Source organism: Zingiber officinale, chromosome 7A (genome assembly GCF_018446385.1).
Source record: "Zingiber officinale cultivar Zhangliang chromosome 7A, Zo_v1.1, whole genome shotgun sequence".
NCBI lineage: Eukaryota > Viridiplantae > Streptophyta > Magnoliopsida > Zingiberales > Zingiberaceae > Zingiber > Zingiber officinale.
Window position 1 is genome coordinate 108,429,744 of NC_055998.1, and position 144,179 is coordinate 108,573,922.

General features: G+C 38.4%; 2 protein-coding genes and 1 long non-coding RNA gene across 4 annotated transcripts; all 3 read right to left on the reverse strand.

The window, feature by feature from the left end:
• Nucleotides 1-9,169: 9,169 nt before the first annotated feature.
• On the reverse strand, nt 9,170-10,258 carry LOC122000361. The gene is made up of 4 exons (XR_006117103.1): nt 9,687-10,258; nt 9,523-9,608; nt 9,303-9,403; nt 9,170-9,234 (listed from the first exon to the last, which is right to left on the reverse strand). It is a non-coding gene; the product is annotated as an uncharacterized LOC122000361 (long non-coding RNA).
• Nucleotides 10,259-47,156: 36,898 nt separating this feature from the next.
• On the reverse strand, nt 47,157-74,782 carry LOC122001972 (rab escort protein 1-like). Of its 2 annotated transcripts, XM_042556963.1 has the most exons (9): nt 73,942-74,782; nt 73,612-73,734; nt 59,886-59,985; nt 59,599-59,637; nt 50,942-51,170; nt 50,742-50,817; nt 50,349-50,547; nt 47,885-47,965; nt 47,157-47,586 (listed from the first exon to the last, which is right to left on the reverse strand). In XM_042556963.1, exons 1-9 carry the CDS (start codon nt 74,697-74,699, stop codon nt 47,491-47,493), a joined length of 1,701 nt encoding a protein of 566 aa, XP_042412897.1. In that variant the 5' UTR covers nt 74,700-74,782; the 3' UTR covers nt 47,157-47,490. The 2 variants fall into 2 exon arrangements, with proteins under 2 accessions (XP_042412897.1, XP_042412898.1); XM_042556964.1 differs by lacking the exons at nt 47,157-47,586; nt 47,885-47,965 and having other exon boundaries at nt 50,411-50,547; nt 50,663-50,817.
• A 31,899-nt stretch (nt 74,783-106,681) lies between these two features.
• LOC121999598 lies at nt 106,682-109,031 on the reverse strand. The gene is made up of 2 exons (XM_042554256.1): nt 107,690-109,031; nt 106,682-107,190 (listed from the first exon to the last, which is right to left on the reverse strand). The coding sequence occupies exons 1-2, from the start codon at nt 109,029-109,031 to the stop codon at nt 106,682-106,684; spliced, it is 1,851 nt and encodes a 616-aa protein (XP_042410190.1).
• Between the last annotated feature and the right edge of the window lie 35,148 nt (nt 109,032-144,179).

Here is a 144,179-nt window from a genome sequence, read left to right on the forward strand (position 1 = left end):
TTAATAATAAAATTCAACGAATCCTCTTACACCAGATTGGGGAATTTTTGAATCGATACGGTTGATGGGCATGTTCTAGTATATTGATGATTTAGATCTTCAGCAAAATGAATTGAAAATTTGTCTATCAATTGGCCCAATCGAATGAGGTTCATTTGGCTGAGAAAAAAGGTTTTGGTCAACTAGCATAGTCGACTCTGCACTAATCAATCAACTACTGGTGGTAGGATTAATTGGCTGATGCTACATTGTTCGATTCAAATGCAATCAAAGATGAAAGGTTTAACGACAAGATTTGGATATGATTGTCATGCTCCGGAGGAGTCCCTGTCCGAAGAAATTTCGGCAGCATCTCCCCTGTACGGCGGACAATCTGAAATTTTCTACATTGCCCTCTGGGCCACATATTGTAACGACTCAATTTTCCCTATTTCGAGTTCCAAATGTCCATAAAAATATTTAGAAATGTTTTTAAAATATTCTAGAGATTTTTAGAGTATTTTTATGTAATTTTTGGAATTCGTTTGGTATTTTTATTAAGAGGAAGAAATTAAAAAAAAAAAGAGAAGAAATATGTTGAAACCAGGTTTTGAACCCACAACCTCGACCCGAGCCGAACCACAGCCGAAACAAGCCCAAGCAGCTGAGCTACACGATTTTTGTTAACCTTATATGGAGCGAAATATATATATACAGTAGTTGGAACGTTTGAAATAAATTGGAGAAAAAGGGGCGCGGCTGAGAATCGAAGCACAGACCTGTGGCTTCGAGCAAAACCCAACGGACCAACTACGCCAGCGGTCAGTGTTAATCAGATATGCAGCGACAAATATATAAGCTATAGTTAGTAATAGGAAACCTAGTTTTAAAAAGACCTAAATTTTCTTCCCGAGCCCTAAACCTCTCCTCTTCTCACGCGACGGCGCGACTTCTTTTCGGGCAGAACCGCAGCAACTTTGGAGCTTCTCTCCGGCGGCCGGCGAAGGCTTCTTCCGGCGAATCTTGCGGATCCGAGCTCTCCTCGTCAAGGAGAACACGCGGAAAGGAAGGGATCACCGAGATCTTCACCTTCTCCGAACCCTAGAAGCTTTAGAGTTCTCTTTTCCGGTTGTAAGTCCAAGAACAGCGATGTGAGTTGCTTCTCACCTGCAGTAGGAGTTGTTCCGCGATTTCGCTTTTCTTCTTTGTTTTCTCGCTGAGCAAGAACAGCCCTAGATTCAGTGGTTCCGAGCTTCGATTTGTTTTCATGGTTTTCGGATTTTTGGTTGTAGAGAAACATGATGTTATAGATCTTGGAATAGATTTAAGATTTTGCTTGCTCTGTTGCTAATCTGTTGAAGCATGTTTAGGGTTTAGAACAACTTTTTCTTTAACTTCATATTTGCATGCAAGAACAATTTTGTATAGGGCTGATAACAGTCATAGCCAATTACCTCAAGCCAAAGTGTGCAGTTCTAGTACCCTTTTAGTTACTGCCGTGCATGAATAGCCCTCATCTTAAGCCTACTGTTTAGATCTTGGGCAGCAACTTAGTTTTGATTTCTTCTTGTTGTTTTAATGAACATGAACAGCCCTTATATTTAGCATTTCAGTTTGCTTGGATTTCCTTACTAGCTTGTCAAGCAGAGAACAGAATTGTTTCCAGGTTCTAATCATAACCATGTGCTTAGTTGAAAATTAGTATTCCAGGAAATACCCTAGATTATTCAGATGATATGCTCATAGTATGCAAATTTTAGTGCTTTATTATTAGATATACATGAGCAGATTTTCTAGATTTCATTGCATGCCTGGTAGTTGAATTTGTTTTACTTTCACAGCATGCTTAAGTCCTCATTACTACTTGCTTAGTTGGGATATTTCACAGTTTGATCTTCTATAGCATTTCTAAGCATTTCTTAAGTTGCATGCTTAGCTTTACTTTCACAGCAGGTTTAAGATGATTTATTTCCCCTTTGCCATTAGATGTGCATGGTGATACTTTCTAGTCTCTTTTGCTATTAGAATATCTTGAGCATGCAATTATTAGTTTCTTTGCTATTACATAAGCATGAGTTTCTGTCTTTAAGAACTATAAGCAAGAAATACTAAGGTCTAGATTTGATTTCAATTCCAGAAGGTTGAATATCAAAAGCGCACACAAAGTGTTTGCTTAAATGCCAAGTAAGGGCAAGTATAAAGAAGTTATAGTTAAAAAGAAAGTATTTTACTTTTAATGACATGTACCGGACACGAGGTCCAGGACACAAGGTCCATTGGGTGGGCTCCTAGATCGCCTAGAAGTACCTTAGTAGTTTCGGGATTAGCTATCTCGACTCTTACTAAGGATGCACGCAAATTGGTACAATGTCGGGCCCAAAAGAAGTTTATTATTATTTTGAAGTATTAAAGTATAAGTTTTGAAACAAATGAAACAAGTTTCAAATATGTTTAGAATTAGAAAGATTAGTTTCTTGTTATTTGAAGCATGCAGTAGTAGTTTTATTTGTTTCTTGCTACTAGATTATTCAACATGTTTAGCTTTACATGTTTAGTAGTTTTACATGTTTAGTAGTTTTACATGTTTAGTAGCTTTACATGTTTAATATGCTTCTGTTATTGGTTTATGAGCATGATTAGCTATACATGTTTAGTATTTCAGTTAGCATGATTCCTTTGCTATATATGAGCATGAGTAGTTTTATATGTTAGCATTCAGTTTTAGTATGTTTTTATTTATATACATGCATATCGAGTTTTTGTGAGTAGATAGCGCTCACTAAGCTTTATGCTTATAGACTGCATTTCCTCCTACTGCAGATAAAGGGAAAGAAAAGATACAGTGAAGGAAGGCGACAAGGAGATGCAAGAGGAGTGTGTGATGTGTGGACTATGGAGGTCCTTGGGACTTAGCTAAGGAATTCATTTGGTTTAAGAATGTGATTAGTTTGATTTCTTATTAAGTTGATAACAAAAGGATGTAGTAAGAAGTTATGTTTTCGGTTTTTCATTACCTGCATGATTTGAAATATTAAACTGCGTGGTTGTGGTTAGTTTTCATCTCTTATTAAACTGCGTGGTTGATTGAAATATATTTCCAGCCGCCTGTAGCTAAGTATATTATGCTTGTATTATGGAAAATGGTCACCGGTACAGGGGAGACTCTGCCGAAATTTTTCGGTAGGGTTTTCCTAGAGATTTTTGATAAACTGGTTAAGTAGAATTAGTAGATAAGTAACGGTCACTCTTAGAGAGTAGTAGTAGTAGTAAGAAGGGTGGTCGTTACACATATACCTCGGCCAACACGGCCGGAACAATAACAGATAATAAAACAATCACCCATGCAGTTACTAATTTATCAAACTGTAACAGTGATAATATGACTCAAAAACAACTCTACTCAACTACACCCATAAAGCTCAAAACATATTCCTACTCCACTAAACTCATAAAGCTCAAATCTGACAATAAGATCAACTTACCTCTTCTGCCGTCCAGGCAGGCATGTAGTAAAACAAATCCAAATAAAAACTCATCGACAATGTCCATATAAGATCCAAGTGTATCAAAATAGTACAAGTCTCAACATAGTCTAGTAAAAGACACCAAAAGACAAATAAACATCTTCGTGGACTGCAGGGGACTAGCGACTGGAACTCTCTGGACAACATCAACCTGAAAATAACAACAGAGGAGGGTGTGAGTCCAACACTCAGCGGGTAACAACTAATATGCATAATAAAGAATATAACAACTAGCACTGATCATGCGTACAGTCTCCTAATACAAGAAAGATAAATGCAACTGAGGAATACAGGAGAAAATTGTACTAACCAGGACCAAGGTTTAAGGATAACAGGGTCGTCAGACCGAGAGTGTCATAATCCTGTATGCATGTCAATCATATGCATCCATATAAATGTAACAACTAAATGCAGCAAACACAAGCACTAAATGCATCATGCATATGATGCCAATGTCATGGTCACCCCTGACGTCAGTCAGTTATCTCACACACAATGGTGAGACCGAGTGGGTAGGGCTGTGATAACCGTGCACTCTGCCATCACTGCCCCTGATGAGTGACCGAGTGGACGGGATGCTGTCGGAGTACACCTATCCTCCTACCCCAAATCATAAATGGGGGAGCTCAATGCTCTCATCTCCCGGTACATGATGACGGGGAGGAATCTCTGTCGGCTACCACGCTGTGTCACACTACCCATGAACGTACCAACGGAGCCAAACAGAGTCCAACCGCCTGTCGGCTACCACGCTGCTACACTAAACCAGCAGAGCCAAACAGAACAGAACTATCTGCCGGCTACCACGCTGAGTCACCAGACCAACGGAGCCAAACAGCAGAACTGTCACACCTGTCTGATCTACCACTAACCCATGAGTGGTGGTGTGTACGGATACATGTAACTGGCAATGTGCTCGATAATAATGGACCAGACTATCGCATAGCATGCAATCATGCGAATGGTGCATGATACTAAGCATGGCAAAATACTGAGCAGCATAGCAATAATCCATATACATGTAAAATGTGTACCATCGGGAAGTGAATCAAATCAAAGTACACAGACCAGATAAGGTATCAAAAACCCTAGGTCTTGAACATGATAAATAACATGGTTGTGTCACTACCTCTATAAATAACTGAAGCAAATGAGAAACATAATCATTGCTATATGTTAAAAACATTATTATGCATATCAAAAGACATAAGTCAAAGTACCCGCCTCCAATAAGAAAGGTCCAATACATTCCAATCTGACGTCGAGATACTCGTCTCACGTCAAAGTCCTGTGATATCAAACATACATTTTTATTTAGCTACAATTCTAATAAATAGCTAAATAAAAATCTCTAACCCTGAATTAGGGCAAAACCCTAATTAACACATGAACATAAACCTAATTCACACTTAGTCAATTTGTATCCCTTCTACACTGGCATGCTACAATTATCCAACCTACATGAATCAGCAAAATCACAAATCCATATTTAAAATTTACTACTAAATGATCAATGCACCCATATACATAAACACAACTCCAATCCCTACCAAATCTGATATCAACCACGTCTTACCTAAATCGGTGTCAATCGCTTCCTCTTTGGCGATTCTTATATCTGACCAGCAGCACTCTACTGTTGCACGCGATCCGGGAAACCCACTGCCGAAGTTGTGCAGTAAGAAACAATTGACCTCCAAGCCATATACTCAAATTAACTCTTATATAGATCAATCTTACCCAAAGCTGAAATGGTTGCTGCGATGGATGAAGAAAGAACCCGACAGTGGAAATCTAGGGCTCAGCAGAACTTGATGGCCGGCGTCAGTCAGAGGCGCACTGTGGGTTGCGGCCGACAATCGACTGAGAGGGGCGAGGGTGAAGTCGGCTAGGGCAGAGAGGAGTCTTGGCGGTGAACACAAACTAGGGCACAGCGTCGACTAGGGCAAATTCGCCGTGAGGGCTCGAGTGGCGTCGTCGGGCAGAGACGAGAAGGAAGGAGGACAGCGCTAGAGCAGAGAGAAGGGCTTTGCTCGGCGATCAAAGGAAAGGCTCGACCGGCGGTGCTCGTGCGTCGCCGGTGCTTGAGACAGGGAGGAAGAAGGGAGGCGGCATCGGCACACAAGAGGAGAATCGGCTCGCGGCTCGCTAGGGCACAAGGAAGGTCGCTCGGTCGCGGAGAGGGAGAAAAGAAATGCCGACTTCTCTTGGTCTCGAGCTTATGCAAGCATGGGAGAGGAGGAACCGCCGTGGGCGGTTAGGGCAGGCGTCGGGCGTGAGAGAAAAGGCTCGGGGAAGAGGGAAATGGCGACGGGAAGAAATAGAAATAAAAAGAAAAGGAAAAAGAAAGAAATAAAGAAAATCAACATTTCCTCGCTAAAACAGGGTAGCCTAAACAGGTTTTTCCGGACCCCGTTTTTATCCCCGTTAACTCGTCCATACGAGCTCCGAAAAATTTCCAAAAATTTTCCAAAAATTCTGAAAAATTCCCTTATTATTATTCTCTATTTTCCGGTATTTTACATTCTCCCCCACTTATAAAAATTTGGTCCCCAAATTTCGTTATCTACCATCAGCAAATACTAACAACAGATAAAGAGTATAAATGCTGAACGGTAAATTAAATCACATACCTCAAGTGAAAAGATGGGGTATCAAGCTCGGATAGTATCCTCGAGCTCCCAAGTAGCCTCCTCGTCTGAATGATGCTGCCATCCGACTTTAACCAGCCGGATAGTCTTGTTCCGCAAGTGACGCTCTTTCCGGTCCAGAATCCGAACCGGAATCTCCTCATAAGTGACATCAGGCTGAACTGGAACTAAGATATCTGTCAGCACATGCGTCGGGTCAGGTACGTATCTCCTCAGCATAGATACGTGGAATACATCGTGGACGCCTGCCAGGGACGGTGGTAGTGCTAGCCGATAAGCTACTGCTCCAATCCTCTCCAGAATCTAGAAAGGGTCAATGTATCGCAGAGCTAGCTTACCTCTGAGGCCAAATCTCTTCACCCCTTTCGTGGGTGAAACTCACAGAAATACATGATCGCCTGTAGAGAACTCCAAAGGTCTGCGTCTATGATCTGCATAACTCTTCTGACAGTCCTGCGCCTCTGACATCCTCCGTCTGATAGTACGGACCAACTCTGCCTCATGCTGAGCTCTATGAGGTCCCAACAACTGGGCCTCTCCAACCTCATCCCAGAGGGTAGGTATCCGACAAGGCCTACCATACAACGCTTCAAACGGTGTCATCTGGTATCGGGTACATAGTAGGTCCAGGTGGCGGTGGTGCCGAATACGCGTAGGCTGGGCCGGAGCAGATGTCGGGTATGCCAATGGTACCCCTGGTAGTACCGTAAATATGGTAGGGGTGGATACAGTCGGTGCAGCCGAGGTAGGCACCTCTAAAGGAGCCATCGGGATCTGAGAGCCCGACGCGCCCGTAGTATCCTGAGTCTGTCCCTGACTGACAGGCTCAACCCCAGTAGGCATCTCTGGGAAATCCAGAGATCCCAAGGTCCTCGTACGTGGTCGTCCAGCACCACGTCTCGCAGCTATTCGAGTAGATCTCCTCATATATGTTAAATTAAATAACAGATATTACTACAAGTATAATAATCATAAAATAAACATCATACCTATTTGCTGTCTGGAGATGTTCCGTCGCTGTCCAATCCCCAATTTACCTCAAAATTTCGAACGAGAAAATCATCGAAAATCCATATAAATCCGAAACGGAAGTCCAAACATATACCAAATGGAAAATCCGTGCAATCCAAAATAAATACCCAGTTTGACTCGCAAACTTGGGCTAACCCAAACATCCAGAACACCCAAAAGCAGGTATCATAACCTGCTCTGATACCAATAAATTGGTATCAGATAAATCTCGAAAATCTGTAACATGAAAATTAAAATAAGTATCGCCAAACCTGGTGCTCTGATACCAAATAAATTGGTATCAGGTTATCCCAAATATCCAAAATATGAAAATAAAGGATCGTATACCTGGCTCTAATACCAAATAAATTGTCACGCCCCGGAGGAGTCCCTGTCCGAAGAAATTTCGACAGCATCTCCCCTGTACGGCGGACAATCTGAAACTTTCTACATCGCCCTTTGGGCCACATATACCTCGGCCAACACGGCCGGAACAATAACAGATAATAAAACAATCACCCACGCAGTTAATAATTTATCAAACTATAACAGTGATAATATGACTCAAAAACAACCCTACTCAACTACACCCATAAAGCTCAAAACATATTCCTACTCCACTACACTCATAAAGCTCAAATCCGACAATAAGATCAACTTACCTCTTCTGTCGTCCAGGCAGACATGTAGTAAAATAAATCCAAATAAAAACTCATCGACAATGTCCATATAAGATCCAAGTGTATCAAAATAGTACAAGTCTCAACATAGTCTAGTAAAAGACACCAAAAGACAAATAAACATCCTCGTGTACTGCAGGGGACTAGCGACTGGAACTCTCTGGACAGCATCAACCTGAAAATAACAATGGAGGAGGGTGTGAGTCCAACACTCTGCGGGTAACAATTGATATGCATAATAAAAAATATAACAACTAGCACTAATCATGCGTACAGTCTCCTGATACAAGAAAGATAAATGCAACTGAGGAATACAGGAGAAAACTGTACTAACCAGGACCAAGGTTTAAGGATAACAGGGTAGTCAGACCGAGAGTGTCATAATCCTATATGCATGTCAATCATATGCATCCATATAAATGCAACAAGTAATACAACAAACACAAGCAATAAATGCATCATGCATATGATGCCAATGTCATGGTCACCCCTGACACCAGTCAGTCATCTCACACACAATGGTGAGACCGAGTGGGTAGGGCTGTGACAACCGTGCACTCTGCCATCACTGCCCCTGATGAGTGACCGAGTGGACGGGATGCTGTTGGAGTACACCTATCCTCCTACCCCAAATCATAAATGGGGGAGCTCAATGCTCTCATCTCCCGGTACACGATGACGGGGAGGGATCTCTGTCGGCTACCACGCTGCGTCACACTACCCATGAGCGGACCAACGGAGCCAAACAGAGTCCAACCGCCTGTCAGCTACCATGCTGCTACACTAAACCAGCAGAGCCAAATAGAGCAGAACTATCCGCCGGCTACCACGCTGAGTCACCAAACCAACGGAACCAAACAGCAGAACTGTCACACACCTGTTTGATCTACCACTAATCCATGAGTGGTGGTGTGAACGGATACATGTAACTGGCAATGTGCTCGACAATAATGGAGCATACTATCGCACAGCATGCAATCATGCGAATGATGCATGATACTAAACATGGCAAAATACTAAGCAGCATAGCAATAATCCATATACATGTAAAATGTGTACCATCGGGAAGTGAATCAAATCAAAGTATACAGACCAGATAAGGTATCAAAAACCCTAGGTCCTGAACATGATAAATAACATGGTTGTGTCACTACCTCTATAAATAGGCATAATCAGATATATACTAACATAATGTGCATAAAAACAAACAAACAAGCATGCAATAGATCGGGTAGTGATCAACCGAAGCAAATGAGAAACATAATCATTGCTATATGTTAAAAATATTATTATGTATATCAAAAGACATAAGTCAAAGTACCCGCCTCCAATAAGAAAGGTCCAATACAGTCCAATCTGACGTCGAGAGACTCATCTCGCGTCAAAGTCCTGTGATATCAAACATACGTTTTTATTTAGCTACAATTCTAATAAATAGCTAAATAAAAATCTCTAACCTTGAATTAGGGCAAAACCCTAATTAACACATGAACATAAACCTAATTCACACTTAGTCAATTTGTATCCCTTCTACACTGGCATGCTACAATTATCCAACCTACATGAATCAGCAAAATCACAAATCCATATTTAAAATTTACTACTAAATGATCAATGCACCCATATACATAAACACAACTCCAATCCCTACCAAATCTGATATCAACCACGTCTTACCTAAATCAGTGTCAATCGCTTCCTCTTTGGCGATTCTTATATCTGACCAGCAGCACTCTACTGTTGCACGCAATCCGGGAAACCCACTGCCGAAGTTGTGCAGTAAGAAACAATTGACCTCCAAGCCATATACTCAAATTAACTCTTATATAGATCAATCTTACCCAAAGCTGAAATGGTTGCTGCGATGGATGAAGAAAGAACCCGGCAGTCGAAATCTAGGGCTCGGCAGAATCTGATGGTCGGCGTCGGTCGGAGGCGCACTGTGGGTTGCGGCCGACAATCGGCTGAGAGGGGCGAGGGTGAAGTCGGCTAGGGCAGAGAGGAGTCTTGGCGGTGAACACAAACTAGGGCACAGCATCGGCTAGGGCAAATTCGCCGTTAGGGCTCGGGTGGCGTCGTTGGGTAGAGACGAGAAGGAAGGAGGACAGCGCTAGAGCAGAGAGAAGGGCTCTGCTCTGCGATCGAAGGAAAGGCTCGACCGGCGGTGCTCGCGCGTCGCCGGTGCTTGAGACAGGGAGGAAGAAGGGAGGCGGCGTCGACACACAAGAGGAGAATCGGCTCGCGGCTCGCTAGGGCACAAGGAAGGTCACTCGGCCGCGGAGAGGGAGAAAAGAAATGCCGACTTCTCTTGGTCCCGGGCTTATGCACGCATGGGAGAGGAGGAACCGCCGTGGGCGGTTAGTGTTAGGATCCTGGATGGCTAGAGGGGGGTGAATAGCCTCTTCAAAAGCTAAAACTCAAAGATAAAACTCACACGAGTGGTTAGCGCAGCGGAAAACAAGTTAAGAACAGAATAAGAATAAGAGAAGAACCAAAGCAAACCACAGTGACTCAAGTGTTTACGAGGTTCGGGGATAACTTGCCCCTACTCCTCGGTGTCCGTAAGGTGGACAAGCCGATCTTCGGTAGATCAACCCCGGTGAACACCCGGCTATGAACTTTCTCCTTCTCGGTGGAGTGACCTCTCAACAAAATCTCAACAGGTATGTAGAATATAGCACAAGACTTACTGAGCTTGGTGACTTAGGAGAATGAAAATTAAGCTTACAGTCACGCGAAGGTCAGTGAAACAGAGAGCAAGTCGAGACAGCCGCTTCTCAGCCCCGAGCGTCAAAGCTTTTGCACCGATCGACAGAGAGTTTCTTTTCTCCAGAAAAACTTCTTCTTAACCCTCTCTTCAACCAGCCTTTTATGTCTCTGCCATCTCTGCCTTTCGCCCGCAACGGATCCCTGCCAAACTGCAGCAAATCTCTGCATCCAGCCATAGCATCGCCAATCACGCTTCTTTCTCATCTGATCATCTGAGCTCACACCAATGGAATTCTGGTCTTCACTGGTGTCTCTGAGCTCCACCCAATCACCATGAGTTGAGCTGATCGATGCCAGATCACCGCCAGATCGCAGCCACGACTTTGCTGCTTTAACAGGTTTACAGTGGAACATAGCAAAAGTTTCTCTGGTATCCTCTACTAATGAAGCTCAATTTGAAATCAACCAATTGCAAATTACCAGTAACCTGCACCTCAAAATCTTGCAGCAGATGGTTAGAAATATTTAGGCAAAAGCAACTTTGAATCAGAAAGAATCAGAGAAAGTGCATGCAAAACAGACTATAATATGGATCGGTCTGCAGACCGATCCATACGTTCAAATCTCTTTTTCGATCGTTACTGATCGGTCTGCGGACCGATCAGAAACTAACCTGATCGGTCCCCAGACCGATCAGGTGTCGCGCGCACAAGCCTGATCGGTCTCCGGACCGATCAGGCATCAATCTGACCGGTCCCGAGACCGGTCAGTATCGATACAGTAGCATACTGAGTATTCTACTGAGTTCTCACTGATCGGTCGGCGGACCGATCAGTAACAACACAGTATGCTACTGAGTGTTTACTGATCGGTCCGTAGACCGATCAGGACACACTTAGTGTCACTGGATCGGTCTGCCGACCGATCACCCGTGCCACTTGTGCCACTGGATCGGTCATCAGACCGATCCAAGGCTGTGATTTAAGAGGCAAGCTTCCAAGCTTGCTACCCTTAATCCTGACAGTCCAGAGACCGAGCTACCGAGCTCTTCTCCGACTATACATGCCAAGTTTCCATACTTGGACTTCCCAACACCAGATGTCCGATCACCCTTGATCCATCTGGATTTTCCCTTGCCTGGCTTCACTCACCAGGACTTTCCAATTGCCTGGCTTCACTCACCAGGACTTTCCAATTGCCTGGCTTCACTCACCAGGACTTTCCAATTGCCTGGCTTCACTCACCAGGACTTTCCAATTGCCTGGCTTCACTCACCAGGACTTTCCAATTGCCTGGCTTCACTCACCAGGACTTTTCCAATTGCCTGGCTTCACTCACCAGGACTTCTCCAATTGCCTGGCTTCACTCACCAGGACTTCTCCAATTGCCTGGCTTCACTCACCAGGACTTCTCCAATTGCCTGGCTTCACTCACCAGGACTTCTCCCGTGCCAAGCTCCTTGCTCGGACTTTTCCCAATCAGATTAATCAGGTCAACCAAGTCAACCCTGATTTGTCTGAGTTAATTCAATATCTGATTGAAACTTAAATCAGTGTCAACATCAAAACAACATCCAGGTCAGACTGTATCAACAATCTCCCCCTTTTTGTTGTTTGACAACACGATTTAAGTTTAGATCAGAAATGCTTTCATATCCATAATTTTAGGGAAATCGGGACCCTCCCCCTAAGACGGATATATCTCAAATATCTTCTCCCCCTTTTTCATATTGAGTTTACAATTCGTCTCTAAACTTCAAATACTCTCTCCCCCTTTGTCAAACACCGAAAAGGTATATATAAAAAAAATATGAGGACTGACAAACACCTCCCCCTTAAACCCATATCATAATCCACAAAAAGAAGTAAGATATGATAGAACTCAAGCAATGTCATATACATAGCATGAAAAAGATATCATAGGAGTACAAAACGCATGAAAATAAACATAATGTCTAAAGTAGCAACCATCCAGGACAGGCAATCAACATCGTATCTAGAACAAAGTAGCACAATCAACAATCAATCACATAATCAAAATCAACTCGCATCCTCATCATGAGGAGCAGTGTCATCAGCAACAGGATAAGAGAATCCCTGAGGGGGCACGCCGCTGCCTGAAGATGGATCGTCTGTAGAAGGCTGAGGTGGTGGGTGGCTGGCCATCCATCCCATAAACGCCTGATGAGTAGCCAGCTGATGTCTCTGTAGGGTCTCAAAGCGTCGGTCAATGTGGAGACGTAGACCAACGAACTCAGCAGCCACCATCTCCTCGTGGCGATCAAATCGGTCCTCCAACTCCGCGATCTGCCAGCGCAAATCTGGATCCGCCTCGACAAGTGCAGCTGGAGCAGGAGCACGAGCACCCTGTCGTGGGAGTGGTAACTCACCTAGTGCCCTCCCATCCTTCCACCTAACCGTCCCATCCTGACTTAGGATTCCGGACTTGGAAAACGCACGTTTCCCAAGTCGACAATCCTGCCTGACCATCTTCACTATCCTCCCCCTAGAGACGTCAATACCCATGGACTCGAGCCAATCAGTAATTATATGCCCAAAAGGCATATAGATGTTGTTGCCGCTCGGTTCGCTATGGGAAATGATAGACATATAGACACTCGACATAATATCAAAATCTAGACGTCGACGTAACCCATAAAGCATCAAACAGTGATATGGTCGAATTTCTGCCAACGGTTTAGAGGTGATAGGTAGAAGACATTGTGTGACAATTTTGAAAAGAATGTAGTCAGGAGCAGAGAGTCTAAGGGCTGCAAATGTAGGAAAGTCGTCATCTAACTCATCTAAACCATCCAGTCTCGGATGACCAAAGAAGTACTCATAGATTGAGTCAGAAGAGACATCAAGAGGATGAGGTACGGGTTCAGGCAAAACAGGATAGATGGAGAACACCGTCCCCGAACACAAACGACAACCTAAATACCCAAAGAAGGCAATTATGTCGACATCAATGTTTTGCTTAGCCACTCTTGTTCTATAACTACCATCAGGAGTCGGATGAAGGTTATTATAGAATTCCGAGACTAAGTCAAGGTTGATGTCTCTCTCCAAATATACCAAGGCGTCAAGTTTGTAGTAGGCGATAGTTTCGGTTATGGACGGACAAAATTCGTTCATGTACTTCTTATCAACCGACCTACACGGGAGCAACTTGAAAATCCTGTCCTTAAAGTTTTTCTCAAACTGTTGGTTCGGGAATCTCCCCGAACTGGATGGTTGAGGTCGGGAAGAGGTAGGAACCTTAGATTTGGACTTATCCGACTTAGAGGTACCCTCCCCTGCAGATTTCTTCCTAAGGATGGGAAATGGGACATGACCGGGGTACACATGGGAGCACAAGACCACAACAGATGAGTACCGACCCAGAAACGCAAATGCAGTGAGAACTAAATTAAAAAAAATGCTAAGGATGAATGGAATGGGAAGAGGAAGTTACCTTGGAGGCATTACTTCGTTCGTCGGAGAAAGAAACGAGGGTCGGCCGGCGCTGGGAAGAAGAAACGAGAGAAGCGGAGAGGTAGGGTTCGCGTGAGACGCCAAAGAGTGGGAGGTTTTAAGAGGGTAGGTGACCAACCCGATCGGACGGCCGTCCGATCAGGAGAAGGATTGAACGATCAGATCCTTGGATCGGAGATAGCGGATCGGTCCCTGGACCGATCAGGCATCCTTCAGATCGGTCCCGGGACCGTTCAAAACGCGAACAGAACCTATCGGAATTTCCTGATCGGTCCAGCGACCGATCAGTGTCTGATACTTCAGACTTCTGATATCTGAAACTCGTATCAAAAGTCCTAAATTTTGTTCCAACAACTTCCTAGGATCCTAGAAGCCCATAGATTATAGTTAGTGATATCAGACGGATAATTCCTAATGATTTGCTCTCAAGAATTGAACTCATTCAAGGCTTAGAAATTCAAAATTTAAACCTTCTCGATTCTTAGCTTCAAAATCAGTGAATCTCCACAAACTTAGGAAATTGCTGAAACTACAATCTGTAGTGAAGCAAAGTCCCAAAACTGACATAGGCTACCTATAACCTATTCCAAAATTCGTCCTCTCTATGATTAGTTTCAAGTTTGTCAAAATAAGTCTTAGTTCCTAATACTTCTTTATCAACTTGTCCTAACATCAATCAAAGTCATGAAATGTATCAAGCAAAAAGTATCAACCAAACACATTAACTATGTTAGACAATTTCTAGACAAAAGTCCAACCAAGATTCCTTGGTTGGAATGTATGAGTAAGATCTAGGAACCAAATACACATGAATTGTGTAATGGTGTTCCCCAAACTCAATTAATGTCTCTTCAACCTAATTATTCAAGGGATGCATGATACATTTTGAATAATTTGGTTGATCCTAACATCTCACCCCATTTCTAGCAAACAAAAACATTTTGTTAAACCTTATAGTGTATGTGAGATGTTCCCAAGTTGCCCAAATTTTTGTCCCAATTACTCTTGTCATTTTAATAGTCCTTATTGATCATGGTGAAACTCTAATGACCTAAGGAGCCAAACACATTCCCAACTCCCTCCTTAAATGACTAAATTCATTTTCCGGAAGGGTTTGGTGAAAATATCAGCTAGGTTTGACTTTGACTCAACATATGTGAGTGCAATGTCTCCCTAGCTACATGATCTCTAATGAAGTGATGACGCACTTCAATGTGTTTTGTCCTTGAATGATGGACTGGATTTTTAGTTAGGTTAATCGTGCTAATGTTATCACATAGCACTTGTACACCCTTGTAAGAAAATCCATAATCCTCTAAGGTGTGTATCATCCACAACAATTGCGATACACTCTCTCCCATGGCAATATATTCAGCCTCGGTCGTGGAGAGAGCAACACAATGTTGCTTCCGACTTGACCAACTAACTAAAGATGACCCTAAAAATTGGCAACCCCCACTCGTACTTTTCCGATCCAATTTGCACCCAGCATAATCGGAATCGGTATAACCTATCAAGTCAAAAGACTCGGTACGAGGATACCAAAGACCTACTCTTATTGTGCCCTTAAGATATCTCAAAATTCTTTTAACTGCAATTAAATGAGATTCCTTTGCACAGACTTGATACCTAGCGCACATGCCCACAGCAAAAAGTATATCGGGTCTACTGGCTGTGAGATATAGAAGACTACCGATCATGCTTCTATATTGCGTTAGATCAACTGGTTTTCCACTCTCATCATTGTCAAGGCGAGTGTTTGTCGCCATTGGAGTGGACACTTCCTTAGAGTCACTCATATTGAATTTTCTGAGCATCTCTTGAGTGTATTTTGCTTGATGGACATAAATACCATCTCTAGTTTGTTTGATTTCGAGTCCAAGGAAGAAAGTCAATTCTCCCACTAGACTCATCTCAAACTCACTCTCCATGTGAGTGATGAACTCATTTAAATAGCCCTTGTTGTTTGAGCCACAAATTATGTCATCGACATATACTTGGGCTACAAAAATATTTTCACCATCTCTACGTAGAAATAGTGTTGGGTCTATTTGTCCTCTAACAAAGCCCTTCTCTAGTAGATATGTTGACAACCTTTCGTACCAAGCTCGTGGTGCTTGTTTAAGCCCATAAAGTGCTTTCTTGAGCTTGTACACGTGATTTGGAGATTCGGTATTCACAAATCCCGGTGGTTGTTCAACATAAACTTCTTCCTTAATGAGACCATTTAAGAAGGCCGATTTTACATCCATTTGATAGAGCTTGAAACCTCTATGTGCAGCAAAAGCTAGCATTAAGCGAATGGACTCTAATCGGGCCACTGGAGCATATGTCTCATCATAATCAAGGCCTTCAACTTGACTATAGCCCTTGGCTACAAGTCTTGCCTTGTTTCTAACTACCTCTCCCTTTTGGTTCAATTTGTTCTTGAAGACCCATTTGGTTCCAATAATGGTGGTCTTCTTAGGTCTGGGAACCAAGTCCCATACTTGGCTCCTCTCAAATTGACCTAATTCGTCTTGCATAGCTATGATCCACTCAGGATCATGCAATGCCTCATCAATTAATCTAGGTTCAATTTCTGAGATCAAAGCGACCTCATTGGACTCATTTCTAAAGAATGACCTAGTCCTAACCCCTTGATGGATGTCTCCCACAATCTGGTCTTGGGGGTGACTAGTGTCTAACCTAGACTGCCTTGGTGCTGATGGTGCCTCATGAGTGGTCTCACTTGGCACAGACAAGGACTCAATATCAGGCAATGGATCCACCTGAGTTCTTTGTTGTCCTTGCTCATCATTATCAGAGTCAATTTCGACTCTTTCGATGTTTTGGTCATTCAAACTTAGCCTTCTAAGTTCGAATTGAATTTGTTCTACATCCCTTGATTGATCATTTAAATTAGGGATTTCTTCAAAAGCTACATCAGAGGACTCTTCAATCAATTTAGTCCTACTGTTGTAGACTCGATAAGCTTTGCTGGTGAGTGAATACCCGACCAGTATCCCTTCATCAGCCTTAGCCGTGAACTTCCCAAGATGATCCTTTGTGTTCAAGATAAACACCTTACAACCAAACACCCTAAGATGTTTAATTGTAGGTGGTTTCCCAAACCAAAGTTCATGAGGGGTCTTTCCTAAAAATCTGTGTATTAGGACTCGATTTTGCACATAGCAAGCTGTACTCACAGCTTCGGCCCATAAGTAGCTCGGCAAAGAGTACTCATTGAGCATGCTTCGTGCAGCTTCCTGTAGGACTCGGTTCTTTCTCTCCACAACCCCATTTTGCTGTGGGGTCCTTGGAGTAGAGAACTCATGTCTATAACCCTTCTCTTGACAAAACTCTAAAAACCTATGGTTTTGGAATTCACCACCATGATCACTCCTAATGGTTTTAATTGTGGTTGATTTTTCATTTTCCGTTCTTCTACAAAAAGAAATGAAAATATCTATGGTTTGGTCCTTATGTTTCAAAAAGAAGGTCCAAGTATATCTAGTGAAATCATCAATAATCACAAGACAATATCTACTTCCATTCAAAGATATTACACTACTGCAATCAAATAGGTCCATGTGCAATAAGTCTAACGGAGTAGAAGTACTTACAATGCTTTTACCTTTATGAACCGCTTTTGTTTGCTTACCCTTTTGACATGCATCACATAGTTTGTTCTTTTGATATTTGATGCTTGGTAAGCCTCGCACTAATCCTTTGTTTGCTAGCTTCGGATGTTCTTCATGTTTACATGTGCCAACCTTCTATGCCATAGCCAAGACTCTTCTTCTTTTGACATGAAACACTTAATCAAAGCATTAGTAGCACTTTTAAATGATACTTGATAAATATTGTCTACCCTTGTGCCTACTAGTACTGTGTCAAGTGTGTCAATGTTTTTAACCAAACATTGACTTGAGTGAAATTCAATTGTGTAACCCGTATCACACAATTGACTGACACTTAGGAGATTAAAAGTCATTCCCTTGACTAGAAGGACATTCTTGATATGAAGACATTCGGATATATGAATGTCTCCAACTCCTATTACCTTAAGACTACCATTGTTACCAAAGGACACATTACCTCTACTTTTGTTTTGAAGAGAAGCAAATAGAGATTTGTCCCCGGTCATGTGCTTGGAGCATCCACTATCAACAAACCAAGTTGATAGGTGCTCCCCCTCGATCAATGCCTACAAGATACGAAAGATAGATGTTTTAGGTACCCAAATCTTGGGACCTAATGCATCTACAAGAAGTGACCTAGGAACCCATGCTTTGGTCATACCCTTCCTAGTTCCATGAACCCTAGAATCATTTGATCTATGGTATTGGGTCCTAGACACTAATGAGATAAAACTCGATTCTTTGGGTTGATAACCTATCCCGGCTTTGTTGTAGACTGCCCTTTGGGCATTTAAGATCATGTCTAATGTCTTAGAGCTAGTTGAGAATTTCTCAAGCATTTTCTTGAGCTTCTCAACCTCACTCTTCAAAGCCTTGTTCTCATCTTCAAGAAGCTCTAGATGAAGGTCATCAACCTCATCTTCCCTAAGAGCCTTTAGCATTTCTACTTCTTCTTTTAACAATTTATTTTCTGTTTTCGACTTTTTAAGCAATGTAGATAAATGAGTAATAGTCTTATAACATTTTTCTACATGAGAAGAGGTTACCTCTTCATCATCCGAGGATGATGAGGCCGCGTTTGAAGCATCACTTGAGTTGCCATCGCTTCCGGAGTCCTCCCTTGCCATGAGTGCTAAATGGCGAGTGCTCTTCTCCTTCTTCTCTTCTTCCTCGGATGAGCTTGAAGATGACTCATCCCAAGTGGCCTTAAGGGCCTTCTTCTTTTTGCTTCTTTCTTCTTTCTTCTTGGCTCGTTCTTCCTTCTTCTTGGCTCGTTCTTCCTTCTTGAGCTTAGGACACTCACTTCGGTAGTGCCCTTTCTTACTACATTCATAGCACGTAACGTTAGATTTATCAATGTTCGGATCATTAGGTTTACCTTTGTATCTTCGGCTTCTTCTCATGATCCTCCTCACGAAATTCGCCATTTCGCTTGATGACGATGATTCGCCTTCGTCATCGGACTCGGAGGAAGAGGTGGATGAGGAGATCTCCTTTTCTTTCTTCTTTTCCTTCTTCCTTCTCCCATCCTTGCTCCTTTCTCCTGCAACAAGAGCAATACCTTTCTCCTTTTGGCCTTTGTTAGCAAGTTCATGTAATTCCATTTCACAGAAAAATTCATCTAACTTGACAATTGAAAGATCCTTGGATACCTTGTAGGCATCTACCATAGATGACCACAAGGCATTCCTAGGAAAAGCTTTAAGTGCATACCTTACAAGATCGCGGTTTTCTACACGTTCATCTATGGAATGAAGACCGTTAATGATCTCTTTAAACCTACCATGAAGTTCACTTACATTCTCATTTTCCTTCATGGTGAGGTTCTGGAGTTGGTTGAGGAACAAGTCTCTCTTGGCAATTCGAGAGTCCCGAGTCCCTTCTTGAAGCTCAATGAGCTTGTTCCATAGATCTCTTGCACTAGTAAAAGGACCTACCTTGACTAGTTGGTCCTTGGCGATTCCACATTGCAAGGTGACCATGGCCTTGGCATCGGCTTGTGCTTTGCGGAGTTGTTCGGTAGACCACCTTGACGATTCGAGCTCCTTACCTTCCTCATCTCTTGGTGGTGTGTAGCCTTCCTTGACTGAGAACCACATGGCAATGTCCGTCTTTAGGTAATACTCCATGCGTCCCTTCCAGTACTGGAAATCTGCCCCTTCAAAGTAAGGTGGTCGATTTGTGCTAAAACCTTCCCTCATGGCCATCTCTTTGCTCTTAGGTTGTTAAGCCGGATGAAGAGCTCCAAGCTCTGATACCACTTGTTAGGATCTTGGATGGCTAGAGGGGGGTGAATAGCCTCTTCAAAAGCTAAAACTTAAAGATAAAACTCACACGAGTGGTTAGCGCAGCGGAAAACAAGTTAAGAACAGAATAAGAATAAGAGAAGAAACAAAGCAAACCACAGTGACTCAAGTGTTTACGAGGTTCGGGGATAACTTGCCCCTACTCCTCGGTGTCCGTAAGGTGGACAAGCCGATCTTCGGTAGATCAACCCCGGTGAACACCCGGCTATGAACTTTCTCCTTCTCGGTGGAGTGACCTCTCAACAAAATCTCAACAGGTATGTAGAATATAGCACAAGACTTACTGAGCTTGGTGACTTAGGAGAATGAAAATTAAGCTTACAGTCACGCGAAGGTCAGTGAAACAGAGAGCAAGTCGAGACAGCCGCTTCTCAGCCCCGAGCGTCAAAGCTTTTGCACCGATCGACAGAGAGTTTCTTTTCTCCAGAAAAACTTCTTCTTAACCCTCTCTTCAACCAGCCTTTTATGTCTCTGCCATCTCTGCCTTTCGCCCGCAACGGATCCCTGCCAAACTGCAGCAAATCTCTGCATCCAGCCATAGCATCGCCAATCACGCTTCTTTCTCATCTGATCATCTGAGCTCACACCAATGGAATTCTGGTCTTCACTGGTGTCTCTGAGCTCCACCCAATCACCATGAGTTGAGCTGATCGATGCCAGATCACCGCCAGATCGCAGCCACGATTTTGCTGCTTTAACAGGTTTACAGTGGAACATAGCAAAAGTCTCTCTGGTATCCTCTACTAATGAAGCTCAATTTGAAATCAACCAATTGCAAATTACCAGTAACCTGCACCTCAAAATCTTGCAGCAGATGGTTAGAAATATTTAGGCAAAAGCAACTTTGAATCAGAAAGAATCAGAGAAAGTGCATGCAAAACAGACTATAGTATGGATCGGTCTGCAGACCGATCCATACGTTCAAATCTCTTTTTCGATCGTTACTGATCGGTCTGCGGACCGATCAGGAACTAACCTGATCGGTCCTCAGACCGATCAGGTGTCGCGCGCACAAGCCTGATCGGTCTCCGGACCGATCAGGCATCAATCTGACCGGTCCCGAGACCGGTCAGTATCGATACAGTAGCATACTGAGTATTCTACTGAGTTCTCACTGATCGGTCGGCGGACCGATCAGTAACAACACAGTATGCTACTGAGTGTTTACTGATCGGTCCGTAGACCGATCAGGACACACTTAGTGTCACTGGATCGGTCTGCCGACCGATCACCCGTGCCACTTGTGCCACTGGATCGGTCATCAGACCGATCCAAGGCTGTGATTTAAGAGGCAAGCTTCCAAGCTTGCTACCCTTAATCCTGACAGTCCAGAGACCGAGCTACCGAGCTCTTCTCCGACTATACATGCCAAGTTTCCATACTTGGACTTCCCAACACCAGATGTCCGATCACCCTTGATCCATCTGGATTTTCCCTTGCCTGGCTTCACTCACCAGGACTTTCCAATTGCCTGGCTTCACTCACCAGGACTTTCCAATTGCCTGGCTTCACTCACCAGGACTTTCCAATTGCCTGGCTTCACTCACCAGGACTTTTCCAATTGCCTGGCTTCACTCACCAGGACTTTCCAATTGCCTGGCTTCACTCACCAGGACTTTTCCAATTGCCTGGCTTCACTCACCAGGACTTCTCCAATTGCCTGGCTTCACTCACCAGGACTTCTCCAATTGCCTGGCTTCACTCACCAGGACTTTCCCCCGTGCCAAGCTCCTTGCTCGGACTTTTCCCAATCAGATTAATCAGGTCAACCAAGTCAACCCTGATTTGTCTGAGTTAATTCAATATCTGATTGAAACTTAAATCAGTGTCAACATCAAAACAACATCCAGGTCAGACTGTATCAACAGTTAGGGCAGGCGTCGGGCGCGAGAGAAAAGGCTCGGGGAAGAGGGAAACGACGACGGGAAGAAATAGAAATAAAAAGAAAAGGAAAAAGAAAGAAATAAAGAAAATCAACATTTCCTCGCTAAAATAGGGTAGCCTAAACAAGTTTTTCCAGACCCCGTTTTTATCCCCGTTAACTCATTCGTACAAGCTCCGAAAAATTCCCGAAAAATTTTCAAAAATTCCAGAAAATTCCCTTATTATTATTCTCTATTTTTCAGTATTTTACAATGATATTATGCAACAATCGAGTAATGATTGATGAGCAGTCAATTAATAGTCATCACATTAGCATAACAGTATTAATTTAAAAAAAAAATAATTGTTTGCCCCCAAGATATTGGTACAATAGTTAGGTCCTCGAACAGATAATCAATATATCTAAGGGTTGAATCATAACTGTGATGCACTAGTGATATAATCACCTCAAAATTAGAAGTAAGAGGAAAAGGATATAAAAGAAGCTACTATTAACAATCTAGTGATAGTATAGCCATTATATTATTTTTAACTTCATTGTATATGCTTTTCCTTTATTTTTTATATCCTATATTTGTCGATTTGTAAGAGGTTTTCCACCTCTGATGTTGCTAAGAAGGAGAAATTATAGAGGTTTTCAAGAGATTCATTTGACAGATCATACACCATGGAAAAAGAGTGGGGACGGTCGACCCCCATAAAACCAATTTCGTATTGGTTCGGTTGTCTTTGTGCTCTCTATTTTCTTTCAGCTATATATTTATGTTGTAAAACATTAATATTGTAAAAAGTGGTATTCACTCCATTACAGCAACACTCAATCTAACAAGTGATGTATATTAAAGCCTCATCGCATTAGAACTAACTGTCCATGAAACAAATGGTTGGAGATAGATTTAGATCTCAAAGTAGAGAAGGCAACTTCAGTTCATGGAAACGAAAAATGATTCTCTTCTTTAAACTCGTCATAGACATGACAGTAGCCATAGAAGAATTTATCATTAGATGATAATAATAATAATAACAAGTTACCTCTTTCTAGGTTGACGGAGAAATAGGAGGAGGTGGCCAAAACTAAAACAAAATTAACACGGGAGGTAGCATTACTTGAGCAAGAGATAAACAAAATTAGAAGGTACATGACTACAAAGGATTTGCAGGAAAAGGTAATAATCATGCACAATGGATCATTGGAGGTAAAGTTGGCATGAAGAGACTTATTATAAATGAAAAAAAACTTATTCACAATGTTGAAGGGAGAGCAAATCGACAACATGCGTGCCAGGTGTAAAGAAATTGTGCATGAATTGACAAGTTTTAGCGAGTAAATTTCAAACTAACAAACTCATCTGGACTCATCTGGACCGCCCTCAACTATTTCTCAAAGATGTAGTACTGGATCATAACTGTTGATTACTATTATATATTATATATTATGTCCATCCTAGGTGTTTTTTTTTTATAGTTCGTCCTTAAATTTTTTATGAAATTAACTTATAATCGATCGTCAAATGATTAGAAGGTGGAAAAAAAAAATTCCTAAGGATATACTTGTTGAGAATCTATCCATATCCTATTTTAACAAATCTAAAATTCTCTAACCAATTAGACACCCCGAAAAACACAATTCTTAACAGCTAGCTATTTCGTTGCAAGAGATTTAATGTAAGAACTTTAGATCAATTGTCTTTAAAATTAAAATTGCATGCTTCCAGGGACCAGATGCTGGAAAGGAATAAGCTTACAAACATCAAAACTTGGTTCTGGTTGGAAAAGAAGAGAAAGGATAGAGCATCATCCTTGGAATTTGAAGAGTTTATAGTAGAGGAGGACAAGACAACAATGCATGCATAGTAAGGTAAGAAATAAATCTAAATTGAATAGGGATGATTTGAAAGAGTATGTGAGGCATAAGAAGGAGGAACGATTGATGAAATAATTATTGGTGCAATTGTTCTTAAGTCAAAGTTGATCAATTTGATTAAGCTTGAATTGGTTCGAGTTTGAGTTTCAATGTGTGACAATATGTGAGAGAAATCAAATAGGTTAAGGGATGACTGAATACTTGTCTATGGAAATCTTAACTAGAGGTTAGATAATAGAAAATCCTAACTGAATGTTAGGCAACGAAAAGTCCTAATTAGATGTTAGGTTAAGGGAGGACTGATACTTGTCTAGGAAGTCGTAACTGAAAGTTAGGCAACAGAAAGTCCTAACTGAAAATTAGGTAACGAAAAAGCCCTAGTAAGTGAAAATAGACAGTGAAAGTCCTAGCAGGGCTAAACAGTAAAAACCTAGTTATGAACTAGGCAATGGAAGTCCAAGCGGGACTATGCAGTGAATACCTAGTTAGGAACTAGATAATAGAAGTCCTAGCAGGGCTAGGAGGTAAACACCTAGTTGGAAACTAGGCAGTGGAAGTCCAGCAGGGATAGGCAAGGGAAAGTCTAAGTGGATCAAAGGTAGACTTGACATTTGGTGATCGGAAGTCAACGGGAGTTGGCACAAGATGAAAAGTTCAAATAGGTCAAGGGTTGACCGAACACAGAGTAAAAAATCTTAATAGGTCAAGAGTGACAAGATGCTAGGCAACAAGAAGTCTCAATATGTCACGCCCCGGAGGAGTCCCTGTCCGAGAAAAATTTCGGCAGCATCTCCCCTGTATGGCGGACAATCTGAAACTTTTCTACATCCTCATATACCTCAGCCGCAAGCGGCTGGAATAATAACATACAAATAAACCATCACCACGCGGTTTATATAAATATAAGCAAACTAAAACAGTAATACCATGACTCAAAATCAACCCTACTCAACTACACTCGTAAAGCTCAAATCCGATGAACTCACCTCTTCTGCCGTCTAGGCAGGCATGTAGTAGAATAAATCCAAATCACAACAAAGTTCATCAACGATAAGAATCCATACAAGATCCATAAGTAAAACAATCAAAAACAAAACAAGTTCAAAACATAGTCTAATAAAGAAGAAAATCAAAAGATCATTAATATCCTCGAGGTCTGCAGGGACTAGCAGCTGGAACTCTCTCCTAACAGCATCAACCTGAAAATATCAATAATAGAGGCGGGGTGAGTCCAACACTCAACAGGTACAACTGATATACAAAGTAAGGAAATAACACCTAGCACTAATCATGCGTACAGTCTCCTGATGTAATAAAGGTATATGCAAACTGAAGTAAACAGGAGAATACTGTACTAACCAGAACCTGGGTATAAGGACAAACAGTCCGAGTGGTATAGAAATCCTGTATGCATGTCAAACATAGGTATCCAAACAATATGCAGCATATAAATGCAGCAAACACAAACACAAGCAATAAATGCATCATGCATATAATGCCAATGATGCGTTCTGGTCACCCCTGACGCCAGTCGATCATCTCACACAATAGTGAGGCCGAGTGGGTAGGGCTGTGACAACCGTGCACTCTGTCGTCACTACTTCTGATGAGTGACCGAGTGGACGGGATGCTGTCGGAGTACACCTATCCTCCTACCCCAAATCATAAATGGGGGAGCGCAATGCTCTCATCTCCCGGTACACGATGACGGGGAGGAATCCCTGCCGGATAACACGTTGTGTCACACTACCCATGAGCGGACCAACGGTGCCTAACAGAGTCCCTGCTGCAACACACTCTGTCTGAATCGACCACTAACCCATGAGTGGTGGTGTGTGCAGATCCATATAACTGGCGATGTGCTCAACAATAATTGAGTGGACTATCGCACAGCATGCAATCATGCGAATGGTGCATATCACTAAGCATGGTAATATACTAAACCAATCTATGGACATATAACGATGTGCACCATAGTGAACAAATCATATTAAAGTACACTGATCAAATAAGCTATCAAACCTAGGTCCTGAACATGGTGAAACATGGTTATATCACTACCCCTATGAGCATGTGTAATCAGGTACATAACAACACGAAAAACAAACAATCAATCAAGCAGGTAACAAGTAATCGGGTAGTGATTAATCGAAACAAATGAGGAACATAATTAATGCAACTTGTTAATTTCATTACTATGCATATCAAAAACAATAAGTCAAAAGTACCCGCCTCCAATAAAATAGTCCAAATCTGACTCCGAGATACTCGTCTCGCGTCAATGTCCTGTAATAAATCGTACAATTTAGCTAAGTTTAATTATAACTCAAATAGTTAAACCAAACTATTTTCCTTCAAGAACCCTAATTAAATTAAACTCAAAATCAATTAGGATTAGCTCCATTAACCCTAACCATTCCACTATTCGATTTCAATTAAAACCTACACATGAATCCGAGTTAACATTTAATCCTAACACAAGTAGCAATCGCCTACAACGGAATTCAAAACCCTAACCCTTACCTCAAACTCACAGTCGTTACAAGAACCAATAGCCCCTGAATGGAGTGACTGTCCAACCACAGCACAACCCCACAGCAAGTTCTAATGCACCTCACGATCACAATTACAGCCTTGACTGCTAACCCACAGCATAAAACTTCACCTCACGGCTGGGATCACTGCTGGAAATCAAAATGCGACTGGATGGGGTTGCTGCCGGAAATCAGAAACACCCCACAAAGCACAAAAACCTCACCAATCCGTGACCTAGAGTAGCAGCAAGGAGAGGATCAAGATCAAGAGTAGAGATTACTTTCAAACAATAACCTAATTCCGACCAAACTTACCTCCATGATCAAATAGGGCACGGAATGTAACCACAGTGAGGGAGAAGGGAGAGAGAACCTCAGCGTTGGTTGCTCGCGTGGAGGAACAGTGACGCCGGCTGTCAGCACTCGGGCGGACTAAGGGTTCGGCTGGCGACTCCGAGAAAGAGAGGAAGAAGATCAACTGAGGGCTAGGTCTAGCCTCGTCCTCTGTCACGACCACACCCGATGTTGGTGGTCGGGCTATGGCACAGTGGGGCGCTGGAGTTCTTGTGGCCGGTGATCGGCATCGGCGTGCAGATCCAAAGAGGACTTAGGGCACGGCGGTCGGGGGTGGCCGGCGCTACTCGAGTGGCTGGCGATGGGAGATCGGCGCGGTGGAGAGTGAAGTCGGCTAGGGCACAGCGATGATCGGCAGATGAGAAGAAAAGAGGCGCTCCACGCCGTGAGAGGGAGAGGGAAAAGGCTCGGGAGAGGAGGGAAAAAGGAAACCGTCGTAGCCGGCGGTTAGGGCAGGGGGAGAGGGCGTCGAGCGCGTGCGGGGGGTCTCGGCGAGGAAGAAACAGAAAAAAGAAAATAAAGGAAAAGAAATTTATAAAATAAACAATTTCTCACTTAAATGGGTAGCCTAAACAGGCTTTTCCGGAACCCAAATTTTATCCCCGTTAACTCGTCCATACGAGCTCCGAAAAATTCCCAAAAAAATTTTCAAAAGTTTCGAAAAATTCCCTTATCAATATTTGCCTATTTTCGGTATTTTACATTCTCCCCCACTAATAAAAATTTGGTCCCCAAATTTTGTTATCTACCATCAGCAAACACTAATAACAGACAGAAAGTATAAATGCTGAACGGTAAATAAATCACATACCTCAAGTGAAAAGATGGGGATATCAAGCTCGGACAGTATCCTCGAGCTCCCAAGTAGCCTCCTCGTCCGAATGATGCTGCCATCCGACTTTAACCAGCCGGATAGTCTTGTTCCGCAACTGACGCTCTTTCCGATCCAAAATCCGTACCGGAACCTCCTCATAAGTGACGTCAGGCTGAACTGAAACTGGAATATCTGCCAGCACATGCGTCGGGTCGGGCACGTATCTCCGCAGCATAGATACGTGGAATACATCGTGGATGCCTGACAGGGACGGTGGTAGTGCTAGCCGGTAAGCTACCGCTCCGATCCTCTCCAAGATCTCAAAAGGGTCAATATACCGCGAAGCTAGCTTACCTCTAAAGCCAAATCTCTTCACCCCTTTCGTGGGTGAAACTCGCAGAAATACATGGTCGCCAACAGAGAACTCTAGTGGTCTGCGTCTCCGATCAGCATAACTCTTCTGGCGGTCCTGCGCCTCTGACATCCTCCGTCTGATAGTACGGACCAACTCTGCATCCTGCTGAACCCTATGAGGTCCCAACAACTGGGCCTCTCCAACCTCATCCCAAAGGACGGGTGTCCGACAAGGTCTACCATACAACGCCTCAAACGGTGCCATCTGGATAGCTGGATGAAAGCTGTTGTTGTAGGCAAACTCTACTAACGACAGATGGTCCTCCCAACTGCCTCCGAAATCCATAACACATGACCTCAGTAGGTCCTCTAAAGTCTGAATGGTCCGCTCTAACTGTCCATCTGTCTGTGGATGGAAAGCAGTACTGAAACGGAGCTGTGTGCCCAAGGTCTGCTGCAGACTCTGCCAGAAACGAGACGTGAACCGTGGATCTCTATCCGAAATGATACTCAATGGAACACCATGTAGTCGGATGACCTCTCGACAATACAGATCTGCCAATCGATCAAGGGAATCAGTCCTCCGAATCGCTAAAAAGTGCGCGGATTTGGTTAATCGATCAACGATTACCCAAATCGCGTCATGACCTCGTCGTGTCCTCGGCAACCCTACCACAAAGTCCATGGTAATGTGATCTCACTTCCACTCAGGAATAGGAATCCGCTGAAGTAATCCTACAGGTCTCTGGTGCTCAGCCTTCACCTGCTGACAAACAAGACATCTAGCTACGAAATCCGCGATGTCTTTCTTCATGACGTTCCACTAATAGGAACGCCTCAAGTCTCGATACATACGGGTCCCGCCTGGATGGACAGCAAATCATGAGCGATGAGCCTCCGAAAGTAACTCCTATAAGACTGGATGAGACTAAAGTATGCAAAATCTGCCTCGGAAGTGTATAACACCCTCCTCGTCTCGTGTGAACTTGGTCTGTTGTCCGGAAGCTATCTGGCTGCAAATAAACTGCAAATATTGATCAGCAGCCTAGAGCTCTCGTATCCTCGTCCTGATCAACGACTGAGCAACCATGGTAACCAGAGTACTCTGCTCTGTCTGTCCTTACCCCTCAAGGCCCAAATCGGAGGAACCCTAAATCAAGTCTGTTCCCACAATTCGGTGGCAAGCTAAAATCCCTCCGGACTTCCTGCTAAGAGCATCGACAACCTATATGGGAGCAGCGCTCCTCTATGAGCAATTTACAATATGTGGGAGCAACGCTCCACCACAACAATCCATAACATGTGAGAGCAATGCTCCACCACAACAATCCATAAATACCGCTAGAGCATTGGTAAGCCCAAATGGCATTACCAAAAACTCATAATGGCCGGAATATGACCACTCTCGTCTGGCAATCAACTGTGGCATGATATGCTGACAAACAATCTATGCCAAGAATAATATCAAAGTCGACCATTTCCAATACTAAAAGATCTACCGTAAGTATCAGGTTGCCAAAATCTAACGGGTAACCTCTGACCTCCTGAGTGACGTCCAAGGTATCACCGGACGATAGAAAGACGGTCAGTCGCTGTAGTCTAAGAGTAGGTAGTCTACATATGTTCCTTATATGCAGTCAATCGATGCGGTCTAAAAGTAGTGAGTCTACATATGTCATTTTCATTTTCATTATTATTTTTTATATATCCACCTATCAACATTCACATCCCTATTATCTTTGTTAAGCACTTTTTTTTTCTCATCTAGGATGCTGTACTTTGATTTAACATTCTGATAACACCACCAATTCAAATGGACCTAACTTGTTGTTATTGAGATTGACTTGAATGAATCAAACCTTAAAAGTGTTGTGAACATGGAGTGAATGTGTTTGTTTCGAAATTAAGATGGGCAAAGTTTCTAGAGCATGCTGCATGCATAAATCAGATCGACACTGGTACATTTTTTTTTCTATTGACAATGTAGCACTCAAATTACTATTTATTTTAGCAATTTATTTATTAGATAGTAAGGCATTGCTGAAAGATTGAGTTTGTTTCATGTTGTACAGACAGTTGATGTCTTTGCTATCATTGCTTTATCTGGTATTCTCAGCAAATTACTGAGCACTGGTACAGTTCTTGTCGTGACCAGTAATGTCACATCAATGAAGCTAATCTCAATATAGACTACATAATCTTTCCAAATGATTACTAACTAGTCCCACAAATTTCTATAAGTCTAACATGGATCTAGAATCACATAAATGTGTATATTGCTCGCTCCATATCTGTTGAGTTATAACTCAAATATCACTACAAGTAAATAGATTACTTAAATTACCTATATACCTATTTGTCGTCTGGAGATGTTTCGTCGATGTCCAGTCCCCATTTTACCTCAAAATTCCAAACGAGAAATCGTCGAAAATCCATATAAATCCAAAACGGAAGTCCGAATATAACCATAATGAAAATCCGTATAAACCAAAATAGATATCCAAAAATCTAGAACACCAAAAGCAGGTATCATAAGCCTACTCTGATACCAATAAATTGGTATCAGATAAATCTCGAAAATCCTACACACGAAAATCAAACAAGTATCGCCAAATTTTGGCGCTCTGATACCATATAAATTGGTATCAGGTTATCCCAAATATCCAAAATATGAAAACAACGATCGTAAAACTTTAGCTCTGATACCACTAAATTGTCACTCCCCGGAGGAGTCCCTGTCCGAGAAAAATTTCGGTAGCATCTCCCCTGTACGGCGGACAATCTGAAACTTTTCTACATCCTCATATACCTCAGCCACATGCGGCTGGAATAATAACATATAAATAAACTATCACCATGCAGTTTATATTAATATAAGCAAACCAAAGCAGTAATACCATGACTCAAAATCAACCCTACTCAACTACACTCATAAAGCTCAAATCCGATGAACTCACCTCTTTTGCCGTCTAGGCAGGCATGTAGTAGAATAAATCCAAATCACAACAAAGTCCATCAATGATAAGAATCCATACAAGATCCATAAGTAAAACAATCCAAAACAAAACAAGTTCAAAACATAGTCTAATAAAGAAGAAAACCAAAAGATCATTAATATCCTCGAGGTCTGCAGGGACTAGCAGCTGGAACTCTCTCTTGACAGCATCAACCTGAAAATATCAACAATGGAGGCGGGGTGAGTCCAACACTCAGCAGGTACAACTGATATACAAAGTAAGGAAATAACACCTAGCACTAATCATGCGTACAGTCTCCTGATGTAATAAAGGTATATGCAAACTGAAGTAAACAGGAGAATAATGTACTAACCAGAACCTGGGTATAAGGACAAACAGTCCGAGTGGTATAGAAATCCTGTATGCATGTCAAACATAGGTATCCAAACAATATGCAGCATATAAATGCAGCAAACACAAACACAAGCAATAAATGCATCATGCATATGATGCCAATGATGCGTCCTGGTCACCCCTGACGCCAGTCGATCATCTCACACAATAGTGAGGCCGAGTGGGTAGGGCTGTGACAACCGTGCACTCTGTCGTCACTACTCCTAATGAGTGACCGAGTGGACGGGATGCTGTCGGAGTATACCTATCCTCCTACCCCAAATCATAAATGGGGGAGCGCAATGCTTTCATCTCCCGGTACACGATGACGGGGAGGAATCCCTGCCGGATAACACGTTGTGTCACACTACCCATGAGCGGACCAACGGTGCCTAACAGAGTCCCTGCTGCAACACACTCTGCCTGAATCAACCACTAACCCATGAGTGGTGGTGTGTGCAGATCCATGTAACTGGCGATGTGCTCAACAATAATGGAGCAGACTATCGCACAGCATGAAATCATGCGAATGGTGCATATCACTAAGCATGGTAATATACTAAACCAATCTATGGACATATAACGATGTGCACCATAGTGAACAAATCATATTAAAGTACACTGATCAAATAAGCTATCAAACCTAGGTCCTGAACATGGTGAAACATGGTTATATCACTACCCCTATGAGCATGTATAATCAGGTACATAACAACACGAAAAACAAACAATCAATCAAGCAGGTAACAGGTAATTGGGTAGTGATTAATCGAAACAAATGAGGAACATAATTAATGCAACTTGTTAATTTCATTACTATGCATATCAAAAACAATAAGTCAAAAGTACCCGCCTCCGATAAAATGATCCAAATCTGACTCCGAGATACTCGTCTCGCGTCAATGTCCTGTAATAAATCGTACAATTTAGCTAAGTTTAATTATAACTCAAATAGTTAAACAAAACTATTTTCCTTCAAGAACCCTAATTAAATTAAACTCAAAATCAATTAGGATTAGCTCCATTAACCCTAACCATTCCACTATTCGATTTCAATTAAAACCTACACATGAATCCGAGTTAACATTTAATCCTAACACAAGTAGCAATCGCCTACAGCGGAATTCAAAACCCTAACCCTTACCTCAAACTCACAGTCGTTACAAGAACCAATAGCCCCTGAATGGAGTGACTGTCCAACCACAGCACAACCCCACAGCAAGTTCTAATGCACCTCACGATCACAATTACAGCCTTGACTGCTAACCCACAGCATAAAACTTCACCTCACGGCTGGGATCACTGCTGGAAATCAAAATGCGACAGGATGGGGTTGCTGCCGGAAATCAGAAACACCCCACAAAGCACAAAAACCTCACCAATCCGTGACCTAGAGTAGCAGAAAGGAGAGGATCAAGATCAAGAGTAGAGATTATTGTCAAACAATAACCTAATTCCAACCTAGCCCTAGCCCTCAGTGGGGCGCTGGAGTTCCTGTGGTCGGTGATCGGCGTCGGCGTGCAGATCCAAAGAGGACTTAGGGCACGGCGGTCGGGGGTGGTCGGCGCTACTCGAGTGGCTGGCGATGGGAGATCGGTGCGGCGGAGAGTGAAGTCGGCTAGGGCACAGTGACGATCGGCAGATGAGAAGAAAAGAGGCACTCCACGCCGTGAGAGGGAGAGGGAAAAGGCTCGGGAGAGGAGGGAAAAAGGAAACCGCCGTAGCCGGTGGTTAGGGCAAGGGGAGAGGGCGTCGGGCGCGTGCGGGGGGTCTCGGCGAGGAAGAAACAGAAAAAAGAAAATAAAGGAAAAGAAATTTATAAAATAAACAATTTCTCGCTTAAATGGGTAGCCTAAACAGGCTTTTCCGGAACCCAAATTTTATCCCCATTAACTCGTCCATACGAGCTCCGAAAAATTCCCAAAAAAATTTCCAAAAATTTCGAAAAATTCCCTTATCAATATTTGCCTATTTTTGGTATTTTACACAATAAGTCACAAATGACTTTAGGGTTAGACAAAGGAACCCTAAACTTAATTTCAAAATTTAGGTTTGGGTAATCGATTTAACTCAATCAAATAGCCCAAGGACAATCGATTAAGCATACTGCCTAATCGATTAGGACGATTAGATTGATTGCCTAATTGATTGGGAGGTTTTCGTGAAGCACAGTAAGGCTCTGAATCGATTGGCTAATCAATTAGGCCTTATGTTAATCGATTAGGACAATCGATTAAAGGTGTTTTCCATGAGAATAAAATAGCTTGGAATCAATTGGGGCAATTGATTCAGGCTTCACCAATCGATTAGAGTAATCGATTGAAACATGTTCGCGAGAGCATGGTAGGTGCTCAATTGGGAAATCGATTGACAGATTCTCGTGAGAACAGAAAGCTTCTGAATTGATTGTAAAATCGATTAGAAATTGTTGCATCAAATATTATGGGTCACTAATTGATTAGTTAGGCAAAAAAGAGTTATTTTGCAAGTTTTGAACGGTCAACCTGATATGGCAATCGATTAGGAGATGTTGAAACAATTCTAAAAAAGTGTTTTCATGAGGATTTAAAACACACTCATTTACACTAGTTCTTGAGGGCATGGAGGAGAAGTGTTATTGCATTTCCAACCACCAAGAGGCAATCCAAAGCAACAAGCAAGCATCCAAAGCAAAGAATTCATTGTAAAGTGTTATGCTTTCATTTTTCATTCATTTTTGGTGTTGCTTGAATTTTGTTCTTATGATAATAGTTTGTGCGAGACTTCTCTACTTCCAAAAAGTTTCAAGAAGGAGAAATTTCATAGTGGATGAGATCGTGAGAGCTAGACCCTTGGATTACTTAAGAAGGTGGAGACCAAGTAAAACAAAGGTGTTAATATTGCTTCAAGTTTTCCTAGGTAAATCATCTTCAAAGAAGTGAATGAAGCTATTCACCCCCTCTAGCATTGCTTCAAGGTCAAGTCTTGAAGCTGTAAATTTTAAAAAGTCAAAGGACTCATCATTCTCAACTTCAAAATGGACTTCTGAAATGGATTCGAGTACAACACCCGAGCACCTCTGCCATTTAGATTGGGAGGTTTTGATTTTTAGAGATTAAGGGTCAAAAAAATTTTCATGATGGAGTTAGAGCAATGATTTGCTCTAATGGAGGGATTTCAAGCTCTAACAAATAGCAAAGAGAAGCTCCTCAAGAAGAAGAAATGGACTAAGGATAAGAGGCTAATGACAAGGTAGCCAAATTGTTAGTTAATTTATTACCAAACATCATCTTGTGAAAACTTAAAGAATATCAAGATACCAAAAAGCTATGGAGCAAGTTGACAAAGCTTCATGAACATCCAACCTCAATGCAAAGTGAAGCTAAATCCAAAGAGGAAGACTTATTGGATGAAGAACATGAGGTTTCAGAGGTTGAAAGATGCTCAACATCCAAGAATGAAGTTGAAGAGACATCTACCTCAAGGATTGAGAGAAAGTGTAGTTCATTACCACCGAAACAAGAAGAAATCTCGACATCCAAATCAAATAAAGAATCATATGTGCCCCTATCAGTAAAGAAGGTACAACAATTTTAATTTATAAAAATAAAAATCATATTATATGCTTTGAGTGTAAGGAGAATGGATACTATAAGAACATGTATCCAAGATTAGTCAAAAAGAAGACTGAAGTGGCACCTAAGATGAAGGAAAAATCAGAAGTCAACCCCATGATATGAAAGGGCAAAGAGTAAATTGTATACTTCTCTTTCAATCAAAAGGAACATTATTGGAATTAATATCCAAAGGGAAGGAATCCGACCAAAAATAAAGGAGAAAGCTCAAATCAAGGGGGATCTTCCAAGGGCAAAACTAAGGTACCATACTTATTTAAGTCATGATAAGATACATGCCAGAATAACTTTTATGATTTTAGAGCATATTATTATGAAAATAGGAAGCATGATAATCCTAAGGAGAATTATAATTCATATCATGCTTGAACAATCCTACCTAAGGATAGGAAGGTAAGAAATAATTTAGACAAGAATTCTAAGGATGTTAGATATATGCCTAAAAGGAAAAATACTTAAGAAAATCATGAAAAATCAAAATTTAAAGATTTAAGGTTTGAAAATCAAGTCTTGAGGTTAAAACTTGAAAATTTGAAGAAGAGCCTAGAGAAAATGACAAATAATATTAAAGGGTCTAAAAAGCAAAACTTTAGGTAAGGAAGACAAGAATCATTTATGGAAAGGTTTGGGATTAAAACCTAAGTCCAAGGAACGCATAGCCTCTTACCATAAAGTTTCATAAGCTATAGAACTAACCCTAGGTATAGGAGTCAAGCCAAGATTACAAGGTAAGTTATCTCTAGAGTTGACCCTAAGAAGACTAGTATGACTAAGGATTTTAATAAGTCAAAGAAAGTCAATAGGAAGATTTCTAGGAAAGTTATTCCTAGTGAGTACCTAGAACATCCAAGGAGTGTAGGATCGATGACGTGCTAGAGGGGGTGAATATCACTCGTGGTTAATTCGTTCGTTTCAGAAAACACACAAAATACGTAATGGAATAACGAAGGAGAATGAGAGCAATGCTAACACAGTTTTCTTTTACTTGATTCGGAGCCTGTGATGACTCCTACTCCAAGGCCCGCAATCGTTGATCACTTTCGGTGGGCAATCACTAATAGTTTGAATAAAGATTACAAAACTTGAAGTATAATATAGCAAAGCTACTGATAACAATAGAATTAGAAGTCTTTCATCAGTTGTCAGAGCAGCGTTGAAGAGAGCAGCAGTTGTTTGTTCTTAATGTTGGAAATTGTGTTGTTGAAGCAACTGGTTGAGCCCTCCTTAAATAGTCAAGCTAGGCCTGATCCAGATCCACTAATCTCAGGATCAAGTTTGACTCGTCGCTGATCGATCGACCGATCCCCTGGTTCGGTAGACCGATCCCCTGGTTCGGTAGACCGATCCTGCCTGAATCAGTCTGTCTTCTATCCAGATTCGGCTTCGGATGAGTCCTCGTTCGGTCGACCGATCCTACCATTCGGTTGATCGATCCTGCCGTTCGGTCGACCGATCCCACTATACTCGCTAGCTTATCTGGTCTGATCCAATCAATCCAGCCTGATTTCGATCACCGTATATCCACTGTTCGATTGACCGATCCTTCGATCGAATCTGGTCAGCTGGCTGGAAATTAACTATGTTGTATTGGGGTTCGATCGACCGATCCAGCTGTTCGGTCGACCGATCAAAGCTAAGTCTGACCCTGCACAGTTGTTAGTTTCCTGCAAAACAGAGTTAGACAAAATAGTAAATAATATATAAATAAATAACTTGACAGCCTTCAGACTGTCCGGTTCTGATTTCATATTTCCTCTAGTAATCCTAGATCAAAGCGATGCTTACTGTTCCCTCAACGGGGAACGTGTCCTCACCTACTCCTCTCAGAAGAGATTACCTATCGCCAAACCAGTCCTCCAGACCAACTGGACTTTCTGCCTAGGGTTACCACCCCCTAAGGTTTTCCATAACCTAGGGTTACCGCCCCTAAGACCTAGGGTTACCACCCCTAAGACCTAGGGTTACCTCCTCCTAGGATTTTCGTAGGACCTAGGGTTATCACCCCCTAGGGTTTTGCATCTGCCTAATCGCAACTAGGACTTTCCATCACCTAGGGTTACCGCCCCTGGGATATAGGGTTACCACCTGCATAACCGCGGCTAGAACTTTTACCTAAGACAACTTAGAACTTTCCTGCAAGCTCAATCAACCATGTTAGATCACAAGACAACTTAACTTTAGACCTTTTGACATAATCAAAACATAAGTTCGATCATCTGATGCTTCCCGCACCAATAAGGAGCAGCAATAGGTATTAGGTTCTTAAGAGTGTGATCTCTTCACACTAAATGGGTTTAGAGTGTATTTACTCTAATTAGAAGGGTAATTAACTCAACCATGGTGAAGTTGGCACCTTAGGACATTTTCAAGGTATTATAATACATTGAAAATGAGAAGTTGATGTTTACTCTTAAAGAGTAAAAGTGTGTCAATAAAAATTTAAGCTATTGAGATTAATCAAATTGGCACAAATAGGATGGGATTTACAAATGTATCAAATTGAGACTTTCGCACATTCTAGGAAGATGAGGGAACTTAGGCTTATTTTGATTGAGAGATTAGTTGATAATACTTAGATAGAAAATTTCTTTATGCTATAATTATCATATTTTGTGTGCCCTATCATATGTCATGACAACGTATTTTATACTCATATTGTTATGAAAAATGCTAATGTCATGTCATACATACATTATTTAGCTATAATAGTTTTTCGTTTAAAAAATATTCATTTGATGTATGTCATAATCATTATCTTGCATTGTTTTAAATTCCTTTTAATTAAGGACAATAGCATAAATTAGCATCCTAGGTAGAATGCTTAAAGTTAAAATACCTAGATAGAGATGCATGATCCCTTAGTTTAGGAGAAACCTATTTTACATCTCATAAACACTATAGAATTGACTTATATGTGTATTGAGATAAGTTAGATATAAATGAGATATTAGGAGGATGAATAAGACTCAAGATGTTGATTTAATACATCTAATTGAGTTTTAGTTTCATCAAAACACATGATTATGTAATATTAAATTATAGGAAAAGTTAATGTGCAAGTCATGTGAATCTATCCCAAAGGTCATGGTTAGAAACTATTTTTGAAAATTATTTCAAAATCATTTTAAAAAATTATGGTGAAGTCTATTTGTTGATAGGAATCGTCGTTGATAAGTTAGATGTAAAGTTAGAGTGAAACATTAAATTTTTTAATGATTTTTAATTTTATATCATTCTTTAAAAATGAGACTTATTTTTATAGAAAATTATTTTCCCTTATACATGACTTATCTATGCTAAATTTCAGGATTTTTTTAATATCATAGAATTATTTATAGGTTTCTGAAATTGAGTTTAAAATTAAATTCAAAAATCAAAACCTCAATCAATTAGGCACGTCAATCGATTGGTACATGCTATAATTGATTGGTAGTGGGAGTTAATCAATTCACACAAGCTGTAATCGATTATTAGTTGAAACTAATCCATTAGCATGACTATATTGTTGGAGCAATCTAGTGTGACCCTAGGTTTTGATGTTTAGGAGAAGGTTTAACTTAAGTTTATTGTTATATTTGATATACATTGTGAGTGTGCAGGATACAGGTACAACAAGGAGAGTCCAAGTGTGATCTTGGCAAAGGAAGAAAGTCTAAGGATGAGTCTTGGTGGTGTAAGTCCAAGCTTGTAGTCTTGGCAACGTAAGTCCAAGTATGACTTGGCAATGGATGAAGTCCCGGAGGCGCGACCTCTTGGCAAAGGAAGACCCGACAATAATAACAAGGTCGATGGAAGCTCCAGAAGGCAAGACGTGAAGGATGGGGAGACATCTGAGGGATACAAGGCTAATGGAGGAGGCTAGAAAGCTAGGTTTAGGTTGTGCGGGCAAAGACGAGTGCATAAGAGACTGCACTCAGGGTAAAATTCTAATGTTACTATAACAGTGTTGTAGTGTTACTGTAGCAGTCGACTGGTATTTTCATTAGTCGACTAATAGCCGACCGTTGGCTTATAATGGTCGAATTTCACTTAAGACCAGTCGACTGATGGTAGGAAACACAGCTAGGTGTTTCCTCCCGAGCTCTATTAAAGAGAGTTCGGGGTGCTTGACCATAGTTGACAAAAATAGAGGTGATTAACTCCTATTAGAGTCTCCAAGGTCTTCTTGAGTGATCAAGAACTTATGTGAGTTTGTGGCGAGATTTCTCCACCCACAAGGAGCTACTCGAGCTAGCTGAAGGTTTTCCGATGAGTCATCCACCGACGGATCGGGATCATCGACCTTACAGACAGCCGTGGAGTAGGAACTTCATCTTCGAACCACGTTAAACAACGTGTTAGGTTTGCCTTCTTTTGTTAGTGTTTGTCTTGTATTTCCGTTGTGCACAATAACCCTTGTAGAAAGTAACGTTTTGGGTGAGACACTATTCACCCCCCCTCTAGCGACGTCAAGGTCCCAACATATATTTTGGCTGAAATGTTAAATTTCAATCCATTAAGCAATGTTTCATCAATTTAGCTATCTCTAACCCTCTTCTAACCCTCTGAAGTGCTTAGGTAAACATATAAGGGTAATTTTCTCAATAAAAATGAGAAAGGAATGATTAAAAGAAACTAATTTAGAATTAAGAAGGAGGTTTAGATTCAAGATTGAATTTTTAATCTCATAACTTTAATTTTGGAATTTCATGAAGATTGGTAAAAGTGTTGTTGCATGAAGATTTGAGGAGCACAAAAAATAAATAAATAACACATGTACAAAATGGAAAAACTCAATGCAATCCTTAGAAAATAAAGATCGCAACAAGATCAAATCAGTCATTATCATTTATCAAGAACTAAATAAGAGTCTTTTTAGACATAGAGCAAAAGAAAAAATAATTCATATTTTTCATCACCTAAACTAGTACAATTGTAAATGGTAGAATGGAGATAAAGAAAAAATTGAACAATTTATGACTGTAAATACATCTAAATAAAAGCTAAACTTAATTTTATCAAGTGAAATGGTAGAGGTATTTAACTCGAATTGCTCAAAAATAATAAATCCTTCATTTCGATCCAACACAATACAAACAAATGCATTGTAGGTACAGCGGAGGCTGGCAAAAGGGGGTGAATTGCCTGCAAATAAAAATTATACCCTCCTCGTGCTTTCAACTCAACTAGTGCAATAGTAAATAAAATGATAAAGCAATAAAGAAATAAGAAGACAGGAATTTAACCTGCTTACAACCAAGAGAGTTGTTAATCCAGGGCAGTAAGAAAAACGCAATAGAAAAATCTCCTTTGCTGAAGGCGGAGAAGCCTTTTACACACTAACGGCTCAGAACTATTGCTAGGAAGTTGTTACAGAGTTGAATGAATAATCGATGTGGAATTCCTAGCTCCAGGGGCCTTTAAATAGTCTCTGGAAATCTGATCATGAGGGTTCAGGGCGCCTCCAATAGGGGTCTAAGGCGCCTCCATCGAATGGGTGGATAAAACTTTATCCAAAAGCTCAACGTTCAATTCTGCCGAGTCCAAGGCGCCTTCAACAGGGGTTGAAGGCGCCCTCAAGCTGGAGGCGCCTCCAAGCCTGATGGAGGCGCCCTCAGGCTTGGAGGCGCCTCCAAGCTGGCTGGCAACTTTTCCAGCTTGGTTGCTTCTTTGCTTTGTCTTCCGAAGTCTCGTTCTTTTGGGTGATTCCGGCCAACCGAAATAGGGCTCACCCGAACCCAATTTCCGGCCTTCTCCTCGAGCAGGCTTCCATCTGGCTTCTCGTCCCTCGAACGCCGCACACGTTCTTCTCGTCCACCGGAGTACTCTTCCGCAGCTCTCTCGTCCTTCAGACGCACGGAGCCCGTCGGCTCCCTTCCCGTATCGTCCTTCTCGCTAGTTGTGTCTTCCGCTCGACTTTCTGTGCTCCTAAGCTCCTGCACACTCAGACACATGAATCAAACACAAAGAAGGACCTAACCAACTTGGTTGATCACATCAAAACACCCACGAGGACCAACAATCTCTCCCTTTTTGATGTGCATCAACTCAAGTTCAAGTTAGGGTAAAAATAAACAGAAAAGTAATTTTTTAAAAGAAAATTACTAAACTAACATGTCAAGCATAAATTTGTAATTAATAAAATTGCAACTCGGTTTAGAAAAATATTTAAAAATTTTAATTTTCCATTTTTCTAACTCCCCCTAAACTTATACTGTTTTCTCTCCCCCTTTGATCACAGAAAAAATGGGGTAACAGAGAAAAAAAAATTTAGCAAAAATGTCTAAGTTTCTAATTTCAAAACAATTTCTAAGTCAAAAAATTGATTTTTTTTTTTAAAAAATCCTAAGTAAAACTTTTCAAAGTATTTTTTTAATTCTAATTTGAATGCTTTTATCATGAAGTTAATTAAACATTTTTATTTCGATATTTCGACTTCCAGGTCGTAGCGAGGCACTAGGTCTTCTTGGTTATTGGAGCAACAACCACTTCCTTAGACAAAGCTTCTATAAAGAAACTCAAAGTTTAATTTTCTCACTGTAAGCTTTTAATTAAATAAATTAATTTAGCACAGATTTCGGAATCCAATAGAGGTTCCTTCCTACAGGGTTATTCAAAAATTTAGAGGGTACATAGTTTTTGGGCACTCTTCTAAGTTGGCCCTGATGTTTTCTAATGTACCAATTCAATTTTTCATAAATTCTAACTTTTGATTTTGGAAATATATTTAGGCATGCATCATTATCTTTCAATTTCTTAATTTCAACTTTTAATTTTTCATTTTCTAATTTTAGATTATCATACATTTCTAGTGGGCATGCTTTTGCTAGGTTTAATTTCAATTCAGCATTTTCTTTTTCTAATTTGAATAAATCTCTAGAAAGACATTTAATAAATTGAAAGGACTGAGTCGGGGTTAGGTTACGTACCCTCTTACCTGACTCGGTACGATTCTCCCCCTTCATCGTCACTTTTTTCTTCTGATGATCCTCCCCATTCATCTATGCTCATCTCTGAACTTAAGTCATCTTCAGGAAGATGGTTGGCTGCTAGCGCTAATCCGGAGAAGACTTCAATGTTTGATTTGAAAGAAGACGAATCTGACCAGGTGGCCTTCAGATTCTTGTGCTTGGAGGATTCTGGTTTCTTGTACTTTGACTTTTCCTTCTCTTTCCCCTTTTTCTTCAAGTCCGGGCAGTCATCTTTGATGTGCCCTTCTTCGTTGCAGTTGTAGCAACGGACCGTCCTTTTTCTTTGCTGATGCCTCTTTGTCTGCGATCTAAATTTATTAGATTTAAAAAATTTATTGAAGCGTCTTACCAGTAGTGCCGCTTCGGATTCGTCGACCGAGACTTCGGAGTCAGAACCGTTTATTCTTGCCTTTAAGGCAATGTTTTGACTAGTCTTTTCTACTCCATTGGGCTCTGCAACTCGAGATTCGTGAAGTTCAAAAGTAGAAAATAGTTGTTCTAGAGTACTTACCTCGAAGTCCTTAGAGATGTAGTACGCATCTACTAAGGAGGCCCACTCTGGAGTTCTGGGGAAGGCGTTGAGCGTGTACCGGATCGAGTCCCGGTTCTTTACTTCTTCTCCAAGGTTGCTTAATTGCGTGATCAGCTCTTTAATCCTCGCTTGGAGTTGCGCTACCTTCTTGCCTTGGTTCATCCGGAGGTTCGTCAACTAGGTCCGGAGGATGTCGCGCCTTGCTAGCTTCACTTCGAAGGTACCTTCGTGAAGCTCCAGGAATTTTTCCCAGAGATCTTTCGCGGAGTCGTAGCTTCCGATCCAATTTACCTCCTGAGGTGGCAGAACGCTGAGCAGATGGAACTCAACCTTTCCATTGGCGACAAAATCGGCTTGCTCCTTTTTGCTCCACATGTTTTCTTCTTTATCTTTCGGCGCTGCATATCCATATTTCATTATTAAAAGTATATCAAATTCAGTTTTAAAAAATACCTCCATTTTTCGCTTCCATGTGGCGAAATCTCCGTCGAACTTTGGAGGATGAATATTTGCTCCGGCCATCGTCTTGATCGTTGTGCTTCAGTCGGCGGTTAGTCCTTCTGAAGTGGTCTGGCTCTGATACCAAGTGTAGGTACAACGGAGGCCGACAAGAGGGGGGTGAATTGCCTGCAAATAAAAATTATACCCTCCTCGTGCTTTCAACTCAACTAGTGTAATAGTAAATAAAATGATAAAGCAATAAAGAAATAAGAAGATAGGAATTTAACCTGGTTCCAACCAAGAGAGTTGTTAATCCAGGGCAGTAAGAAAAGCGCAGTAGAAAAATCTCCTTTGTTGAAGGCGGAGAAGTCTTTTACACACTAATGGCTCAAAACTATTGCTAGGAAGTTGTTACAGAGTTGAATGAATAATCGATGTAGAATTCCTAGCTCCAGGGGCCTTTAAATAGCCTCTGGAAATCTGATCTCGAAGGTCCAGGGTGCCTCCAACAGGGGTCCAAGGCGCCTCCATCGAGTGGGTGGATAAAACTTTATCCAAAAGCTCAACGTTCAATTCTACCGGGTCCGAGGCGCCTTCAAAAGGGGTTGAAGGCGCCCTCAAGCTAGAGGCGCCTCCAAGCCTGATGGAGGCACCTCCAAGCTGGCTGGCAGCTTTTCTAGCTTGGTTGCTTCTTTGCTTCGTCTTCCGAAGTCTCGTTCTTTTGGGTGATTCCGGCCAACCGAAATAGGGCTCACCCGAACCCAATTTCCAGCTTTCTCCTCGAGCAGGCTTCCATCCGGCTTCTCGTCCCTCGAACGCCACGCACGTTCTTCTCGTCCACCGGAGTACTTTTCCGCAGCTCTCTCGTCCTTCGGACGCACCGAGCCCGTCGGCTCCCTTCCCGTGTCGTCCTTCTCGCTAGCTGCGTCTTCCGCTCGACTTCCTGCGCTCCTAAGCTCCTGCACACTCAGACACAGGGATCAAACACAAAGCAGGACCTAACCAACTTGATTGATCACATCAAAACACCCACGGGGACCAACATGCATCAGCATTTGAATTAGTCAAGCAAGGAGCATAGTAGCACCAGCCAGATCAGCATAATAGTGTTAGGTGTGGTTTCTCTTCCACACCTAATGAGCGAGAGAAGCACAGAGAGAGAGAGTTGGAAAAGGGAAAGAGGGGAAACTCAAAAAAAAAAAACTAGTATTTTTATTTTGCATTGTATGAATAAGATAAAAAAAATTTTAAATCATGTTCTTATTGATCAAAGGAGAAAACATCACCAACACAAGAGAAACATAACGAGAGAAGGTTAGGATTGAGAGATATTGAAAAGGAATAGATTAGATCTTATAAAATAACATACATACTTAAAAATAAATTTAAAATGTTAAAAAAAAAGACCCCCTTTATAACTTTATTCATTGGAACCATAATAAGACCTTTGTGAAATTCCAAACTTTAATTAGGAAATAAGATCATGTAAATTTTTAATCACATGGGCCCTATACTTTTCCATTCTCTTAAAAAATATATACATAAAAATATATTTAATATATTAAAAATAATAGCCTCAATTTTTAAAAAATAAGATGGTACAAATCTTTTATGATGTATGTCATATTCTTCGGGTAAATTTGCATGCAGACCCCATTGGCAAACATAAATTTACATGCAGTCCCCATTGGAATAAATCTTTGTTTCCACTCCCTAGTCAAATATACTTACCTAATTGCTCCTGATATTTTATGTATAAAAAGTCTAAAAATGAGTATAATTCCTCTTAAATTCAGTACATTAAACTAGAATCTAATATATTTTCTATCAAATTGAGCACGATTCTTTTTCCACCTCAATTGGATGGAAAACTAGATTTTTTTAAAAATGGTACTCAATTGGATGAAAAATATACTAGATTTTCTTTAAATGGTGTTGAATTTAGGAGGAATTATATTAAGTAGGAAAAAAGTCGTACTCAATTTAATAGAAAATATACTCAATTCTAGTTTAAAATACTGAATTTAATAGGAATTATACTCATTTTTAGACTATTTATACCTAAAAAATATGAAGGGTAATTTTAATAGAAAATATACTTGAATATACTAGATTTTCTTTAAATGATACTCAATTGGATAGAAAATATACTAGATTTTCTTTAAATGATACTTAATTGGATAGAAAATATACTAGATTTTCTTTAAATAGTATTGAATTTAGGAGGAATTATATTAAAATAGGAAAAAAAAAATATGCTCAATTTAATAGAAAATATACTTGATTCTAGTGTAAAATGCTGAATTTAAGAGGAATTATACTCATTTTTGGATCTTTTGGACCTAAAAAATCTGAGAGACAATTAAGTCACAATATTTGCATGAGAGAGTTGAAGCAAATAAAACTTTGCTTGCAGGGAGTGGAAATAAAGTTTTTTATGAGTGGAGATTTTATGTAAAATTCAAATTATGATTGGAGATTTTTCTCTACTTTATCCATATTCTTTTCCATTGTCTTAAAATATATATATATATATATATATATATATATATATATATATATATATATATATATATATATATATATATAGGGTCCCTAGACATAGGCCTTAATGTCTTTAGCCGGCCTGGAATCTTGTAAAGCTAAATCAATTGAGATAGTTAATTCCTTAAATAGTTTACTTGATAAATCAAAAAATAAGAACAAAATTTTGGAAAAGGAAATTTCCGTGTTAGAAGAAAAACTTAGTCATACAGTTGTTTGTGATAAATTACATGACATTAAGATTCAAAAACTAGAATTATACAATGAGTCATTGAAAAAGTAAATTGATTCTATAAGATTGGCATTAGAGAAATTTATCATAGATTCATAATGTTAATTTTTAGTTAAAGGGTGAACTTTAGTAAAATTGGCTTACGGAAAGAAAAAAATCTTAACTTTAGTCTAATAACTTGAGGACAAGGTAAAATTATTACATTAGCTAAGACATGTGTACCTAAACAATACACGGTTAATCTAGTAGGACCCAACTTATTTTGGATATTAAAATCATTACTTAGCCATTAAAAGTACCAATACGGTCAACTACATTAAACTACTTTCATTTATTTTTATATGGTTGACTTAGCATATAGTTTACTTAGCTTGATAATTGCTACTATTTTTTAAAACAAATTCTTGTTTCTAAAATTTTAATTTGCTATTTTAACCCTCCATTGGTTTTTAAAATTTAAAGGACCTCTTTATTCTAAGAGTTTACCTTTACTTACCTCCTACCAAACATGTGATATATCTGATTTATTTAGACTTTTTCTTAACGTCTGATTGACTCATTATGATTTCCATTGACTCAATATCTAGTCCTCACTGTCCCATCGAATTCGTCCTATCAAATATCTAATCCAACTGACCTATCTAGACTTCCTACTTAACGTCTAGTTCTCTTGATCCGCAAAATCTTTTATTGTCTATTAACTGATCCACCTGACTTACTAGAACTTTCTTGTTAAGTCTTGCACACTTAACAAAGATATCAGATCTACAAAAAACTTAACTTTAAATTTTTATTAATATCAAAACTCAGATTTAATTATACGATGCTTCCTTCACCAACAACTAGTTGCAATTAAACATCTTTGGTCAAAAGTATTTAACAAACATAAAACATAAAAGCTTAAAATCAAGAACATAAACATAGTCATAATCAAGAAATTTCAAGAATGCAACAATAACAATTTGGCAAGAATATAAGACCTCTAGACTCATTAAAACATTTTTGACCAAAAATGTTTAGTGACCCTAGAGAATTCACAATCTAGAAAAATGAGTATGGAATAAACACAGACAAAATCAAGGAAACCCGAGGAGTGCAATGATTCTATTTAGTCTAGGGTTATCAAGTATTTTTGACCAAAAAAAATAATTGGTAAAAAAATGTTCGACAACCTTAAGGTGCTCAAAATATTAAACAGACAAATATATACAAACTCAAGCAACCTAGAGTACAATATCCATTTGTCATGAATCCAAAATCTCTGATGTCATCACATATTTTTGATAAAAATAAAAAATATTTAAATAAAATAAAACTTACGGACCCACTAAGTACAAATTCTCTACAAATACATATCCTCTAAAATAAAAAATCCGTCCACCCTATAATCACTGGACAATCAATTATAAATTAATCCTGTAATTTATCTATTTTCATGTAACTGGAGAATGCTCTAAGAGACACCTCCTCAGATGAAGATAATTATCTTTTATACAATTTACTAAGTGATGCAATTTGACAAAAATCTGAGATCTTTAGAAATAGCAAAAAGTGTTGTGAGACGACTAATGTTGTCAGTTGACTGCTTATACTTGAACAACAACGAGCAGTTTGAACTATTTTTAAAAATAAGTATAAATTTCAAAATGTAGTCGGCAATTTGAATAATCTTAAATGTTTGGATGTGCAGTTACATAAATTACAATTACCAGAAAGTTCGCATCTTGAACTATTCAATTGATCGTTATATTATTTTCAGATCCAAATGATATTTTAGTTATAAAAATTTCGTTGACTCTCAATAAGAAATGGCATGCCAGTAGCAGCGGATGACACGCTTTACATGTTTCATGCTGATGTTCACAGCATCTTAACTCAATTGTCGAAACAAATAACTCAATCCGTTGACAGCGTCGTCTCGTCTGAAAGTTGCTGCACAAGCCCAATCATATAGCAGCTCCAGCACTTGCAGCTCATGAAGCAGCCATTGCACCATGATTGTGGGACTCATATGTATCATATCCAACCAGTACAAATCACAAAGAAAAGCAAATAAAATTACGCTTAACTTTCAATCTCTTCTGGGTTTTCTTCTACACTGTCATCTGATGCCTTTGAAGCTGGGAAAAAATCATCCTCAGGATACATGGTTGTAAATAACTACAATGGAAAACACACAGATTAATCAAGCGTACAGGCAATGCTCAGTCTCCCATAGTCGACTGGGAAATTTTACACAAATGCCAATTCTCTGGTAAAAAAAATATCTCTTGCCAATTATCTGAAATCAGGAATTAAGCAACAGAAATGGCAAATTGTAAAAATTTGTATCAATATGATCAGTATCACAGTCAGTGTACATGAAATTTTCAATCTTCTCTTTTATGGTCAGAATTCTTGTAAGCAGATGGCAATCAAAAATGGCACCAACGAGTTATGGAAACAATTTGTCAATTACCTTTTTGGTTGCCTCCAATATGAATTTGTAGTCAAGACTCTCATCAGGCATAGGGCATGAACATAAAGAGCCAAATGAAGCCTGCATAGCATTAGAAGTTTAGTAACATACATAAACAAACATTCAGTTAACTGGATTTTCTTTTCTTTCCTCAGGAGCAGCAACAGTGAGCATCATGAAAAAAATATGGTTCGAATTTGGATTGGATTCTATATCCTCCATCCTCATACTCATCTCCATCCCCATTTATTATATTCATCCTCAACCTCACCCTCATCCCCATCAGATATTTAACTTTTATCCCTATATCCATCAGAGAGTCGAATGTTCATACCCACCTAAATATCCTATTACCATCTACAATTGCATTTTTTTTCAAATTTGAATTATTTCAAGTTATGGATATTTACCAAATTCTAAAGAAAATAATAAGATAAAAGATAAAAATTAGCAAACTAAACATCATAGAAGAAATAATGCAAAGGTGGGCTGCCGATGAAATGAAAGAATTTTTTTTTTGTAACATTCAAATTGAAGAGTTGTTAGAGGGTTTTGGATTTTGTTTGAGATTTGAGAAAAAAAATCTTTCTTTAATATATATATAGTCGGGTATGGGTAGGATTCTATCAGACCCACATCCATACTCGAATCCAAAAATTCCCATACCCGATTATTTAATCGGATCTAAAAAAATTCTTCCATATCCTCCTTTATTCGGGTCAGATATTGGATTATCCATTAAGTTGGAGGAAATTGTCATCCCTAGTGAGCATACACTTCTAGAAATATAGGAACGACTTTAATTGTTTTTATAATTTTCCTACAAGTTACCAATAACAAAATCAAAGAAAAACTACTAAAATAAAATCATACTTGTCATCAAAATCAGTGAAACCAACAGTGTTGCCGTATGAACTAAGATTTAAAATCTCAAACTGTGGTAGAGTTTTGATTGATATCATGTGTGCCATTCAAATATAAGGGTATAGTAATTACAAAGTCATTTGCATTAACATGTGATAGCTATAGATTACAAATTATTATTTTTTGGAAGAACATAGAAATGGCAAGACAATATTCAGCCATATTAATATTATTCATAACTAAATTACAAATTGTTACAAAAATCTCAATTGATTGTTCACACCTAGATTACTTATTCAATCAGAGTGTAGAACTTATATTGTAATTTTGATTTCTCATATTTGAGGAAAAAAAAAACTGTTTAATTAAACATCAAGGCAATTTGGAAAGCTTCAACAAACCAATTAATACATTAATGGTATTAACTTAAGGGAAAATTTGCATGCAGTTCTCATTGGTAAACACAATTTTACATGCACTCCCTATTGAAAAAATTCTTTGTTTTCACTCCCTAGTCTGATATACTTACCTAATTGCCCCTGATATTTTAAGTATAAAAAGTCTAAAAATGAGTATAAATCCTCTTAAATTCAGTACATTAAACTAGAATCTAGTATATTCTCTATCAAATTGAGTATGATTCTTTTTCCGCCTCAATTGGATAAAAAATATACTAGATTTTCTTTAAATGGTACTCAATTGGATGGAAAATATACTAGATTTTTTTTTAAATAATACTCAATTAGATAAAAAAATATACTAGATTTTTTTCAAATGGTATTGAATTTAGGAGGAATTATATTAAATAGGAAAAAAATCGTACTCAATTAAATAGAAAATATACTCGATTCTAGTTTAAAATGCTAAATTTAATAGGAGTTATACTCATTTTTAGACTATTTATACCTAAAAAATATGAAGGACAATTTTAATAGAAAATATACTCGAATATACTAGATTTTCTTTAAATGATACTCAATTGGATAGAAAATATACTAGATTTTCTTTAAATGATACTTAATTAGATAGAAAATATACTAGATTTTCTTTTTACATGGTGCTGAATTTAAGAAGAATTATATTAAAACAGGAAAAAAATATACTCAATTTAATAGAAAATATACTCGATTCTAATGTAAAGTGCTGAATTTAAGAGGAATTATACTCATTTTTGGACCTTTTGTACCTTAAAAATCTGAGGGACAATTAGATCACAATATTTGCATGAGGGAGTTGAAGCAAATAAAACTTTACATGCAGGGAGTGGAAACAAAGTTTTTTATGAGTGGGGATTGCATGCAAAATTCAAGTTGTCATTGGGGATTTTTCTTTACTTTACCATTAACTTAATCTATTTTCGTGGGTAATTGATTAATGAATGAATCCTTATTTTGATGGAATCAATTAGATATTTTGAGGAATCAAATTTGATCTAATTAATACATAATTTTTTAAATTAATTATTACAAAAATTAATTACATACTGAATTAAATTTTATATTTATTAATTTGATTATAATTATATAAGATTAATTAATAGTAATTTTGTCTAACATATGATTATATATGATATAATTACATAAAGATAAGTATAGCATACCTGTTTTTGCTCTTGAACATAGATTATGCACCATCTTAGAGCTGGTTTATGTTCTTCTATGTGGCTTCCATTTGGAGATGAATTACTTATTTCAAGCCCGCCATCATCTGTAACAAGGAATAAAGCATTGATAGCAGCTTTTATATATTCCTTCCCCAAAATAGCATCATTACATGGCGTAGAAAGATGCACCACAAACCTGGAATATAGGAACAAGTATCACCCCACTTAGAATTTGAAAATAATAAAATGTTGTTTTGAATTACTTTTTGTAAAGGTTCTTGACATTCTCAATTTAAAAAAAAAAAAGGGACCTGTTGATACTTTTATGCCACCACTTGATTGGGAGTGATGAAAAGAAAACCATTCACAAAGTTGAAACACATTACTAACCATCCTGGTGGACAATTTGCTACGTTTTTGCTCAGCTGAAGCACTTGAACTGTTGTTAACTGCTCAGGATACAATGCTACATCAAGTGAAAGGCAGTTGTGTTACTTTGTCTTAGAAACTTGTGAGATTGGAATATTCCTAACATCAAAGTGTTTGATAACAAATAAGAAACAAGTTGAAAATTACAGATATTATCTTACACTTTGGGGGGAAAATCACCAGAACATTTGAAGAATCTGGTAGTATAGAGCTAGTAGTGATGCAAACTCCTCTAGCAACTTTATAAGAGCAATAGGAATTCAACTTTTTATCCACAACATTTGACGGCAACATTGATGATGGAACTTCAAATGATGAATCCAAAACCACCTGCTGACTGAATATGTCCTGACCAGATGCCAATTTAATACCTTTACACCCACCTGTTTCCTGCATTAAGGAACTAAACAAAATTAAGATGCACCCACACTCTAATAATATCTGCTTTGGACTTGAAAGTCAAGCCAGAAATCACTACATTGCAGTCGATACTAATGAAAACAAATAGATAAAAGTGCAGAGAACATTTTGATAAAGATGCAAATAAGAATCCATATGATGTTATCCTACAATTTTAAGAGAAATGTTATAGCCATGTTATATTTGAATAGATGTAAAATTATGATGAACAAACAATTTTTTTTTAAACTATAATAACCATGGTGCAACAAGTGCAAGGATGGAGCCAGAAGCTTATATGGACTAACACATACTAACTCATGACAATAACACATCAATCATACAACCATTGGAGCAACCACCCATGCAAGTACCAACTGTACCAACGCGTGGGGGCTATGAATGATAGCTTCATGGTTGTAAATATGTTGTGATTCTTGCTGATTTCTGAGGGAAATTATCTGTGTGGATGCTCCACTTACAAGGTTGTAATCTGTATGTGCTGCATACAAATGAACTGTGACTAATAAAGTTTCTGCACTGTGCTGATTACTAAGGAATATGCCAATGAAACTAATGTCATAACTATGATAATTCTGAGCTTTTGTTTGCTTTTTAGTTCTGCTAGGGCAGAAGATGATTTCCAGTCAATATGAAAAAGAAAGTTCTTAGCAATAAAACTTTCAAAGACCAATCAAGATGACAAAGAAAGATCTAGGACAAATGTCATGGTGTATGTATTTCAAAAGCAAATCACATAAGAGAATGAAATTCATAGAAGGATCTGACTCTGAACTTTAATTTGAGAACCTTATATCCAAATTGTGACTCTGAACTTTAATTTGAGAATCTTTTATATCCAAATTGAAACTAGTGCTCTGATCGTTCTTTTGATTTACATGTAAACAATAAAATTGTACATGTTATAACCTAATTTAGGATAATTTCAAACTAATGTTATAACAAAATCAAAATTTGCAATTTGAAATACGAATTTAAAATTAAAATTTTAGAGCCTAATAATTAATTAATTTCAAACATTATTTCTATTTTCAGGTAATTTCGAAATTGATATTTGAAATTCAAATTTTGGAGCTTAAATGTTTAAAATGTTTCCCTTTATAGTTAATTTCAAATTTTAAATGAATTATAGGTTATGGTACCCATAATACAATTTAATGCTTACTAATTGAAAAAATAGCATTTCTTTCTAAAACATAGTATTATAAATGAAAGTAATTCTCCCTCTCTCCCTCACCTAAGGAATTAGTGTCATCCTGGATTGAGGAAGAGTGAATTTCAAACATGAGGTAGGTTCTTCCCTTTCATCTTTATAGTGCATATGCTTGTTAATCTTCATATTAATATTTCTTTTGGATTCTTTCTAATTCACAAATAATTCTCTAGTTATAAGCAATGATCTTATAAAATTATCATTTCTTATTATCTTTCTTTGTTTGCAAAAAGATTTTTGGTATTAATCTATGGGGCATGGTTTGACTTGATTAAAATAAGGGAGTCATTATCGAGGTTGGAAGTTATAGCACAATCCACTATTAGCCAATACAAACTTATAGTCATATACCATGTTCAGCTATAAGCTGACCTCGTAATTTACCTCCCTTCACATAACCTGAGGACGGTTGTCAGAGACGTTTGGGATGAGCATAATCACATTTTGCTATAATGAGTAAATTCTAGATAGTTAGTATTAAAGGTGCAGAGGATAAATGAAGAAGAGTGCTAGAGGGAGTGAAAGCACTTGTTCTTAAAATAAAAAAATTTCTCTTACAAGTTCTTTGCAAGGCTAATAAACGAATTAAGTGCAGTGAAAATAATAAAGAAATAGACAGAATATCAAAGCACTAACTCGAGATTTATTGTGATTCGAAATATCAATTCTTACTCCATGGCCTATAAGAATCTTAAGGTGAAACCTCATATAAAACCGTTCTTCACAATCAAAAATAAATACAAAAATCCAACAACTATAAATCCACTCCAATCAGTTAACTCAACCCTAGTCAATCGATTGAAATCTCTCACTTGACTCAACTCTAAATAGATTTTCTATTTGCAAACTGAATGTCTTGAATAGACTACCAAGTCAATTGAGCTCATTAGTCAACTGAATTTGATCTTCATTCAACTGAGTCATTGGACATTGACTATGACCCCAAAACATTTTTTTCTTGGTCAATTCTACAACTCAAAAAGAATCTACACAAAACACCCAAAATTATATATTCTCACATTTCACCAAGACAACTTTAGGCTGTTGCAGTTTTATGTCGCACAAGAATTCACCTCCGATCAAGTCCTCACCCCTAGGATGCATCAAGCATATATTCTCTCACATTTCACCAAGACAACTTTAGGTTATTGCAGCTTTACATCGCACAAAGAAATTCACCTCCGATCAAGTCCACACCCCTAGGATGTATCAAGCTCTTGACTCGCTTCATATATTATTCTTTGCTAGATTGCCTACATAATTCACCTCTTGCGGTTACCATCAAAGTTGTTGACTCAACTCAAGGCTCCTCATCCTATGTTAATCTTCGGCAAACCTTTGATTCATAAACCGAGCAACTTGGTAGCGCCAAGTCATCAACCACGACTCAACCTCATTCAATCACAAGATCCACAAGGTTTGTCAAACCAACTCCATGATCTTTGTCCTACATCAATCTCTAGCAAACCTCTAAGCCATCGAGTCACGAACATGGTTGCACCAAGTCCACAAACACAACTCAATAGAGGTTGAAGCACACCAACTTGGTCGCACTAAGTCAACAAGCACGACTCAATCTTGTTAAGTCAAAAGTTCTACGAGCTTCGTGTGCATCCTACCAATTGAAGTTAACTAAATCATATCTTAGCTAGGCATATTAACTTGATTTCTGATTACTTCCTAGCTGCTTAGATTCACATAATCCTAAATTAGACTTTCCCGTAAGACAAGTCTCATTCTCCATAATTGAAATATTGATAGTTTAAAATGGATTCTAGTTGTCTTGCCTTTTCATATATTAAATTTTGTGGTTGATAAGTAAATTGCATTATTAGTTAGATGACTTGCTCCAGAGTTGCCAATAATTCCTAAACCCAACTAAATTAGCAAACCTAGCCTAAGATATATTATCACTAATATATAATAATATATATAAATATATGGTGTGATAATATGATTCAATATTTAATTTATGTTAGTTGATTCAACCTAAGTTAATCAAGCATTGCAACTAGATTCCATATAATTTCTTAATTATACTCATAATTGAATGTTCCATTCTGCAAAAATGTGAAATCTGGCACCCTGACCACCCCTTGCCCCACACCATTGAAAGAGAATAAATCAAAAAACCAAAGCTATCCATCACATAGGAGGGTAATTCCTCAGTCTTTGCCGGGATTCTACTCTTGCTCAATTCTACAAATCTATCATGTGATAACCAACTCGGCTATGTCCTGAGGGTTATAATTGAATGTTCCATGACCTATGATCAGGTAACCCATGATCCATAATAATAAGTTTGATTTGTGAAATCATCTTCTTCATGATTATTCTAAAGTTAATTTTGTAAACTCCTCAATATTACTATCATGTACATCACATAGCACATGTTATTCTCTAAACATCTCTTATTTGACTTGATAATTCAATAATAACTAATATGATGAATTCAACTTTGCAACTTAATACTACAGCAAAACAACAATCAAGTCTTATCCCACTAGGTGGGGTCGGCTATATAGATCCTTTTACGCCATTAGGCTCTATCGCCTAACTATATCATCTATACTTAAATTTTATTTTATTTTATTGTTATTAATCAAGTCTTTTTTTATCTTCCTCTTCCTCGTTTGATGTGTCTATTTATCATAGTTTCACATTATCTAACTAGAGTATTTATTAGTCGTCTAAGTACATACCTGTATCATCTTAAACGTGTCTCTCGGAATTTTCCCTCAATAGATGTAACTCCGACTTTCTCTCTAATGCTCTTATATCTTATTCTGTCCATCCTCGTATGTCCACACATCTACCTTAACATTCTCATCTCTACAACTTTCATCTTCTACTTGTGTGCTTGAGTCATAGCTCAACATTCAACTTCATATAACATAGCAGATCTAACTACGATTTTGTAGAATTTTCCTTTAAGTTTTTGAGGTTCTTTACGATCATATAAAATACCCAACGCTCTCCTCTAATTCAACCATCCTGTTCATCTCTCTCAATTCTTCCATCGTTTTGTAAAAATGACCCTAAATATTTAAAATTTTTAGTTCTAGGCAACTTGTCATCTCTTATCTTAACAATTGTCTCATTAAGTCTAATATCACTAAACTTAAATTCCATATATTCTATTTTTATTCCATATATTCTGTTTTTATTCTACTAAGCCTAAAACCTTTACCTTCCCGTGTTTCCCACCAAGATTCTAGTTTAACATTTACCTTTCACGTGTTTCATCTACCAAAATGATATCATCTGCAAACAACATACACCACGGTACTATTTCTTAAATGTGTGCAATGAGTTTGTCCATAATTAGTATAAAAAGATAGGGACTTAGAGTTGATCCTCAATGTAATCCTATCTTTATTGGAAATGCTTCATTTACTCCCCCAAAGTTTTCACTCTAGTTGTTACAACCTCATACATATCTTTAATTAGTTCAACATATGTTGCGCTAACGCCTCTTTTTTCTAGAATTCTCCATATAACTCTAGCATAAACTTTTCTAAGTCAATGAATATCATGTATAAATTTTATTTTTGCTCCGATATTTTTCAATTAGTTGTCTAAAAAATGTATAGTTGATTGTCGACCTCCATGCATAAACTCAAATTAATTTTCGGTCACCATGATCTCCTTCCTTAATCTTTTTTCTATTATTCTTTCTCAAAGTTTCATGGTATATATAACTTATTAGTTTAATACTCATAGTTTACATAATTTTGTACATCTCCCTTGTTCTTATATAAGGAAACTAGAATACTTACCCTCCATTGATCAGGTATTTTTTCATTTTCAATATAATATTAAATAATTTTGTAACTCATTCAATACCTTATTTTCCTAAGCACTTTCATACCTCTATCGGAATATATCCAACAGTTTTTCTACTGTGTATCTCATTTAAAGTTTGTTCTATTCAAATTCTATGATAAAAATTTAAATTTTTATACTTATTTAACCTACTTAAATTACCTAAGCTAAGTTGGTCACCTAAACCTTCATTAAAAAGTTGATAAAAATACTTCTTCCACCACTCTTTTATTTCTCCATCGTTTACTAATATCATATTATATTCATCTTTAATACATTTTATTTAGATAAGATCTCTTGCCTTCCTCTCTCACTTTAGTTATTCTATAAATGTCTCTTTCCCCTTCTTTTATATCCAATTTTTGATATAATCATTTAAAAGTTTCATTCTTTGCCTCATTCACTACTTTCTTAATCTCTTTCTTGGCTATTGTATATTTTTTTTAAGCTTCCTTGTTCTTACAAATATATAATTACTTATAAGATGTTTGTTTTCATTCACTTTCTCTTATACTTTCTCATTCCACCACTAAGATTCATTACTTGGTGGGTGAATGTCCTTTTGACTCATTGAGTACACTATTAGTTACTATTTTAACTTTGATACTATTTTATCACATGTTGTATTAGAGCCACCATATATTTCACCTAATGCTTGTACTCCTATATTCTCCATAAATATATTTTGTTTCTCATCCTTTAACTTTCACCACTTGATTTTAGGAGTCATATATATTTTCTATTGATACTATGCTTGAGGTGTATATCCAAAACTACTAACCTATATTGGATAGTTAAGTTTTCTCCGAGGATAACTTGCAACATTTACAAATCTTTCTATCCCTCTTCCTAACTATAAGAAAGTCAATTTATAGTTTATTATTCTCACTTTTGAAAGTGATCAAGTGTTCTCTTTTCTTAAAAGACATATTAACTAATATAAGATCATATGTTACCACAAAATCCAATATAGTTTTCCCTTCTTTATTTCTCGTTCCAAACTCATAACCCCATATACCCTCTCATATTCCTCATTTTTCACTCTGACATACTCATTTAGATAACCTTCTATTAAAATCATTTCATTTGGTAGAATATTTTGTAATACTTTATCTAGGTCATCTCAAAATCTTGATTTGGTAGCTTCATCTAATCCTACTTGTGGTACATTTATGCTAATTACGTTTATAGTTTCTTTCGCGACTATTATCTTAAGGGCTAATTCAATTCCCTTTTCTAACAACTCCTACTCTTAGATAAATAGCTTCTAAACTTAATATGGTCTATTGTTTCTTGACTTTATCTCTAACCTTATTTAGCAATGTTATGAAACTCCATAATGTGGTTTATGTTATGTGATGGTACTTTATTGGTATTTAAGTTGTCAAACATAGCAACGGCTAAGTTCAATGTGTGAACCCATGGCAAACTATAGTAGGTGATACTGCTTTAAGGGAGTGCGAGAGTTTCTCCATGGGTCCCATGCGTCTTGGATATGTGCTTAGCCTCAATATGTTTTCCACAAATATTGACTTGGGTTCTTCGAAGCATTTGCTTGAGATTGGATAAAACCATCAGGTAGGTAGTATATCATACGTAGATCAAGCATTGGTAGTATCGAATAGTGACCAAGTACATAATACCTCCAATGTGCATTCCTTATATTTTATGTTTAATATACTTGCACTCTTATTGGTACTATATGCCTATTGTTGTGCTTGATACGGCATATTGATTCATATTGCACGTTCTCTTGTTTAATAATGCTAAATTTTTATTTGTATGTTTGTTGCTATATTGTTGAGATTTCTTAGCTTCCTTGCCTTGTAATTGCTTTATTGTTGAGACTTTATAAACCCTAATTGCTTCCTAGACTATTATTATTTGATCTCATAAATTTTTATCCTATGCTTTGACATTATTCTAGGGAAGACCTACTTAGCATGCTTCTAATAGGTTATAATTTTTTTTTTAGCAGGAATGGTTTAGAGAAGATTCATATTCAAGGGTTGTTGGCATAAGCAATAAAAGGTTGAATGAGATTTCTAGATGTTCATAGCTAACAGTGTATTTAATGTAAAAGAAAATTGTAAATAATTTTGGTGAATGTTATAAGCTTACTGTTAGTTTGAAAATTGCAAACACTTTTGGTGAATGTTATAAGCTTATTGTTAGTTTGTACTAGCATAACAATGGAGTTTTTCTTTTGTGTTTTTCCTTGTATGGATGGTCTATTGTGGGAGGAATGAGTTGAGTGTTATTTTAGTCTTTTGTGAGTTGTATTGAGGTTAATTCTAGATATGGGAAGAAGTATTTGTACCTAACACAACCTTAATTATTAGTAAACCAAATTGACCTAACTTAATTCATTATCAACCATGAAACCTTTTGTTTCCTAGCGGCTCGAGTTGATGTACTCAACTTGCAGTTTAAAAAAAAGTCAAAGAGTCATGAAAATAAAAGAAAATAGAAAAACTAGATTTTTAACAATCTATAGTTCAAAAGCCTTAACACCAATAAGAAATGGAATTTGCAGATTATTTTTTCCATAACTAAAGCTGATGTACAGGAAAATAAATCAGGTGATTATTGCCAATACCTAACTCTTGATTGTATGTTTATCTGGAATGGTATCCATGTTTTACAGAATATTTGCGGTGAACCCAGTTCATGCTTATTTACGTAAGTGTCTCTTGACCCATTCCCCTCCCAAACACACACAAAAAAAGGGAACATCATAATCTGTCTGATAGATACTAGATCACTTCAATTCTTCATATATCATCTAATGAACAAAGAATGACTATATTGCTAAATCTGATGCTTTCATACAGTCATTTTCATAAAGCTAAAGTAATGCTCCCACTACTTTCAGAAGAAGATTAATGAAGTCTAGAGAATCCTTGTCCAGAAGACTACACTTTCCACGAGTGTCATGATACCTTCTACATTTGTTATGGCACCTTCTAAATCTAGCTTGAACTTGCTCAATATTAAATTACCAACAAAGCCTAGGAGATTATCACATGCCCATCTATCGTTTAACACAAAAAACTGATTCAAGTTTACAACTCATTGGCCCTTTTTACATAGTGTAGTTGAGAGAATGATGATTAATAAGTATTTTCATTTCTTCATTCTTGCTCAATTGTTGGCAGTCCTATACCTTTCTCGCTGACATGGTAAATTATTTAGTAAAATACTGGCAGTTCAATTTGGATAGAATGACTCAATAGTGGTACTTAGTTTGTTTAACCACAAGGTAATCTGGATAGGCCAAAATAACAGCATGCAAGAAACAAACACAGACACTGAAGCTGGTAAGTAATTGTCAAATATCTTTCATGCTCAATGTTATACCTTATCAACAATAATTGCACTCACTGGCATGCGCAAGACCTGCATTATTGTAAGCAAGACAAAACACAAGAAAGTCAGTTCAAACTACAAGGAAACTTAAAAACAAATATGATCTATATTAATACGAGAAAATTCAGATGAATCATAAAACTCAATGGCTGAAATGTTTTGGCTATGATGGCTATGTATTACCTATTCAAAGAATTCTGTTATTTTGGTTGATGACAGCGGTCATTTTCAATCTTTAGTTTGGATTACTTTCTGCAAATATAACACATAAGACTTACATAAAGAGCGCCTTTAACAGCTGCACAACGACAGAAAGCTTGAGGTAGTTCTCCATGCCCATACATAGGATAGATGAATGCACCAACTGCATTAGAAAACCTGTCATTGACATCAGTCACTAACCAAATACTTAAAGAATAACCACTGTGGAAGCAAAAAGAAATATAGATAAGATAGCCATGAAATTCGCACTTTCTGACAATTACTGCTCTGAATAGCAACAATAGAAAGCTAAGAGGAAATGTATACAAGTTTGAAGTACTTTGGTTAAAAGATACCCAACTCGGGAAATCAGTTATGCAAGGATGATACTGGTTTATCTTTTGTTATGTAATTCATTTAACAAACTTATTTTTGTTATTCTAATAATTTTTTTCAATTTTCTAAACTTTTATTGTTACCAGTTCTGGCCCCACCAATCAAATACAGCTAATATCTAAGTTACCAGAATGGCAGATATAGATACCAATATTGACAACCATGGTGAGAAAGATCAAGTAAATCCTTTAGAAGTACCATCAGATTAAAATGAACATGACAATGAAATTAGGAGACTGAACATTATGGATTTAACATCTATAGCAATCAAAGACATGTGTTGTGTCCTTCCATGGGAGAGTTAAATCATAGCAGAATTATGCTGCAATGTTTTTCCAACAAATGTTGCTGATATGACCACCCTGTCACATGTTGAGAGAGGAACACATGTTAGGATCCTATCAAACAAATATGCAGCCCAATCAACAAACTTCTACAGTTCTATACCGACATTAAAACAAGCCCATTGTTTCCTTATTTGGTCACAACTTGAGAAAAAAAACAATTGAAATTGATGACAGCCCGTCTCAACAGATAGTAGTTCAAGTATCTACCACATTTAGTAACTCCTCCCACTAAATCAAAGAACCTTTAAATGAGTCTTAAAGATTTGGCTCCCAATGAGCCACCAATGAATTTCTCCTTTCTGAATCATTGAACATGCTACCAATCTTTATTTCAGACTCAATTGTACAACTAGAGGAATCACCTGGTGACTAATCTTATTTTGAGTCAATAGTTGTTATTCAAACTACTGAATAAACCTATAAGAACGAACTGAATGAAACTGACACAACAAAAAAGAATAAGGTAGCACCCACTTTTAATAATTGTCCAATTTACTTGCAATAATTCCATTAACATGTTTAGTGTCATATGTTTATGTGTAGTTGCTTACAGATCTCAAGCTCCTAGGCAAATTGATTTGATTTATGTGTATTTCTATCCAACTAAAACATATATGAGAGATATATGTTGAGGCTAGAAGAAAAGTTGGACCAAGTAATGAAGATTATGAAGTATGCTGATGCACATTATTAGACTAAAAGAAAATAATACAGGAGATTTCGTCTATGTGAGCATGAGTTCCAAAAACATCCTTAAATACTCCAATAAGTTAATAATCTAGAAAATTTGCTACATTAGAGAAATTGAATCCTCCATAAGTGTTTGTAGATCTTCCTGCAGATCAGATCACACTTCTTCGGCTTTAGCATTGTTGTCAATATCGGTATCCGGTAAATTTATTTTGGTCAAAAGGAGGCCATTAGGCCATTTATCAGTATCTAAAGAAATTAAACATTGGTACTACCAGTAGTATCAGGTAGTAGTACATTAACACGCTCATGAATGTACTCAAGCAACAGAAAACCAGATTAAAATAAATCTGATAGCAACTGTCTCTAAGGGCCTCAGTTGCCAAAAATGTAGCTTGTATCAGTATTTGATGTGCCAAAACCTTAGGTATGCATCGAAGGACGTATCAAACAAGTAGGATCAATGGGATATAAATTGATAGCAAAGAAACAATTCAGCTAGTAGCACATTAGCATGTTCACAAACAAACTCACGCAACAGGTTACAATAATATGATAGTAACTGTTTCTAAGCGCTTCACATGCCAAGATGAATCTTGTATCAGTATTTGACATGCCAAAACCTTGGGAATCCACCACTAGATGCATCAAACAAGTAGGATCAGTGGGATAGGAATTGATGGCAAAATAAATTAAGAAATAAATGAGGAAAAAACAAAATATGTTTACTCCATAAGTAAGATAAAAGATATTTACAGTTGCATCTTATATTTCAGTAATATCATGAGTATCAAAGAAATAAAGTTTTATTTAAGATATTTATTAGAAATCATTCTTTATAAATCAACAAAATCTTGTCGATTTGATAATCAAATTAAAATTAATATCAAATGCTACTTTAAATAATTTGATATCATATTAATTAAGTTTATCCATTAAGTGTTGTTGCCTCATCGAAGGATTCACTCAAGCCCTACCTTTACCTATCTAAACATATCATCCTATGTGATGTTGCGTAAAGACAAAAATCCAAAATTACAATTCACCTAAACTCTCATAGTTTTCTTGCCTATTGGTCTTCAATCTCGTTCTTCATTGCCCTTGAGTTCACCTCATGGCCAGCTCATAGCCTATCAAATTGTAATAAACTCCCTAATCTTCATTCAATGTGCTATCATTCACTGCTTATTAACTGAGTTGAACTTACATATCACTTGTAAACTCTCATAGCTTTCTTTCCATTGGTCTTCAACCTTGTTCTTCGTTGCCCTTGAGTTCACCTCATGACAGGCTCATAGTCCCTCAAATGTATTAAACTCTCTAAGCTTACTTCAATGTGTCATCATTCACTGCTCACCAACTGAGTCCATCTCCTGCTGAGTTACCCTAGCAATTGCCTTGCGTCAAACCCTCAGTGTCTCAAAAGCACCAGCCACTCCAAGTTTGCTCCAACTTGTCGTCCTTTTCAATTTGCCTATCAAGTTCACCTCATGACACACTGTCAAGCCATCAAACCAGCAATCGCTCTATGTTGCTCGTTCTAAAGTCCACCTCGTGACAAATTATCAAGCCATCAAACTAACAATCGCTCTATGTTGCTCGTTCTAGAGTTCACTCGTCATGCATCCAGTCCCTCGGATGCTCCATGTCATCCTTACCTCCAAGTCATCTCTCCACATTATAGACCTCTAAGCCATCAAGTGTAATCCATCCAACTCAACTCCGAGTCAACCAATGAACCAACTTGACCACATCAAATCTCCAAACTCTCCATGCTTCATGTGTACTCTACCAAGTCTTTGCACACTTGATACACACATCAAAAATGCAACTCAAATTTAATATAATTTGTTACACCAATATTACTAAAGCATGTTTCTTCACTTCTTTAGTGGCTCTTCAATTTTTTAAGAGAGATAATGATAAAAAATGAGAGTAATTTCTTAAGAGTTTCTAAAGAAGTATGAAAAGGTCTAAATGGACTCTCTTTGTGAAATGGAAGGAGTATTATTCTAATAGGCCAATAACAATATACTTAAATATTGTAATAAATATAACACTCATGATATAATTATGTTTATCATCTAATATCTAATATGTTCAATCTTGCCGGATTATTTTATAAGTTACCTTAAAATAATGACTAATTAACAATCAATCAACATATCTTTAGCCCATTAATCTTACACAATTTCATTTTTAATTTATTATAACATTACACATTACCTTAATTAATATTATTCTACCCACTATACTACACAAAAATGTGTCCTTAATTAAATTATGAATCTTCCACACACTCTAACCATAATTAAATTACTTAAGGTATATCACTTATTGACTTAATTAAATAAAGTAACATATATATTTCCACATTAATTACCATACCTTGCCTTCACATCCTCGTGACACTCCTTCCAAAATCAAGTTGACCCTTCTTCCTAGTGCAATTCTTGTTATATCTAGCATTAAACTTCTCATCTCTAAAATTAACCTTGAATGTTCCTAAAGACTTTGGCAATTTAAGTTCTTCAATTTCTTAGCACCTCTACAAGTTATAGGTTTGAAGATCTCATGCAAGGATCTCATCGTTGACAGAAAAGCCTTGCTTCTCCTAAAATAAGATACTTCTCCTTCCCCAGCTCTTACTAACCTAAATAATCTAAAATCAAGCTCAAAATGATCATAGAGATCAATTGAAATTAAGTCAAAACTATGAATCCTAATATAACTCAATGACAACCATAAGCTGTAAAACAAAACTCTTATTCTCAACAGTGCCATTTAGGCATATTAAGGGCAAACATTAGTCTAGACTTATGGTGACTTGTAGGTGTACCTTGTCCATTAGAAGACAATCAAAATGTATATGATACTTGAATAATGTAGCTTGTTGGTGTTGTGCCTCTTCCTTGATTAATGTGCATATTTGTCATGGTCTCACATCACCTAATTGGGAAATTTATTGGATGTCTAAGTACATGTTCATACCATCTCAAATGCATCTCTCAAAGTTTTCCTTAATGGGTGCAACCCTATCTTTAATGTTTTTATTTCTTCTCATGTCTATCCTCAGCACATCCATCTTAACATCTTTATCTCTATGACTCTCATCTTATGCTCACGTGTTCGCTTTATAACCCAACATTCAGATCCATATAAGTCTAACCACTATTTTGTAAAACTACCATTTAAGTTTTAAAGGTACCTTATAATCACAAAGAACACCTAACAACATCCTCCATTTTAATCATCCTACTTGTATCATATATAATGCATCTCTCAACACCTCCATCCTTTTGCAAAAACGATCCTAGAAACTTAAAGCTCTTAGTTACAGCTAACCCATCATCTCCTATCTTAACAATTATCTTGTCACGTTTAATACTACTAAATTTAAATTCCATATGTTCTATCTTCACTCTACTAAGTCTAAAACCTTTTACTTCCACTATTTCCCACTAAGTTTCGAGCTTAGTATTTATTTATTCACACATCTCATCAACCAAAACAATGTCATCAACAAAAAAAACATGCACCACCATCTTGGATGTATTCAGTGATTTCATTCATAACTAGTATAAAAAAATATAGACTTAGAGTTGATATTTGATGTAACCCTATTTGTATAGGAAACATTTTAGTTATCCACCTAAAGTCTTCACTCTTGTCATTACATACTCATATATTTTAATTATTTCAATACATGTTACGTTGATATCTTTCTTTTTTAGAATTCTCAATATAATTTACCTTGAGAGTTTGTCATAAGCTTTTTCTAACTAACAAATACACTTTTTTTAATACTTTTTCAATTAGTTGTCAGTTGTTTGAAACGATATATAGTTTTTATCGTCGGCCTTTCAAACATAAATCCAAATTGATTTTCATTCACCTTAATATCATTCTTTAATCTTTTTTCTATTATTTTTTTTAAAAGTTTTATGATATAACTCATTAGGCTAATACCCTTCTTATTCGCACAATTTTGTATGTCTCCTTTTGTTTTTATTTGAGGACTAGAGTACTTACTCTTCACTGCTTAGACATTTCTTCATTTTAAATATTAAATCATTCAATACTTTGCTTAGTCCAATCGTTTTTTCCATTTTTCATCTAATTTAACGTCTATTCTACTTCTAAAATTTGAATTCTCTAATAAAATTTAAATTTGTATACTCCTATGACCTATTTAAATTTCCTAAGATAAGTTAGTCTCTAAACTTTCATTAAAAAGTTAATAAAAATACTTCTTTCAACACTCATTTATTTCTTCATCATTCAGTATCCTATTAAATTCATCTTTAATGTATATTATTTGGATAAGATCCTTTGTTTTCATCTCTCTTGCTTTAACTATTCTATAGATGCTAGTTTCCCTTTCTTTTGTATCAATAGTTGATACAAACGTTTGAAAGTTTCCTTTTTGGCCTCTCCTTTTCTTGGCCTCTTTCTTAATTATTGCATACTTCAAAAAAATAATTGTTCTTACAAGTGTACATTAACTTATAAGTTAGCGTTTTTCCAATAATTTATCTTTTACTTCCTCATTCTACAACCAAGATTTTTTATTTGATGGTGCTCATCCTTTTGACTTACCAAGTGCACTCCTGGTAGTTGTTTTTAAATTTGATGTCATCTTATCTCATGTCGTAATCAAGTCGTCAATGTCATAATTGAGTCACTATGTATTTCTCCTAATAGTTGGGCTACTATGTTCTACTCAAACATAATTTACTTCCCATCCTTTAACTTCTACCACTTAACCCTAGGAGTCATGCATGTTTTCCTTCCACTTATACTATGATTGAGGCACATATTTAACACCACTAAGCTATATTGGGTGGCTAAGTTTTCTTCAAGAATGATCTCGGAATCTTTATAAATTTTTCTATCCCTCTTCTTGACTATAAGAAAATCAATTTGCAATTTATTGATCCCACTTTTGAATGTAATTAGGTGTTCTTCTCTTTTTTTGAAAAACTTATTAGGTACTATAAGTTTGTATGTTGTCACAAAATCCAATATAACTTTTCCTTCTTCATTTTATATTCCAAAACCATAACCCTCATACACCCTATCATATTCATCATTTCTTAAGCCTACATGTTCCTTTAGATCTCTTATTAAAATCTTTCATTTGTTAGAATCTTTTATACTACATCTATATATTCTCAAAACCTATGAGTTGGGCTAGGGGTGCTAGATTGTGATGACACTCTATAAGTAGGATTATTACTTGTTGAGGGGCCTAATAGATGTATGTATTCATAAAATGCTCAATCTCTTCAACCTTTTGGCAAGCCTTTTCAATCAAGATTGGGGCAAATAATTATAGTATCTTTGAATTTCAGGTCTAAATCCATCAATGAAGTAGATCAGAATTTGACTAGGGGTTACAATGCATTCATAAGTTTTTAAATTTTCTTAGATATTTGTTTACACTCATGTTTGATTGTTCTAAATTAATCCACATAGTGTACTTTATTTTCTAAAGTATGGTGGAATATAATTGCTACTTAGAATCCGTTTTATCACTATCCAATGTGTGATTGGTTCTTCCCCATTTGCAATGTATTAATCTTAAATACTAAGCACGTATTTCTTTGCCAAACCTACGAGTTTGAATTTTGCAAAACATAGTTGTTCAATTTAGCCATATTGTACCGATCAAAGCAATCCTTATTCTTGGCAATCCAATCAAGAAATGCATTTGGGTCTAGCTGACCATCCAAATTAGGGGCATCTAGTTTGACTCTGTGGGTAGTATCTTTCTTTGGTCTAGTTTTAAATTTAAGTCCAGGTCTAAACCTAAGTCGAGTTAGGGTGTCCTGAAAATGATCTACTTTATCAATGACTGATTGATGGTTGGATGATGCGTGAGTGATTGTTGAATTGTGTGTGAAATGTGATATACAAGATTAGGACTCATGTCTACTAATTTGTCAACAGTATGAGCTTTAACTGTTCTAGGTTTTCCACTCTATATTGATGGGTAGGGGCAGGAAACAAGCCAAGTCGAACCAAGCTTTGTGGTGTTCCTGCTTTTTTGATAAGGTAGTCAAGCCAAGCCGAGCTTAAAATGAACCAACCCATTGCAATGATTGTTCAAGCTTGGCTTGATTTCTTTTTTATGAGCTTGAGTTTGGTTTGACCTTGGTTCATTTAGATGTTATCGAACTCTCAATTCAAGCTTGTTTGATTGTTTGAAACTTTTATATTTTAAGCTCATTTGATTAGTTATTGAATTTGATAATACAAATTTATTGGTTTATTTTGAAAGTTTCTTTATTTAACAAATTGACAAGAGTTTTATTGATGAACATGGTTCACAAACATTATTCATGAACATTATTAACAAACAATGTTCACGAATGTTGTTCACAAACATTATCCAATGTTATTCACGAATGTTGTTTACAAATATTGTTCACAAATGTTGTTCACGAATATTGTTCATGAACGTAAACAAGTTGAACGCATATATGTTCAAACTTGTTTATTTAGTTAAACAAGTTGTTTAAGCTTGTTCATTTAATTAATTTGGTATATATTGAACGAATATAAACAAGCTCTTACCAAGCCGAACACTTAACTTGTTCACGAACTTTTGGTTCATTTAGAGCCCTATTAATGGGTTTTAAGTTCGTCTTTCAAAAGTTCAAATTTAGTATCTACCTCTCTGATAGTGGGGTTTTTCGTCATAATGATGTTGAGGTTTGACAAGTAATGAATATTATAAACTTAAGAAGCACAATAATTTAAGTAAATAAGTAGAAAATTCTGAATAAGAATGACACATGTAGAAATAAAACAATCAAGAAATAATGTCAAAATAAATAGGTAATAAGATGATGATAAAATAGGCTAGAATAATGAGAAAATAGATAATGCACAAGAAGCAATTAACCTGCTCAATTAAACAATAATAATTTTAAAGAAAATGTCAATAAATTAGGCATGATTTGATTAGATTAAATATGTCATGATTTTATTTGATTGAAATAAATTTAGGAAAGTAATTATTAGGATAAAAATATTTCCTTATTATATTTCCTTCATAATATTGACTTGTACTCTTTCTTCTATTTAACTGTGTATTGAGATCTGAATTATGTATGAATAAAAAGTAGATTTTAGTCTTCCTCCTTCATTCTCATTTAGTGCATTATTTATATGGTATCAGAGCCTAGTCCTCAATCATGAATTTCAAAGTTGCTATGTCGGCAAAAGTTGCTATGTCGGCACAGACTCAAAATTGTCTAGATGAGCCACCGACGACAATGCACCATCCTTGGAAGGAGGAAACCAACTAAATTCAAATATCTCCTCTGATTCCCTCCAAATCACCATACATAAATTCAATGGAAAAATTACTTTGAATAGGCTCAATCCATGCGCTTGGTGATTGATGGTAAAGGAAAACTCGGACGTTTGAATGAAGAAATAAAGTCACCAGGTTCGAATGATCTGAGATACAAACAATGGCACCAAAAAAATTCTTTGGTGACTGATTTATTAACTCGATGGATCTGATCATTAGCAAGCCTTTCATGTTCTTACCAACAGCCCGTGATGTATGGGAAGTGGTACGTGAAACCTACTCTGATATTGAGAATCTCAACTGTTCGAATTAAATATTCAAATGTGGAGAATGCAGCAAGGAAACCGAGATGTTACTACCTATTACAATAAAATGATGACTATTGGCAGGAACTAGATTTATTTGAAGAGGAATGGCAAAACATCAATGATAGTATTCGATATAAAAAGAAGGTAGAGAGAAGAAGGGTGTTTGTGTTTTTGGCAGGTTTAAATAAGGAGCTTGATGAAGTTCGGAGATGGATACTTGGGAGAAAACCTCTGCCTGCCATTTTCTCATTGGTCCGTTGAGAGGAGGCTCGGCGCCAAATGATGCTGAAAGGAATTGAAGAACCAAAGATAGTGGAGTGAGGGATCTGCCCTTGTCACCAAAATGATCAGTTTTGTAGGCGATAAGCCAAAACTCTGGTGTGAAAGGTACCACAAGTCGTGGCACACTGGAGACATGCTGAAAAATCCATGGTAAACCAGCAAATTATAAAAGGAAGTCAGACAGCAACGTTAAAGCTACTAATGGTGGCGTTCGGGCCCTTCAAACAAGGGTATTGATTCTAATAGCTACTTATTTAACAAATAGATTACCAACAAGGATATTGAATTTTCAAACTCCGATAAAAACCTTTCAAAATTATTTCCCTAACTCTGCTCTTCACAAATATTTTCCTAAAAATTTTTGGTAGCATTGTTTTCGTTCACAATTATGACCCAATACATTCTAAACTTGATCCAAAATCTTATAAATGCATCTTTGTTAGGTACCCTACAAATCAAAGAGGATACAAATGTTTTGATCCAATTTCAAAAAAAAAAATTGGTATCCATGGATGTCATATTTTTTAGGGGCAATCTTACTACGATTCTCATTATCAAGGAGCATAATAGGGAAGATTAATGTTTAAATGAGTCGAACTTAACCTGTTATTTGAAAAACCTAAACTTGTGCCATTTCAAAACAATGACATGAAAGAAAGGAGTAACAATCGATTCAAAGGTCTTGTTTACAGAAGGGAAGGTCGGGCTCAATGAAAAGAAGACATTGTTCATCTACAAAGACAAGAATCTAAGCAGAGGTAAAATCGTGAGACTATCAATGATTACTCAAAGATCCCTAACAATAGAACCCGACGTATGTCTGAATTAAATTCCTCAAGTCAATCTGATCTTCCTATTACCCTAAGGAAAGGAGTTCAGTCATGCACACAACACCCACTTCCTATTGTGCTTTTGTTTCACAACTCGACAATGTTAGTATTCCAAATAATATTCAGGAAGATCTAAAGATACATGAGTGGAAAGAAACAATTTTTGAGGAAATGAGATCCCTATAGAAGAATTCTACTTGAGAGAAGGTTGATCTATCTCACGGTAAATTGATTGTTGGATGTAAATGGATATTCACCATAAAGTACAATTCAGACAATTCCCTAGAACGATATACGGCTCATTTGGTTGCTAAAGGCTTTACGCAAACTTACGGAATAGACTATTCTGAAACATTCTCTCTCGTGGCTAAATTAAACACTGTTCAAATCTTATTATCGGTTGCTGCAAATCTCGATTGGCCACTAAATCAATTAGATGTGAAGAATGTGTTTATAAATGATGATTTAGAAGAAGAGGTCTACATGGAGACACCCCTGGATCAAAAGTGTGTAAGCTAGAAAAAATCTCTCTATGGACTGAAGCAATCGCCGAAAGCATGGTTCGAGAGGTTCACAAAGTTTGCAAAAAGTCAAGGCTACACCCAAGAACAATCTGAGCATACTTTATTCACAAAGACATCTAAGAAAGACAAGATCTATGTGTTGATCGTGTATGTCGATGACATAATCTTGACTAGAGATGATATAGAAGAGATGAGCAGATTGACAGCAAACCTAGCCAAGGAATTTGAGATTAAAAATTTTGGTCTAACTAAGGTACTTTCTTGGAATGGAGATAGAAAGATCAAGGAAAGGTATTATGGTGTAACAAAGATAGTATATTCTCGATCTCTTAAATGAAACTAGGATGAGTGGATCCAGGACAACAAATACTCCAACTGAAGTAAATGCAAAGCTAGGAGATATAAAAATGGGCACTCCAGCTCAGTAAGATATCAATGGCTTGTTGGGAGACCAATTTACTTGTCTCATACTCGCTCAGACATTGCTTTCGCAATGAGCATGATCAGTCAATTCATGCATTCTCCATACAAAGAACATCTAGATGCAATGTACCAAATCCTAAGGTATTTAAAAGAAACACTTGGAAAGAAACTTTTCTTCAGAAAGGATGAGAAAGGAGACATTGAAGTATATACAGATGCAAACTGGCAGGCTCTATTACTGATCAAAGGTCAACTTAAGGATACTGCACATTTGCGTGGGGCAATGTGGTAACTTGGAGAAGAATAAGCAAAATGTTGTAGCCAGAAACAGTGCAGAGGCTGAGTTTAGAGCAATGGCTCAAGGAGTATGTGAGATTTTTTGGCTAAAGAGAGTTTTGGGTGAACTAAAGAGACCAATAAACCTTCCTATAAACCTATACTGTGATAACAAAACAGCAATCAATATTGTTCATAATCCAGTTCTACATGATAGAACGAAACACATTGAAATTGATAAACACTTTATAAAAAAGAAGTTGGAAGACGAAACAATTTGCACTCCATTTGTGCCAACCACGCTACAAGTTGCAGGTGTTTTGACCAAGGGTCTTTCAAGACAACTCTTTGAAACACAAGTTAGAAAGTTGTGCATGATGAACATTTTTGCACCAACTTGAGTGGGCGTGTTGATAAATTAGGCATGATTTGATTAGATTAAATATGTCATGATTTTATTTGATTGAGATAAATTTAGGAAGATAATTATTTGTAATTATTAGCATTAGAATATTTCCTTATTCTATTTCCTTATTTTAGAATATTACCTTGTACTCTTTCTTCTATTTAACTATGTATTGAGATCTGAATTATGTATGAATAAAAAGTGGATTTTAGTCTACCTCATTCATTCACTTTTGGTGCATTATTTACAAATGTTATTGTGTTGATGTGAGCCTTCTTGTTGAAGAATTTGCACTTTGAAGTTCACACTAAAGTTTGATCTCCTCTACTTGTGATCTCCTATTTTATAGGCGGTTATTGTGAGGAAACAAAGATGATGGAGGTGAAAGTGATTTGGTGGTGATGATGCACGATGATGATGATGATGTGCAAAGATGATGATAGGGCACGGGAATCCAGTTGGAACTCAAGAACAAATAAATATAAGGAATTAATGTTGGTGGTGGAATAAACCAATGAAAGGTGGAGATAACAATAAATATGTGAAGGATGTGGTGGAAGGATGATGAGAAAAGAAAATCTCAATAAAAGTGGTGATGGAGCAACATTGTCCAATGATGAGGTTGTAATGGACGGTTAGTAGCGGAAAAAAGGAATAAATGATTATGTGAAAAGGGAATAGGGCATGGTGAATAATAACAGTAAATGAAAAGTATGATAGTGAATAGTGATGGAGATAATGATGGTAGGGGAAACAAAAGTAATGGTGAGGAGAATAATGGTGAAGAAGGATGGGAAGGTATTAAACACCGATTCGACTCTAATACCAATTGATACAACAGAGCAGAAGAAATAAAGATATGATCCTCACCCAAATGAAAGCTCTAATACCAATTGACACACAGCACACTGAAAGGAAAAATGACACAATCCTCGTATAGAAGAAGGTTACCCATTCTCACCCAGAGAAAAAGAAATTGCAAATTGTATTTACTCCAAAATTTGTCTATTATATGGAATCCTAACCTCTTTTTATAGTTTGATGGCAACCTATTATTTATAGAATAACAAAATTTTCTAATAAAACCTTAATTTTAAAATTTAACGACTTAGACAACTTTTAATAAAATTAAATCTTGATTGTGTTAGGTATGCAGGTCCTCTTCCCCCTCTATCCTTCTTCTATTAAGGCTAGGTACATGGACTAGCATTGAGATCAATATGATCGGTGCAGTGTCAACATTATCATTATGCCCAGGGATCGATACCCACATATGAGATCAATGCAACCGGTGTTAAATGACTCATACTCTTTCTTCAGAAAAATTACAACTTATACTAACTTCTTAAGGCCCTCTTTCCAAACTTAGTCAATGCAATACCTACCATGCCAACAACTATACTACACAATCTTCTCTCAGGTAAACATTACAACAAAATAATGTTCCTAGCCAATATTTTCCATCTTTTTATATCTTTTTATCCACTATACTTTTCGTCCTACTAACTACTAAGAAAGTAGTGTCATAAATATAAGAAATAGAATTTGGGAAAGGCTTTAACAGTTTATGAAGAATGTAAAGTAACATTTCCAAGAACAAAAATTCCCACAAAAGTTGTCATACGTAATAAATCTTCTCGCTTTACAACATATGTCATGACATGTTGGAAATAAATACATAAAACACCTTCATGCATGTCAGCAAAATGGATTTGAAGTCCAAGAATCTTGACTACAAACATCCCTTTAGTAATATAAAGATTAGTAACACCAAAGAATTATAGCCAATCATTTAACAAAATGCATATTGAACCTTAATAGCTTAAAGTTGATAAGAAAGAGGACCAACAATCAGTTAATGAAGTAAGATCATAATTAAACATAAATTCATTTTGTGAAAGCTTTGGTACTTTGCTTCTTTCATTAGTAAGCATAAAATTTAAAATTCCCAACAATGAATGTTAGATGAAATAATTCAAGTGAGTCTCGAATCATACCTAGAAACAGAATTAGTGTAAAGAGCCAAACTCTCAATTCCATCTTTTGTCAGTATCAAATTATTAGGCGATTCTGCATCCTCTTGATCATAGTTGGCTAGGATAATTGCATATAGAATCATCCTATACATGATCCAAACAAAGAAAACTAAAAAGTGAACATCAACATGTCAATGCTCGACTAAGAAGGAACAAGAATGTTCAAATTAAACTCCATTTGTCAACTAAGCATTTGCAGAACATGAAAAGGCAATCGTGTAAGAATTCTAAAAACGCAGAAGAAGAAAAAAAAAACACAGAAACAATGAGTAGCAGGCGCAAGTTGCTTACGTTTTGATCTTAGGAGGGAGGCGTTTGTTCTGTAGGAAATCAGTAAACGGCCTCTCCAAGTCCTCTGCTGGGATTCTAAGAATTCCCTCTTTTGCTTCCTCGACACTTCGTTCAGATGCAATGTGCCCTTGGATCAGCCTCAAGAACTTGGTCATCTGACTCTTCTCCCCCAGGCTCAGTGCGCGATCTCGAAAGATGGCCTCCCTCGAGTCCGGAACGAGGCAAAGTTTTCCTTCCCAGTACATAAGGGTCGCGTCGACGCTCTTGAACTCAACGTGGTTACTAGCACAAGAGCGCGTTAGCAGATCCACCATGGAGTCAGCGCAGTATATCACCCGGGGTCCAACGAGATCCAAGAGGAATCCATGGGAAGATTCTGGGAAGGATCCAGATGTTTCAACTTGGGAATAGACGGGGCATCGGCGGAGATAGAAGGAAGCATGGTCATCGGAGTCTTCGACGGCGTGTGGAGCAGCGGAAGGGTGGTCATCAGAGGAGTTGAGGAAGGAGACTAAGGAAGAGGGCGATAGAGAGGAGAAGTGTGATCCATAGAAGGGGTTGGGGTCGAGGTGGAGCACTGATTTGGCGGCTGCAGCGGCAGCGGCGGAAATGAGGGATTCAGGTAGACCGGTGCCACAGACGATGAGGTCAAAGGTAGTGGGATCGATAGTCGGATACTGTGTAGGGTGAGAGATAGAGGAGGAGGTGGTGGAGGAGGGAAACGGAGAGGTCTCGTCGGAGGCGCCGGCCGCTTCCATGGGTCAACCCTACCGGTGTTGCCGAGGAGAAAATATGACCCAATGGACACATCCCATTTTTTCTTTTGATCCAACTGGATTTTTCCGTTGTTTTGAATAATATCAAATGAGCTATGATATTCTTAAGAAAAATTCTTAAGGATAAATACATAAATGATGGGATTCATCATTTCACTTTTTGTAGGTCCCATTATTTATGTGTCTATCTTTAAAAATTTTTCTTGAGAATTTTCCTTAAGAATATTATTTTTCATATTAAATAAATAAATATATATATATATATATAGGAATTTGATATCCTGCGCGTCCGCATAGTGCGCGACTGTCCGCACGCGCAGGATATCAGTGATTTTTTTTTAATTTTTGAATTAAAAAAAATAATTAAATTATTTTTTAAAAATTTTATTTCTAGGGTTCAGACTTTTAGTTATAGTATCAAAGTTATTTTTTTTTTAGATTTTACCTTTGGCCTTTGGGGTTCAGACTTCCCAATTAAATTATAGTGTTTGTTTTTAAAAAAAATTAAAATAAAATTAATTTAAGTATTTATTGAGTATTGTAATATGTTAAGGGGATATATTAATGTATTAAGAATTTATATAAAGAAATGTTAATTTTTTTAATTAATGTTTTGAATTTAAAATATTAAAAAAACAAAAAAAATTAAAAAAACAAAGCGATCTCCTGCGCGACGTGCACAGTCGCGCACTGTGCGCGCGCGCAGGATATCAGTGATTTTATTTTATTTTTTTATTTTTTTTATTTTTTAATTAAAAAAAATATTTTTTTAATATTTTATTTCTAGAGTTCAGCTTTGGGTTATAGTATTAAAGCTATTTTTTTTTAGATTTTACCTTTGGGGTTCAGACTTCCCAATTAAATTATAGTGTTTGGTTTTAAAAAAAATTAAAATAAAATTAATTTAAGTATTTATTGAGTATTGTAATATGTTAAAGAGATATATTAATGTATTAAGAATTTATATAAGGAAATGTTACTTTTTTTAATTGATTTTTTAATTTTAAAATATTAAAAAAACAAAAAAAATTAAAAAAACAAAGGATCTCCTCCGCGCGACGCGCAGGAGATCAGTAGTCATATATATATATATATATATATATATATAACCTTGTTATGCTGCGGGACTTAAGAAACGCGCCTGTCCACGATTTCTTTGCTGGCATTGCAGACGTGGCATTTGACTTGTTTCTTTAATATGGATTTTGCTTTTTAACAAAAGCAAATCCACGTTAAGCTCTCTTCGCCTCTTCACACAAACAGTAGAGACGAAGCTAGGGCACGCCACACGACTTCCTTCCTCCTCGCGCCGCTCACCTCCCCTCGGCCGCAACTCCTCCTGATCGTGCCCCTCGGATCTCTCTCGGCAACCCTCCGAAGCGAAGCTAGGGCACGAAGCCTCCTGATCGTGCCCCTCGGATCTCTCTCGGCAACCCTCCGAAGTGAAGCTAGGGCATGAAGCTTGTTACATTGTGCCCCACGCCGCCTCGCGCGAGCTCTCTCGGCAAACCACGAAGCTTCCATCTCCTGCCCCTCACCGCCTCGAGTCTGTGCGCTACCCCTCTCTGTAAGGCTAAATGAGCTTTGTTCATCTCTGTGATCTCGAATGCCTGATTTTTTTCATCTCTGTTTTTGAAGAAACAAGGACCTGTTCCAATTCTTGTTAATATTAACAACTATGTTTAGTAACTTGGCAGTTAAAAAAATATGCACATCAGAGTGTTCTGTTTTTATGGATTTCTCTGTTTTTGAAGAAACAAGGACCTTTGCCTTTTCATGATTTTCCCCTTGACTATGAAACCCTTCTGTAGCTGAACCAAATGTCCATTTTTCTTACCCATTGGCTAAAAATCTTGGTGCTTAATATTAACAAATATGTTTAGCAACTTGACAGTTTAAAAAATATGCACATCAAAGTGTTATGTTTTTATGAATTTCATTTGTTATCTTTGTGTTTTTGTTCTGATTGCATGCGTGAGCTTGAAGTATACATTTACAATATTTTTTCTAGTTATTTGATAATGATATGCAGAATTTCATTTCATCTACATCTGAAATTTCTTAGTAATGGGTGAAAATCATGGTGAAGATCAGTTATACATTCCTCAAGTTGTAGATGGTCGAAAGCCAAAATATGGGATGGAATTCTCATCAATAAATGAGGCATTTTCATTCTATAACCAATATACACGCGAATCTGGATTTAGTGCAAGGATAAATAGTAGCAAGAAAAATAAGATAACAAATGAGGTTGTGTGGAAAACATTTGTATGCTTTAAAGAAGGGAATACGGATGATCAACGGAATAAACAAGCAAAGGGTGATCAACGGACAAGGGAAAGAACACGTGGTGAAGTTAGAACTGGTTGTAAGTCAAAGATTTCACTTGTCAAGAAACAAACTGGATCTGCATGGGTTGTCACTAATTTCACGGAAGGTCATAATCATCCACTATCGACTCCTTCAAAAGTGCATTTGTTACGCTCACATCGTCATGTTTCAGCAGCAAAAAAAGTATTGACTCAACGGTTTTCAAAGGCCAATGTGCCAACCTGCCAACAAATGTGATTATTGGAGATAGAATATGGAGGGCCCGAGCAAGTAGGCTGCACAGAAAGAGATATCAGAAATTTTGAGAAAGAGCTAAGGGATGAGCAAAAGGGTATCGATGCTGAAACATTAATCGAGCTATTTGCATCTAAGAAAGAGAAAAATCCAGCTTTTTTCTTTGAATACCTTACTGATTCAGATAACAGATTCAGTAGATGTTTTTGGGCTGATCATGTATCAAGAACGGCATATAGTATATTCGATGATATGGTTGTATTTGATACAACATATAACACCAACAAATATGGGTTGATTTTTGCACCATTTGTAGGAGTGAATCATCATCACCAGACAATTATTTTTGGTTGTGGCTTTATAAGTAATGAGAAAAATGAATCTTTTGTGTGGCTGCTTAACAAGTTCTTAGAAGTCATGCATAAAGGTGCACCAAATGTGATCATCACTGATCAGGATCCTGCTATGACAAAAGTCATTTCCCAAGTTTTCCCTCAAACAGTGCATCGATATTGTTTATGGCACATACTGAACAAATTTCCAAAAAAATTGCATCCTTTGACTTTTCGTGACTACTATCAAAGTATAAATAATGTTATTAGAAATTCTACTACACCTGATGAATTTGAGAATTCATGGCAAGAGGTTATCGAGTGTGCTAACTTAGAGAAAAATGATTGGTTATCTTTGATGTATGAATTACGACATAAGTGGGTGCCAGCTTATTTTAGCCATGTATTTTGTGCTGGAATGTCAAGTAGTCAGAGATCTGAAGGCTCCCATGCATTTTTCAAGAGATATGTTTCAAATAAAAATTCATTGATGGACTTTATCACCCGTTTCAATAGGGCACTAAGACACCAAAGACACAATGAGTTAGTTGCAGATCATATTGATATGAATGAGCATCCTAGGATTAAGACAAACTAGCCAATGGAATCTCAAATGGTTAAGTTGTATACGAAAAAGAAATGGGTGGAGTTTCAAAGTGAAATGAGTGAGAGTCATGGTTATTATGTGCAACAAGTATCTATAGGAGTTGACTCAGTGGTTTATCATGTGATGAATTTTCAAAGTTGTTCTTCCTCCAAACTAAGGGTGCTCACGCATGACAAACAGAGAGATAACATATCCTGTAGCTGTAGGAAATTTGAGTTTGATGGCATTCCATGCAGGCATATGTTAGCTTTTTTTCGTATCAACCAAGTGTTTCATTTGCCTGATAAGTATATACTCAAACGATGGACACGAGATGCAAAGGTTGGAGCAATATATGCTTTGGGAGTGCAAAATTTTATTGATGATCCAGATAGGGTTTTGATGTCAAGGCACTCAAGGTTATCTTATAAAGCTTCAGTATTAATTAATGATGCATCTTTGACAGATGAGGGGGCAAACTTCTTGGATGAGCAATTAGATTGTATTTACAATAAGCTTCAAGAGATGAATATTAGTAAAACATGTGACAATAGAGGTCAAAGGAAGAAATCTATGGATGAGTCCCCTAATATTATTGATCCTTCTTTAATAAGAACAAAGGGATGGGGGAAGAGATTGAAATCATCAAAGGAGAAGTCAACCTCAAAGTCTCGGTTATGTCGTGGATGTGGGCATCGAGGTGTGTCACATGACAAGCGCAATTGTCCCATTTTACAGCAAGGGTATGTGTCGATTAATTCTCCATTTGTATGATAATTTTATTTGCAAATCAATATCTTTTATTAAATGTGTACATTTTACATGGTGTTGATTGTCAGATCAACTTTGGATAATAATCATAACAGCGATGATGACACATATGAAGAAGAATTGGCATCTATAGCAGGCAAGTACTATCAAAGTTTAATTTAAAGTTAGTGATTGTTTGATTAAGATATTAAAATTAATAACTATCTTTATTATTGTAGGTTCTACCAATATTCGTTAGCAAATAAGAAATGGGGTAATATTATGTTTATTCAGTATCATTTTTCTATGGTAGAGATAAATTGGTTAAAGTTGTCCATGAAAATTTTTTTAAGGTCTTTCTTGGGGTTCTCTCTTGCAAGCAGGTGGGTCCTCTAAATCTCAATGCATTTTATCTAGCAGCATTATTTAACCGAAGACAGGTAGGCATCATTCTACAATTGGTACAATTGGTTTGTCCATGATGTTTTTCCTCTTGCTTGAGATGGTGATGCAGAAATAGAAATTAATGGTTGATTGATTGATGCAGAAACAGAAACAAGCTTGAGTTGGTGATACAGAAACATTTGAGCAGGCTGTTTTGAACTATTTAATTATTTTTGTATCTATTTAAACAAGCGTGATACTTTTCACATTTGAGTATGCTATTATGAACTCTTTAAGCATTTCTGTCTTTAAGCATTTCTGTATGGAAATTGGGTGTTTAATTTGAGTAGGCTATTTTAATTTGTCAATGTAAATTTCATCGAAAATTACTCCATCTGTTGTCAGTCTTTGCAAATTTATTTTGAGACTAGTAAATTTATTTTGTTCTGTACCCTACGGGTCTTAGAAAATGCGCTGTGCGGACTGCTGTGCTGGCAGGTATGAATTACACTGATTAAATGTTTTTGAGATCTATGGCAGCTGAATTTGTCACTGAATAACAATGACAATGCTGTGCTGGCAGGTATGATTCATTTTCAGCTTTTCTGAAAGGAAGGGGAACTCCAGATTCTTTGTTTACTAGTTTCTGATGAAGTGCAGTGAAAGGTCTTCCTCAGCTCATAAGAGGCCTTTGTCCAGGTTCAAAGCATATCTGTTGCTTTGTTATGCTAGAATTGTAGTGCACCATACCCAATGCCATATAATTTTTTGTATCCACAGGTACTAGAAAAGTCTGCACAAGATTGCTTTGACAGATTCCATGCCAATTTTGCAACTCCGCCTCAACACCAGCCACGTTCAAAAGCCAAGAAAGCTGATTTATCTCCAACAGTCCATTTTGCATTCGGAGACAAACCTCTAGATGGCACAATCTGGCGTTATAAAAGCTACGATGTCTACTTTAATGGCTGAAGCCCAATCAATTATTGGCCATTTTCAGGACAGGCAGGTGAATGCATTGGACTATGATGATGATAGTACTTCTGCAAGGAACTGTAGTTTTGATTTAGATGACGACGCAAATCTTCTTTCACTTTACAAGTTCGGCTGTGAAGATGAATTCATCAATATTCAACGCTCAACATCTGGTTGAAGTACAAATCCTTGGAAAAACAATAAACTTCTAGCCTTCGGTTCCTATAGCTTGAAAATGTATTTTGTTTTTGCTGGTAGAAGACTAATGAATTTGGATCACCTCTTTTGTCTTTTAGAAATGGATTAGAAGGTTATTATGTGCAACATAGCTTTTTTGTTTTTAAAAACAATGGATTATCAAATAGATGCAGTGGCCGCTGCGGTCTCTTATTCCAATCCACCTGTTTGTTTTCCTTTGTATGCAAGCAAATCTTCAACCATTCCTCTACGAAGCCACTAATTGCAGTCCAGATAATATTGACAATTGCAAGAGACGATTATAACGATCAAGCAAACATACATTACGCTAAAACTATTAGCATTAACAATATTTTGATGCAAATAATTAATTCTCAAGGTACATAGCAATTCTACCATCAACAAATCATATCATGAAACCAATTTATCTTAAAGTATCATTTTGATTTCGATACAACACTTGCAACTACTCAAAATAAAATTAGTGTTTGAAATTCGACTCATATAACGACTTGAAATAACATGACTAATCATCATCACTATCATCACTGATCATAAGAGAATCCAATTGATGTTCTAGCTCTTTCAATGCATCCTTCAACTTAATAATTTTTCCAGCTTTTGAAAGTTTTCTCTTTAAATTTGAACTTGAACTTGAAGTTGCACATGATATTTCATTTCGACTTGGTGCAAAGGAAGTTGGTGCAGATTTTTTATCTACATATGCCTCAAAAGCTTTTTCTGCCTCCTCTCTACTTTTGAAAGATTTGTGTATAGCGCCCTTAAAGTGAACAACATGATTAGAAGCTTCTGCCCATGTTTCATAAATTCCCGGTTCACGTCCAACAAATACAACATATATTTTTCCCTACATTTAAAACAACATTTAGAATCTTATAAAGACAATATATTAGAACTTAAATGAAATGATTACCATGGATTGGATATAATGTGTTTATGTGATGCAAGTTTCCTGTAAAATTTAGAACCAAAAGAATATAAGTTTGCAAAGAGAAAATGTTGAAATCCAAATGAGACATGTCAACTGTAGAGAAATTTCATAAATAATTGATTGGTATACCCATAGATTGTAATGTTATTTCCGAATACCAGAACACAAGTTATTCTCAAATATGGGAAAAGTACAGGAGACTAGTTACATTGTAGTCACTTTATAAGAATATAAACAAGTCCAGGAAATAGTATTGCTAAAAATTGAGAGGTTTGAGTGCTATAAATTAGTTTGTTGCAAACCTAAGTAACCCTGTCAATTGAAAGGGTTAATCGACGATAATTCCTCTTAATTAAATGCGTTACCCGACTCTTCTTGTATGTCCACTCGCGGCCTCTTCCCGGCGGCGAATCACGGCGACCGGCTGCTCAGGATGGGAAAGTACGAGAACTGTCAGCAGGCGGTGAAACCTGCGATGCGTCGGGGAAGGAGGAAAACAAACTGCAGCAGAGGGGACGCTGTTTGCTGTGGCCAGTGATGATTTCTGTCGGCTACTCACGAGCAAATCTGCGCTGGGTCGGACGACAGAATAGTGCGCCAAGAGAACAGAAGCAGTTTTAATCGAAAACAGAGATGAACAAATAAAGCTTTCGAGAAAACATAGATGAACAAAGATCATTTAGCAAACTCATAGAGGTCTTACAAATCGTATGCGCGAGTCGATGAGGATGGCGTGCCCTAGATCTTCGTCCCTTTGGTTTGGCGAAGAGAGCTTCGCTTAGGACGGCGTGCCCTAGATCTTCGTCCCTTTGGTTTGGCGAAGAGAGCTTCGCTTCGGAAGGTCGCCGAGAGAGATCCGAGGGACACGATCAGGCGTGCCCTAGCTTCGTCTCTACTGTTTGTGCGAAGAGGCGAAGAGAGCTTAATGTGGATTTGCTTTTGTTAAAAAGCAAAATCCATATTAAAGAAATAAGTCAAATGCCACGTCTGTAATGCCAACAAAGAAATCGCGCACAGGCGCGTTTCTTAAGTCCCGCAGCATAACAGGATTGTATATATATATATATGCCAGTTCATGTTTTAATATCCAAAATATTCAACCTTTTTTGACTCGGTCTAATTATTAAAATCTAAATCATTAGCTCGATAAATAGACCATTTACATAACTCATTAAAGATTGATAACTTGATTAAGTGATTTTCACTCTACTATTTTGAAATTGCTCGAGTTTTCGCTCGCCATCGTCTCTCTTTCTTCATCAGTTTCTTGCTTTCTCTTCAGCACTTTGTTGATTCATTGTGAGAACTTTTTCAAATGTATGCTCTTTTAAGATTTTATGTTTACCTCAGGAGAAGGTGAAGTCAATGTAATAGTTTTAGGAAGTTCAGTAGTCAAAGATTACGACCCTATAGTTTACAAACTTATTATTCTAACCTGTTTCATTGAGTGTAGTAATTTTATTTAAAATTACGATAATGTTTCTTTTGGGCAATGTCCATTGTGTTCATTGTGCTCTATGCCGTAACATTTTTTTTATCAAAACTATACATTGTAGTAATTTTGATTAAAATTGCTATAATAATTTTTGAATTTCAATATGATGACTTACAACTCTAGCATTTGTTTGCAGGTCTAAACTTTAGGTGCTTTAACTCATGTGAGAATGCAGGATCACATGGATTTGGGATAGGAATGATAATTTCCTCATAATTTGAAAAAGGATTTTATATCATATCCGAATGAAAAAAAATATAAAGAAACTATTAATATTTGATATATGACCTGAATACTTGATTAAATAATATATTAAAAAAATTTCTTTTCTCAAAATTCACTTGTGTATGTTCGTTAATATTAGGAGTAGACTATATAGATATTTACACTATTTTTAATTATATATTTTTTAATATAGTATTAATTTTAATATACTTTCATTGAATAATGATAGTTGGATAGCAAGAAAAAAATTTATTAATATAGAAGATATTTGATCTTTTAATGAGTATGGATATGGAGATGAATATCTGATACCCGATGAGTATAGAAATGAAGAATATAGAATCCAAACTGAATCCGACCCATTATCATTCCTAATTTAGAACTAAGATGTGATGGAAAAGTAACATATTTTAATTTAGGTCATTCATAACATCTATAGGTTCAACTAAGTGATGGCAAAGTTAGAGCTGTCAGACGAGTCAACCCGTAGCGGGTAGAGCTGTCAGACGGGCCAACCCGTGGCGGGGCTGGTCGTCCCGTGGCGGGCTAACCATTTGGCGGGGCGGGTCGTCCCGTGGCGGGCTAACCATTTGGCGGGGCGGGGCGAGCCAACCCGCCAACTTGGCGGGTTGGGAAATTTCCAACCCAACCCATTCTAAGGCGAGTTGCGGGTTTGGCGGGGCAACCCGCGGGCCCATCAAAAATTTTTAAAAAAATTAAAAAATATTTCATATCTTCAGCATTTTACTTCGAAAAAGTTTTCTACAATTAAATGTATACATAAACATGTATTTTAAATATAAATGAACACAAACAAATACTTATGTTGGATGAAAAGTACTATTTTTATTTCAAAATTATAACAAAGAAAGATAATAAATTAGCCTAAAACTTAACTTATATATGTTTTTCAACCCGCGGGCCAACCCAAGCCCGAGCGGGTCGACCCACGCGGGTCGCGCGCCTAGGCGGGTCGGCCCACGACGGACTTGGGTTGATAAAATTCCAACTCAACCCGCTTAAATTGTTTGGCGGGGCAGGCCAACCCAACGGGCCCAACCCAAATTGACGGCTCTAGTGGCGGGGGCGGGTCGGCCCATGGCGGGTCGATCATTTGGCGGGGCAAGGCGGACCCGTCAACTTGACAGGTTGGAAAATTTCCAACCCAACCCAATCCAAGGTGGGTTGCGGGTTTGGCGGGGCAACCCACGGGTCCATCAATTTTTTAAAAAAAAATTAAAAAAATATTTTATATCTTCAACGCTTTACTTCGAAAAGGTTCATCAATCAAATGTATCCATGAACATGTATTTTAAACATAAATGGACACAAACTAGTACTTATGTTCGATGAAAAATATTATTTTAATTTCAAAATTATAACAAAGAAAGATAATAAATTGGTATAAAACTTAGCTTACATGTGTTTCTCAACCCGCGAGCCAACCCAAGCCCGTTGCGGGCCGACCCACACAGATCACGGGCCTAGGCGGGTCGGCCTGAAGCAGACTTGGGTCGATAAAATTCCAACCCAACCCACTTAAATTATGTGGTGGGGCGGGCCAACCTGACGGGCCTAATCCAAATTGACGACTCTAGGCAAAGTAACATGTTTTAATTTTGATCATTCATAACATCTATAAGTTCAACTAAGTAAAAAAAAAACCAAGTAACAGATAATCGTCAGAGCTATGTTGTAGTGGTTAGACCTTTAAATATAAATCCCATAAATCTCAAGGTTAAGACTCGGCTATAGTGAATTGTAGGAAATTTTTCCTCCAATGGATATATAACGGGTCTAAGAAAGTTGATTGTTTAGATAGACTACCATGAGCGACTCTCGATTTATACTGATGGTCGACGAAAAAATTTTATGGAGCTGGGTCGATCATCTCCAGATTTAGTTGGTTCAAAGAATTGGATACTGTAACCATTTAACTAGTAGCTAAAAAAAACATATCCCAATTTTTAGGATTTTGTGCTTTGTCTAGTCAGCTAATAATTGTGTATCAATCGACTAGTGACTATGAGAGTCAATATCCCAAGGGCATGTTTGGTTGAATATTATTATTAATAATCTTGGTTATTTATCTAAGGTTATATTAGTTAATCCTGTTTAGTTCAAGTAATAAGTGATTCTCAAGTAATGAAGCATATCCATCATGTCAACAAATAAGAGATAAAACCCAAAATGAGATTACCTTAGAAGTGTAAGGTTTTACATGATTCTACGATTAACAAAAAAAAATCTCAAAATTTTTTTGTTAATTCCAAAATCACGTAAAACCTCACACTTCTAAGGTAATTTTTTTTTTCAAAATTTTTCCCCCAAAATGAGTATTCCAAAAGTTAAATCAAAAAATATTAGGTTATATTTTATTTTCGATAACCTTGGTTATGTGATTATCTGATAATCACATAACAAGGTTATATACGATAACTTGAATAAAACACATCCCAAGTGTTTTGAGATTTATAATTTACTTGGTAGACTCACTAATGGGTATTAGTCAGCAAGTGGCTTAATACCCTAAGTTTGATCTATTTAAAAGACAGAACCACTACCTTAACTACCCCTAAAGCTGATCCCATGTGTATAGAGAAAGGTAAATATAAGTATATAAGTGGAAGGATGCATGGTAGAATAAATATCAGGTTGTGAATTCCTAGGACTCGACCTCTGGTCATTACATTAGAGATGTCATGCGTCCACCGTCTGTGTTATGTTCTTGAGGCAAGTTGAATATGTTTAAGGTATTATGGAGTGGATCAATTGACTAATGAGCATGTTCCAATCATTTAATGATTTAAATATTTGCACAATCGACTTAGCATCAATTAATCTATTGATAATAGGATCAATTAACTCAACATTGATTAGTTAACTCAATATCTCTGTTTGGAGGATAGTTGAGTAGTCAATCAACTGATGGGCAACCAATCGATTGATACAAGATTAGTCAATTGATGATCACGGTGTGTCAATTGATAAGCTAAAAAAAATGGCTATAGATGATCTCATTCTATCACAATTGCTAATAGTCTAGAAGTTTCTGCAAGAATAGTTGACTAATGAGCTAATGGAAATGGTTATAACTGACATTGTTTTGTTACAACAGTTTCTGATCTAAAAGCTTCTTCAAGAATTGTCAATTAATCACGTATTTTAGTCAACTGGAGCTATAGTTGTGATAAAGTAAATAGGACAACAATCGATTGGAAGTAGCAAATAGTCGACTAAATGCAATTGGAAAATATAATGCAACCTAAGAGAAGGTTATAGTTTAGTTGCCTATAAATATGAGACAGAGGAGCAACGAAGATAACTGAAAGTGTCATTTTTGCGGAGATAAAAGACCAAGAGAGTACCTTGTCTAAGGAAATTAGGCTTTGTAATTTATCCTAAAGTGAAAGTAAAACAAACTACTAATTATTATTCAATGGGTCATTGAATTGACGTTTTCCAAACCAAAATCATTACATTTTGTCGTCATGCGAAACAATTTACCCTCAAGTTTAACATAAGAAGAAAGGCAATGACACAACACAAGGGTGTAGATCTATAAGAGGCATTTGCACTATTTTTAGTGCCTTTGTACATCAACACAAATACTTTGTTTCACGATGTGTTCATTAGAGGCAATTCGACTAACACAAAGATAGTATTACAAGTAGAGGGTCATTTGTAATGCCCTTGCTTCCATTGGAAAAGATGGTTTATAGGATTGAAACAAATAGCGGTAAAAGTGAAGTGGATGATGGTGACTTGCAATAGAACTTTAGAGTTTAATGCACTAACTTAGTGTAAGCAAGTTGACGGCCCATGATGGTTGACTGATTACTAGTATTTTTTTTTTTTGAACTTCTCCTAACAACCTAATAAAGGTTGTATAGATGAGTCCTTCAATTTGAGTGACTAAACTTGTAAGGCCCGACTTTAAAAAAAAATATATAGGGGGAGCATGATAATAGGCTCTTTAGTTTACTTAACGGGGGCTAAATTGCTAATAACCAACTAATGGACACATGAGCTTGACCCAATTGGTGAGGAATGGACCTAACCCTAGGGTTTAGTTCTTATAAGAGGGGCGGTGAAGAGGAAAAAAAAGAGAGAAAGAGAAAGGAGAGCTCTTGGCAGAAGAAAAGAAAGGGGGAGGGAGAGGTCTCGACGGAAGAAAAGAAAGGAGGAGAGAGAGCTCTTGGCTTCAACCTTGGAAGGAAGAACGAGACCAAAGGGGCATCCCACCGTTGCTCCTCGTTGTCACCTGTGCTAACACCAAGCCTCCAAGCAAGGCACCTCTTAAACTCTTTTCTTTCTACACCTTGAAATTGTAAATGTAGTAGGTTTTCTTTCTATACCTTTAAATATGTAAATGCAACAGGTTTTCGACTTTTCTTTTTATACCTTTGAACATGTACACGCAACAGTTTTTCGAGGGGGGCTAAGGGCTTCAAGTAGTAGGTTTTGAGAGATATTTGGGTTATTTACAGCAGGTTTTCGAGGTGGATTTGAAGGCTAAGAGTAGCAGATTTATGTAGGGTTGTTCGAGGTCGTGTGTAGCAGATTTCGAGGGGTGCTTGAGGGAGGTACATAGCAGATTTCTGGAAAGTTATTTGAGGTCATGTGTAGTAGATTTTGAGAGATGCTTGAGGGTGGTATGTAGCAGATTTTTGGATGGTTTTTTAGATCGTGGGCGCCATATTTCGAGGGGTGTTCAACGGTAGTATGTAGCAGATTTTCGGATGGTTGTGGGAGGAGTGAACAACAAGTTTTAATGAATAGTTGGCCACCTTTTTGTCCGAGGAAGATAGGAGTCGTGGCATTGCCATGAGTAATCACAATACAATAAAATAAATGAGTACTGTAAATGATTGTTTAACTTCATGTAGTTTAATGATATGCATGTTTATTGGGCTTCTTTGTAGATTAATGATATACATGTTTATTGAATTTTATGTAGATTAATGTTATACATGTTTATTAGACTTTTTACAGATTAATGATGTGCATGTTTATTGAGGGTTGCGAAGTTTAATGATATGCATGTTTATTAGACTTTACATAGTCTAATAAGATATGCTAGAGTTATGATGCATGATTGCCTTAATGGAAAGGATATATATATATAAAGAAATTCTGCGAGGGCTAAGGCCGGAGAGGGACCCCGTTTACTGGACAAGGCCCCAGAGGGACCCCCAATATCATATTTTCATATTTACTCACGACCCAGTGACGAGAGTTGTTGATGCCCCGCCACCTGGTACCATGGTTAAACAGATTGATCAATCGAACAAACGATAAAGGATGACTAATGCATCTCCACCTAAGAATGATATACGTTAAATGCTAAGGAAAATGTTCCATAATGTAATGATTGAAGGATACTCAAAATAATATTGTGTGATACTCATAGTTTAATGTTTTATGGAAAAATATCTATATGCCTGCTTACTTGTATATTTGATAATAAATTCCAAATAAAGGTAGATTTAATGATGCATGCGACTGGTTAAGGAATTTTGCTGCTACGGTTTGGAAGTGCTAAGTTAAACTCACTAGGTTTGGTTTGTGGGAGGTGAAGAAACGGACGACGTTGGAGGCTTGGACCCTTGACCTAACTGGGCTGGATAGTACACTCCCGAGGACCTTCCGATTCCGTATAAAGAATAAATAAACAACATTTATGATTTAGAGAGAATAAAGTAGTACTCAATTTAGATTCCAAGGATGTTTGACTAGTTTATTAATTACAAACAATTTTTTTATTTATTGGAATGACATATGGTGCATGGAATATAAATAAAAAAATTTAGGGTCATTTCAAAACCAATGAGTAATTGATTTGTTGATTAATGTGATTGATGGTTGTTTGTAGGAAGACTTTACGATTTCAAGCATTTTCTTGCATTAGACATTCAGTTGTTGTGCCTTTTACTTTGCTTCTAGTTAGGAACCTCCTAGGGACTTATTGGAGTTGTCATGCAAATAGACCATGATCTCGTACAAGTTGATTGTGTTGGATCGAGATGCGCTAGAGGGGGGTGAATAGCGCTCACGGCTATTTCATTCGATTATCGGAATCGTAAAACAATCGTCGAGTAATTAAAGCAGCGGAATAAAAGAAACAAACACACAAGAACAAGGTCGTTTACTTCGTTCGGAGCCTAGATCGACTCCTACTCGAAGGCCCGCGATCCTTGATCGCTTTCCGTGGGCAACAACTATAAGCTCGTATAATTATTACAAACTAATTACAAATGTAACTGTAATTAAAGTTATACCGACAACAATGGTAGAAAAATCTGAGCTCCGGGTCGTCGGAATGTTGCAGCAGCACTTCGGAAGCAATACTTGAGCAGAACACAGCACGAGAAAGCTTTTTCTTTCGTTGTCTTTTGCTGCTGCTCGAACCCCTCTTATAAAGGATGTTCAAGGCGCCTTAAACCCCTCCAAGGCACCTCCAGGCTGGCCGCATAACCCGCGTGGATCAGAACTGACCTGGTCGAACTTTATCTTATTCAAGGCGCCTTCAACCTCTCCAAGGCGCCTTCATCAACTTGTTCAAGGCGCCTTCAGCCTCTCCAAGGCGCCTTGAAGCTTGCTTCGCAGCCAGCTAAGGTTTTGCACCCGAGGCGCCTCCAAGCTCCATGGAGGCGCCTCGGACACTGTTCATCCGAGGTTAATCTTTGCACTTTGGTCCTCCGAGAAATTCCAAATACCCTGCAAGACAAAGTTAGAAACATAAAGAAGAAGTGATAGTCTACGGACTGTCCGAGTCTGACTTCAGATTCCCGACCGGAAACCCTAGGTCGACCCGACGCCTACTGTTCCCTCTATGGGGAACACGTCCTCACCTACTCCACTCAGGAGATTTACCTGATGCCAGTCTGGTCCTCCTGACCGACTGGACTTTTCGCCTAGGGTTACCACCCCCTAGGACCTAGGGTTACCGCCCCCTAGGATTTTTCTCCACCTAGGGTTACCGCCCCTAGGACCTAAGGTTGCCGCCCCTTAGGGTTTTCCTCCACCTAGGGTTACCGCCCCCTAGGACCTAAGGTTGCCGCCCCTTAGGGTTTTCCTCCACCTAGGGTTACCGCCCCCTAGGACTTAAGGTTGTCGCCCCTTAGGATTTTCCTTCACCTAGGGTTACCACCCCCTAGGACCTAAGGTTACCCCCCTTAGGATTTTCCCCTGCCTAACCGCAGTTAGGATTTTCCTGAAACCTTATTTAACCACATTAGATAACAAGGAATCTTAACTTTGAATTTCTTTGCCATTATCAAAACTGAGGTTCGATCGTCGGATGCTTATTGCATCAACAATCTCCCCCTTTTTGATTATGGCAACCAAAATTCAAAGTTAAGAAAAAAATGCAATAAGGATACGTATAAATAAGCATAGGCATAAATAAAGCATAGGCACATTCACAACAAAAAAATTCTTTTTAATTTTCTTTTTAATTTTCCTTGAATTTTAATTTTCTTTGAATTTCTTCCTACTCTCCCCCTTTGCCATATATCAAAAATACCCAAGAGAGTGAAGAAAATCTAGGCCTTAATTTTCAGAGATAATTTTTTATCTTATCTTTCAAAGAGAAAAATAGAGGGTTAAGCATACTTTTGATAAACACTTAAATTTTCTTGTAAGACTTTTGATAGTTTCTTTAGTTTTTCTTGTAAAACTAAAGAAAATTTTTTTCCTTTAGTTTGAGATAAAATTATTTTGTCTTTAAAAGGTAACTTAGCAAACTTTTGTGATATCTAAACACTTCAAATTCTTAGTTTTTAAAGAGGAAGTTTAGCAAAAAAAAATTTGATCAAGACTTAGGTTAGCTAAGATTTTTACTTTTAAAATACTTTTATCAGAGACTTAGCTAAACTTATGAAGATAATAGTTTTGTTAAGTGTTTAACCTTAAAAAGACTTAGTTTTTTTTTTAAAAAAAAAATTATTTTGATGAAATTTTGAGAATGCTTTGAAAAACACTTAGCTCAATTTGAAATGGTTTTGAAAATACTTAACTCATTTTCAACAAAAATTAACTAAACTTAATCTTTTGAAACTAATTGTTGTTTGAAAAATGAGTTATTAAAAAAAAATTTGACAAACACTTAAAGGTATAATTTTTTTTTAATTATTAATAAAAGCTTTGCTTGAGTACTTAACTTTAAAAGGATTTTCATAAAAGCTTAACTTAAGTACTTAGCTTTGAGAGATTGTTTCTTGCAAAAAAAAAAAAAAACTTAGTAAAGGATTTGGATAATTTTAGTGCTTAGTTTTGAAAAAATGATTATCTAAAAATCCAAGCTTTTAAAAATAATGTTAATTCAATATCATATCTATTTTAAAGCTGAGTCAAACATAATTTTTTTTATTTTAAGTCAAGTCAAAAATAATTTTTTAAAATCAAGTCAAAGATAATTTTTATTTTAAAGGAAAACTAACTTGGAAAGAAAAGTTCATTCCCCCTTGATTAATATCTTAATAAATTCTTAGGGTCTTATAGTCCAAGCATGTGACAACTTATTGAACTTATCTTGATCAGGTATCAGAGCCCTAAAGCATGCTCAATCTTACAATCTTCATTTGAAAAGTTTTTCGAAAGATATTTAATTAAATTTGAAAAGCTCTTAAAAAGTTATTTGATAATTAGCTTGACTTCGTTCACTCCCCCTTAATTAATCCAAACATGAATCCCTAGGGTTCTAGAGTCCAAGCATGTATAAAATATAATTGGTCTTTTATATTTTGTCTAATTTTCCATCTCACCCATTCTAGGTTTTCAGGCATGTTTAGCTTATGAGTGAGTGTGAGATGGAGTTTATTTTAATTTACAATATTGAAAATATCAGTTTTGAAGATTTAAAAATTATGAGTGTGTGACCATTATTTTGAAGATTTAAAAATTATCAGCGTGTGACCATTATTTTGAAGATTTAAAAATTAATTGAATTTAGAATTTCAAAGAATTTAATAACTTCTAAAAAGGGTTTTGAAATTAATTTTTTAGAGGATATTTCAAATGATTTTTCAAATATTTTTTTTAAAGTAGTTTTGAAATAATCATTTTTCAAATGATTTTACAAATAGCTTTTGAAATACAATAATCTTTCAACAGGATTTTTTTTTCAATCATTTTCCAAATGATTTTTCCAATAAAATTTTCAAATTAACATAATTTTAAAAGATTTTTCAAATAATTTTGAAATGAAGTTTTAAAAGTAATTTTTCAAAGATTTTTCTAATAATTTTTTAAATGATTTTAAAAAGATTTTTCAAATAAATTTTGAAACGAAGTTTTAAGATTTTGAAATGATTTTGAAAAGATTTTTCAAATAAATTTTGAAATGAAGTTTTAAGATTTTGAAATGAAGTTTTTAAAAGATTTTGAAATGAAGTTTTTAAAAGATTTTGAAATGATTTTGAAAATGAATTTTGAAATGAAGTTTTTAAAAGATTTTGAAATGATTTTGAAAATGGATTTTGAAATGAAGTTTTAAGATTTTAAAATGAAGTTTTTAAAAGATTTTGAAATGATTTTGAAAATATTTTTCAAATGAATTTTGAAATTAAGTTTTTTAAAAGATTTTTCAAAATAATTTTGAAAGATTTTAAAAATAATTTTGAAGGTAATTTTTAAATTAAGTTTTTAAAAGATTTTTAAATGAAGTTTTGAAATGAAGTTTGAAAAGATTTTTCAAATAAATTTTGAAATAAAGTTTTTTAAAAGATTTTGAAATGTTTTTGAAAAGATGTTTCAAATGAATTTTGAAATAAAGTTTTTAAAAGATTTTTCAAAATAATTTTGAAAGATTTTAAAAATAATTTAGAAATATAATTTTGATTTAATTTCATTTGAAAAATAATATTAATTACAGAATTTGAATTAATTATAGTTATGAGTTTAATTTTGAATTTTTAAATTCCTTAGTCATCTTACCCGATCTAATTTTCAATCAGGTACTCCTATAATTGTTGTGAGATGAATTGAGGTTCAATTTAAGGGTTTGGTTTAACTTTGTGTTAGATTCGAGTTTAGTTTTGGATTCAACAAGTAAGCATTCTTTGGATAAACTTCTGGGCTATGGTGAGTCACAAGTAACTCATTAAAGTAACCATGCCTTCGAGGTTTTCCAAATAGTCTTACCCATTGAACTTAATACTAAACCTTGGTCTAACTGGTTAGGATCCGTTTAAGGGTAGCTTTGGTCAGTTCCACTTGGCCAAATGCACCAGGTCGAAGTCATATCTTCCTAGACATGCGATGCCCAAGCTTCCCTAACGTACTATCATCCAAAAACTTCACCAGTACCGTGGGTCAAGTTAAATCTAGTCCATTTTTTTTTTAACCTTAATTACCCTGCCGGATAGTCTACTCTTGTTTACCCATTTCGGATAGATTAAGTTCAGTTACCCAGTCGGATAGTTTAGTTAGGGGTGCCAGCTATTCTGGATCCTCCTTCTAAATTTTTATTTGATTTAAATTGAATTTTTGAATTTTGATTTAAGTTCGAATTTTTAATTTAATTTCAAATTTTTATTTTTAATTTTAATTTTAATTTAATTTCTATTTTTTAATTTAATTTTGAATTTTGAATTTTTAATTTAATTTCGAATTTTTAATTTAATTTCAAATTTTTAATTTAATTTTGAATTTTTAATTTAATTTCAAATTTTTAATTTTTAATTTAATTCCAAATTTTTAATTTAATTTTGAATTTTTATTTTGTAATTTTAATGGTTTTTCTGTTAACTCCCCCTGGATCATAGCCTCGATATGGCCTATCGAGGTAGTGTATTTGATCCTTCGGGACCCAGTATTGACCAAGTCCAACTTGATTAATCAAGTTTGACTTGAGGACCCATGCTTGAATTGTGTTTTTATTATTTCTATTAACTAGAGATAGATATGATTTTATTTTCTGTTGGTTCTAAATCCAAGTCCGGATTTGTTATAAACAGCTCGCTGTTTTCCAAGAATTAGGTCCAAATTCTTGGAACCCAAGGTGAACCGTTCCAACGTGTCCTTGAGTTCTTTAATTTGAGTTTTCAAATTGGAATTTTCTTCCTCAAGTTGTTGGACTTGAGTCGAACTTCCAATTTGAGCTGGTTCAGTTAAAGGACTTGAGTTAGTCACTTCCTTAAGGGCTGTTACCTCCTTTTGGAGTGACTTGACTCGGACGTTGGATTTAGCCAACTTCTTTAGTAAGTAAGGAACTAAATTTTCTGAATTATCTAAGCTAATACTAGAAATTAAAGAACTTATAGTGGGTTTAGAACCTTCGTAAACGGATACAGATCCGTGGCTTCGCTCGGACTCGGTGTCTGATTCGCTCTCGGTTTCTGAATCGGACTCGAACTCGGACTCGGTTTCAACAACATGTGCTAGTACTGGTAGAGCGAGAAGGCTCGCTTGCTCTTCTTCGTCTGATTCAGATTCATCTGATGACTCGGACCATGTTGCCTTCAGTGCTTTCTTCGTCTTGCTTGTTCCTGCAAATAACGCAACACCTTCCTCGGCCGGAATAGTATTAGTCTGCTCAAATAATTTATTTATTAAAACATGCTTACCTATTTTTGTATCAGGAATACCTTCGTGTAGCTCAATCAGATTCTCCCACAGCTCCTTGGCACTTGAGAATGGGCCGGCGCGATTCAACTCCTTATTCGTTAAACCACACTGAAGTGTATACGTTGCTTTTGCGTTTGCTTCTACCTTTTTGATAAGGTTTGGGTCCCAGTTCTCGTACGGCAGTGGCTTGCCGGCACCATCAGTTGGCAGTTGAAGCCCGATTTTGATGATAATCCAGACTTCAAAGTTAGTCTAGAGATACGCCTCCATCCGGCCCTTCCAATATCCGAAATCATCTCTGGAGAAGAGCGGTGGGCGAGCAGTGTTGTAGCCTTCTTGATGGGCCATTTTAGAAAGACAATCTCGCAAAATAAACACAATAAAACTTGTTCCAAGACTTAGTCTTGGATTAATAGTGCGGGAGAGAAATAAAGATAGTAATTTAGTAATAAAATATTATTAAAATATTATTAAAAAAATATTACCATAAAATTTTGAAAACGTAATATTTCGCTAATTCCAACTAATGGTGAAAAGATGAAAATTAATTTTTCAAAAACAGTTTTGGAGGAAAAAAAATGAAAGGCGTAAGGTTTTATTTTTAACCTATACAAACGACAAAGCCACGAAAAAAAATGCTTGAATGGTGGTTGCACCAGTTCAAAGCGACCCCGCTCTGATACCAATTGTTGGATCGAGATGCGCTAGAGGGGGGTGAATAGCGCTCGCGGCTATTTCGTTCGATTATTGGAATCGTAAAACAATCGTCGAGTAATTAAAGCAGCGGAATAAAAGAAACAAACACACAAGAACACGGTCGTTTACTTCGTTCGGAGCCTAGATCGACTCCTACTCGAAGGCCCGCGATCCTTGATCGCTTTCCGTGGGCAACAACTATAAGCTCGTATAATTATTACAAACTAATTACAAATGTAACTGTAATTAAAGTTATACCGACAACAATGGTAGAAAAATCTGAGCTCCGGGTCGTCGGAATGTTGCAGCAGCACTTCGGAAGCAATACTTGAGCAGAACACAGCACGAGGAAGCTTTTTTTTCATTGTCTTTTGCTGCTGCTCGAACCCCTCTTATAAAGGATGTTCAAGGCGCCTTAAACCCCTCCAAGGCGCCTCCAGGCTGGCCGTGTCACCCGCGTGGATCAGAACTGACCTGGTCGAACTTTATCTTGTTCAAGGCGCCTTCAACCTCTCCAAGGCGCCTTCATCAACTTGTTCAAGGCGCCTTCAGCCTCTCCAAGGCACCTTGAAGCTTTCTTCACAGCCAGCTCAGGTTTTGCACCCGAGGCGCCTCCAAGCTCCATGGAGGCCTCGGACACTGTTCATCCGAGGTTAATCTTTGTACTTTGGTCCCTGCAAGATACATTAATCCCAAATATACCCTGCAGCACAAAGTTAGCACATAAAATATAATAGAAGTGATAATGACAGTCTCCGGACTGTCCGAGTCTGACTTCAGATTCCCGACCGGAAACCCTAGGTCGACCCGACGCCTACTGTTCCCTCTACGGGGAACGCATCCTCACCTACTCCACTCAGGATATTTACCTGATGCCAGTCTGGTCCTCCAGACCGACTGGACTTTCCGCCTAGGGTTACCACCCCTAGGACCTAGGGTTACCGCCCCCTAGGATTTTTCTCCACCTAGGGTTACCGCCCCCTAGGACCTAAGGTTGCCGCCCCTTAGGGTTTTCCTCCACCTAGGGTTACCGCCCCCTAGGACCTAAGGTTGCCGCCCCTTAGGGTTTTCCTCCACCTAGGGTTACCGCCCCCTAGGACCTAAGGTTACCCCCCCTTAGGATTTTCCTTCACCTAGGGTTACCACCCCCTAGGACCTAAGGTTACCCCCCTTAGGATTTTCCTTCACCTAGGGTTCCTAAAACCTTATTTAACCACGTTAGATAACAAGAAATCTTAACTTTGAATCCCTTTGCCATTATCAAAACTGAGGTTCGATCGTCGGATGCTTACTACACCAACAGATTAGTCATAGGATTCCAAAACATGTCCTAAGAGAAAATGGAGATATAGGAAGATCAATGGGATCAACCTAGAAAATTAAGCAACAAATCTATAAAGATAACTATAGATCTATAGGTTTTATAGTTTAGGCAACTAAGAAAGGTGTTTGTATAGAAATAGACTTATGCTAATATAAATGGCTATTTATTTATTTATTTATTTATTGTTTTTTGATAATTTAGATGTCCATGTTTCACTCGACAAATCTTGGAGATAGCTAGGGTCTTCTCCCTTGATTCATCTACCAAGTAAATTAAGAAATGATGTAGTGTATGCTTCCTATCCGGATAATATTGTCCACAATTATCTTTCTTCTCTTTGTATACTCAAGGTGGTAAAAAACGACTACACTTCTAAACTCGGTCAATGGATTTAAACCCGTCCCATAACCCGTTTGACCGAGTTTAAATCTAGCCCGAATGGGGTGGATTTAATATGTGACCGGGTTTAAATTCGATCCATTATTATCCCTAATGCTAGCTACTAGATCATCCCGAGAGGACTTCTCTTTGTATACTCAAACTTCATGAGGAAGTAAACTTTCAATTAAGAATTCAAACTCTAGCTTTCTCATCTGATTCTTGTGTGTTCTTTAGAAAGATTTTCTTATTGAATGTAACTAAAGTGTGAAATTTCATTCCGAGTTAGGGTCGCTACTTTGTTTAGAATGACAACAGAATTTACTATGGTTTTTATGATTTCATGTTTGTTCTTAGTTAGCTTTTCATCATCTCTTTGATGATGTATGTGATTTGTACACATGTAGTCGTTCTTATTTAATATGCATTTTCCGCATTGCATGAGCATTATTTAGGTTAACTACTATCATTTGGATTGATATCTTTCTTTTTAGTTCAAATGATTGTTCTTTGTGATTTATGATGATAAGATGCGAAGATCTTAACTTTGGAGATTGTTTGGAAATGAAAAGTCAGTGGAGCAACAATTTAAGATGATACACAGTCTGACCGTGGTGCCTATCATGGTCGTGTATCATCTATGGATGAAGACTTGGAATTGGAGCATTGCTTGAAACTTCCAGCAAGAAACATGGTTAGGTCGTGACACTTACCGTGGCTATGGTCCATTAGGGAAATTGGCAAGAGACATCACAGTCTTAGAACACGGTGAAGTCATGGTGCTTACCACAGTCGTGGCAAGCTAAGGTTTGTTGATGACTCCCCTCAAAAAATTAGAAATTTATATTATATTTCAACAACTTTTGGAGTGTATAAAAACAATCAGGGGCACCGGTTCAAGTCATCATGGAGTTCTCATAACAAGACCCCCCACCCCCCATCTTTAAAGAGATCAAAAGAGCTAGAGATCATCTAGAGGCATCATCAACATCTACAAACTGATGTCTTTGACTTGTTTCTCTATTGTGATAAAGTAGTCTTCTAAATTCTAAGATTAAAAAGTAATCTGACATTGAGTTGATAATTATAGTTTATTATTCTTCTTTTTTATCGTATAATATGTTGATCCTTGATTCAGTTGTTAATATGCATAACATGTTAATATGCCTTAACAAACTTTACATATATTTTAGGGAAAGAAGGAAGAATCGAAATGCGAACTTTGATTTCGGATTTATAAGAATTGAACTTGAGAGTTTATTCATAAAATATTCAAAACTTTCTTAGGATACCATTGGTTATCAAAGAGCATAAAAAATCTATCATAGTTCGAGTACCATGAAAGTAGGGGTCGCATTAGAATAGCTACATCCATGTATTCTTGAAATGGAGCAAAAGGATATTAACAACTACATTGTCTACTATCGCTACTATCATTATGATGAAATTAAAATATAAAATTATCTCAATAATTGATTTTCTCCCCGTCTTTTAATTTTGTTTTCTTAGTGCAATTGCTTTCACAATAATTCTCTTCAATTCAATTGATCTAGATAGTCTTCAATTGCACGTAAACTGATACTCAATTCTACTGTTCCTGAGTATAATAATTTTATTATTTGAGTGCAGTTATAGTTAGCATGCATCACTCTTCATCTGGAGTATTTAAGTAATGATTACTAGTCTTTTGTTGAAAATATGTGGTAAAAAGGTGATTTGCTTGCCCCCAGCGCCCCCATCAATCCGTCCCTAGGTCAACACGGAGGACGTAAATCACGGGTGACTACTAGCCATTAGTGCAAATGGCCAAGACATGGGGGAGGTTATGCTCGGTCACACCGAGTTTCGACCCCAAGACCTCATGTGGTAACACCCTATGTCTTAACCATCGCACCGCCCCGAGGAGACCGTCTTTTGTTGAAAACATGGATCGTTAGTAGAAGATGCCAATAGCATTAATTAGAAACCTTTCTTTTTAAAATTTGTTTTTTTTAATCTAATTGTTAAATCTCATGTACTTTAAAAGTAACTACTTTATCACATGATATATTAAATCATGATAAAAAAATATAGATCCGCTAGATAATTTTACATATATAAATGGAGATAAATATAAATACATAAACATATGATAGTTAAACTTCATATTATCAATTCTTATAAATCTATCATGATCCTGTCCGAGTACTGAGTCGACGGATGTTGGGGACGTGGCACGCTCCGCTGCTGATCCGACTGGTGGCGTAGATCTCCGACGAACCTGCAAAGAAGCCGAGCCGGGAGGGGTTTCCCGGCGACGACCCTCCGACGCTCAAGTCAGGCGAGAAATGAGAGAGGCAGCGTAACTGTGGCTACAGTAAGGGATCACACATACCTTCGTCGACGTCTGGGGGTCCTTATATAGGACCCCGGGGAGGCGCGAGCACGTTTCTCGATGCATGCACGCTTCCCCAAACATACCTTAATGAGCCCGTGTCAAAAAAGTACCTCTGACGTCATTCCGCAATCGTCCGAGTATATCTCGGATGTGACGGTGGAAGCTTCCGCCGTATGATCCCGTGTACGGCTCGGCCGCCAACTCTGCTACCTATCGGCGGCAGACGTCTCGAGTATGATGTTATCCCCTATCCCCTTTGTCTTCTTGCGCCTCCTGTCTGTTCCAGGGCCGAGCAGTTCGGCCGCTCGGCAGGCATATCCCTTCTGCCCCGGTTGTAGGTATCGGTCCGACCGGGAGGACTCCTAGTCGTATGCTCGGATGCGATTGCTCCTGCCTCTTTGCTGCCTCGTGCCCGGCCGAACGGACAACTCGCTTGGCCATGAAACCTTTTTATCTTGAGCATCGGAAACCCGACCCCTAGTCGGGTTGTCTTTCATTCGGCGAGGGGATTCACGGCCTGTCGGCATGCTTCGTCCGGTCGTCAGCCTGATTCGTCCGGTCGGTCGGGTCTCGAGGTTGAATCTCTTGACCTTTGACCTCCACGTGTCATTGACCTTCCGCCAACGAGGATCCCCCGTCTTTACCACTGGATCACATGCCTTCCCTTCAAGTCTAGTCGAAGGAGGCGCTAAGTCCGACTAACTGGACTGCCGGTCGGCTGGAGTGACACCGCTTTCTCGCTTTCTGGAATGTTCCTCCTCACGGCCGTTCGGCTTCTTACTGCTGCTGGCTTTGCAACCGTGTCGACGGTCAACGCTGACACCCTTCGGATCTCCTCGGAATTATGCAAATCCTCTCCATTAAGACCGAGCACGCGCATTGCGCGCCGTAATGACGCTTATTAAATGCGCCCCTGTGGCATGGTGCCACGTGGCGCCTCCGCTGGCGTCATCATACGGCTCAGCGACGTGTCCGAGGGGACATCGGCGGTTTGAAATGAACGGCCCGATGTGGGCCTCGGTTCTTGTGACATGCATCCGACGGTCGAGGCCGATCGGGCCCGACCTTATAAAGCCTTCACCTTCTTCCTCCGCCGCACTCTTGCCTTCGCGTGTCCCGCAGCCTTCCTCGGTGCTTTAGCGTTCCGGCGACTCCGATTTCCCTTCTCCGACGATTCTCCCCCTTCTTCCTTCGATCCTCAACTCCTTTGTAAGGTTCTCCCTCCTTTCTTCCTTTCATCCCTGTGTTTTCTTCGCATTCTCAATCGCGTTTCGTCCTTTGGTCACTGTTTTGTTCCTTTTTTTTGCTTGCGCATTTGCTTTCCCTTTCGATTTCTGCTTCCTCCATTGCTCTGGCGATGGCAAGCTCCTCTCAGCCTGCGGACCCGACTTTCGGCCCGTGGTACACCACCATGGAGTCGTGGTTCGATCGGCGCGATGCCGAGAGCCTGTTTAACGCCTTTGATATCCCTTCCGACTTTGAGCTAATTTTACCTTCACCTTCCGCTCGACCTCACAAACCGCCAAGTGGCGCCTTTTATCTTTTCCGTGACCAATTCGTAGCCGGTCTGCGGTTTCCCCTCCATTCCTTCATTGTTGAAGTTTGTAACTTTTTTGGCATTCCGCTCGCCCAACTGGTTCCCAATATCTTTCGCCTCCTGTGCGGGGTTGTGGTCTTATTTAAGATACACAACATTCCCCTTCGCCCGGAGGTCTTCTATTATTTTTATTACCCCAAGCAGTCCAAGCCGGGCACTTATCTGTTTCAAGCTCGGCCTGACTTAGTCTTTTTTGATAAGTTGCCTTCTTCCAACAAACACTGGAAGGAGAACTTTTTCTTCCTTCGTGTTCCTGGGCGGCTCCCCTTCCGTACGAAATGGCAGGTCGGACCGCCCATCTCTCCCGAGCTGAAGAAATATAAGACCCGACCGGACTATCTTCAAGCAGCGAACCTGCTAGCCGGTTTGAAGCGCGACATCAACAAGCTCCTGCCTGAAGGAGTGATGTACATATTTGGTTTGAGTCCGAGCCAGACCCCCCTCCCGAGCAGCTTCCGTAAGAACTTCACTTGTACATTTGCCTTGAGTTCTAACTGATTTCCTTCTCTTTTCTTTGCAGCAAATATCGTAATGGAGTCGGTGCTGTTCGGAATTTTGAAGAAGAAAGCGGTCGCGCTCGAAGCGGCAGCGGCCAAGGAAATGGAGCAACTGGGCATTGCTCCGGTCGGCTCGCATGAGGATGAGAGTGAAGTGCAAGCAGGCGAGTCAGCCGCTCAGGCTTCGTCTATGGATGCCACTGCCGGTGCAACTTCTAGCAAAGAGACGACCGTTCGGGAAGAAAGCTCCGATCCGGAGGACGAACTCCCGCTCAACAGGAAGAGGCGGCGAGTTGAGATGGCCCTCCGTTCGACAACCTCCATAGTGCAAATGTCCGAGCGGACGGGCACCGCCTCTCAATGCGGTAAAGCACCATCGGTCGAGGCTCTCTCCTCCGACCGGACTCCCTCGCAGTTGGAGGCGCCTGTGGCTCCCATCGAAGCGGTTCCGGTTGCCTCCCTTCCTACACCACGCTGAGTCCTCCGCTCGGGCATTTTGTCCACCCTGTCCAGCCCAGCCTCCGATCCTTTGGCGTCCGCTCAGACGACTCCGGGCCAGCGCCGCACAGTTAGGGCTACTCTGCATCTCCCTACTGAGGCTTTTATGGCCGAGTCCGATCGGCGGACAATCCCCGAGCATATGATCACTATGAAGGGGCCCCTCGCTGAAATGTGGGCGGACGCTCGGGCCCGTGTGGCCATGATACCACTCGACAAGCTGGCTGATAACCACATGCAGCAATTCACAGGGGTAAGCCCTATTTCCTTTTCTTTATATAACCTTCCCGGTCAGCCTTTTAATCTTTCTGTGTACACCAGCGATGGGCGGAAGAGATTGCTATCTCCAACCGCTTGGCGATGGTGGATGACGAGCTGAAGAGGCTGAAGAGTCAGGGCGGCCCGTCGTCTTCCCGAGGCCCTTCTTATGCCGAGCTGTAGAAGGAGCTCGCCAAGACCAAAGATCTGTTAGAGGCCGAGAGAAAAAAGATGGCCGATCAGGCTTACATGTTGGACCAGCTAGACAAAAAGGTCAAATCCTATGACCGCAAGATTGAGTTGGCCACCACTCGGAAGAACACCGCCATCGCTGATCTGAAAAAAAAGAATGTAGAAGCCCGAGCTTTGGAGCAACGTGTGAATGAGCTGGCCGATCTGCTGGAAGGTGAGCAAAAAGGCCGCTCGGAGGAGGTGACTAAGCTCAAGGGCGATTTGAAGGACCTGCAGGAGGCTCTTGAAGCTTCCCGTGCTGCCTTCAAGGAGTACCAAGAGGCGGAGCCGGGCCGTGTCGCTGCCTTGAGGCCAAGCTACATCCGCTCGGCGGAGTTTGTAGAGAAGGTGTGTGACCGGCTGGTCATCGCCTTCGAGTTGGCCATCACAGCCACGGCGGATTATCTGAAGACCAAGGGTCAGCTCCCCGAATTCGTGGTCATCCCGGCGACGGAGCATGCGGCGCTTCTCACTACCATCCCAAAGCATATCTTTGACTTCCTTGAGTGAAGTATTTTCAGGAATGCTTCCGATCGGCGAGTCTTTTATTTTCATGTGGCATCTGTAACTTTTAACTGCTATCTTTAAATGAATGCCCGCTCTTGCTGTGTTAACCTTTCATTTCGAGTGTTCCTTTTAACTGCGCCGACCGGTCGCTCGGCCTTTTTCCCGCAGGGAATTTCTTGATTTCGCCGATCGGTTAAACGATCTCCTACTATGCCTGGGACTCCTATGAGTTTGTCACTGGGGTGTTTGTATATACTGCGCTGATCGGTCAGACGACTTTCCGCTAGGGATTTCTATGAGCTTTTCGCTTAGTGTTTCCCTTTAATGCGCCGATCGGTCAGACGACCTTCCACTAGGGATTTCTATGAGCTTTTCACTTAGTGTTTCCCTTTAATGCGCCGATCGGTCAGACGACCTTCCACTAGGGATTTCTGTGAGCTTTTCGCCTAGTGTTTTCCTTTACCGCGCCGATCGGTCAAACGACCTTCCACTAGGGATTTCTGTGAGCTTTTCGCCTAGTGTTTTCCTTTACCGTGCCGATCGGTCAAACGACTCTCCCTTTTTTCATGGATTCTCTGCCAATGTCTCGCTGAAGTGCTTTTACGCGACGCTGCCTCATCTGGGGGGTTTATAGTCGCCAGTCCGACTCTAGAGTTTAACGTCGCCGCTCGACGGTCTTCAAGCCGGGGGGGTTATAGTCGCCGGTCCGACTCTAGAGTTTAATGTCGCCGCTCGACAGTCTTCAAGCCGGGGGTTTATAGTCGCTGGTTCGACTCTAAGATTTAACGTCGCTGCTCGACGGTCTTCAGGCCGGAGGGTTTATAGTCGTCGGTTCGACTCTAAGATTTAACATCGCTGCTCGACGGTCTTCAAGCCGGAGGGTTTATAGTTGCCGGTTCGACTCTAAGATTTAACGTCACTGCTCGACGGTCTTCAAGCCGGGGGGTTTATAGTTGCCGGTCCGACTCTAGAGTTTAACGTCGCCGCTCGACGGTCTTCAAGCCGGGTTTATAGTCGCCGGTTCGACTCTAAGATTTAACGTCGCTGCTCGACGATCTTCAGGCTGGAGGGTTTATAGTCGCCGGTTAGACTCTAAGATTTAACGTCGCTGCTCAACGGTCTTCAGGCCGAAGGGTTTATAGTCGCCGGTTCGACTCTAAGATTTAACGTCGCTGCTCGACGGTCTTCAGGCTGGAGGGTTTATAGTCGCCGGTTCGACTCTAAGATTTAACGTCGCTGCTCGACGGTCTTCAGGCCGGAGGGTTTATAGTCGCCGATTCGACTCTAAGATTTAACGTCGCTGCTCGACGGTCTTCAACGATGAGCTTACAGCTCGGATAATATACGCCCGACCGAACGACACGGGGTCTTCGACATCGAGCATGGGGCTCGGATAATATACGCCCGGCCGAATGGCACGGGGTCTTCGACATCGAGCCTGTGGCTCGGATAATATTCACCCGGCCGAACGGCACGGGGTCTTGGCCACGCCATCATGCAGCTACCCGCTTGGTGCACAATGCTCATGCCTTTGCTTTGTTCTTATAGCTTTCATTCCTGCAACCAAATGATACATCCGAATGGAATATTCATGAAATATATTACATCGGCGCACCTTTCATCCGGCCCGATAGGGCTGGAGGTGGTTTGCGCTCCATGGTCTCTCTAGCCGTCGTGCATCCTCATCCTCCAAGTAGTAGGCCCCCGATCGGAGCTTCTCGACGACTTTGAAAGGTCCTGCCCAGGGAGCCTCCAGCTTGCCTACGTCCCCGACCGACTTCACTTTCTTCCAGACCAAGTCACCCACCTGGAATGCTCGGGGAATCACGCGGCGGTTGTAGTTCTGCTTCATCCTCTGCCTGTAGGCCATCAGCCGGACGGACGCTTTGGCTCGCTCCAATTCTAGCTGCCTCCACTCAGAATTATCCACGTTATAGTTCTGGATCCGGACGGACTCTATGCCGACTTCGACTGGGACGACCGCCTCACCCCCATACACCAGGTGGAACGATGTTACTCCCGTTCCCTCCTTAAGGGTCGTGCGGATGACCCATAAGACTCCCGGCAACTTGTCCACCCAACTTCCTCCCATGTGGTCGAGTCGAGCCTGAAGAATTCGGAGGATCTCTCGGTTGGCTACTTCGGCTTAACCGTTACTTTGGGGATACACCACAAACGTGAAGTGCTGCTTAATGCCATACCCCTTGCACCATTTCTCGAGCTGCTTTCCGACGAACTGTTGCCCGTTGTCTGACACGAGCCGACGCGGAATGCCGAACCGACATATGATGTGTTGCCAGATGAATTTCTTGACCATCTGCTCGGTTATCTTGGCCAATGGCTCAGCCTCCACCCACTTGGAGAAGTAATCGACGACCACTAGTAGAAACTTCCATTGTCCGGTCGCCATAGGGAAAGGTCTTACGATGTCCATGCCCCACTGGTCGAACGGGCAAGACACTGTGGACGCTTTCATTTCCTCCGTCGGCTTATAAGAGAAACTGTGGTACTTCTGACAGGAAAGACACGTTGCGACGGTCCGAGCGGCGTCCTCGTGTAGGGTTGGCCAGAAGTATCCGGCCAGCAGGATCTTCCTAGCCAAGCACCGGCCGCCCGGATGATCTCCACAAGATCCTTGGTGTACCTCCTGGAGAATGTACTCGGCGTCTTCCGGACTAACACACTTCAGCAGATGTCGAGAGAACGCCTTTTTGTAAAGTTGATCTCCGATGAGCGTGAATCGGCCGGCTCTCCTCCTCAGTAGCTGAGCTTCTCCCCGATCGGACGGCGTGGCACCTGAGCGCAAAAACTCCATGATGGCTATTCTCCAATCGCTCAGGAATGTGAGGCCTTCCATCCGGTCCACACGCGCTACCAAGGATACTTGCTCGATTGGTTGCTGGATGACGACCGGCGATATCGAGCTTGCGAGCTTGGCTAATTCATCTGCCGCCTGGTTCTCCGCTCGGGGTATCTTCTGGACCACCACCTCGGTGAAGCTGGTCTTGAGTTTTTCAAAGGTCTCCGCGTACAATCTGAGTCTTACATTATTTATCTCAAAGGCACCCATGAGTTGTTGAACGGCTAGTTGGGAATCTGAGTGGATCACCACCCGGCTGGCTCTAACATGCCGTGCGGCCTGCAGTCCGACTATGAGGGCTTCATACTCTGCCTCATTATTTGTTGCTCGATAGTCCAGCCGGACGGACAAATGCATCCGCTCTCCCTGAGGCGAAAGTAGCAGGATCCCAATTCCGCTTCTGAGCCGAGTGGACAATCCGTCCACATATATTTTCCATGTAGCTTCGTGCTCGGGTTTTTGTACCTCCGTCACGAAATCTGCCAAGGACTGTGCCTTGATCGCCGAGCGGGGTTGATATTGGATGTCGAATTCGCTAAGCTCCGTCGTCCACTTGATGAGCCGTCCGGATCAGTGGCGTAGTTAGGATTTTCAATTAGGGGGGGGGGCGAATTCAACAAATTAAAAAAAATAATACAACACAGAAAATGTATAAAATAAATTATATATGAACTTCATATGTTTTTTACAATATCACTCTTCGAGATTTCATATTTGAAAATGCTGAATAATAGCTTCATTATCAATGGTATCAAACACATCTCGCTCAATATATGGTATCAAACAATCATTTACCATATCATCTCCCAACCGATTTCGAAGTGAGGTTTTGATTATTTTCATTGCTGAAAACACTCTCTCTACAGTTGCAGTTGCAACAGGTAATAGCAATGCTAACTTCAAAAGTAAATACACCAAAGGATACAGACGATGTTTTTTCAATTGAACCATCCTTTTAACAAGCTGGCTAATCCCCACAACCTCAGAGAATTGATTGCTACTCCGCATATCAAAAATAAAGTTATCAAGTTGGGGCTCAAGATGCATTAACTCCATTGGGGAAAAATCGGATGGATAAAACTGAGCAAACTGAAGTAATTTTCTCTTATCATAAGCAGAGAATGAATTTGATGGATCAAGACAACTCATACACAACAACAACTCCTTGTTCACCTCGTTAAAGCGACTGTTCAACTCCTGAAGTTGCAAATCTATCACTTCATAAAATGTTTCAACACGATAATAGTGAAGATTTGTCCTTCCTTCAATATTTCGTCATGATCTCCCATGAAAGACGAACAAGTCTTCCATGTGCGGGGTGACTACCTCATACTTAACACAAAATAAAGAAACTTCATTCAGTAACAAATCCCAACCATCATCTCTCATAGTTTGCAGTTGATGTTTGCTTGATCTTACAAGAATCATGGCATTTACAATGTCTTGATCTTTTCTTTGTAAAGCTTGCGACAAATCATTCGTGACTCCCAAGATATTCTTCATTAAGTGCATCTGAAATATAAATTCATATTTTTCCAATCAATTCCAACAGATTATTTGCTTGTGCCCTTTGCTTGTGATCTTTTCCCTCCTCTTCAACAAATAAAAGAACATCAATAATTGAAGGATACAAATGTATCAAACTTAACAATCTATTATAATGTGAACCCCAACGTGTGCTCCCAGCTCTTTTTAATGTCATCTCTTGATTCATACCTTGTCCAGTGAAGATATCACCATTGCAAATTCCTTTAATAACTTTTTCAAATTGTTTGTCACGAAGTATATCTCTTCGCTTGCATGACGCTCCAACAATATTGTTCAATTGTGCAACCACATCAAAAAAAGTAGAAATTCTTATATGATTTTCAGCAACAGCTACAAGTGTAAGCTGCAGTTGATGAGCAAAACAATGAACATAATAAGCAGAAGGGTTCTCCATCATAATTAAGCTTTTTAAGCCATTGAATTCTCCTCTCATATTGCTAGCTCCATCGTATCCTTGCCCCCGCAAATTAGATATAGATAATCCATGTTGGCACAACAAAGAATCAATAGCAGTTTTAAGTGATAAGGCAGTAGTGTCGCTTACATGTACAAGGCCTAGAAAGCGCTCAACAATATTTCCCCTTTCATCTACAAACCGTAAAGCAACTGCCATTTGTTCTTTAACAGATATATCACGAGCCTCATCAACCAATATAGTAAATAATTCATCACCGAGATCTCCAAGAATAGAATTACTGGTTAAATAAGCAATGGATCTGATAATATCTTTCTGAATATCAGGCGATGTCAATTTGAGATTTGAGGGAGCATTGTCTAGTGCAACTCTATTAATATCCTCATTATGGTCAGCAAGAAATCTTAACAATTCAAGAAAATTACCATGATTGAGTGAGTTTGTTGATTCATCATGACCACGAAATGCTAATCCTTGACGCACAAGAAATCTTATGCAATCAATTGATGCTGTCAAACGAACACGATAATCGATAGCTACTTGACTAGACTGATTGACCAAACAAGTTTCAATATGTTGTTTTTGATTCATTAAATCATAAGCCGCCATCATGCACCTGTTGTGAATGCTGCTCTGATTTCCAACATGTTCATTAAATTTTTCTTTCTTTCTCCAATTTTTAAATCCCTCAGTAACAAAAGAATCACCACCACTTTGACCACCTTGATCCGCTTTGAATAAATAGCAATAAAGACAAAAAGCCGCATCTTTTGCAATGCTGTATTCTAGCCAATTAGGATGAAGACTAAACCATATAGCTCGAAATTTTCGTTTCTCTTCGGGACAAGAACGCCAAGGAAATTCATGATTTTTAGGTTGAAAAGGACCTTTTTGCAAATAGTAACGTCGAACAATCTCCCTTTCATTAACATTATACTCAAGAATGTGCTTTCTTAGCCCAGGATCACTAGGATACTCATTTGAGTCAGCATCAAGAGGAGCTGGTAGAGGAGGCGGAGGAGGAGGAGGTGGTGGAGGGGGAGATGACTTGTTTGAAGTAGGTTCATCTCGTATTTTCTTAAAATATCTCAACATTGTTATTTCACCTAATTTATCATCAACATAATATTTCAGAAACATAATCATCTAATTAATGACTATTTGTTTTCAAAAATTTATATTCAAAAACAAATAATAAACAAAATTGATAGAGAGTTAATGATCCCTTGGTAAAGATATAAAGTCAAATGTTTACATTATAAAAACATATTTTTCTAATTATATGACTATCTAATTTTAATTCTTATCATAAAGATGATTCATTTTATATGCATATTATTATTATAAAATATTGGTGTAAATTATATGATAAGTCTATTCATGGAATAAATGATATGATTCAATTGATCAAATTTTTGAATGATCATTAATGACATTCCTCACATTCATATAACAAATCAAACATCAAATGTACTTATCACCTCAATATGTGTAAACATTTAACATACTTGAATAACAAACAAAAATATGAATATATGCAAAATTAACACTACATATTTTTTTCAATACTTAAATTCGTAATCGAAAGAAATCAAGTAAGAAAATTTTACCTCAATCAAAAGAAATTTATTGTGGAGCGTCGATAGCGTTGTCAGCAAACGATAGTAGCGAAGCAATGATGACAGCGTTGGCAGCAAACGATAACGGCGTTGGCAGCGGCGTGCGATGACAGGCCGACAATGGCATGGATGGCAACGGCAATGTGCGATGGAGGATTTTGAGGGCAAAATTAAGATTAGGGAAAAATAAGATGAGAATTAGGGGAGGAAAAAGAACATGGGATAAAGGAAAAAGGAAAGAGTAATGGTGGAGGAAGAAGAAAATGGAAGAGGAAGAAGCTTCGCCGATAGGGAAAAAAATAGTGAAAAGGGAAAAATAAAAGCTTCGGCGGCGGAGAGAAAAATCAAGAGAAAAGAGAGATAACTTTTTTGGACAAACATAGCAATTAAAACACGCCGCAAGTTTTGACTTTTGATTGGAGTTTTACATAAAAGCCCACATACTTTTAGATTTATAAATAAATGGTTTTTATTTTATTTTTAATCATATTAATTTTTTTTTACTCTAAATCTGAGGGGGTGCGATCGCACCCTCCCGCCCCACAGTAACTACGCCCCTGGTCCGGATGCTTCAGGGTTCAGGAATACCCTTCCCAACGGGCTGTTCGTCATCACAATAATGGTGTGCGCCAAAAAGTAAGGGCGCAACCTCCAAGCGGCAAGGACCCAGGCGAAGGCCAACTTCTCGAGACCGGTGTAGTGAGACTCAGCATCCTTTAAGATATGGCTTAAAAAGTACACTGGTTGTTCTTCGCCGCTCGGCCTTACTAATGCTGAGCCCACATCATGCTCAGTCGAAGATAAATAAATGCGAAGTGGCTCACCTACGGTCAGTTTTGCCAACACGGGTAAGGAATTCAGGTAAGTCTTCAGTTCCTCGAATGCCCGATCGCACTTCTCGTCCCATTGAAACTTGGTAGCTTTACGCAAAATCTTGAAGAATGGCAGGCTCCGGTCGGCGGTCTTAGAGATAAACCTTGACAGCACCGTTATCCGACCGGTGAGACGTTGTACCTCGCGAAGATTTCTAGGAGGCAGCATATCTTGCAAGGCCTTTATCTTGCTAGGGTTCGCCTCTATGCCCCGCTCGGTCACGATGTAACCCAGGAAGCACCCGCCTTTTACTCCGAACAGGCACTTCTGAGGATTAAGCTTGACTCCGTATTTTCTTAATGTTTGGAAGGTCTCCTCCATGTCAGCATAGAGATCGGCCGCTCGGAAGGACTTGATAAGTATGTCATCCACATACACCTCCAAGTTGCGTCCGATCTGCTCCCTGAAGACCTTGTTCATCAGATGCTGGTAGGTGGCTCCTGCATTTTTCAGCCCGAACGACATCACATTGTAGCAGTAGGTGTCGTCCGCCGTGTCGAAGTTGACCTTCTCCTGGTCTTCTCGGGCGAGCGACACTTGATGGTAGCCTTGGTATGCATCCAGCATGCATATCAGCTCGCACCCGGTCGTGGAGTCCACCAGTTGATCGATCCGGGGCAGGGGGTAGAAGTCCTTCGGGCATGCCTTGTTCAAGTCCCGGAAGTCGATGCAGACTCTCCACTTGTTGCCCGGCTTGGAGACCAAAACCACATTTGCGAGCCAACTCGGGAATTGCACTTCCCTTATGTGGCCGGCCTCCAGAAGCTTCTCTACCTCCGCCCGGATAATTACATTCTGATCAGCACTGAAATCCATTTTCCTTTGCTTCACTGGCCGAGCGTCCGGCTGGACGTGAAGCTCGTGCTGCGCTACGCTTGGCGAGACCCCTGGCAGCTCATGGGTCGACCAAGCGAAGACGTCGCAGTTTCGCTATAAGCATTTGATCAGCCTCTCCTTTTGCTTCTCCTCCAGGTCGGACGCTATGAAGGTGGTGGCCTCCGGTCGGGAAGAGTCAATCTGCACCTCCTCTTTTTCTTCTTAAACCAAAGAAGGTGGTTTTTCAGTTATAGCATTTACCTCGACTCGCGACACTTTCCGAGCGGACTTGGCTTCGACTCGGACCATCTCCACATAGCATCTTCGAGCTGCCAGCTGGTCTCCCCGCACCTCCCCTACTTGATCTTCCACCGGGAACTTGATCTTCTGGCAGAAGGTAGAGAAGACCGCCCGGAACTCGTTGAGAGCCAGTCGTTCCAAGATAACGTTGTACGCAGAAGGAGCATCAACCACGATGAAGGTGGTGGTCCTTGTCCTTCCGAGCGGCTCCTCGCCCAACGAGATAGCTAGCCGGACCTGGTCAATCGGCAAGACTTCGTTCCGAATGAACCCGTAGAGGAGGGTCGTCATTGGCAATAGTTCAGCTCGGTCGATTTGCAGTTGGTCAAAGGCCTTCTTGAATATTATATTGACCGAGCTGCCTGTGTTAATGAAAATGCGGTGAATAGTATAGTTAGCTATTACCGCTCGAATGATCAGGGCGTCATCGTGTGGGACTTCGACTCCCTCGAGGTCCCTGGGCCCGAAGCTGATCTCGGGTCCGCTCGCCCTTTCTTGGCTGCAGCCGACCGCATGTACCCTCAGCTGCCTTGCGTGTGCCTTTCTGGCTCTATTGGAGTCTCCTCCGGTCGGCCCACCGGCAATGATGTTGATCTCGCCCCGAGATGCGTTGCCCCTATTCTCCTCCTCCCGAGCGGACGGTCGAGGTCGTTCATGCGACGCCCGATGGTGGGCTCCGGGCTGCTGATGATGATGTCACTCGGGGGATCTCCTTTCTATCCTTTGAACGGGGCTCCGTTGTCGATGTCGCTGATCTGGTGAGGGTGATCGGCGGCGGTAGCTCCTTGGCGCAAGATGAGCGATTGGGGGGGGGGGGGGGGGGGCCCCGACAGTCGCGGGTGTTGTGAGTAGCTGACTGATGGAGTGAACAAAATATCGGGGTCCATACCTTCCCCTTGGGCTTGGGCCGATCAGCCGCGACTTGCTGGACGGCGTGCGACCGAGTGTGCTGATGAGGACGGGCGGCTTTGGCTCGCGGTCCTCTAGGGGGCTGGTGACTGACGGGCTGCTTCCGCTCGGCGGAAGCTAGTTGGTCTGTTTGGGCTTCCTTTCTTCTCGCCGACTGGGCTTCCTCCACATTGATGTATTCGTTGGCCTTATGCAACATATGGTCATAGTCCCGGGGAGGCTTCCGGATGAGCGAGCGGAAAAAGTCACCGTCCACGAGCCCTTGCATGAACGCGTTCATCATTGTTTCCGAGGTGACCGTTGAAATGTACATGAGCACCTGGTTGAAGCGTTGGATGTACGCTCGGAGCGGCTCCCTCGCGCCTTGCTTGATGGCGAACAGATTGACGCTGGTTTTCTGGTGGCGCCTGCTGCTCGCAAAATGATGGAGGAATGTCGTTCGGAATTCTTTGAAACTTGTGATGGATCCGTCCGGCAATCTCCGAAACCATCGATGCGCCGATCTCGAGAAAGTGGTGAGGAACACTCGGCACTTCACTCCATCTGTGTATTGATGCAGAGTGGCAGTGCTGTCGAACTTACCCAGATGGTCGTCTGGGTCGGTTGTCCCGTTATATTCCCTGATCGCAGGGGGCACATAATGCTTCGGCAGTGGATCACGAAGAATGACATCTGAAAACTGCCGGTTGATCCGCTCAGGTGACGCGTCCGTTCGGGGCGCCTTTCCTTTTCTGACGTCCCGGACGGGTGCTTCGTCTGATGAGGATCCTTTGTCTTGGTTAGCTTGCGCTACCTCCGAGGGCGTCTGGAACAGAGCCCGATGAAAAGGTATCGGGGCGGGTGGCGCCCCCATCTGGGTGCCGACCGGTCCCTTATTTTGCCCCCATATTGAGAGCTGCTCCTGCCTGTCTTCGGGTGGTGCTCGGCCCCTCAAGGCTGATGTCGCCTGCTGGGCTGCCCGCTCGACCTGAGCTTTCTGCTGCTGCTCCACGATTTTTGCTGCTCGCGCCTGGATGAGTGCTTCGAGCTCCTCAGGAGAGAGCGTTACCAGAAGTTGACGTCCAACTTCTTCCATCTTCTTGGCTCGGATTCAGGTGCGTTCCCACAGACGGCGCCAATTTGATCATGTCCGAGCGCTGAGGCGACGGATGTTGGGGATGTGGCATGCTCCGCTGCTGATCCGACTGGTGGCGTAGATCTCCGACGAACCTGCAAAGAAGCCGAGCCGGGAGAGGTTTCCCGGCGACGACCCTCCGACGCTCAAGTCAGGCGAGAAATGAGAGAGGCAGCGTAACTGTGGCTACAGTAAAGGATCACGCATACCTTCGTCGACGTCTGGGGGTCCTTATATAGGACCCCGGGGAGGCGTGAGCACGCTTCTCGATGCATGCACGCTTCCCCAAACATACCTTAACGAGCCCGTGTCAGAAAAGTACCTCTGACGTCATTCCGCAATCGTCTGAGCATATCCCGGATGTGACGGTGGAAGCTTCCGCCGTATGATCCTGTGTACAGCTCGGCCGCCAACTCTGCTACTTATCGGCGGCAGACATCTCGAGTATGATGTTATCCCCTGCCCCCTTTGTCTTCTTCCGCCTCCTGTCTGTTCCAGGGCCGAGCGGTTCGGCCGCTTGGCAGGCATATCCCTTCTGCCCCGGTTGTAGGTATCGGTCCGACCGGGAGGACTCCCGGTCGTATGCTCGGATGCGATTGCTCCTGCCTCTTTGCTGCCTCGTGCCCGGCCGAACGGACAGCCCGCTCGGCCATGAAACCTTTTTACCTTGAGCATCGAAAACCCGACCCCTAGTCGGGTTGTCTTTCATTCGGCGGGGGGATTCACGGCCGGTCGGCATGCTTCGTCCGATCGTCGGCCTGATTCGTCCGGTCGGTCGGGTCTCGAGGTTGAATCTCTTAACCTTTGACCTCCATGTGCCGTTGATCTTTCGCCAATGAGGATCCCTGTCTTTACCACCGGATCATATCACATGAACGATGTCTCAGTTTACCGAGTGTTAATGCGGTGACCACATGAGCAGCACAAGGCTAAAGTGGGTGGAGACAAGACAATGCGAGAGCGAACAGCTCTAGTATTGGGTGTGTTTTGTTGGTGTGTAGACATTTTTGGATGCAAAAAGTTTGTTACAAATGATTGCAATAGGAACAACTATTATGTATTAACATTTTGATTTATATTTTTTTAAAAAATATTTTTATTTTAAGTTAATTTGTTATATGCATGAATTATGATGATATGAAAACCTTAAGAATGGATGACTCATTTTTAATAACTATTAGTGATAATTTTCAATATTCTTATTAATGATAATTTTCAATATTCTTATAAAGTAATATAAATGACATTAATAGGGCACTGCATATTAGTTAATATGGCATTTTAAATTGAATTTATAAATTATTATTAGTGCTAATTTTTATTGTCCTTATAAAAAAATACAAAATGCTTATAATTGTTAATAAATGAAATTAAGGGTCATTAAATTTGTCTTTGTTATAGTAATAACAAGAGATGCATAAATGTCTTTGAAACATAATGTTTTCTTAACTTTTGAGACTGTCTTTATATCTCTAACTGGAGGTACCTCTGAAATTGACATTGATATCTTATAATGATATTACAAAATATCAGAAAGGTTAAGATATCAGACTAAACGACATTTCTGGGTGAGGCCACCAAAACTGTAAGGTCACTAAGTATTTAATATAAAGATATTTATGCTTATGATCGTTCTTGTATCATGATACTTTTTAAATTTGTCCTAAGGCACTAAGAAGACAACCTTTCTGGTTCTTTAATATATATGCAGATGAAAAATGCAATTTTTTAAATGGTGATGTTAAAGATATGGAATCAATAAAGGAGAGACACTAGACGATTCATGTTATATAAGAAGCTAAAGATGATTAAGACTCCCTTAAAGGTGTTGAATAACGAACAGTTTGGAGACATATCAAACCGTGCAAGACAAATGAATTATGAGCTAATTAAAGGAATTATATGTAGCATCTTGTAAAGCAGGTAACAAACTCAAAATGTAAACACTTACATTGATCGATGACAGTTGGCAGACGTGATCTTCATGCTTTACCGATAGAAGAGCAATCATAGATGAACTGAAAAACCCTTCAAGCTTCATAAACTAAATCCCAAACTAAACTTCGTAATTTCTGTGTTGTTTTTTCTTCTCTTTTATAACTTAGACATTGTATATGTTATATGTGTGCCGTAAAAAGTTGTAATTGCCTTATGTCATTGCCGCAACAGAAATGTCATGGAGGTAAGTTCGGAGAGATGCGTTTCAAGCACATAATAACACCAACATCTCTCATTCGTCCAAGTTAAACCACAAAGGTGAATAATCACAAAGATCATGAAGAATATTAATAAAGACCGATGGTCACAAATACCATATAAGAACACTCAATTTATAATTATAAGAAAATGGTTCATATGACAGCAAACACACTGAGCAATTACTACTAAAAAAGTTGTTACACTTAGCTGCTCTATATAACGAATCTGAGACATCAAAAACTTGCTTACTCCAGATTAATCATTTTATATCAATATGAACATTTTTAATCCCTCATAATGACTATTATGTCGAGAGTATGTTCCACATCTCTAATCAATATAATTATTCACAATCACATTTTAAGTATTCAACAAAAATGCAATAAGTCGACCAGTGAATAAATGCCAAAGATGTAAATTAATATTAATCTTCCTTTTTAACTATAATTTATTCATTTTAATCAGTCATTTTCCTAGTTATGCTCTATACACTGAATCATCCATAGCCAACAGGAAATATGCTAAAGTAGTAGACATTGATCAAAACTTTAAGTAGACAGTTAAATAATCATTTAGGGTAAGATTGAGATCAACTTATAATCTCAAAGATCTCATATAGTAGAGAAGTAAGAATCCATTCTCTTACTACCCTTCTTATCGCCATAGCACATATGGTATGAATCACATGTTATAATATTATTCTGTTTACTAAAAAAGAGCGTATGTTTTTCTCAATATTTAACATCGTACATATTTCGATCTAGATATACCTAATGTCTAATCTTGAATTCAATATATAAATTCCAATCTGGCTTTAAGCAGATTCAGTAATTGGTGGGTTCATTTACTCCAATCATTATATAAATGATCTTATCTTGACACAATTATCAAAGCGACATTAACTTATGGGTATATCTTTATTCATAGTTATATAAGTCGTCCCATAAGTTATGGTCTTACCTTTATTTATACTTAATAAATAGAGATAATTGTCCATGTGAGTGAATCAATCTCAACCTGCCAACATGCTTATCGATATTTTATTCAAATATAACAAAGACATATACACCGAATAGATCATGACATTTTTCATATATCTAATTATCTTTACAGTATGTTTATTCTTCGAAGTCACAAAGACCTCACATGTCTTTGAAATGACTCTTTAGTCAATAGCTTAGTAAAAAGATCTGCAAGCATTTTACGCGTAGGGATGTACTCAAGAACTATCTTTTTTTTGTCAATAATATCCCTTACAAAATTATACTTAATTTCTATATGCTTATTTTTCTTGTGATATATGGGATCTTTGAAAAAAGCTATAGCGACTTGACTGTCACAATACACTGTAACAGGACTCCCATTATCCTTAGTAATATTCAAATGTTTCAAGAACCTTTTTAACCAAACAACCTCTTATACAACCACTACACAAGCCACATACTCAACTTTCATTATCGACAACCCACCATTTAGCAAGAAGGTATAACTAGATATGGATTTTCAGTCATCAAGGTCCCTCGCTCAATCTGCATCTGTGTAGCCACTCAGGCTCATATTTGATCCCCGAAAATAGAGATAATAATCTATTGTCTCTTTGAGATTTATGAATATCTTCTTCACCACTTTCTAATATCTAAATTCTGGATTTGACTAGAAACGACTAACTAAGCCAATAACATAGCTTATATCAAGACGAGTACATACATAATATATATTAAATTATCAATAGTACTGACATATGATTTTTTTTCTTCATTTCGACTATTTCTTTAGGAGTCTTGGGATACATACTTTTACTCAGAACAACATCTTTCACTGCAAGTGTTTATTTAATGTTGCAATTTGACATATTAAAGTGGTGTAGCATCTTAATGATATAAGCCTCTTGAGACAAACCCAAAAGTCTTTTTGTCGATCTCTAATAATCTTCACTCCTAAAATGTACTCAGCCTCTCCCCTATCTAGTATGTCAAATTGTGATGAAAGTCACGATTTGACTTCTGTCACATAATTTATGTCACTTCCAGCTATTGACATATCATCAACATATAATGATAAGATGATAAACTTTTCTTTTTTCGTTCTTAGGTAAACACAATGATCCTTATTGATCATTTCAAAATCATAAGATAAAATGACTTCATTAAATCTTTTATTTCATTGTCTTGACGCTTGCGTTAGCCCATATATATATAGACTTCTCAAGTCTATATACTCTATTCTCTTGGCCTTCAATAATGTAACCTTCTGGTTGTGTCATATAGATTTCTCATCAAAATTACCATTAAGGAGAGCTATTTTTTTTCAAAATCAATACCCTTTATTGACACATATTGACACAAACTTAACAACTAGAAAAAATATCTCTTCAAAATCAATACCCGTTATTGTGGTATATCCGTTTGTAACTAAATGAGCTTTGTATCAATTAATTGATTTGTTTACTTTCCTTTTGATTTTGAAAATCCACTTATTCCCAATAGCCCTTCGGCTCGGAGGAATATTAACTAAATCCTAAATTGATTCTGTCTCATAGACTTTATTTTCTCATCCATTATAATTTTCCATTCTTCTATAACTGAGCATATCAAAGCTTCCTTAACCATTCAAGGTTCCTCATCGTCAACTGAAGAATCATCAATGCCTCATTCTCAATGTCAAACCTTCTCTAAAGAATAATCTAATAAGTACTTCATAAGTTAAACTGTTAAAAAACTAACTTATTCATTAGAAAATCATTCCCACTAGGTTGACTAGATTCATGCATCTCTCGTGATACATGATTTTTTGATAAAGAACATTATCCTCCTCCTCTATTGCAAATAGGGAAATCACTTTATCAACTACACCTCGTGTTGGGAAGTCAATTTCGAGAAAAATAGCATCTTTTGACTCTATTTAGAGATGATTCTATCTTGTTGCTCACCAATGAAGACATAACCCTTAGAAGTCTTAGAATACCTTTTAAAGATACATTTCTTACCTTTAGATCCTAATTTTTTATATTTGTGAGTCTTATCATGAGCATAGGCAACTGACCCCTAAAGTCTTAAATTACTCAAATATAGTTTTCTACCTGTCCAATGTTCATATAGAGTGGATGAAATATATTTAGAAGACACTCAGTTAAGTATATAGGTTATAGCTAATAACGCATCTCCCCAATAGAAAATTGACAAATTAGCTTGTGCCATCATAAACTTAACCATATCTAGAAAAGTTTGATTTCTTCTTTCAGTAACCCCATTTGATTATGGAGTTCACGGGATAGTTAGTTGTCTAATAATTTTTTTCTCATTACACATTTTCTTGAACTGATCAAACAAATATTTACCTCCACGGTTAGTGCATAAAGTTTTAACCTTATATTTTAATTGATTCTCAACTATGTTCAAGTAATAATTGAAGCAATCTAATACTTCAAATTTATGAGAAATTAAATACATATGACCAAAACATGTGAAGTCATCAATAAATGTAATGAAATAAAAACTTTCATTTCTAGCCTTCACATTTATTGGACCACAAATATCTAAATGAATTAATTGTAATGGTGATTCAACCCTAATAGACTTACCAAATGATTTTCTAGTTGCTTTTCCAGTAAGACAATGCTCACATATAGATAATTTAACTTTAGCATGAGTGTCGAGTAAACCCTCTTTAGCCAATCTATTCATTCGTTCTTGTCTTATATGTTCTAGTTTAGCATGTCAAATTTCATCATTAATATCAGTATCACTAGTAAGAGCAATGTTTGAAAAATAATTATCATTTCCATAATTATGATTTGATTATATATCAAGAACTATGAAACTATTTGTTACATAACTATTCTCAATTAATACAGAGAGTTAATGCAAAATTCCACACAGCGACTATAAAAGTTTATACAATAACCTAAATCAAGAAGACTAGTAATAGAAACTAGATTCCATATAATCTCAGAAGCATACAAGAAATCATGTAGAAACAAGGTACGTCCACCACACAGGTTAAGTTTGCAAGTGTCAATGCCTTTAACTTCAATCCTTGCATTGTTTCCCATATATATTCATTTGTTATCAGCTGGCACCCGACGGTACTCTATGTATGTAGCTCGATCATGAGATACATGGTTCGTTGCTCCTGAATCTATAATTCATAAAGAATAAAAATTAGCTAACAATACTAAACTTGTAACATAATTCTCATGAAAAGAAGATAAGGATGAATCTACCTTTTTCAGCTTAGTACAATCCTGAGTAAAATGAACCTTCTTGTCGCAATTATAACACATCATCTTACTCTTAGATTTTTGTCCATATTTCTTTCCTTTCTTCTTGATTTGGTCTTACCCAGCAACAATATTAGCTTCTTTTTCTTGTTTCCTTTCCTCTCTTAAACAAACTTTTTTTTATTCTTGGAATTAGAACTTTCTGTTACAAAAACTTGGCCAGAAATCCTTACTAATTCTATCCTCTCAGCCTCAAGTTCTACATGACGTGAGACATTAGTGAAAGTCTTGATACTTTCACTGTGTATAAGGTTCTGTTTTATCATTTTTTAGAATTAGGAAGAGAATAAATTATTGATTGAACTTGTTGTTCATCAATTAACTCATGACCAACAATCTTAAGTTCTCAAATCATATCAGCCATTTCTCTCAGATGTTGGTTATGGTAACATTCGAGCGCTTTTTATAGGTGTCAAACTTAATTGTCAGTTGATGAAGTTTACTCAAACTTACTCCATTGTACTTCTCTCTAAAGGCTGCCAAGACAACATGAGCCGATGGTAATAGCTCATACTTAAATACTAGGTCATCCATCATTGAACTAATCAATATCACCTTAGCAATGGAGTCTTTCTTTTTTTCATGCATTATAGGGATCAAGGTCACGTCTATGTTGTGTTGTAGAACCATTAGCCAATTCTTCCATGAATTAATTTACAGCCTCTAGAATTTCTTATTTCTCAAGAACATATTGTATCTTGTGGTGCTAGATTTTATAGTTATCATCATATAATTTCTCTCTCTTATTGACTTCAACATGATATTCTTAGTTGCCATAATCTACAATAAATAAAATTATTATTTACTATTTAAGTGTAGTTCATATGCATGTAATTAATGATTAACTTAATGTAAATTAGAATTGATTTACAAAATCAAGTGGTAATAAAGTTTCCACTCATCATTTGTATATTCCAATCTAATCAACATTAACCAATTATATTACACATTCAATCAAATGAACTAATCATTAAATGGATTAATCATGCAATAAACATATCATTTAAATGAACTAATCATTCTGTTAAAATTGTTAACACATAATATTCTTTTTCCAAGTTTGTTAACACATAATATAATTTTTCATTAACATATCACTGTTTGTACATAACAATAGTTTCGATTATATGATTTTATTAATATAAGCTTAATAATGTCCATACATAGTGATAGTAATAACAACTGAACTCTACTATGCTAGATAAGTTAACTCTACTTCCACTAGAACTAACACTAGTAGTTATATTTGATAGGATACATTACTACTCCCACTAGAAAGATACTAGCACAGTAATAATCATCACAAGTCATATCTTTCTAGGTTCAGCTCGGGCAATCTCAGACAAATTGGTTTCAAAATTCTCTAATTGGTCCATATTAGAATCCTTCTCTGGATTCTCCTCAAACTCTTCGAGATTCTCCTCAAACTCTTCTTGATCCACTTAAAACTCTTTAGGATCCTCTTTAAACTTTTCAGGATCCTCTTCAAACTCTTTAGGATTCTCTTTTGAGAACTCATGGTGAAGTAGTTCCATACATAATTCTACATATGAGATACACCCTTCAAAGTGTCCCTAAATATAATGTCCTATGACCTTTGAATTCCCCGGTAGTGAACGAATCAAAGCCCAAATCCTATAATTGTTGAGGATGAAAAACTCTTCCCGCTCAAGCTTCCATAATAGTTGATTAAGTCATCAATGTGTCCTCTGAGTCCGTAAACTAGATTATATTCGATATCCTAAATGTAAAGACCCGCCTCCTACTGGTCTATGGCTGCGAGACCGAACCGTTACATTATGCTGTGCTAACTATAAGGTGCAGAAATCTGCGCTATTTAAAATCTTACTCTGCTAATTACTATTACAGCCTGTAAGATTAGGTTCAAAGACATTTCCTTTGACATACATACACTAGGGAAGGAACCCAAACTTTCTATTTGCTTCAAAAGACTGAATTGAGACCCTTCCAGCTAAAATCAGACACTCCAATCGATCGGCTGATCGATTGGAGTCATATGATCGATCCACTGATCGATTCAGCGTGCTACTGTGCACGACAGAATTTATGGATCGATCGGCTGATCGATCCAGCTATGACTAATCGATCCAGTGATCGATTCAGCATGCTACAGTGCACGGAAGAAGTTATGGATCGATCGGCTGATCGATCCAGCTATACCAATCGATCCAGTGATCAATTCAAAAGCTCTCTGTTCGCGAGGCTAATTCCCCGATCGATCCAGTGATCGATTCCAGAGCTTACTGTTCGCGGAAATCAGCTCTCAATCGATCAACCGATCGATTGAGGTCCCTCCAATCGATCGGTCGATCGATTGGAGTTTCTAATTTCGCTGCAGAACTCTGATTTCAGAGCTCGATCATACACAACTCAATATAATAAACCTAAAATGCCTAGAGAACATGGTAATAGGTCTTCACTAACATTATGCATGATTTACTACTCATCAATAAGCTAGCTAGTGTCCTAGGCATGACATAAGCATGGTTTCACAATTCAGAATTCTTAAACATCCCAAAAGTGCATAAACATAAAAAGAACAAAAGGTTCTAATTCTATAAATTTGCTAGTTCCCAAGGGTCTTCGTTCCAAGTTCCTGCCCACACACATCTTTGTAGCATTGACCTCCAACCCCCGCTAGTCCATCTTTCCTTTACCTTTATTTGTAGTATAAGGAAAAGAAAAGTATCTGTAAGCTTGGGAGCTTAGTAAGAAACCATCTACCTCACAAAACATGCATACGATGCAATTTATGCTTTTAAAACATGCTATTTGAAATATATGCTGAACATTGCTAAACATGGATTCTAAAACATGGCATAATCACATACGATACATGGCAAACATAGCTAAGCATAGAACTATCATATAAATCCATAAGGAACCAAACTGAAGTGAAAGCTAAGCTACACTACTGCTAATTGATGCTAAGCTGCTCTATATTCACATAAACTATATTGTGAAGGTTTGAAAACTATTTATCATAAATAGATGAAAATACATAATCATACTGCTGATGGGCCCGACAACTGTACTTGTTGTGCGCGCATCTCTAACTAGACCCGGGGTTGCAAGTCCCGAATTTAGCAGAGTTACTAGGTTATCTAAACCTAGGGACAACTATGTGAGCCCAACCCAAGGACAACTGAAGTCCAGTACAGTGCCACTGAAAAGTAAAATACTGATTGTAGCTAATATACCTTATCTTGCTCTTACTAGGTTATCTGAACCTAGAACTAGGTTATCTGAACCTAGAGGCGACTGTGGGAGCCCACCCATTGGACCGTAGTCCCATAAAAGCTATAGCAAGACTAATATGCTATTTTAGATGCTTCTATTGCATTTATTGAGCTATTAAAATGCATACTGTAGCATTTTACTGAACTAAACATTCTATCAAATACTTGGTGTGCATTAAACCACACCCTACGTACTAAAAATCTGCACACAACTGAACTGATGTAGAAAAACATGCGAATAGCTACTTATACTGCAGGTGAGGGGTTTCTTATCTCCTGCTCGAAGTTTCTTACAGATCTAAACGCTAGGTTCCCCGGAGAAGAGACCTCTTCGACAATCTCCTCGCATCTACGTGCCCTTCTCGCGGAGAGGAACGTTCTCGTGCTGGAGTCGTCGCCGGAAAGTGTTCTTGAAGCCTTTGGGACGGAACCCTAGCCCTTGGGGCTTGGTGCGCCGAGAGAAGAAGAGAAGGGAGAGGCGGCGTGAGGGTGAGGAGAGGAAGAATCCCGATCCAAAAATAAACCCTCACTTAATTATTTCCCTATTTATATTAAGTGGGTAATTCGGCCCAACTCTAACATAAATATAATTGATTCTCTTTTCTTTCAGCACGGCCCTGCTGGGTTCACTTGGTTACTAGAGTCACCCTATAAGGCATAGAGTTTGCTAGGTCTCGGGTTCAATTCCTGCTTAGGCTATTTTACATTTCTATTTATTTTTTCTACTTCCGCTACTCTAAAAATTCTGTAAAAATATCCTAAAATTCTAGAAAAATACTAGGATATTTATAAAAGTCTTTTGAGAATTTTAGGGTATTACAATCCCCCATACCTTATAAAAAGTTCGTCCTCGAACTTAGAATAATTCTGGGTACTTCTGTCTCATACTGGCTTCTGTCTCCCAAGTTGTCTCTTCTGCTGTGTGATTTTTCCAAATAATTTTTACTAATGGTTCTTCCTTGTTCCGTAATTTCTTAACTGCTCAGTCTATTATCTGAATAGGCCGACTGTCATAGCTGAGGTCTTCGCGGACTTGTAACGACTGGGGCTCAATCACCTGGGTGGCATCTGGGGTATGCTTCTTCAGCATAGAGATATGAAATACATTGTGGATAGCTGACATTTCCTGGGGTAGCTCTAGCTCATATGCTACCTTGCCAACTCTTCTAGTGATAAGGTATGGTCCCACATATCTGGGACTTAATTTGCCCTTCTTCCCAAAACGCATTACTCCCTTCATGGGAGCCACTCTGAGGAACACTGAATCCCCAACTGAAAACTCTAAGGGTCTGTGCCGTGTATCAGCATAGCTTTTCTGGCGGCTCTGATCTGTCTATATCCTCTGGCGAATCTGCTGTATAGCTGCTGTGGTATCTGCTACTAGATCTGTCTGAAGTACTAGTTCCTTCTGTTCACCACTCTCATACCAGCAGATTGGAGATCTACACCTCCGCCTATAGAGAGCTTCGTAGGGTGCCATACCGATAGTGGCTTGATAGCTGTTGTTGTATGCAAATTCTGCTAAACTCAGATATTTGCACCAACTTCCCTTGAAGTCTAGGGCACACGCTCGGAGCATATTTTCGAGTACCTGATTTACTCGCTCCGTCTGACCATCTGTCTGAGGATGGAAAGCTGTGTTAAATTTTAACTTAGTGTCCAATGCTGACTGTACACACTCCCAAAAGTGTGACGTGAACCTACTGTCTCTGTCTGAGATGATAGTCCGTGGAACTCCATGCAGTCTGACGATCTCCTTGAGATACAACTGAGCTAGCTGCTCCATGGAGTAGGATATCCTGATAGCTAAGAAGTGGGTTGATTTAGTCAATCTGTCGACTATTACCCAGATGGCATCAAAACCATTCGTGGTTCTGGGTAGTCCCACTATGAAATCCATGGAAATATCCTCCCACTTCCATTCTGGGATCTGGATAGGCTGCAGAACTCCTCCTGGTCTCTGGTGTTCTGCCTTGACCCTCTGACAGGTCAGACAGGTACTGACATATCTAGCGATGTCTCTTTTCATCCCCGACCACCAAAAATATTTCTTTAGGTCCTGATATATCTTGGTGGAGCCAGGATGCATCGCATAAGGAGTCCTGTGAGACTCGTCTAGGATCTTCCTCCGTAATTCCTCCTGATCTGGAACACAAAGTCTGTCCCCAAAATGTAGTACCCCACTTTTGGACACTCTGAACTCTCCACTTTCTGATTCTGCTAACCCTTGCTTGATTTTCTGAATTTCAGGGTCCTGCTCCTGAGCTGTCTGGATGTCACCAAGCAAGGTGGATTCTAACGTCATAGTAGAGAGCTGTCCCACTATAAGTTCAAGACTGAAATCTGTGATCTCCTTTTGTAGGGGTGGTGACATGGCTACTAGGGATAGTAAGGTGACACTGGACTTCCTGCTAAGTGCATCTGCCACCTTATTGGCTTTTCCTGGATGGTAGAGGATGTCTATGTCATAATCTTTGACCAGTTCGAGCCATCTGCGCTGTCGTATATTCAGATCATTCTGAGTAAAGAAATACTTCAGACTCTGATGATCTGTATACACTCTACACTGAGCTCCATACAAATAATGTCTCCAAATTTTGAGGGTGAACATGACTGCTGCAAGCTCGAGATCATGAGTAGGATAGTTCCTCTCATAGTCTTTGAGTTGTCTGGAGGCGTAGGCGATCACCTTGCCTTCTTGCATCAGTACTGCTCCTAGTCCCAACTTAGAGGCATCACTATAAATGTCAAAACTGTCGGTGTTTTCTGGTAGAGCCAAAATGGGAGCACTGGTCAATCTCCTCTTTAGCTCACTGAAGCTGTTCTCACAATCCTCTGTCCACTGAAATTTTCTGTTCTTTCTGGTAAGAGCTGTCAGTGGGGAAGCTATCCTGGAGAAGTCCTCTACGAATTTTCTGTAATAGCCCGCTAGTCCTAGGAAGATTCTAATTTCACTGGCGTTCTTGGGTCTTTTCCAGTTACTCACCGCTTCTATCTTACTAGGGTCTACCATGATACCATCTTTGGAGATGATGTGACCCAGAAAGGCTACCTGATCTAGCCAGAATTCACACTTTGTGAACTTGGCATACAGCTGATTCTGCTGAAGAGTCTGCAATACTATCTTCAAGTGCTCTGCGTGTTCTTCCTGAGTTCTGGAATAGATAAGAATGTCGTCGATGAACACGATAACAAACTTATCTAAGTATTCCCTGAATACTCTGTTCATGAGGTCCATGAAAGTAGCTGGAGCATTCGTCACGCCAAAGGGCATGACTACGAACTCATAATGTCCGTATCTGGTCCTGAAAGTCGTCTTGGGTATATCACCTTCTTTAACCTTCACTTGGTGATATCCCGATCTGAGGTCTATTTTAGAGAACACTGCTGCTCCCTTTAGCTGATCAAACATGTCATCTATTCTGGGAAGAGGATACCTGTTCTTAATCGTGACTTGGTTCAGTGCTCTGTAATCTATGCACAGGCGCATGCTCTCGTCCTTCTTCTTCACGAATAATACAGGCGCTCCCGATGGTGAGTGACTAGAGCGTATGAAGCCCTTGTCGAGCAGCTCCTGTAGTTGCTCCTGGAGTTCCTTCAGTTCTGCTGGAGCCATGCGATAAGGTGCTTTGGAGATGGGATTTGTACCGGGTATGAGCTCTATCTCAAATTCTATCTCCCTATCTGGTGCTAGGCCTGGTAATTCCTCAGGAAAGACTGCTGGGTAGTCACATACGACTCGGACCTCCTCTAGCTTTCGGTCCTTGTCCTGGCTGGTACTGACTACATGTGCTAAGAATCCCATACATCCTGAATCCATTAATTTCTGTGCTTTCAGAGCCGAGAGAAATTTCTTGGCTTTTCTCTTTGGTTCTCCGATGAACCCAAACTACACTCCTGCTTCGGGTTGGAATACAACTCTCTGTTTACAGCACTCTATGGAGGCGCCGTACTTCATCAGAAAGTCCATTCCTAAGATGACGGCGTAGTCAGCCATATCTAATACTATCAGATCACCAAAAAGTTCTCTGTCTGCTATGATGATCGACACTACCCGGAGCCAGTGCATGGACGCTATAATCTCTCCCGAAGGCAGCGTCGTCAAGAACTGACTGCTGAGTACCTCTGGAGGTATTGCCAACTTTTTGACGAATGCCCTGGATATATAAGAATGGGTTGCCCCAGTATCGAATAAGACAGTTGCACTTTGCTGTAAAATACTAATCTGACCTGTAACAACTGTCGAGGCATTCGCTACGTCCTCTCTGGTGAGTGAGTAGATCCTCGCATTCGTCGTGGCTGAGGGGGCTTCTAATCTGCCCTGGCTGATGTGTGGACCGTCTAAGGCAGCCTGCATCTGATGCAATTGTGCTGGCTTGACTTTGTACTGCATCGGCTGTGCTAGAGGCAAGCTGATCTTGTTTGGGCATTGTTTAGCCATATGCCCTTCCTGGCCACATTCGAAACATCCTCGAGTGCCCTTGCGACAAACTCCTGGGTGAAATTTTCCACAAGTGGAACACTTGGGATAGCTGGGCTGTTTACTAGCTGGTCCTCCTTTCGGGTAACTCCCTGGTTTGTGTTTGTTGCTGGAGTTCCCTTTCCAGTTAGAGCCGTGGGAGCTGTGGCCCTGGTGTTTCTGAGTACCTAAGCCTCCTTGGCCTTTTGACTCTGAGAGGACTTGCTTCTGCTGCTTGATACTGTTCTGGTAATGCTCGGTGGTTAAAGCACTTCTCACTAGTTCTTCTATGGTTTGCGTCCTACGGACACCGCTGGCCACATTCATTGCTATTTCCGGCCTTAACATCTTGAGCATCAACCGGACTCGTTCCCTTTAAGTGATGACTAGTTCAGGGCATAGTCAAGCCAGTCTGTTGAATTTCCTCACGACCTCCTCAACTGAAAGGTTGCCCTGACGAAATTCAGTGAACTCGTCGTAGTGGCGGTTTGTGACCCGTATGTGAAAGAACTCCTCGAAGAATTCCTTTTCGAAGTCAGCCCATGTCATCTGATTCACTGGGCGCTTCGCTTTAACCTTCTCCCACCACATACGTGCGTCTCCTGTCAGACAGAAAGAGGCGCACTTCACCTTCTCATGCTCTGGCCAGTCCAGAAGCTCCATCGTAGTCTCCAGTGTTTTGAACCAGGCTTGAGCATCCCATGGTTCACTGGTGCCTAAGAAATTCTCCGGCTTGACTTTCTGCCACTGGATGAGATAGGCTTCTCTATGTGTTCCTGCTGCTGGGGCCACTGGTGCTGCAGGTTGGACTGGTGGAACCTCTATCACTACTGGAGTTACCAAGTTAGGCTCTGGAGTGACAGTTGGAGTGTTCTGCTGGTTAGCTCTTAAAGTGGCTATTTCCTGTTGTTGTTCAGCTAATTGCTGCTGTAACTGAGCCACTACTACTGTAAGGTCTGGAGGAGGCACTGAACTGTCTGCCTCGTGCTGGGGCTCAGTGGCTGGTGCCCTTCTAGCTGGGCGTTCTCGTGCCATTTCTAAAGACATAGAGGACATACATAACTAATACAATCATAATTGCGTAATTACTGTTATCATGTTAAATACTATCATAAGCAAACATGCTTTAGTTATCTCTAAACATGAAACAAGAAACATAAATAAAGTGAGAGATGTTCTTACTTGGAAGCTGCAGGTTCAATGCTGATGTGTGTGTAGGAAGTATGGAACTTTTGCTCAGATACCACTCTGTAAAGACCCGCTTCCTACTGGTCTATGGTTGCGAGACCGAACCGTTACATTATGCTGTGCTAACTATAAGGTGCAGAAATCTGCGCTATTTAAAATCTTACTCTGCTAATTACTATTACAGCCTGTAAGATTAGGTTCAAAGACATTTCCTTTGACATACATACACTAGGGAAGGAACCCAAACTTTCTATTTGCTTCAAAAGACTGAATTGAGACCCTTCCAGCTAAAATCAGACACTCCAATCGATCGGCTGATCGATTGGAGTCATATGATCGATCCACTGATCGATTCAGCGTGCTACTGTGCACGACAGAATTTATGGATCGATCGGCTGATCGATCCAGCTATGACTAATCGATCCAGTGATCGATTCAGCATGCTACAGTGCACGGAAGAAGTTATGGATCGATCGGCTGATCGATCCAGCTATACCAATCGATCCAGTGATCAATTCAAAAGCTCTCTGTTCGCGAGGCTAATTCCCCGATCGATCCAGTGATCGATTCCAGAGCTTACTGTTTGCGGAAATCAGCTCTCAATCGATCAACCGATCGATTGAGGTCCCTCCAATCGATCGGTCGATCGATTGGAGTTTTTGATTTCGCTGCAGAACTCTGATTTCAGAGCTCGATCATACACAACTCAATATAATAAACCTAAAATGCCTAGAGAACATGGTAATAGGTCTTCACTAATATTATGCATGATTTACTACTCATCAATAAGCTAGCTTGTGTCCTAGGCATGGCATAAGCATGGTTTCACAATTCAGAATTCTTAAACATCCCAAAAGTGCATAAACATAAAAAGAACAAAAGGTTCTAATTCTATAAATTTGCTAGTTCCCAAGGGTCTTCGTTCCAAGTTCCTGCCCACACACATCTTTGTAGCATTGACCTCCAACCCCCGCTAGTCCATCTTTCCTTTACCTTTATTTGTAGTATAAGGAAAAGAAAAGTATCTGTAAGCTTGGGAGCTTAGTAAGAAACCATCTACCTCACAAAACATGCATACGATGCAATTTATGCTTTTAAAACATGCTATTTGAAATATATGCTGAACATTGCTAAACATGGATTCTAAAACATGGCATAATCACATACGATACATGGCAAACATAGCTAAGCATAGAACTATCATATAAATCCATAAGGAACTAAACTGAAGTGAAAGCTAAGCTACACTACTGCTAATTGATGCTAAGCTGCTCTATATTCACATAAACTATATTGTGAAGGTTTGAAAACTATTTATCATAAATAGATGAAAATACATAATCATACTGCTGATGGGCCCGACAACTGTACTTGTTGTGCGCGCATCTCTAACTAGACCCGGGGTTGCAAGTCCCGAATTTAGCAGAGTTACTAGGTTATCTAAACCTAGGGACGACTATGTGAGCCCAACCCAAGGACAACTGAAGTCCAGTACAGTGCCACTGAAAAGTAAAATACTGATTGTAGCTAATATACCTTATCTTGCTCTTACTAGGTTATCTGAACCTAGAACTAGGTTATCTGAACCTAGAGGCGACTGTGGGAGCCCACCCATTGGACCGTAGTCCCATAAAAGCTATAGCAAGACTAATATGCTATTTTAGATGCTTCTATTGCATTTATTGAGCTATTAAAATGCCTACTGTAGCATTTTACTGATCTAAACATTCTATCAAATACTTGGTGTGCACTAAACCACACCCTACGTACTAAAAATCTGCACACAACTGAACTGATGCAGAAAAACATGCGAATAGCTACTTATACTGTAGGTGAGGGGTTTCTTACCTCCTGCTCGAAGTTTCTTACAGATCTAAACGCTAGGTTCCCCGGAGAAGAGACCTCTTCGACAATCTCCTCGCGTATACGTGCCCTTCTCGCGGAGAGGAACGTTCTCGTGCTGGAGTCGTCGCCGGAAAGTGTTCTTGAAGCCTTTGGGACGGAACCCTAGCCCTTGGGGCTTGGTGCGCCGAGAGAAGAAGAGAAGGGAGAGGCGGCGTGAGGGTGAGGAGAGGAAGAATCCCGATCCAAAAATAAACCCTCACTTAATTATTTCCCTATTTATATTAAGTGGGTAATTCGACCCAACTCTAACATAAATATAATTGATTCTCTTTTCTTTTAGCACGACCCTGTTGGGTTCACTTGGTTACTAGAGTCACCCTATAAGGCATAGAGTTTGTTAGGTCTCGGGTTCAATTCCTGCTTAGGCTATTTTACATTTCTATTTGTTTTTGCTACTTCCGCTACTCTAAAAATTCTGTAAAAATATCCTAAAATTCTAGAAAAATACTAGGATATTTATAAAAGTCTTTTGAGAATTTTCGGGCATTACACTAAATCTCCTCCTAAAGCTCATTTCATCATACATCATGACGGGTCATCGTGCATATCATTCATGACATCTGGAATTGAAAATAATAATGTTAGTACAAAATTGACAAACGAGTAACAAAAATGGCTCATTTCAATTCACACATATGCATAGAAAAATATATAAAATTCATAAGTAAATAAGAAAAAATATATTTTCTTTATTTTATGGAGCTTCAGCTGACTAACACACTGGACCGATCGATTGATAAAGCAGACCCTAAGCATTAACTTAGTCCCCTGTTAGTATTAGAACTAATCTAATTGGGACATTCAGTTGTTTTTGTTTAATTTAAGCTCATTTATTTAAACCTTCCTTATTGATCTGGTTAAACCAACCAATGACATTTCAACTCACACATATGCATAGAAAAATATATAAAATTCATAAGTAAATAAGAAAAAAAAATATTTTCTTTATTTTAAGGAGCTTCAGCTGACTAACACACTGGACCGATCGATTGATAAAGCAGACCCTAACCATTAACTTAGTCCCCTGTTAGTATTAGAACTAATCCAATTAGGACATTCAGTTGTTTTTGTTTAATTTAAGCTCATTTATTTAAACATTCCTTATTGATCTGGTTAAACCAACCAATGGTTTGAACTAAATCAGGATTAAGCTTGGACCAACTTGATTTGATGTAGTCTAGTTCAAATAAATTAGATCAGTTCGGATTGAACTAATCTGGTCTAATCATGTAAATCCAAACAAAAATGAGCATAATTAATTAAAAAATTAAAACATAAAATTTAATTTTACGGAAACAAAAGAAGAATAAAAACTAACTTTTCACTTTTTCCGCATAGTATGCGAGAAACATTCATGTTTTTTTTAAAAAAAAAATCAAACATTTCCTCAAACATTGTGCTTCATCACAATTACTGTAGCATGCCTCTTCTTAGACGCGATAAACACACTAGCAGCCGATCATCGACCTTTCAATGCGGTTGTCAATGCTCACCAGCCACAGACGTCGGTCACTAACCATCTTGGTGAAGTCATCGGTGTCCGTGACAGTCTTGGCGACGACAAAACTCCACAGAGCAATACTTCATTGCAATTCATTCGACATCGAACAGAGGTATTCAACATGCTTTTACAATCTATGCTAATCATGCTCTGATACCATTGTAGCATCTTGTAAAGCATGTAACAAACTCAAAATGTAAACACTTACATCGATCAATGATAGTCGACAGATCTCTGTCGTGTTCTTCATACTTTATCGATGGAAGAGCAATCACAGATAAACCAAAGAGCCCTTCAAGTTTCACAAACTAGATCTCGAACTGAACCTCGTAGTCTCTATGTTCTTCTTCTTCTTCTTCTCTTTTATAACTTAGACGATGTAAATGTTACATGCGTGCAATAAAAGGTTGTAATTGCCTTATATTACCACCGCAGTAGCAGCGTCATGGAGGCGAGCCCATTGAGATGCGTTTCAAGCATATAGTGACGCCAACATTATAGTTGTCATGCGACAATCAACTTGGGAATGTTTGGTTGTGACAGAATGCTCTTGAGATGCGAAAGGACTATGAACTTAATGAAGCCGAGAGACTATTCTATCAACAAAAGCTAAAATTTGCTTCATTAAGAGAGGGATAAGTGTACTAAGTTATTTCATGATTTCGTCAAGAGAAACACTAAAAGAAACGAGTTAGTTGCTGTCTAAAAACTTGATGATGCTATGACATCTCCGCAACAAGAACTAGCTGATGAGTTTATGAGCTATTATACCATGTCGCTAGGTACATAGGAGCTAGGAGACCTCTCTAATAAATCCTAGAGTAGTTGTTGCTGCTCCAAGGCTTACACTTTAGCAAGCTGCAAACTTCAACAAAGATGTAAACAAGGGGAGATCAAAGAGGCCTTTTTTAGTATCAATGACGATAAATCCAAGAATTCTTTTTTTTTTTCAACATCGTTATCAAAACAAACTAACCACATTGGGATAGTATTACTTTCGAAGTTTAGTCATGCTCAGAGTGTAGAGGATTTCAAATCAATATCTTGTTGCATTAGTTTCTACAAAGTGATATCCAAAATTATTGTTGACCATTTATCTATGAGTTGGACACCATTATTAATCTGGCTTAAATGACTTTTATAGGTGGTCATTGCATCACGGAAATATTCATCTGGCACAGGAGCCACTTGGTAATATGGCAAGAAAAGGGTGTCCAAAGATGTATGTTAAAAGTGAATTTAATAAAGACTTATGATATAGTTAGCTTAGAGTTCTTGTATACATGTTGTCCTTCAAAGTTTTGGGTTCAATGATACATTTATTGGTTGGGTGATGCGGTATGTGACTACAACATCATATTCCATAATAGTGATGGATGTCTCTATGGATACTTTTATAGGGATATGACTCGAGAAAGAAAATCTAGTATCCCCATTACTCTTTGCTCTCTTTTTGAAATACTTCTTTGGATTGGTGATGGTGAGAACAAGAAGTTTAAACTTCAAGTATAATCGAAAGTATGGATAGTTGAAAGTAACACATATGAAGTTTGTCGATGATCTATTGCTTATGTCTTGATGGGACACCATCTTCGTTAGCATCCTCTTCCAGTGTTTGAAATAATTTAGATATGTTTGGGACTGACAATGAATGCACTGAAGTCGATCGTGTACATAGTAGGGATCTTGGGCCTAGACTTGGAGGATATTCTAGCTTTAAAATAAGATTCCCTAGGGTTCATGCCTTTCAATTATTTGGAATAACTGTTGTAGCCGATTTACATAAAATTATGTACATGCCTCCTTAATAGGCAAAATTGCCTACATTATTGAGTGGGCAAGTACTACCCTTTCATATAGGCTAGAGTTGAATTCATAAGATCAATTTTGTAAGGGGTTGAATGCTCCTAATTGTCCATCTTCCAGATTCTGGCTATAGGGGTAACAAGGATTATCAAGTTGTGTTAGCAGTTTCTCTAGGATTCTAAGAAGTCTCTAGCTGCTTGATAAGAGCTTTGTTGCCTAAAAGATGAAGTCAACCATGTACATATTATTGGTGCTAGGAGCATAACATTAAACCCAAGGTTTTGATATATGACTAAGATTAAAATTAAGTTGGTTAAGATCTAACGAGTTTGTGTTAAGTGTGCAAGAGCATGTTACTTGATAGATAGTGAATTCCTAGTTGAGAACCATACACTAGTTAAGTCCTAGTGGAACTAGGCACCTGAAATCCTGATTAGGAATCAAGCAGGAGATAAGTCTTGATTGGAACTAAGCAAGAAAGCCCTAATTGGGAACTAGGTGATTCAAGTCCAAGTGGAGTTAGCTGGAAGATAAAGTATTGGCAGACAAAGTCCAAGTGGAGTCAGTTGGGAGCTGAAGTCTTGACAAACAAGTCCAAGTAAAATTAGCAGCGAGCTGAAACTTGGCAAATCACACTAGATGGGACAGTTGGGAATTAAACATCTGGCTAAGGCAAGTGCGAGTAACTTAATATTTTATATCATACTCATTATATGTAAAAATATGCAGGGAAACAAATTTTGATGATTCCAAGTGATCAAAAGGAAGTCCGGGCGATCGGTTGGTGATAAGTCTCAATGGGCAAAATCGAGAGATACCATGCGACTAGAGCTAAGGTTCGGGCAACCGGAGTGTACGGGCGATCAAAGGTTCTTCCAAGCGACCAATAGAAGACAAGATCCAGCGATCTAGGTGAGACAGTCAAGATCATATTTAACCATGCTATAGGCAACCTGAGTTTATCAATTGACTGAGGACTACATACAATATTGTCTATCAGATAACGGTTGCTGCCAGGTCAGCGATTTCTAAGTGCCCAAGGAGGTTGCAGTCGACTGACTTGCCACATCAGAACCAAAGGAGTGCCATAAAGGAGTCTTGAGGTAGAGCTTTTAGATCAACTATTTTTATCTTGCTTCTACTCTGCTCGTGCTCCTTATGCTCCTATGCCTTTTATGCTGCAACCTTGAGCTTCAAGTACGATCGACAAGTGTAGTGCGTATATTTTTTATATTCCTTTTGTTGTTATATTATTGTTTGTTTTGTGCTTATTTTTAGATTTTTTATGTAAGATTTTTTTATCTCCAGAGGTTTTTCTGGAAAGGAGAAATTATAAATAAGAATCAATTTTTTTATTATCATACGCATAAATTTTTGCTCTATTTGATTTGTTGGATTGAGGCGCATGTGATAGGAGGTGTGAATCATATGGTTTTCAAAAACTTATTTTTTTTATTTTGAAAATAAAGTGTACAACGGAAAACTAAATAAGAAAGCGAAATAGAAAAGCAAGCAAAAAAGCATGCGTTTAATTTTACTTGGTTCGACGACTCCTACTCCAAGATCTAGGTCTTGCGGACTTATTGACAGGTAATCCACTAAATACCTCTTCCAGAACTGTTTGAAGAGGGGATTGAGTACAATAAAAGAATAAGAAAGAGTATAACATGCTTTACTTTTCTTTATGTAACAATTAAGTACAATATTAAAATTTCGTTACCCAACACCCTCATAGATGATCATATTAGGCTGGGTGTTGGATGACTCCTTAGTAATAGTCAAGTACACCAGCGTTATAGCAAAACAATAGTAGGAAGTTGGGGTAGTCAGAACTCCAAACGGATGCGTATAAGATTATAGAAGAGTTGTATCTTGAATGCTACTAAAACTGGACTTATATAGGCCATGGAAGGCGCCTTCAACCTCCTCCAAGGTGCCTCTACAAGTAAAGTTTATCTCCTTATCTTTAATGATGATAAAATCTGCAAACTTCAGGTTTTATCATTTAGAAGACACCTTTATAGCTCTTCAAGGCACCTTCCAGCAAACTCAAGACGCCTTCCAGCAAGCTCAAGGTACCTTCCAGCAAGCTCAAGGTGCCTCCAACTACTGGTTTGATACAACAATCTTATGAAGGTCATAATTTTTTGTTCCAAACTCGAAATCAAGATCTATCAGTTACCATGCATGCAGAATTTAAAGATCTGCATTTGTCTTTACAATATAGAGTTAGAAAAATATATGCATAAATAGTTTAAAAAGATTTATGAGTTAGATTCTGTCTTCCTGAGACCAGAATCTAGTCAGAATCTCAATTTAAGTTTTTGAATGAACCTAAATTTGACTGACGCCTACTGTCTCCCAAATGGGGCGCGTCCTCATTAAGTCACTCTCCTATAGTAATTTACCTCCACTTACCAAATGTCAAATTACCTCATTGACGTTCAATCTGACCCACTAGGTCTTCCCATCGGAATCACATATCCAGACTTCGCCCATCGGGAATTGAATATCTCGACCTCCTATCAGAATTATACATTCGGACCTCAACCCATCGGGAATTGAACATCCTGACCTCCTGCCAGAATCTCACATTTGGAATTTGCCAATTGGGAATCACACATCCAGATTGGACTTCTTGCCTGGTGTCTGGTCCTCTTGATCCATCAAGTTAGTCAACCTTGTTGGAGCAATCTGAGTACCCTAGATTTTAATATTTGGGCAAAGGTTTAAATTAGATTTATTGTTATATTTGATATGCATTATGAATGTGCAGGATATAGGTACAACAAGGAGAGTCCAAGTGTAATCTTGGCAAAGGAGAAAAATCCAAGGGTGAATCTTGGAGGTGTAAGTCCAAGCTGTAGTCTTGGAAATGTAAGTCCAAATGTGACTTGGCAATGGATAAAGTCTCGGAGGCGCAACCTCTTGGCAAAGAAAGACCCGACAATAGTGGCAAGGTCGATGGAAGCTCCAGAAAGCAAGACGTGAAGAATGGAGAGACATCAAAAGGATGCGAGACTGATGGAGGAGGTTAGAAGGCTAGGTTTAGGTTGTGCAGGCAAAGACGAGTGTATGAGAAATTGTACTCAGAATAAAATCCTAGATTTAGGATTTTACTGTAGCAGTCGACTAATGTTTTCATCAATCGACTGGTAGCAAACAGAATGTCTCTGTTCACTCAACTCATGTGGATCAGTCGACTGATATTTTCATCAATCAACTGGTATCGAGCCGTTGGCCTGTAAAGATCAATTTTTTTTACCAGTCAACTGGTGGTGGGAAACATAGCTAAGTGTTTTCTCCTAAGCTCTATTTAAGAGAGCTCAGATGCTTGGCCAAGGTTGACGAAATAGACTTGGTTAAAGTCTATTAGAAGTTTCCTAAGTGCTCCAAGCTCTTCTTGTAATCTAAGGGTTTGGGATCAACATTGTGGTGAGGTTTCTCCATCAAATGAATGTTTGAGCTAGCTAGAGTTTTTCGAAGAATCATCCATCGATGAATTGGGGTCGCCCATCTTACGGATAGCAGTGGAGTAGGGGCTTTATCTCCAAACCACGTAAACGAACGTCTCTTTGTGGTTTGTCTGTCTTCACTCTTCTTATTTTAGTTTAACTTTCTATTTGTTAGTTTGTTTTGTATTCCACTGTGCACTAACATTATATGAAACGAACAATTTGGGTGAGAACTATTCACCCCCTTCTATGCATATTTGATAATAAGGTTAGATCAATAACAAATCTAATCTACTTGTCATTCATCAAAACTCAGATTTGATCATCGGTGTCAAATGCACCAACATGATTGAATTGTTGAATAAGTCTTGCATGCTCTAGTTGATTGAAACTAAGTCTTGCATGCTTTATTTGATTGAAATTAAATCTTGCATGCTTAATATCTAGCTAAGTTTTGCATGTCTACATTGTCTTGCTTGTAAACTTGCTTTACTTAATCAAATTTGTGCTAAGTTAGTTTTCATTTATTTTTGTTGTGCTACTCTATTTTGCTTTACAGTTTCTAGTTACTTTTTATTAAGTAAATCGTAAAATTTATAACATTGTTCACTCCCCTATAGCATCGAGTTCAATCTTACCAATTAGTATCAAAAAGGGTTAAGCTGATAGTAAAGTTTGATTGGGTACATGTCTAAGTGAGCTGATAATAAAGTTTGATTGGGTGCATGTCTAAGTTGGATAAGGAATACCCTACCTGGTGCATCTAGTCAAGTGGAACTGGTTGAAGTTAATTCACCTCATTTTAAACTAGTTAGATCAAGATATTATATTAAAGTTAGTTTAGCGTTAGATTCTTAAATTAATTTTGTCTTGGGAAGTGGTCGTTGTTTCAATCAAGAAGACCCTTATGTCTCACCACTACCTAAAAATTAATTTAGAAAACTCTTGCTTCATTAACCCAAAGCAAAACTTGAATCTAACCTAAGTTGAATTTTGTACTTTGAGTTATCAAACCAATTAAAATTGATTAACTTAATTTGAGCCTAGACCAAACCCAAACCAAAATCCTGACCCAGACCTTAAACATAACAAATATTTATACTCTTTTATTTCTATTATTGTGATACTAACCCAAGGCAAGAATCATAGAGAAAATGTCTTTGTAGGAAGGATTCAGAACAACGCATTCCCCTCTCTTCGATGACAATAGTTTTTCCAATTGAAGGAAAAGAATGGAAGGCATTATTAAGACTAACTTAGAATGATAGGAAAGTATCCAAAATGGAACCGACTTGCTAAGAGACACAAAAGGTGATACGTGTTAGTTGGACTAATGGACAAACATCATGAACCATGTAGCGTAATCATATACAAAAGCAACCACCATAATTTTTAGTTGTCTAACTCAATCTCAACTTAAGAAAGTCAAACTATTTAATGATGTGAATGAACTTTGGGAAAAGCTAAGTGTTGAAAATAAAGAGGCCAAGTTAGAACAAGTATGTTGCATCACGCTCATAGCTAAGTCAAACTCAGACAACTCAACAAGTCAAGTCTAACACGAATGGAGATTGGACAATGGATGCTCCAAACACAAGATTGGGAACCAGGAGATATAATACTTCACTCAAGCTTAAGGAAATGTGAATAGTTTATTAGTGCAACCAATATTATTAATCAAACTTAGGTTTTGATGCATGACAAATGGTTAAAGTTAGAGTATGTGTGATCGATCCTACATAGTTTACTTTAGAAATAATGGAAAACTGAAAGTACTCGAGTAAGGTAATATACTATTAAATTCAAAGTTATTTATTAAGAAAGTTTTATTTGTAGAAAAGTTAAGTTTCAATTTGATAAGTATTAGTCAACTTTGTGACACTGGATAAGGGTAGATGTTTTGTCTAATAAATATATTGTTAAATCTACTAAAGAACCAAAATTGACTTTGTTAGGAACTAGAAAAAATAACATTTATACTATTAGTCTATCTTATTTCTCACATACATGCTTTATTTCACAACAAGAGGAAACTATATTATGACATAGCAGATTAATTAGGTCATACTATGTTAGACATGTATTGAAAATAAGTAGAAATAACTTAGTTAGATGTTTACCGACATTAACTAAATTAGATGACTTAATTTGTGATGCATGTAAAAAGGAACAAACTAGATCAACCCATCAACCAACTAACTCAAACCAAACCAAACAACTCATATCTTAGAAAGGATTCATATGGACTTATGGGAAAGTAATAAAATTAAATCACTAAATGAAAGTCGATATTGTCTAGTAATAATTGATGATTTTTCAAATTTTACTTGAACTATTTTTTTTTCAAATATAAAGATGAAACCTTAAATAAACTAACTCAATTTATTAAAGAAATAGAAAATAAAATGAATATTAAAATTAAGAAAATTTAAAGTGATCATGGAGGAGAATTTGATAATCACATGTTTGAAAAATTCTATCTAGATAATGGTTACAAACATAAATTTTCATGCCCATAGACCCCACAACAAAATAGTTTAGTTGAAAGAAAGAACTGAATCATAATTGAAGTAGCTAAAACAATGCTGAATGAATTTAATTTACCAAGTTATTTCTAAGTAGAAGCAGTCACACAATATGTTACGTTCAAAATAGAATTTACATTAATAAAGTACAACAAAAAATACCCTATGAATTGTTTTTTTAATAAAACATACTCAATTAAATACTTTAAAATCTGCGGATGTAAAGCCTATATCTTAAACACTAAAGTAACCTACCAAAATTCTCAAGTAAAGTTGATGAAGGAGTCTTTGTAGAATATGCAACAAGTAGTAGAAGATATAGAATATATAATAGGAAAACTCTTAAAATTGAAGAAATCTCAAATGTAACCTTAGAGAAGAAGATGAAACAAAAACAAATCAATTCACTCAAGTAGAAATTAATAAAGTAAATAGCAATAACTTAGGGGAAGTTAGACATATGTCAGACAAAGATCAACCTCGAAATCAACAAATTGAAAGTTAAACTATAAGGACATCTAGGACCAATACTAATGATCCAATTAAACAAATTATAAGAGACCCAAATCAAGAATTCTTAACTAGGTCTACTTATCGAAATTTAAGTCAAATAGCCTTAATATCCTAAATAGAATAAAAAACATAGATGAAGGCCTACTTAGCCCATATTGGGCCATAACTATGTAAGAGGAGTTAGCCCAATTTGATAGAAACTAAGTTTAAAACTTAGTACCTAGACCAAATGATAAAACCATTGTAGGAATAAGATGAATATTTAGAAACAAACTAAATGATAAAGGTGAAATTACTAGGAATAAAGATTGTCTTGTAGCTCAAGGGTTTAGTCAAGTAGAAAGATTAGACTATGACGAGACCTATGGCCCCGTAATCATAGTTGACTCAATTAGGATGCTATTAGCTTTTAACGCCCATAAAGGTTTTAATGTATTTCAAATGGGCATAAAATCATCTTTTTTTAATTAGATTTATTAAAGAAGAGGTTTTGTAGCTCAACCACCAGAATTTAAAAATTTAGATAGCCCAAACCGCGTACTAAAACTTTAAAAGATACTTTATGGACTAAAATAAACTCCTAGAGCCTGGTATGAAAGGTTGTCTACTTAATTTCTAAGGGATTTAGATAAGGTAAAGTTGATCCAACCCTATTTATCAAAACCCTTGATAAGGATATTTTTATTACCCAAGTTTATCTAGATGATATCATTTTTGGGTCAACTAATAGAAGTTCATTTATAAAAGATTTCAAAATCATTATGGAAAGTGAATTTCAAATGAACTTAGTAGGTGAACTTGATTATTTTTTAGGATTATAAGTTAAACAAACCAAGGAAGACATTTATGTTTATCAAACTAAGTATGTGAAAGAACTAATTAAAAGATTTGGAATGGAAAGTTCTAAAGACTTAGCAACCCCAATGACGTTAAATGTAAAATTGAATAATGACCCAAGTGGAAAAAGTGTAGATGTCAAATACTATAGAAGTGTTGTAGGTGGACTTTTATATCTAACTACTAATCAACATGATATACTTTTTATAATATGTGTGTAAGATTTCAATCTTGTGCTAAAGAGTCACATTTATTAGAAGTTAAAAGGATTTTAAAGTACCTAAAAGGATCCCAAAATATAGGATTATGGTATCCAAGAACAAGTAATTTTGAGTTAGTGGGGTTTACCGATTCAGGCCATGCTGGATATAAGTTAGACAGAAAAAAATACTAATGGTAGTTGTTAATTTCTAGGTCAATCCTTAATTAGTTGGAATAGTATAAAATAATATTGTGGAGCCTTATCCACCACTGAAGTTGAGTATGCTACTTTGAGAGGATGTATAGCTCAATTATTATGGATGATGAACACACATAAGGATTATAGACTTAACTATAAAAAAGTTCAAGTCTTAATTGATAACATTAGCTCTATTAATCTAATTAAAAATCCTATTTATTATTCTATGACCAAACACATAAAAGTCAAATATCATTTTATTAGAGAATACATAACCAATTGTGACACTAAACTTAAATATGTTGAATCCAAATCTGACATAATAAACATCTTTACAAAACCCTTAGTAGAAGCTGAGTTTAATACATTTAGAAGAACACTTGGGTTGTGCAGGATAGTCTGATTACTTAGTCGGTGGACTTGTAGTTGACTTTATTTTGACTATTTTAGACTAATAGTGGGCTTTATTTGGACTATTTTGGACTTGTAGAAGTTGCCTTATTTTGAATTGTTATGACTTGGAGTTGACTTATCTTATTAGTGTTGACTTGATGTTTAACTATCTAGTTGGACTTATGTCTTGGCTTGATTACACTTAGTGTAGATCTTGAATCTTTAATTATCCATCTAAATTTTCTATCCTAAGTGTTGACTCAAGCTTCCTTATACTCTTTTGCTAAGTTATTTATTTCCTCTTTCCTATTTAACCCATTTTGGTATATGAAAAAAGAACCAAGAAAGAAAATAAAGGGTTAGGATAATTAAAGTTTGATTTCTAGTTTAGACTGTTTTTCAAAATTTAAATACTTCCCAAAATTTTATACTGATAAGGAGAATTATGATTAAGGGGGAGAAATTGAAATTAATATTAAATGTTCATGTATGATTGCATTTATGCCCATTTTTTTATCATGCATTGAATATAATTTCTTGAAATTATTTGTACTATGTTAACTAACTTTAACTTAGTTTTTATACGATCAAAAAGGGGAGATTATTGGTGTTGGAAGCATAACATTAAATCCAAGGTTTTGATGTATGATTAAGGTTAAAGTTAGGTTTTTTTAGATCTAACAAGTTTGTGTTAAGTGTGCAAGAGCGGGTTACTTGACAAATGGTGAAGTCCTAATTGGGAACTACGAACTGGCTAAATCCTAATTAAACTAGGCAACTGAAGTCTTGATTGAGAATCATACATGAACTAAGTCTTAGTTGGGAACTAATCAAGAAAGTCCTAGTTAGGAATTAGGTGGATCAAGTCCAACTGGAGTCAGCTGGGACCTGATGTCTTGATAAACACAGTCCAAGTAAAGTCAGTTGGGAGCTAAAGTCTTGGCAAACAAGTTCAAGTAGAATTAGTTGAGTTGAAACTTAACAAATCACACACGATGGGTTACCTAGGAGCTGAACATTTAGCTAAGGTAAGTGCGAGTAACTTAATATTTTATATCGTACTCATTACATGTAAAAAATATAGGAAAGTAAATTTTGATGGTTCTAAGCAATCGACTGGTGATAACTCTCAATGAGTAGAGTCGAGACATATCAGGCGACCAAAGCTAAGGCCAGGGTGACCAGAGCGTACTTGCGATCGAAGATTCCTTCAGACAACTGATAGAAGATGAGATCCAACGATTCGAGCAACATGGTCAAGATTAAATTTGACAATGGTCCAGGCGATTAGAGGTTTTCCAATCAACATGAGACTGTAGGCAATGTTGTATATCGGATAATAGCTACAACCACGTCAGTAGCTTCTAAGCGACTGGAGAGGTTCCAGTTGACCGAAGCTTGCCACATTAGCAATCGAAGGAGTGCTATAAAAGAAGCCTTAAGGCAGAGGTTTCAGATCAACCTTTTTATCTTGCTTCTATTTTACTTGTGCTCCTTGTGCTCCGGTGCCTTCTGCACTGCCATGATGACACGCTGCAACCTTGAGCTTCAACTAGGATCGACAACTTCAGAGCGTATATTTTTTTTATATTCCTTTTGTTGTTGTATTATTGTTTGTTTTGTGCTTATTTTTAGATTTTTTATGTGAGGTTTCTTCATCTCTAGAGGCTTTTGGGGAAAGAGAAATTAGAAATAAGAATCATTTTTTTATTGTTGTGCATGGTAATTTTTGCTCTGTTTGATTGAATTGTTGAATAAGTCTTGCATGCTCTAATTGATTGAAACTAACTATTACATGCATGCTTTCTTTGATTGAAACCAAATCTTGCACACTCAATACCTAGCTAAGTTTTGCATGCCTACATTGTCTTACTTGTAAACTTGCTTTACTT

Coding starts and splice junctions, on each gene's coding strand:
- LOC122001972 (XM_042556963.1), bottom strand. CDS start 74,699: ATGGAAGCGGCCGGCGCCTCCGACGAGACCTCTCCGTTTCCCTCCTCC. Junction 59,986..73,611: donor TACACTAATTCTGTTTCTAG/GTATGATTCGAG, acceptor TGTCAATGACAG/GTTTTCTAATGCAGTTGGTG. Junction 59,638..59,885: donor CTGTTAAAGGCGCTCTTTAT/GTAAGTCTTATG, acceptor ACAATAATGCAG/GTCTTGCGCATGCCAGTGAG.
- LOC121999598 (XM_042554256.1), bottom strand. CDS start 109,031: ATGTTGAGATATTTTAAGAAAATACGAGATGAACCTACTTCAAACAAG. Junction 107,191..107,689: donor TGATATCTTCACTGGACAAG/GTATGAATCAAG, acceptor CATTTTATGAAG/TGATAGATTTGCAACTTCAG.